General features: G+C 59.1%; 9 protein-coding genes and 1 long non-coding RNA gene across 25 annotated transcripts in view; 6 read left to right on the forward strand and 4 right to left on the reverse strand.

The window, feature by feature from the left end:
- Positions 1 to 16717: 16717 nt before the first annotated feature.
- Positions 16718 to 18686, forward strand: GP1BA (glycoprotein Ib platelet subunit alpha). The gene is made up of 2 exons (XM_047089890.1): positions 16718 to 17052; positions 17303 to 18686. Exon 2 carries the CDS (start codon positions 17309 to 17311, stop codon positions 18593 to 18595), a length of 1287 nt encoding a protein of 428 aa, XP_046945846.1. The 5' UTR covers positions 16718 to 17052; positions 17303 to 17308; the 3' UTR covers positions 18596 to 18686.
- Positions 18687 to 21424: 2738 nt separating this feature from the next.
- Positions 21425 to 24114, reverse strand: SLC25A11 (solute carrier family 25 member 11). Its single transcript, XM_047090154.1, has 8 exons — positions 23923 to 24114; positions 23203 to 23355; positions 22911 to 23117; positions 22637 to 22727; positions 22461 to 22551; positions 22277 to 22376; positions 22145 to 22196; positions 21425 to 22039 (listed from the first exon to the last, which is right to left on the reverse strand). The coding sequence occupies exons 1-8, from the start codon at positions 24015 to 24017 to the stop codon at positions 21884 to 21886; spliced, it is 945 nt and encodes a 314-aa protein (XP_046946110.1). The 5' UTR covers positions 24018 to 24114; the 3' UTR covers positions 21425 to 21883.
- Positions 24115 to 24359: 245 nt separating this feature from the next.
- On the forward strand, positions 24360 to 29514 carry RNF167 (ring finger protein 167). 5 transcript variants are annotated; one of them, XM_047090151.1, is made up of 10 exons: positions 24376 to 24487; positions 24620 to 25119; positions 25203 to 25283; positions 26507 to 26632; positions 26750 to 26837; positions 27016 to 27106; positions 27296 to 27401; positions 27539 to 27632; positions 28148 to 28228; positions 28327 to 29514. In XM_047090151.1, exons 2-10 carry the CDS (start codon positions 25036 to 25038, stop codon positions 28626 to 28628), a joined length of 1053 nt encoding a protein of 350 aa, XP_046946107.1. In that variant the 5' UTR covers positions 24376 to 24487; positions 24620 to 25035; the 3' UTR covers positions 28629 to 29514. The 5 variants fall into 5 exon arrangements, with proteins under 5 accessions (XP_046946106.1, XP_046946105.1, XP_046946108.1 ...); XM_047090149.1 differs by having other exon boundaries at positions 24362 to 24487; positions 27539 to 28228; positions 28327 to 28498; XM_047090152.1 differs by lacking the exon at positions 28148 to 28228 and having other exon boundaries at positions 24373 to 24487.
- PFN1 (profilin 1) lies at positions 29330 to 32168 on the reverse strand. Its single transcript, XM_047090155.1, has 3 exons — positions 31933 to 32168; positions 30285 to 30477; positions 29330 to 29685 (listed from the first exon to the last, which is right to left on the reverse strand). Exons 1-3 carry the CDS (start codon positions 32062 to 32064, stop codon positions 29588 to 29590), a joined length of 423 nt encoding a protein of 140 aa, XP_046946111.1. The 5' UTR covers positions 32065 to 32168; the 3' UTR covers positions 29330 to 29587.
- A 113-nt stretch (positions 32169 to 32281) lies between these two features.
- Positions 32282 to 39308, forward strand: ENO3 (enolase 3). Of its 4 annotated transcripts, none has more exons than XM_047090147.1 (12): positions 32282 to 32571; positions 35219 to 35305; positions 35540 to 35635; positions 35803 to 35861; positions 36042 to 36111; positions 36475 to 36608; positions 37499 to 37721; positions 37826 to 38023; positions 38142 to 38343; positions 38730 to 38838; positions 38995 to 39053; positions 39147 to 39308. In XM_047090147.1, exons 2-12 carry the CDS (start codon positions 35221 to 35223, stop codon positions 39214 to 39216), a joined length of 1305 nt encoding a protein of 434 aa, XP_046946103.1. In that variant the 5' UTR covers positions 32282 to 32571; positions 35219 to 35220; the 3' UTR covers positions 39217 to 39308. The 4 variants fall into 4 exon arrangements, with proteins under 4 accessions (XP_046946103.1, XP_046946101.1, XP_046946100.1 ...); XM_047090145.1 differs by lacking the exon at positions 32282 to 32571 and adding an exon at positions 32750 to 33320; XM_047090144.1 differs by lacking the exon at positions 32282 to 32571 and adding an exon at positions 33389 to 33960.
- Positions 39309 to 39990: 682 nt separating this feature from the next.
- Positions 39991 to 43806, reverse strand: SPAG7 (sperm associated antigen 7). 3 transcript variants are annotated; one of them, XM_047090054.1, is made up of 7 exons: positions 43647 to 43753; positions 41258 to 41325; positions 40941 to 41029; positions 40728 to 40812; positions 40519 to 40608; positions 40275 to 40431; positions 39991 to 40168 (listed from the first exon to the last, which is right to left on the reverse strand). In XM_047090054.1, the coding sequence occupies exons 1-7, from the start codon at positions 43729 to 43731 to the stop codon at positions 40059 to 40061; spliced, it is 684 nt and encodes a 227-aa protein (XP_046946010.1). In that variant the 5' UTR covers positions 43732 to 43753; the 3' UTR covers positions 39991 to 40058. The 3 variants fall into 3 exon arrangements, with proteins under 3 accessions (XP_046946010.1, XP_046946011.1, XP_046946012.1); XM_047090055.1 differs by lacking the exons at positions 39991 to 40168; positions 40275 to 40431; positions 40519 to 40608; ... (1 more) ...; positions 40941 to 41029; positions 41258 to 41325 and adding exons at positions 41474 to 41681; positions 41972 to 42105; positions 42182 to 42315 and having other exon boundaries at positions 43647 to 43806; XM_047090056.1 differs by lacking the exons at positions 39991 to 40168; positions 40275 to 40431; positions 40519 to 40608; ... (1 more) ...; positions 40941 to 41029; positions 41258 to 41325 and adding exons at positions 41474 to 41681; positions 41972 to 42102; positions 42182 to 42315 and having other exon boundaries at positions 43647 to 43805.
- LOC124519657 (uncharacterized) lies at positions 41677 to 50262 on the forward strand. Its single transcript, XR_006964165.1, has 3 exons — positions 41677 to 41812; positions 45284 to 46768; positions 47569 to 50262. It is a non-coding gene; the product is annotated as an uncharacterized LOC124519657 (long non-coding RNA).
- Positions 43907 to 58940, reverse strand: CAMTA2 (calmodulin binding transcription activator 2). 7 transcript variants are annotated; one of them, XM_047090053.1, is made up of 22 exons: positions 58860 to 58940; positions 57473 to 57567; positions 57207 to 57310; positions 55754 to 55821; positions 55538 to 55673; positions 54982 to 55068; positions 54654 to 54807; positions 54206 to 54340; positions 52740 to 53683; positions 52062 to 52188; positions 50701 to 50835; positions 48891 to 49006; positions 48215 to 48399; positions 47870 to 47948; positions 47499 to 47721; positions 47056 to 47360; positions 45830 to 46026; positions 45432 to 45615; positions 45262 to 45333; positions 44822 to 44991; positions 44633 to 44710; positions 43907 to 44557 (listed from the first exon to the last, which is right to left on the reverse strand). In XM_047090053.1, the coding sequence occupies exons 2-22, from the start codon at positions 57501 to 57503 to the stop codon at positions 44494 to 44496; spliced, it is 3594 nt and encodes a 1197-aa protein (XP_046946009.1). In that variant the 5' UTR covers positions 57504 to 57567; positions 58860 to 58940; the 3' UTR covers positions 43907 to 44493. The 7 variants fall into 7 exon arrangements, with proteins under 7 accessions (XP_046946009.1, XP_046946002.1, XP_046946005.1 ...); XM_047090046.1 differs by lacking the exon at positions 58860 to 58940 and having other exon boundaries at positions 57473 to 58225; XM_047090049.1 differs by lacking the exon at positions 58860 to 58940 and having other exon boundaries at positions 44633 to 44707; positions 54982 to 55053; positions 57473 to 58224.
- Positions 58941 to 68766: 9826 nt separating this feature from the next.
- On the forward strand, positions 68767 to 87384 carry KIF1C (kinesin family member 1C). The gene is given in 23 exon segments (XM_047089847.1): positions 68767 to 68855; positions 69105 to 69237; positions 69591 to 69667; positions 70041 to 70220; positions 70908 to 70973; positions 71356 to 71534; positions 71623 to 71734; positions 71861 to 71938; positions 72075 to 72140; positions 72224 to 72299; positions 72758 to 72836; positions 72987 to 73132; positions 74056 to 74225; positions 74390 to 74469; positions 74563 to 74638; positions 78876 to 78955; positions 79814 to 79908; positions 83059 to 83142; positions 83497 to 83683; positions 83789 to 83861; positions 84555 to 85163; positions 86518 to 86625; positions 86627 to 87384. Coding segments are annotated over 22 exon segments (3297 nt in total). The 5' UTR covers positions 68767 to 68855; positions 69105 to 69131; the 3' UTR covers positions 87197 to 87384.
- Positions 87385 to 107991: 20607 nt separating this feature from the next.
- The window catches only part of ZFP3 (ZFP3 zinc finger protein), a 7574-nt gene continuing 6580 nt past the window's right edge, over positions 107992 to 108985 (forward strand). Inside the window, exon 1 of the mRNA XM_047090018.1 lies at positions 107992 to 108117. The gene's annotated coding sequence lies outside the window, so the exon portion shown is untranslated. The remainder of the gene's footprint in view (positions 108118 to 108985) is intronic.

Genomic DNA, 108985 nt, shown 5'->3' on the forward strand with positions numbered 1-108985 from the left:
CTGCCTAGCGCCGTGAGGCCGAGGGAGCGGCCCGGTGTCCCCAGAGGGTCTGCCAGGTGCTTAGAGACGCCCGCCCTCCGGCCAGGGTTGATGGGTCCCGGGGGAGGACACCCAGCCCGAGCCGGGCCAAAGGAAGCCCTTCCCGGAGAACGTTGGGAAGCCGGCGCCCTGTGCCGTGGGGGCCGCAGGAGAGGACGCTTCGGTGCGGGGTGGGGAGGGGGGCAGCGTGGTCTCCACGTGGAGAGAGAGACTGCGCCTCGGATAAAGAGTCAAGCAGAGACGAGATTCCCCCCCTTTCTTGACTTAAAAACGGCATTGAAAAAAGGAATCAACTAGTAGAAAGAAAACAGAAATGCCCCCTAACACAAGACCCAGAAAACCCTTCTGACAGCAAGACCGTAATCCGTGCTTTTCAAATCTATTACACCGATCCTACGTCTTCCCCGCCGCAGACACGGAAACCTGTCCCCAAATAGCCCGGCGGCAGCACCCGCCATCCACTGACCAGCATCGACAAGAAGGGAAGCCCCCGGCCGGATTGTAGAGACGCAGGGTCCCCGCTGTCCCCAGACCTCGCGGGCAGCTTGGCACACAGCGCGTCCTTCATAAAAACGAGCTTCGGTGATTCTGATTCCGTTCTCGCCTAGGCCCGAACCATTTCTTGGCTCATAGAAGAAGGCATTTTCCTGCTCTCTGGGTCCCGGGGGGGACATTGTTGGGATAGGTTCACGGGTCGGTGGTGTTGAGAGCCAAGTAGTAAGGAGTCCAGGAGATGATGGAATACAGAGAACTGGAAAAGCATAAAGCGGGAACCTGCAGAGTGGGAACGGAAGGTCTGAAGCACAGGAGCAAATTAACGGCATCGAGGTCAAGTCAACCCAAACTCTGAGGGTAGGTACTGCCCCCCACCCCGCCCCGTAATAAGCACCTTTTGTTCAGATCACAAAGTATATCTTCCCTACACGTGTGGATAGAAAACGTGTACAGGTAAGAAAGCAATAATAAGCACTCGTGTGCCCACCACCCAGGCCAAGAGATAGAACGTGACTGTCCTCGGAAGCCACTCTGTGCCCTCCCCGATTGAACCCCCCCCCCTCAGCGGTAACCACTGTCCTGCAGTTGGAATTATTCTGTTTTCTTCCAGTCGCCACAACCTACGTGTCCCTGTGTTGGAACAGGGAAGGATGGAAGGGAACAGGGAACCTAGACGAGTAATGTGTGTTTACAAAAAAAGTAGGGCTCCTGCTGGCTCCGGGGGCTAACTAAGCGTCTGGCTTTTGACTCGGGTCCAGGTCATGATGTCACAATTCGCGGGCTAGAGCCCCGTATCGGGCTCTGTGCTGACAGCCCGGAGCCTGCTTCGGATTCTGTGTCTCCCTCTCTCCCTGCTCCTTCCCTGCTCACACTCCGTCTCTGTCTCTGTCTCTCTCAAAAATAAAGGTTAAACAAATAAAGTTCGTGCATTTAAAGAACAAAAAACTGTTGGTGACTTTTGCCAAATTGTTCACAAAAGCACGTGCCCACTGACACCCCTCAGGCCGACAGAGCACAAGAACGCTGTCTTACTCCTTCCCCAGGACAGCATAGCCTCAAACTAAAAAAAAAAAAAAAAAAAAAAAAATGTGTTTGCCAAACCAATAGGTGAAAACTGCTATTCATTATTTTGATTTACGTGTGCTGATCAAGAAGGTCGATTTTTTGTTCCAGTGTACGAGAATCTGCCATACGATGAAGGGAAAGTGGTACATTTGATGTAGAAAACGAGGCTTAATCAAATAAGTCCCGTTGGGACAACTGGAAACAATCATCAAAATGCCAGCAGACCCTCAGCTGTCGACTGCTGGGGACGGGGGGGGGGGGGAGGTCGGACACCTGCATGTAAAACGACACCAAGAAAGGCCTACGGTAAAGCCAGCATTTGTCATCTTGGAGCGAGGGAGGCCTTTCTCCCCTTCCCTGGAGCCCCAAATCGGAGACCATAAAGAAAAAGAAAAATTTCCGTAGGGTCAAAAATAGAAAACCACAGGCCAGCGAAGACAAACCGGGAGCAGATGCCCGCAGCCCAAGAGCGGCTCATCTCTGTCCCTACAGAGCTGGCCGAAAGCCCTAAGAGGCTGGCGAGGTGCTGAACCCCCGGGGCTGCTGGGTCCCTCCCCAGGTGTAAAAACACCGACAGGTGGCGGGGAGGGACTCCTGGCGGGGAGACAAGGCCATGAGCGGACCAGAGCAGAAAAAGACGTAGGTGGTAAAGATTAAAAAAAAAGAAAAAAAAAAATGAAATGAGAGAGAGAGACGGCAGGGGTGGGGGCGGGAGCAAGAAAGTGGGGGGTGGCTGCCCCAGGCCCAGGAGGCTGCGTGCCGCGCCCCCTCCCCGGGAGGCGACCTCTTTACTCACTTGGCTACAGAAGAAAACAAAAGTCCTTGGGACTTCCCGGCGCAGGAAAGAAGGAAGTCCGTGGTGGTTTCTGGGCGCCTCGTCCTAGGAGAGCTCAAATCGCCTTCTCCTCTCAGAACAGAGGCGACAAGAAGGTGAACCGGGACGGCAAGTCTCCGCATCAGCCAGGCACAGACAGCACGTTCCAGGGAAGTTTGTAGGGCGTCGTGGGCTTGGCTTCAGAGAGAGAAGGTGGCGCGGCTTGTAGATTCTGCCATGAAGATTCCTCTGGTGATTCTGGAAGCCCGGGGAGAAAATGATTCCGACTCAGAGGAAAAAACCACGGCCAAGAACTCCAGGCTCCTCAGCGGCCGGCTGAAGCCACACTCTTCAAACAAAAAGGCTGCAAGAAACAGTTATAAAGTGTTGCGAGTTAGGTCCAAGGATTCATACTCCTAGGCTCTTACTGACTTTTGATTCTTCTGGTATTAACACATAGTATCTATACGAGTCATATTGAAAGTAAGTGGAGCTCCAGGGTTTTTTTTTTTTAAAAAGTCCACCGGAGGGGCACCTGGGGGGCTCAGTCGGTTAGGCGTCCGACTTCAGCTCAGGTCACAGTCTGTGAGTTCGAGTCCCGTGTCGGGCTCTGTGCTGACAGCTCAGAGCCTGGAGTCTGCTTGGGATTCTGTGTCTCCCTCTCTCTGACCTTCCCCCGGTCACGCTCTGTCTCCCTGTCTCAAAAATAAACATTAAAAAAAAAAAAAAAGATTTTCTTTTTAAATACGACTGAGCCAGACGGATGTCCCTCGTTTGATCCTGTCTATTTAATAATATGTAAAACTGATTCACATATGATCAAAGTGAAATTAATTTTCTCCCTGCGGTCTAAACGTAGAGAAAACAGATTCCTGTATCTGATTGTGATTTCTTTAACCACATCACCTATACATGGGGAGAGGCTCTGTTGGGCAAGAATCTGAAACAGGAAATTGTCTTCGCTTTATCCCAAACCTGGGTTTTGTTTTTATTCATTCTTACTCATTCATTATCAAAGGTAAGTGCCACTTTGTGTGTAAAAGTAGGGATGTCAGTACCCTGAGGTAGAGGGCAGCAGTGAGAAGGCAGCGAAAGCCTGGCCCCCACAGCGGCCCAACGCCCCGGTAGCTTTATAGGTGAGTTCTGTCAAACTAACTTTTCTTTCTTTCTTTCTTTCTTTCTTTCTTTCTTTTCTTTTCTTTTCTTTCTTTCTTTCTGGAGACAGAGACGGAGCATGAGCGGGGGAGGGGCAGAGAGAGAGGGAGACACGGAATCCGAAGCAGGCTCCAGGCTCCGAGCTGTCAGCACAGAGCCCGACGCGGGGCCCGAACTCACGGACCGCGAGACCATGACCTGAACCGAAGTCCGACGCTTCACCGACTGAGCCACCCAGGAGCCCCTAGTTCTCCCAAACTTTCAAGGCACGATCATCTGATTTCACACAAGTTCTCCCGAAAATAGAAGAAGAAGGCGGCAAGCCAACTCGTTTTACGAAGTTCTCGCTTCAGCTAAGGTGAACACGAGAAAATAAAAACACAGGCCTCATTCACTTCTGAACATAAATGTGAAAAATCCTCCATAAAATATGGGCCAACCAAACCCAAAAGTTGACCGAACTAGAAACTGCCAATTAAGTCAAGTGACTTAAGTCAAGTGTGTCCCACACGTGCGAGGGCGAAAGGCATTTCTCTCTTCCCAACAGAGCCCCGTCTTGTTGAGACGCGGAGCGCGTGCCCGGCCCCGGGGATGAGTCACGATGACGCACAGTGTCCCCGGTCTCGTCTGCCAGACGCTCAGAATGCAGCCCTGTCTTGCGGCCAGAAGCACGCCGCGATCCATTTCTGACCAATGTCGCCAGAAGTCGACCAGGGGACGGGGCTGCCGGGAAAGTCTGTCCTCTGCCGGTATGAGGACAGTCACTTACGGTGAGGCACTGCTGTGCCCCTGCTCCTTCCCTGTCACCAGGAGATGTACGCCTTTAAGGGTGCCCGCCATGTTGCAAGCATGAGGTGACAAGGACAGGGACATGAAAGCCAGGGTGCTAAGGATGGAAAACGGAAGGACAGGTCTACCGGATGATGACATCCTGCTGCTAGACCCACCTGAGAGGGCCCGTCTCCAGACCGCTGGTTAAGAAGTTAACACCCTCAGGGGCGCCCGGGTGGCTCAGTCGGCTGAGCATCTGACTTCGGCTCAGGTCACGATCTCACGGTCCGTGAGTTCGAGCCCCGCGTCGGGCTCTGCGCTGACAGTGTGGAGCCTGCTTGGGACTCTCTGTCTTCCTCTCTCTCTGCCCCTCCCCCACGCACGCTCTCTCTCCCCAAATAAATACATAAACTTAAAAAAATTTTTTTGGGGAAACAACTTCCTTAATTTGAAAAGGACTTTTAAAAACCTCCAGTTCACATGGGTCATGACACCCTCACTGTAAAAACAGGAATAAGGCAGGACTGTCTTCACGGCAACACTGGGGGTCCTGGCCAACGTGCTAAGAGAAGAAAATAAAAGAAGCAGAGGAAAGGAAAAGATTAACTATGTGAGGGTATAATTACCAACGTGGAAAGCCTTGCAGAGCAACAATAAGCCACCAACAGGAGAGTCAGGGACTTCCCTGGATGTAAGAAACATCAACACCAACAGCTCTCCTCATCCCCGCGGTAAGAAGTCACAGACAACAAAAGGTCGCTCACAACAGTAACAAAGTCTCTCAAGTATTCAGAACTCAAAGTAATTAAGGATGTTCTTTAAATGTATGTAAAATCTTTACGGCAAAAATGCGAAACTGCTGTGTGTGTGGGTGTGTGTCTTTAAGTTGTCTTCACGGCCACCACGACCCTGAGATCAAGACCTGAGCTGGGATCGAGAGTCGGACGCTCAACCAACTGAGCCCCCCAGACGCCCCATAAAAATGTGAAACTGTTAACGGGCATGAAAGTTGAGTGTAAATGGAGAGATACACTTTTTGTCTGGATGAGCTGATTCCCGATTATAAAGATGTCAGTCCTCCCCCAAATAACCTATAAGTTAAATGTTTACAAACTTGAGGAACTTCTTCTAAACTGTTTATGACAATCTAGAGACGCCTGGAGGGCTCAGTCGGTAGATCAAGCGACTCCTGGGCTCGGAGTTGGGATTTCGAGCCCCACGTTGGGTGTAGAGATTACTTCAATAAATAAATGTTAAAAAAAAAAAAAGAGAAAATGTTTATGATGGTGCAAAGGTCCGCGAATAGCCGCATCGGTTTTGAAAAAGAGGAGGGAGTCACCCCGGCAGATATTAAAACATCCAACAGGGGCGCCTGGGTGGCGCAGTCGGTTAAGCGTCCGACTTCAGCCAGGTCACGATCTCGCGGTCCGGGAGTTCGAGCCCCGCGTCAGGCTCTGGGCTGATGGCTCGGAGCCTGGAGCCTGTTTCCGATTCTGTGTCTCCCTCTCTCTCTGCCCCTCCCCCGTTCATGCTCTGTCTCTCTCTGTCCCAAAAATGAATAAACGTTGAAAAAAAAAATTAAAAAAAAAAAAAAACATCCAACAGAAGTTACAGCAACAACAATTACACAAAAACCCAACTGGTTCTGCTTAGTTGCTAAAAACTAAAGAAAGGAACCGGGTAGGAGCCATGGAGCCACCCGTGTGCACACAGAAGTGTGATATGGGCTGGGTGACCTCAGGGAGGACCGGTTAGATCAGCAGACACGGGGGGCCGCTGGGTGGCTCAGTCGGTTAAGCATCTGACTTCAGCTCAGGTCACGATCCCAGAGTTTGTGGGTTCGAGCCCCCCGTCAGCTCTGTGCCGACAGCTCGGAGCCCGGAGCCTGTTTCGGATTCTGTGTCTCCCTCTCTCTCTGCCCCTCCCCCACTCACACTCTGTCTCTGTCTCTCAAAAATGAATAAATGTTAAAAAAAAAAAAAAGATTAGAAGACACAGGTGGCTGCCTCCCTCTATAGAGAGAAAAAGAAATAAAGCCGTATCCCTATTTCATACCATACGCGAAAGTAAACTCCGGGTGGATTAAAGACTCTAAAACGAAAGGTGAAAAACTAGAAAGTTAACAGATGAAAATGTGGGAGAGTATTTTGGTGACCTTTGGGGTGGGACTTTCTTTTTTTAAGTTTATTTATTATGAGAGCGACAGAGAGGGTGCGAGCAGGGGAGGGGCAGAGAGAGCGGAGGGGGGAGGATCTCAAGCAGGCTCCACGCTGCCAGTGTGGAGCCCGATGCGGGGCTAAAACCCACGAAGCTGCGAGATCATGACCTGAACTGAAACCCAGAGTCGGATGCTCAACCGACTGAGCCACCCGGGCGCCCCTAGAGGTGTCTCATTTATGTGGCCACACCTCCTTCAGCCCATGGAACAGGGTCTACCCCTTTAGAGCACGGGCGGTGTTTCTGAGGGCCTGCTGTCCCAAAGTTTGCCAGCTAGAGGGGTGGACAGATGTTAAAACAAAGTGTCACAACGGTTTTGTCAGGCCTATAGGAATTTACAATACGGTAACTAATCCAGTCTAGACAGCTCAAAGTCCACATTCCGCCCCACCGACCGAGGTCCACGCTTAGAGTCCGAGAGACCTCAGGAGAAGGCTCAGTTAGTGGCTTTGCCGTGAAAACACTGGGTAGAAACATTCCCTTCCAGCCGATAGCACTCAGGATCAGTTCCACGAAACCCTGCTTCTGAGTCTAATGTTCTGTTTTCACTGGGTTCTTTTGGTTACAAGGAAACGGAATGAACTGAAATCACCTAAAAATACGGTTTTACTGGGGCGCCTGGGTGGCGCAGTCGGTTAAGCGTCCGACTTCAGCCAGGTCACGATCTCGCGGTCCGTGAGTTCGAGCCCCGCGTCGGGCTCTGGGCTGATGGCTCAGAGCCTGGAGCCTGTTTCCGATTCTGTGTCTCCCTCTCTCTCTGCCCCTCGCCCGTTCATGCTCTGTCTCTCTCTGTCCCAAAAATAAATAAACGTTGAAAAAAAAAAAAAATACGGTTTTACAATAATCGGCCCAGACGAGAGTCACCAACGGGTGCTGTACTTTGCAGGCCAGAGTTGAATTAGGAACAGGATATTTACATAGTGTCAGAACATCTCCCCACAAAAGTGCTTCTTAGTGAGAAAAGAGGAAACAGTATCTCGACGGTGGAAAAGCACGGTGGATTCCACCTTGACCAAGTATCAAAGTTAACAGCACCCCCGCAATAGGTCAAATTGATATGAAGTATTTCCTGATATGATGCCCCGAGAAAGCCACATCCCTTATGTAACAGTCACGCCAGAGAAACATACGGCAAATCCAATTGTGAGAAGCATCAGACGAGTTGAGGGAAATTCTACACGGTCGAGGGACATTCTACGTAATTACCGGACTGTAGTTTTCAAAAATGTCAAGGACACAAAGAATCAAGACAGTTTGGGGAACTACAGGAGACAAAAGAGCTATGGTCCCGGATGGGTTCCTAGACGTGGGCGGGAGGGTGGCGGGCGGAGCTACGAAGGACATTTTTTGGACAATTGACAAAATGGGAATATGAACTACAGATTGGATCATACTATCCCATCGGTATTGAATTTCCACATTAATAACCATACTGCAGTTCTGTAAGAAAATGTCTTTGTTTTTAGGCAACACACGTTGAAATTTAGTGGCGATGTCTCCAAGTTAGTTCAGGGAAAACCCTCGGAGACACAGGAGACACAGGAATAAAGCCAACGAGACCAAATGTTAACAAGTGGGGAATCCGGGCCAAGCGGATCCGTAAGATTAACCCTCACCCGGTATGTTTAATGCCAAGTGTGAGAAATTGAGAAGCCTGCAGAAGGTGGCAATACCCACCAGGGAGATCTCCGCTTCCGGCAAGATGGGTGTGTCCTTCGCTGTTCCGCCCATTAAATCCAACCAAATCCGGGACATTCTATACACACCCAAGAAGTGAAGGAATTCGCAACCTAGAAACAAAAACGTTTATTGCCGGTGGGATGAGCCCTTTGTGTTTTTTCGGTTTTGTGTATAATTTTTTTAAAAGTTTATTTACTTATTCCGAGAGAGAGAGAGAGAGAGAGAGAGAGAGAGCGAGCTAGCAGGGGAGGGGCAGATAGAGGGGGAGAGAGAGAATCCCTAGCTGTACCCCTAGTGCAGAGCCTGATGCAGGGATCAAACTCATGAACGGTGAGATCATGACCTGAGCCGAGACCAGAGTCAGATGCTTCACTGACTGAGCCACCCAGGTGCCCTAATAGTAGTAATAATAATAATAAGCCTGCTCTCTCCAGCCAGAGGACCAGGGAAGGGGTAGCCTAACAAGGCAGAACTTGGGAAATGGCCACTCTATTCCAGACATTCTACCACGGACAAACTGTGGCCACCCCCACACCAGCAGCCAAAGGTTGAGCCTAGATTTGCACCCTCCCCAGGCTTGTCACCAGGTGCCCCAACATCCCCGCCGGGCTGGCAGACTCTCTGGGAAGGCCAAGTAGGGGAGCAGGGATTTTCACCCCAGCCAGCTGGTAACCGCAGGGGAGCCTGGATGTCCATCCCAGATTGGCCACCATGGGGCACCCTTCCCATCCCCACTGGGATGGCGTCAGGGGGCCCCAGGAGGGTCAGGACCGTCACTCATTTCTGCAGCCAGGAGGTCATCCTCACCCAGGTGGCTCCCAAAGGACAGAGGTGTTAGGGTTCTCTGGGGAATATTTTATTTTTTTCATGTTTATTTGTTTTTGAGAGAGAGAGAGAGAGAGAGAGCGTGAGCAGGGGAGGGGCAGAGAGAGAGAGGGAGACCCAGAATCCGAAGCAGGCTCCAGGCTCCGAGCTGTCAGCACAGAGCCTGACGTGAGGCCTGAACCCACGACCCGTGAGATCATGACCTGAGCCAAAGTCAGACGCCTAACCGACTGAGCCACCCGGGCGCCCCTGGAAAATATTTTAAAGCAGCCACGATAAAAAGGCTTTAACGAGAAATTATGGATGCACTTGAAACAGATCAAACAGAACTTCAGCAAAGGCACAGAGGGTCTAAGGAACTAAATGGAGACCGCAGAGCTGAAAGACATAACAGCTGAGATTACAGCTCAGGGAGTGGGCCCCACAACACAATGCGGGAACAGAGAAAAGAACCCGTGACCCGGAAGATACGACAATAGAAACCACCCATTCCGCACGACAGAGGGAAAACAGACTTAAAAGCACAAACGTCTCGGGGACCTCTGGGGCTGTAACAAAAGATCTGACGTTGTGTCATCAGAGACCCAGAAACAGGAGGAAGAGGACGAGGCTGAAAAAAGTTCTCAAATGATGGCTGAAGACCACCCAAATCTGGCGAGAAACAGACACTCACACGTTGCAAGAAAGCAAGCAAACCCCCAACCAGACACACCCAAGGATAAACTCCCCTCTGACCCAGAAACCGCACTCCGGGGGCATTTTCCCAGGAAGATGAAGACTTTATGTTCCCACAAAAATCTGTATGTGAATATTCATGGCAGATTTATTTGTAACAGCCAACAACTGGGATCTGCCCAGTCGGCTTTCAGTTGGGCAGTGGTTACACTGTGGTACGTCCCCGCAATGGAATACTACCTGGCAATAAATACGAGTGCACGCTACAAACCGCGAACCTCCAGGGGAGTGTGCCGAGCGGACAGAGTCGACTCCCAGAGGGCATATACTGTACGATCCCATTTATATAATGTTCTTTTAAAAAAAATTTGTTTTAACATTTATTATTTTTGAGACACAGAGAGACAGAGCTCAAGCAGGGGGAGAGGGGAGCACAGAGAGAGAGGGAGACCCAGAACCCGAAGCAGGTTCCAGGCTCTGAGCTGTCAGCACAGAGCCTGACGCGGGGCTCGAACTCCCGGACCGCGAGATCATGACCTGAGAAACAGTCGGATGCTCAACCGACTGAGCCCCCCAGGCGCCCCAACATTCTTAATGTGACAAGAGGGCAGAAATGAATAGCAGAGCGGTGGGAGTCAGGGGGTAGGAAGGAAGCGTGTGTGGGTATACAGGGGCATCGTGAGGGATCCTTATGGTGAGGACAATGTCAGTATCTGGGTTGTGATACTGGAACTGGGGAAAGGGCACGCGGGATCTCTTATTTCTTACGACTGTCTGGGAACCTATAATGATCTCAAAAAAAGTTTCATTTTTAAAAATCGACCTGAAATTTAAAAAATACCTTTGTGGGGGTGCCTGGGTGGCTCAGTCGGTTAGGCGTCTGACTTTGGCTCAGGTCATGATCTCATGGCTTGTGAGTTCGAGCCCTGAGTCGGGCTCTCTGCTTGGGATCCTCTGTTTCCCTCTCTCTGTCCCTCCCCTGCTTGCTCTCCCTCTCTCTCTCTCTCAAAATAAATAAATAAATAAATACACACATAAATAAATAAATAATAAAAAATATTTTTAAAAAGGAAAAAAAAATTTTAAATACCTTTCTAAACAATACCACTTAAAAAAATGGGGTGCCTGTGTGGCTCAGTCGGTTAAGCATCCAACCCTCGATTTCAGCGCAGACCATGATCTCACAGTTTGTGAGTTCAAGCCCCGCATAGGATCCCTGCACTTGGGATCCTCTTTTCTTCTCTCTCGGTCCCTCTCCTGCTAGCATTTTTGCGCTCTGTCTCTCAACAAACAAAAAAACACTTAAAAAAAGGAAAAATGGAAAATGCAATCTTTACCTCCTAAAGCTTATTATGTTGCAAGTAACAATTCCAACACCAATTAAAAAAAAAAAAATTAGGTTTCCTGCTCAGTGATGTCAATGGTTTCTTTCCACTTTAAAAAAAAAAAAATTATTTCAGTATTTATTTGTTTTTGAAAGACAGAGTGCGAGCAGGGAAGGGGCAGAGAGAGAGGGAGACACAGAATCCGAAGCAGGCTCCAGGCTCTGAGCTGTCAGCACAGAGCCCGACGCGGGGCTCAAACTCACAGACCACGAGATCATGATCTGAACTGAAGCTAGATGCTCAACGGACTGAGCCCCACCCCCGGCGTCCTGCCATTTTTTCTTTCTTTCTTCCTTCCTTCCTTCCTTCCTTCCTTCCTTCCTTCCTTCTCCTTTCTTCCTCTCTTCCTCCCTCCCTCCCTTCCTCTTTTCTTTCTTTCTTTCTTTCTTTCTTTCTTTCTTTCTTTCTTTCTTTCTTTTTTAGTTGTAGCTTTCCTGACATTAGCGTCATCCTAGGGCCTTATCCCCCATGATCATAAAACGATTCAATCGCTCCTCCAGGGTCACATATTTCCTGCCCACATCCAGAGAAAGCATGCCTACTTCAGTCACCCCACAGAAGCCTTGGGCTTCGTTACGAAGGGACCCACTTACCTTTTCTTTCTGACCCTGAACCAGTCTCGCTCTCACGGTGGGAGACTCTGACCAGCTTCTATTAGGGTACTTGTGTGGGTCCTTGTGACTGGCTGAGGCCCACTCACGTAGCTCGAATAGAATCATTCCCACCAAGAATCCTAAGGGTGCAGTAGAAGTGATTTTTCAGAAGAAAAAAAGGAAAGTTGAGTGGATCTTGAGCAGACCTCCAACTAATGTTTCCTGCACAGAGCTCTTTAAAAATGCACCTCAGGGGCGCCTGGGTGGGTCAGTCGGTTAAGCGTCCGACTTCGGCTCAGGTCACGATCTCGCAGTTCGTGGGTTCCAGCCCCACGTCAGGCTCTGTGCTGACTGCTCAGAGCCTGGAGCCTGATTCCGATTCCGTGTCTCCCTCTCTCTCTGCCCCTCCCCTGCTCACGCTCTGTCTCTCTCTATCTCAAAAATAAACAAACATTTTTAAAAATTAAAAAATATATATTAGATGGCACGATGCCATACTCAGATGAAAGGTATGAATTAAGTGGATTTACCTAAAAAGCAGGGAAGATTGAAAGTAAGTGAACTAAGATTTCAAGAACTCAAGAAGGTAGAAAGGGAACATGAAAGTAAGCTCAAGGCCTGAGGAATTATTAAAGGTGGGAGTAGACATTCATCGTCAAAGAGAGAGGGGAAAAAAAAGAAATCGACTAGTAAAACTAATAAATCTGGTTCTTTGGCTAGTCCAATAAAATAGACTAATCTTTGGCAAGTCCGATGAAGGAAAAAAAAAATGGGGGGTGGGAAGAAAGAGAGAGAAAAGAGAAAGAAAGAAAATACAAAAAACATTAGGGGTCACGACTACAGATACGGAGATTTTAACAAACGGTAAACGCATAAGCGTTCAAACTTGCGATACTACATTTGAACAGCTACATGAAGTAGATATTTTAATTAGAAAATATCAATTAATTGGGACACCTGGCCGACTCAGTCAGTGGAGTATGTGACTCTTGGTCTTGGGGTTGTGTGTTTGAGCCCCACACTGGATGCAGAGATTAAAGATAAAATCTTTAAAAAAAATATATTAAGAAAGAAAATATCAGTTACCAAAACTGACTCAACATCAGAACTGACTTAAGGGGGGAGGATCAAAAAATTTGACTCAAGAAACCTCAACAGACCAAAAATGATAGTAGGAATTGGAAAGGTATTCAGGAAGCTATCTCCCAAATGGCATCAGGTCCAGATGGTTTTATGGGTCCACCTAACCTGCATTGAACAGAAAATTCCTATAATCTCTAACTTATCCAGAGAATATAACATTTTCTAACTTAATTTATAAGGGCAGCATAACTCTGATAACAAAACAAAACAAACAGAACTCAAGGTGGCTCAGTCGATTAAGCGTCCAACTTCAGCTCAGGTCACGATCTCACGGTTTGTGAGTTTGAGCCCCGCGTCCGGCTCTGTGCTGTCAGCTTGGAGCCTGGAGCCTGCTTTGGATTCTATGTCTCCCTCTCTCTCTACCCTCCCCAGTTCATGCTCTCTCTCTCTCTCAAAAATGAATAAATGTTAAACCAAATTAAAAAAAAAAAAGAAATCTATGGGCCACTTTTATTTTCTAACTTAGATGTAAAAGTTTGTATTTTATAAGTAGGCTCCATGCCCAATGCAGGGCTTGAACCCACAAACCTGAGCTCAAGACCTGAGCTGCTATCATCTATAAAGAACTCACCAAACTCCACACTGAAAAACAAATAATCCAGTGAAGAAATGGGCAGAAGACATGAATAGACAATTCTCCAAAGAAGACATCCAGATGGCCAACCGACACATGAAAAGATGCTCAACGTCACTCATCAGGGAAATACAAATCAAAGCCACAGTGAGATATCACCTTATGCCAGTCAGAAAGGCTAAAATGAACAAATCAGGAGACTATAGATGCTGGAGAGGATGTGGAGAAACGGGAACCCTCTTGCACTGTTGGTGGGAATGCAAACTGGTGCAGCCACTCTGGAAAGCAGTGTGGAGGGTCCTCAAAAAATTAAAAATAGACCTACCCTACGACCCAGCAATAGCACTGCTAGGAATTTACCCAAGGGATACAGGAGTACTGATGCATAGGGGCACTTGTACCCCAATGTTTATACCAGCACTTTCAACAATAGCCAAATTATGGAAAGAGCCCAAGTGTCCATCAACCGATGAATGGATAAAGATGTGGTTTATATACACAATGGAATACTACTTGGCAATGAGAAAGAATGAAATCATGCCATTTCCAACAACGTGGATAGAACTGGAGAGTGTTATGCTAAGTGAAATAAGTCAGGCAAAGAAGAACAGACACCATATGTTTTCATTTGTATGTGGGTCCTGAGAAACTGAACAGAAGACCATGGGGGAAGGGAAGGGGGAAAAATAGTTTCAGACAGAGAGGGAGGGAGGCAAACATAAGAGACTCTTAAATACAGAGAACAAACTGAGGGTTGATGGGGGGTGGGGGAGAGGGGAAAGTGGGTGATGGGCATTGAGGAGGGCACCTGTTGGGATGAGCACTGTGTTGTATGGAAACCAATTTGACAACATATTATTTTTAATAAAAAAATATAAATAAAATTTTCAAAAATGGAAAAAAAAAAAAAAAGACCTGAGCTGCTATCGAGAGACAGACGCTTGACCCACTCAGCCCTACCCAGGCATCCCTGGATGTAAAATTCTAAATAAAATGTGAGCAAGCCAACCTAGAATTATATTAAAAGAGGGGCGCCTGTGTGGCTCAGTCCATCAAGCTTCCAACTTCGGCTCAGGTCATGATCTCACGGCTCGTGGGTTCGAGTCCAGCGTCGGGCTCTGTGCTGACAACTCAGAGCCTGGAGCCTGCTTCGGATTCTGTGTCTCCCTCTCTCTCTGCCCCTTGCCAGCTCACACTCTGTCTCTCAATAATAAATACACGTAAAAAAAAAAAAAGAATAATTCATAATGGCCAACTAGTGTTACTCCCAGGCATTCAAAGATGCAAGATTAGAAGAAAAAAAAAAATCAGAACATTAACATGTGAAGAAACTAAAACACTGGATCATTTCAGCAGGTGCCAAAGTGTATGAATCCCTCGCTTCTACGTCTGCAAAAACCTTCAACGTAGGCATCTTCGAAGAAGCCGACGCGGCCTCCTCCTACAGAAGCTGGGAAAACGCCGTTGGCTTTCCTGGGCTCCCTGGCAGCTGGGTCACCGGCTTACGACCCGTCCCCCTCACACCCAGCCCTGGCTTCCCAAGGCGGTAGGTACCACGTCAGGGCAGGGAGGCTGCGCTCAGTTTCCGGATCAGCAGCTGGAGGAGCGCGGGCTCCAGTGACCCGGTCTGCTCTCCGCAGCCTGGCCCTGTTCCAAGTCTGGTTCTCTAGCCCCTTACCGGGTACAGCCCGGGAGGAGCCGATGTATTTGCAACAAATTCCCTTTCATTCTAAGTCAGCCTGAATGTTCTCTGAGGCTTACACGAAACCCCTGACCCATACAAATGTAGCCAAGCTCAGCAGCCCCAGGGGCCCTACTCCACACGTGGTCTCTCTCTCTCTGCAACTTGTCACCTCACTTCCTGCTGCCTGACTCCTTGCTTTCTCCATGGTTTCAGGTACTCTTTGCAGCCGGCTAATGAGATAAATGGCAGATCTGGACATTCACTGCATCCGGCTCAAGTGTCACCGGCGCTGAGCAGACAGGAGCAGGCCCGTGATGTCCCTTGTGGGGACAGTAGGTGGGACATGTTAATGATCGGGAAGAGAACCAACAGACACGGCAGCTGACTTTCTTACAGGCACCTAACTTGGTCTTGGGAAGCTTTTGTTGTTGTTGTTTTGTTTGTTTGAAGTAATTTCTACACCCAACGTGGGCCTCGAACTCATGACCCTGAGACCGAGAGTCACATGCTCCACCAACTGAGCCAGCCGGGTACCCCGTCTTGGAGGTCTTAAAAGGCTTTCCAAAGGAAGAAATTCTGGGCTGGAACTTCCCAGATAAGTGAGGGTCGGGCAGAAGGGAGGCCAGAGTCAGGAGACCAGCTGGGAGGCTGTTGCAGCGGGGTGTAGAAAGAAAATGGTACCTCGGACTGGCGATGGTGGCGGTGGGAACAGGAAAAGTGGATTTCAGAGAGATTAGGAGCTGAAATGAGCGTGACCAGGTGACAGGTTGCACAGGGAATGAGAGGGGAAGGGTTCAGGGCGGCCATCAGGGATCTGTTGGTACTGAGCGGCCAAACGCGTGGACGGTGGTACCATTTGCCGGGTCGGACAACAGGGGGAGTATCTCAGTTCTGAACACGCAGGTTCAATGCCTGTGGGACATCCAAGGATTCCAAAGGGCAGGGGGACCTAGGGGTTTGGGTCTCAGGAGAGGGGTCTGGGCTAGACATAGGTTTGAGTCACTGGGGTGTAGGTGTGGTTGAAAAGCAAGGAAAAGAACGAGGGTGATCCCAGGTGTTTGTGTAGCACAAGAGGAGGGGCGTGCGCCTGGGTGGCTCAGTCGGTTGAGTGTCTGACTTCAGCTCAGATCATGATCTCACAGTTAGTGGGTTCGAGCCCCGCATCGGGCTCTGTGCTGACAGCTCGGAGCCTGGAGCCTGCTTCGGATTCTGTCTCCCCCTCTCTCTCTCTCTGCCCCTCCCCACTTGTGCTCTGTCCCTCTCAAAAATAAATGTGAAAGAAAGAAAGAAAGAAAGAAAGAAAGAAAGAGGGCCAAAGGCCAAACTCCGGGGGTGAACTTCTCACGAAGGGCCAAAGAGGAATCTACAAAGAAAGTCCAGCCAGAGAAGAGGAGTGTGCGTCATGAGTCCCGAGCGGAAGAGACGGTGGTGATGTGGGTCGCAGAAAACACGTTAAGATCATAACGGAGAAGCGCCCAGTGGGCGTAGAGCACTGGCACTGGCGACCTCGGCCAGAACTGAGCCAGTGGGTTGGGGGTGGGGTGGGGGGGACCATGCTAGAGACAGGGGGAAAAGGCAGAGGGAGGTGAGGGTCAACATTGGCGACCATAAGAAGACAACAGTGAGGGGCAGTGAGCGGCGGCCGGAGGCTTAAAAGCCGGGCGAAGGTGGTGGTTGGAGTCCAGTCCCAGTCCGCCCGGTGGGAGAACGGAGCCGCAAGGAGCGCGGGGGACAGTCGTGGAAGGAGATGATAAGGGCCTGTGTCCGGGAGGGAGACAGCTCCCGGGTCACAGGAGTCCCTATCGGGCTGGCGTTTCCTCCCCCTCCCCGAGCCCTTCCTGCCACCGGCCGAGCAGGCCCTCCCTGGAGCTGGAAGAGCGAAGGACGCAGTCACCGTGGCAGCAGCTCTGTGCCTTCGGAGGTCTTTGCGCTGGCCCGTAAGCGGGACTTGGGGGCTGGGGGACGGGGGCGCCGAGGGAGGGGTGAGGACGAGGACGTGGTGCTGTCCAGGCTTTGGGGGGCGAGGGTGGGAGAGGGCAGCGGCGGGGGGGCGGGGACAGGACGTGCGGGAGCTCGGTCGGCAGGGGTCCCAGAGGCTGGGGGTGGGGGTGGGGGGCTAGAGTCTGGGCGGGGCCTAGCGCCCCGGGCCCAGAGGTGCCCACTTAAGCCCCCCCCCTTCCCGGCCAGGCCCCCATGCCTCTCCTCCTGTTGCTGCTGTTGCTGCCGAGCCCTTCCCGCCCCCAGTCCGTCTGCGAGGTCTCCCAGGTGACCAGCCAGGTGGAAGTGAACTGTGACAACCGGGGGCTCAAGGCGCCGCCTCCCGACCTGCCGGCCGACACGGCCATCCTCCGCCTGGGCGAGAACCCCCTGGGCACCTTCTCCACCGCCTCCCTGCTGCCTCTGACCCGGCTCGCCCAGCTGCACCTGAGCCAAAGCCAGCTGACCCACCTGCAGATGGACGGGACGCTGCCCGCGCTGGAGACCCTGGACGTCTCCCACAACAAGCTGCGAAGCCTGCCCCCGCTGGGACGGGCCCTGCCGGCGCTCAACACCCTCGACGCGTCCTTCAACGAGCTGACCTCGCTGTCCCATAGTGCCCTGGACGGCCTGAGCCAACTCCACGAGCTCTACCTGCGCGGCAACAAGCTGAAGACGCTGCCGCCCGGGCTCCTGGCGCCCACCCCCCGGCTGAGGAAGCTCAGCCTGGCCGACAACAGGTTGAACGAGCTGCCCCCCGGGTTCCTGGAAGGACTGGAGGAGCTCGACACCCTGTACCTCCAGGGGAACTGGCTGCGGACCGTCCCGAAGAACTTCTTTGGGGACCTCCTCCTGCCCTTCGCTTTCCTGCACGGCAACCCCTGGTCCTGCGACTGCGAGATCCTCTACTTCACTCGCTGGCTGCAAGACAACTCCAATAACGTCTACTTGTGGAAGGAGGGAGTAGACGTCAAGGCCATGACCCCCAACGTGGAAAGCGTGCGATGCGTCAACTTGGCCAACACACCCGTCTACACCTACCCGGGGAAGGGCTGCCCTACCCTCGGGGACGCGGACATAGGCTATGACGAGTACGAGGACGAGGACCCCTTCACCACGGCTGGGGTCACGCTCTCCACCAACGCCGAAGCCCGCACAACCCACTGGCCCCCACTCTACCCAACGTCTGCTGATTATCCACACAGCCAGATGCCCTATCTGTCTTCTACCCGAGAGTCCACTGAGAGTCAGAATATATCCGTGACCACCCCGGAACCCACCGCGACCCCCCCCCACCACGGAGCCCCCCACGACCCCCCCCACCACCACGGAGCCCCCCACAACCCCCACCACGATGCCCCCCACGACCCCCCCCACCCCGGAGCCCCCCACGACCCCCACCACCACGACCTCCCCCACCCCGGAGCCCCCCACGACCCCCACCACCACGACCTCCCCCACCCCGGAGCCCACCATACCCCCCACCACCCCAACCACCTCTGAAATAACCACATTCTTAACCACCCCCAAAGCCACCTCATTCCTTACGACCTGGCCACGTGCCACAACGACCCTCCCAGAGGCTCAGGGGGTGGCTGGAGAGAATGCACGCAGCCCCAGAAACGACCCTTCCCTCGGCCGGGACGCGTGCTGCCTCCTTCCCCTGGGCTTCTACGTTTTGGGTCTCCTCTGGCTTCTGTTTGCTTCCGCGGTCCTTATCCTGCTACTGGCCCGGGACCGCCGTGTGACGCCACAGGCCCCGGCCACAGCCACACACACCACGCATCTGGAGCTGCAGAGGGGGAAGCAAGTGCCCGTGCCCCGCGCCTGGCTCCTTTGCCTTGCAGGCTCACTGCCCACTTTCCGCTCCAGCCTCTTCCTGTGGGTGCGGGCTAACGGCCGCGTGGGGCCTCTGGTGGCAGGACGGCGGCCCTCAGCCCTGAGTCTGGGTCGTGGTCAGGACCTGCTGGGCATGGTGGGCATTAGGTACTCTGGCCACAGCCTCTGAGGCTGGAGGGTGTGGGGACCTTGAGAGGCTGTGATGTGACGGCTTTCCCGTCGGGATCTAGCTTGGGGGGTGGGGGTGGGGTAATTACTTTTCCTTTATCCGAAGCCTCTTCGCCATAGCACGGGCACAACCTCGGCAAAGCCGCAGGGGTGGTGAGATGTGGGAGCCAGGAGCTCATAGAACAAGGCTTCCCACGCTGCGGCGGGGGAGGGTCCCAGACCGCTAGGCTATTGCCATCACCTTGGGGACGCTTCAGGAAAAAGGAGATGCACCAATCAGCACTCTCACGTGTGTACTGAAAAGACCTGGAAAGAGACATATCGAGATGGGAGCCTGGGGCGCCTGGGTGGCTCAATGAGTTAACACTCAGCTCACGATATCGCGGTTCGTGAGTTTGAGCCCCGCGTCGGGCTCTGTGCTGACAGCTCGGAGCCTGGAGCCTGCCTCGGGTTCTGTGTCTCCCTCTCTCTCCGCCCCTCCCCTGTTCACGCTCTGTCTCTGTCTGTCAAAATATAAACATTAAAAAAAAACAAACGTGAGCCCTGATGACCCTTGGGTAGCAGAAACACGGTGGTTTTATTTTCTTTTCCTCTGCTTAGCATTTCCTAAGTTTTCTACCACTGTAAGGTATTTGTGTTTAAAAAAAAAAAAAAAAAAAAAGCTTCACGAAGAAAAGTTCCTTTCCTTTGGAGAGGAAAACGGTGGCCCATCTGAGGCCCCACTGCCCCCACCCTAGTTGGATCACTCCTCACCCAACAGCCTGGCAACCCACGCCCCCTGCCTCCTCCGGGGGGGCAGCCCCTCACCACCGCGAGCACTGGTGTCAGCTCAAAACCTAAGTTTCCCTGGAGCTGCCCCCGTGCCTGGGGCCTCCGAGGAGCCAAGGCGGGGCCTCCTGCTCTGCTCAGGTCCGAGGCACGGATGGGAGTGGGGCTGGTGATGTGCCCACCTTAGTGGGTTGTACCGAGTGGTCTCAGTGAAGCCTCCCACTCCTAAGCTAGAACACAGGCAAACGGAACCCACTTCCCCCCTGCTTCTCTCGACTCTGCCCTTTCCTCAGCGCACCGAGCCGGGCTTTCTCTCCTCTGGGGTCGCCAGCCCAAGCCAGGGCTTGCAGCCCGGACAACGGGAGTGCAAGCTGAGCCCTTCTGGCTCCAGACCCCCTTCTCCAGAGGGCGCCAGCTTGAAAACCTGACCGCGCTCCTCTCCTGCCTGGAATGCTTCCCTGGATACATCAATCTTGAGCTTGGCCGCCAAGGGCCTCTATGCGCTGACCCAGCGAACCTCTTACAACAGGCGCCTCACCACCTGTGTTCCAGCTGTTGCAGACTTCCAGATCACCGGCTCTGCGGCATTCTCCCCGAGCCTCTGCTCTCCTGCCGGCCAGGAGCGCTGCCCCATCCAGCCCGAGTACCGCTAGCACAGGCCTCTCTCCCAGGCTGGGCCAGATGCCCCGCCGTCCACCAGCTCTACCTGCGTTACCCTGCGACGGTCTGCTGCTCTCCTCCCTTTACCGCCTGCTCGCGGGCCATCCTCCCCGCTGGACTCGGAACCTCCTAAGGACGAGCTCCAGGCTCCCAGTGTCTCAGAGTGGCCGCCACGGCCCGGCCAGCAGGTGCCCGGAGAGGGTAAGGCGAGAGGCAGAACCGGGAGGGCCCGGCGGGGGCGCCAGACCGCCGAGCCCCACCTCTTCTCCGGACAAGGCTCTGCCAAGGAGACGGTTCCCACCTGCTGCCTGCCCGTCCCCCGGCCTGGCTCAGGAGTCTTCGGGGCCTCAGGCTGCCCAGCCTTCCTTCCAGTTGACCTTCCAGTGCCCTTTTACGCCCCAGGACGTTTTTAGGCTCCTTGAGGCACCGCCTGGGAATCTTTCTTCTCAAGAAAACGGGAACGTAGTCACTCTCCGCAGGGAAGGGCTCAGATCAGGATTCTAGCTAACACACCCCATCTCCTCAGGCCTCCAGGCTTTGGGGGCCCCAGCTCCACGCTGATTTCTTTCAATCACCCTCTTCCCACAGGTCAGCCTTCCCCACTGATTCCTCGTTCCCTCCTCTTTGGGCTGCAGTGAGAGCCACGGGAGCCCGGAGGCTTTTCCTAGGAATCACGTGAGGTGATTCTGACATCCTCGGACTGACTCTAGTGGCTGGCAGGACCCGCGCTTTCGTTTTCCTTACCTGCTGTGACGACAACGCTGTTTTACACGGCGGCGTTCGCCTCTTCTTTTAACAACTTTGTTTAGAAACTCCGGTTTTTGTTTCCCAGGGACCTCCCCTCGTCCATCCGGCTTCCTCCCCTCCACCCCCCTCGCAACTATCCAGATCTGGGGGTGGTGTCATCAATCCGATTTATTGATCATGTCCTCAGTGAGGTGGAGGAAGGGTCACGTCCTCCCACTGCAGACCTTGTGACCGTCCCAACGGCTTCTGCCGTCTCCTGTCCCCTCAGCTCTGCCTTGGTTTACCCACTGAGAAGGCGGGTCCTCTGCTGTCCTACATGCCCTGAAACTAACACCCAAGAGGAGACCGGAAATCCTCAGGGAGTTTCCCAGCTCCCTCTGAGGCACAGCCAGGGGCAGAGATGTCACGAGGATCGGGACAGGGAGGGCGAGGTGACGCAGGGGTAGGACAGACCAAAGTCCTTTACCGCAAAGGAGAGAACCAGACCGCGGAGGAAAAATAAATACAGGGGCCCAGGGCAGCAGAGTCCAGGCCCCCGGGGGCACATTGACTGTGGGGGCAGCGGGTGAGGGGAGCCCTGGCACACCGGCTCTGGGCCCCTTGCCTGCCTCAGCCACTGAGAAAGAGACGCTTGTAGGCCTTGTTCATCTGCTCCAAGAAGATGAAGGTGAGGACGGTGTGGGGGCCCAGGCGGGCGTAGTAGGGCGTGAAACCCTTCCACAGGCTGAAGAAGCCCTCGTAGCGGACAACCTTCACCAGCACGTCCTAAACGGGAAGGCAGGCAGGGTTAAGGCCTGGCTTCTAGGGCTGCGTCCCTCTTCCCCACCACCGTCACCACCCTCCAGCCTGAGCCCAGCCCAGCTTCCTCACCAGCCCGTTCTTGTATTCCGGCTTCCCGTCAATCATTCTCATGTTCTGGATCCTGGAGAGGAGGAAGCAGGGGCTTGAGAGACATAAAGCAGGCCCTCCTATCCCCCTCCGGGACCGGGCCTGCACGCTCACCGGGTCTTGGCGATGTCCACGGGCATGGAGGCGGCAGTGGTGACCAAGCCACTGATCATGCTGGCGCAGAAATGGCACAGGATGTTGTCGGAGAAGTAGCCTGGGGGAGGCAGAGTGGGGTGACAGTCAGCTCAGAGCTGGCCCAGGCCAGGCCAGGGGCCAAGAGCCCAGCTCTGGGTCTCACCTGAGTCCAGTAAGAACTGCTTGGACTGGGAGTAGGAGGCGAGCTGGGCCGCGTTGACCACGACAGCACGAGCCATGGTAGGGATGCAGCCCTGTGGAGAGGAGGGGGCGGTGTGTGTCAGAAACGGTGGGAACGTGACCCCCCCCCCCGCCCCAGCCTCCGGCCCCTTCACTCACCCTCCACAGTGTGGGCACGCCCTCCTCCCGGGCGATTCGAATCAGGGCATTAAACACGTTTTTGTAGCCCCGGCGCTGGTCAGGCGGAAGCCTGGTGGGAAGACAGGAAGGGGTCGAGCTCAGGATAGACCCCCCCCCCCCCCCGCCCCACAGGAGCAAAGAAAGGGAGGCCAGAATACATCAATGCTCAGCTCCAGACCAACGATAAGAAACCAGTCCTCTGACTTTAGGTTCCAGGGAATGGAGCTAGGGTGCCACCTGACCTGGAACTCACCGGCCGTCGGCGGTCATGCGGATGAGAGCCACTTCAGCTGGTGTTCCCACAAAGGCACCAGTTGCACCGGCCGTCATGCCAATCAGGGCCTTCAGCAGAAAGCCAGGGGGTGTACCGTCAGCCCCAGTGAGGCGCTCAAACAGCACCGTGTAGATGCCAAGGCGGGTGGTGGTGTAGGTGGCCTGGCGCAGCAGGCCAGCTGACAGCCTGGGGAGCGAAGGAGTCAGTGCATCAGGCCAAGGTCCAGGAGCTGCCACCCCATACCCTGCCCCCTCTCCTGTGGCCTCAGTACCCAGTGTAAATGCCCCGCAGCCCTTCTGCCCTCAGGATGCTGGTGAGGGCGTGGAAGCTGGTTTTGTACTCTCGTGTCTTGGCTCCTTCCCCACTCAGCTGCATCCGGTTCTTCACCAGATCCAGTGGTTGCACAAAAACTGTGGCTCCCATCCTGGAGGAAGGCAGAAGCAGAGTCAAGGGCCACGTGTCTCGGACCTACCAATGCCCACTGGAACCTGGCAACAAGGGATCACAAAATGCAAAGCCTTTCACGTGACTGACTAAGCGTTCAGGAGACTAGTGGGTATGTGCATAAGCTTCTACTCGGACCAAGAACAATAGATCTGAAAAGTCCAGTGATCCAGCGAGGACCGTGCAATGAAAGTGCTCCGGTCAAGGGGGTCAAGCGGTGACCTGGAACTGGAAGCAGTCCGACCCGGGGGGAAAGGAGGTGGGCATTCATGACCTGGGACTTCACGTAGCGCGACAGGAGCCATGCAATGACCTGGAACCCCACACAACCCGGGAAAGCCGAGCAATGACCCAGTACGCAGACCAGCAGGGGTCCTGCAGTGGGTGAAGAAGTCCTGACGGCCCATCAAGGACCTCACAATACGCCGGGGGCCGCGCTGACCCCGAGCCGGCTCCGTTCGCCGCAAAAGACCCAAAGATGAACCGGGCCCGGTTCCTTGCACCCGTCCCTTCCTCCTCCCGTCCCATCCCTGGGGCCAGAGCTTACCCGGCCAGGCCCCCAAACAGGAACTTGACGGACTTGGGGGAGGTGCGGGGCTTTCCGTCCATCCCGCCGGCCCCGGGACTCGCCGTCGCCGCCATCGCCACTCAATGGCCCCCAGCTCCAGGTCCTGCGCGCGCGCGCGGCCCCACTCGCGCCCAAGGTGACACCGCGCGCGCAACAGGGCCGAGGGCGCGCGCGCACGCCCCTCCGGCTCTCGGGTCCAGCTCCAGCTGGAAGCCGGCGCAGGCGCAGGCGCGCGGCGCAAAGGAGACCGGGAGGAGGGCGGGGCCGAAGGCGGGGCTTCGAGGCTGGGTGCGGGAAGGGGTGTGGCTGGTTTAGGAAGCCATCGCTTAGACGGAGTTTTCACCGAATTGGACTCGCGGGAAAATAGTCAGGAGATCTCGCGAGACAAAGTGACCTCGGGAAGCCAGATTTGGGGGAGGGGGGAGGGAGGAAGTGTCTCTCGCGATAGACACGGCAAGCACACAGCTCGTGGAAGGGAAGGCGTGGTGAGGACTCTCGCGAGACCTGAAGGCACCGCAGCCGCCGCGGCGGCCGGAGTGGAGAGGTTTGTAAAGCGGGTAGCTCCCAAATCCCGGGCATTGAAGGGGAAGCGATTAGGTTTTCTGGGGTTTCGACGGTCCCTGCATCTGCAGAGGCACTCCCTCTACCTCTAACCTTTCTTTCGACGGCCTTTTAGGACCGGAAGTCCTTCCTCCCGAGCACCCAGTGCTGGAGGCGGCCTGACTTTCTTTCCCGGAAGCCCTGCTCCAGCAGCTGGGAAGACAGCCCACCTGTCCGGAAGTCCCGCCTCCTCGAGCGCCCCCACCCAGAAGTTTTTCTGTCACCTATGTTTGCCTTGGTCTCCCTTCCCGAGCTTGTCCCTGTACCCGAGTAGGATACGTTTAGTGCCTCCTTCCCCGCCCTCACCGAACGGGTTGGCTGCCCCACTCCCGGACCCGGGGTTCCTTCCCCGCGCCCCCATGTAGCTGGGAAGCGGGGCCTGGGGGCGGTTGGACCCCTGGGATCCTGAAGGAGAGGCGGAGAGGGCGCGCACCTCCGCTGCTGCTCCTGCTACCGGGACGCGGCCTCTCCTGCCGCTCCCCTCCCGCTGCCATGCACCCCGCGGCCTTCCCGCTTCCTGTGGTTGTGGCTGCCGTGCTCTGGGGAGCGACCCCCACCCGCGGGCTCATTCGAGCGGTGAGTCCGGGGGCTTGGCGGGGGAAGGGTACGGGGGGGCGGGGCTGCAGGCCCAGGGGCAACATGGACTCTCTCGTGCGCAGACCTCGGACCACAATGCCAGCATGGACTTTGCAGACCTGCCGGCGCTCTTTGGGGCTGCCCTGAGCCAAGAGGGACTTCAGGTGACTTCCTTCCTTCCCTTTTGTCTGTTTCCCTGCATCCTCTCTTCTGGGTGGGGGTGGAGGAGCCTTGCCCTTGCGTGAAGCTGGAGGTGGGAGAGGAGGCAGGTTAGGAGCTCAGTGCAGGAGCACATCTAGCGTGGAATTCAGAATCTGGAGGGAGAAGACCAAGTCGGCTCCTGGAACTCTGAGCCCTGTGATGGACACGGAGATAGATAAGAGGCGGGGCGAAGTGGTGCTTATCAGTAGCGTCTTCGGAGCCACTCGTAGGTTTTATGAGGTTGGGCAAAACCGTTGTATGTCTCTGCACCTTTGGTTTGTTTCGCTGTAAAATGGGGTAAGAGATGTTTTCCCAGGGTTATTGTGAGAATGAAGTTAGATAAGGAGTCTTGGGGTATTTCACGAAGGCTGCCGTTCAGCAAGAATTTCTTTGGGCCAGTCGTTTGTAAGATGGGTAGTTGAATAATTGAAGGCAGAAAAACAAAGTCTAAGTGTGGGACTTTCAAAGGGTCTGACTGCTTTAGATAACAGTTTGGCTAAATTGGACGGCATCCTACCTAGCAGACGGGACCTAGAAGAGGTGTACAAAAACAAAAAGGCTTTTTTATAGGCAAGAAAAGGCAGAACAAGTAAGTTAGGCTAGCAGTAAAGGTGATTGTGGGAGGATACTTTTCTTAAAGGGAGGGCAGGGGTCCATCCCACAGAGGACCTCAGTCGTTCTGACCAAGTGATTTCCAGATCGACCGGTTAAGATTCCATTCTCTCGGGGAGGCTTGAAATTGTAATTCAGTCAGGTGTCAAGTTTGGCGATGTGGGGCCTAGCACAAGTGATTCGATTTGGGGATTTTTTTTTTTTTTTTAACAGAGGGGAGTATGTTCTGTAGGAGTTTGTGCTGCAGAAGGAGATGTGAAGTGGAGCTTGAGAGAAAGGGACGTGGATGAGTGGAGAATTGGTTTATAATGTGGGAGCCTGGAAGGTGGCAGGGTTTGAATCAGCACAGAGTGTGGGGCGTAAGCCCATCCGGTGCAGGGAGAGAGGTGGTGGGAGGTCTGGTCACGAGATGCTGTTCGATGTACCCGACTCGGGCGGGGCGCCCCCACCCCACAAACGAAAAGTGAGGGGCAGGGTATGTGCAGCACGAGGGAGCCAGTGTGCTTGGTGGGCCCTTGTGGGGAGCGGACCCCAAGCAGGTGAAATCCAACTGCTGTTTGCTTCCCTTCCCCAGGGCTTCCTTGTGGAGGCTCACCCGGCCAATGCCTGCAGCCCCATTGCCCCACCGCCCCCAGCCCCGGTCAACGGGTCAGTCTTTATTGCACTGCTTCGAAGATTCGACTGCAACTTTGACCTCAAGGTTGCTGAATGTGGAGTGGGGGGCTGGGAAGCGGAGGGTGACAGAAGGCGCCGGGAGTGGAGGGAGGCGAGGGCCGCGGCGGTCCCTTACACCCCATCCCGTGCCTTGTCTCCCTAGGTCCTCAATGCTCAGAAGGCGGGGTACGGTGCAGCTGTGGTGCACAACGTGAACTCCAACGAGCTTCTGAACATGGTGTGGAACAGCGGTGAGGTCGGGGGTGTGGACGGCCGGGCTGAGGCTGAGACGGTGGGGGCGCTGAGAGCTTGGAGAAAACGAGTCAGTCCTTTGGGCGGGATGGAGCGAGAGAGCCGCCGCGTTAGCAGTGTTAGCAGGGGATGCGAGGGGAGGACCGGGTCCCCGGGGTGACGCACTGGTCCCTGCAGAGGAAATCCAGCAGCAGATCTGGATCCCGTCTGTGTTTATCGGGGAGAGGAGCTCCGAGTACCTGCGCACCCTCTTCGTCTACGAGAAGGGGTAGGACGTGCCCTCCTTCCCGCTGCCCCCGTCTTTCCACGCCACCCTGGAGGCCAGGCCCCGGGGCCCTTCGTACGCTGCCTCTGGACTTTCTTCTCACGCCTTCCCCGTCTGCGGGCCTCACCCAGCACCACCCTGTGCCTCCTCCTTGTCTTTCCCGCTCCTCTGATAGCGGTCTTCCTTTCTCAGGGCTCGGGTGCTGCTGGTCCCAGACAACAGCTTCCCTTTGGGCTACTACCTCATCCCTTTTACAGGGATCGTGGGGCTGCTGGTTTTGGCCATGGGAGCAGTGATGGTGAGTAGCAGTGCGGTGGGAGGGCTGGAGGCCTCTGAAGCCAGACGGGATCTAGGTCGGGAGGTGGCGGTGGTTTGTGCTGGGTTGGCCCAGTCTTGCTCCCTAAAGTGGATCCGTCCGCTCCCCCCCCTCCCCAGATAGTCCGTTGTGTCCAGCACCGGAAACGGCTCCAGCGGAATCGACTGACCAAAGAGCAGCTGAAACAGATTCCCACGCATGACTATCAGAAGGGTGAGGGGCACAAGGGGGAGACGGGGCCTTTCTCCCAGATGGTTCCAAAGGAGTTTGAGCTCGAGAGACCAGGGGCAGAGATGCCACCCTTCCTTCGCTCTATCCACACGGCCGGTGAGGACAGGACGGGAATAGGGCAGGCGGTGGAAAGCACGGGTGATCAAATGGAAGAGTTGGGGGACGAATGGAGGACTGACCTTGCCTGTAGGGGAGGTGGAGAGAGCAGAGACGTGGCAGGAGTGGGGAGGAACTGGGCCGAGGAAGACACAGGTGAGGGGGGCTGGGTCTCTGGGTCCTGGAGCCGCCAGTGCCCATATAAGGTTGTAGTCAGAGCCCTGCCCCCCCCCTCCGCTCCTCCCCCTAAGAAACCCACTTCCCTTCTTACCTCTGCTTCTCTTTGCTCCTCCCTTCGAACCCCTGATTCCTCGTGCCCTCCTGTGGCCTCACCCTGCCCTTTCTCAGCTCTTCTTCTGGCTCAGGGTGGCTCAGCGGGAGGACTCCCTTCCTCCCCGCAGGAGACCAGTATGACGTCTGTGCCATCTGCCTGGACGAGTATGAGGACGGGGACAGGCTGAGGGTGCTCCCCTGTGCTCATGGTGAGGCCTCCACTCCCTGTGCCCGGGCCCCCAGGCCCCCCCACAGGCGCCAGTGCCTCACCCGTTCCCCCCACCACCCCACCCCGCGCCTCTTGCAGCCTACCACAGCCGCTGTGTGGACCCCTGGCTCACCCAGACCCGGAAGACCTGCCCCATCTGCAAGCAGCCTGTCCATCGGGGTCCTGGGGACGAGGAACAGGAGGACGAAACTCAGGGGCCAGAGGGTGACGAAGAAGGGGAGCCAGGGGACCAACCTGTCTCAGAACGGACCCCGCTTCTGGGCTCCAGCCCCACACCTCCCACCTCCTTCGGCTCCCTAGCTCCCACCCCTCTGGCCTTCCCTGGATCTCCAGCAGATCCCCCGCCCGCCCCCTCCTCTTCAGCTGCCGTGCTGGTCTAATAATCCCCTTGCCCACCCCCGCCCCCCCAGACCTATTTGCACAGCCCCTTTTCCTCCCTCCGGTTTCCTGGATTGAGGGACAGGGGACATGTCCACCCCAGGTTTCTCCCTTGCCCAACCCCATCCTTTTGAAGGGGTTGAGGGTGTAGAGGGACTGGGTCTTCATTTTCGGGGTTAATAAAACAGTTTTTGTGAACTGAGGAAGAGTGAGCTCATTCTCACATAGGTGAACTCCTTATCCTTGGGGTAATTGCCCCCCTCCTTTTTTTTTTTGCCATAAAGGGGCAGGGGAGTGCCTGGAGAATAACCTGTAGCCATGGGGACAGCCCCAGCAGGCATTTACTGTGACTCAGAGAGGGGGAGCCCCACCCACACTAGGATGACTCAACTGGCCCTGCCTTGCCCGCAGGCCTGGACCCATTCTCTGGGACGGACTGGCTCTTTTCCATTATCTCCCAATTCAGCTAGGAAGTGCCACTGTGGAAGGGCTGGGCCACCTGACCAGGTAGGCTAGAGGCAGGTGCTTAGGCCTGGCCCAGGCGCAAGGAAGCTCAAATTTCTAGACTCCACCCCCTTCTAACCCAAAGCCAAGATAAAGGGGGTTGTAATGCCCTCAACCCCCTTCTAACCCAAAGCCAAAATAAAGGAGGCAGGTCATGGGGACAGTCCGTCCTGACACCCAGGCCAAACCACACAGCACCTTGTTAGTAGAATCTTTTTTATTCAGAAAAAAAAAAAAAAAAAACCCAAAAAACAAAAAAGTTTTCCAACCACACACAGGAGGGGTACAGGGAGGGGGAGGTGTCTGTCCATCCAGCCCCAGCCCCCAGCCCGTGTGGTTTTGGCAGCAACAAGGGGTGTGGGGTAATGGCCCAAAAAATAAAAATGGTGTACGTGTGTGTGTGGGAAGGAGAGGGGTGCAAAAGCAGTGGGGGGGGGGGGGGGAGGGGTGGACGAGGTCAGTACTGGGAACGCCGCAGGTGGGAGGCCATTTCATAACATTTCTTGTTGATCATCCCGCCGTGGACACCTTCTTTGCCCATCAGCAGGACTAGCGCTGGAGGAGAGAGAAAGGAGGCTAGGACCCAGGTGTCCCGATTCCACCCCCGGCCAGCTGTTCCGCAGCTGTCCAGCCCTGGGGGCTGTAACCCAACCTCCTCTTTCCCACCCCCCCCCACACACAGGCAGGCTGTCAGTCACCCTGAAACAATAGGGCTTTTCAGGAGGGGGAAATCAAGCTTAAAGCTGGAGAGGAACAAGCTAAAATTTAGGGGCCAAAAGCCTGCATACCCCGGACTCTGGTTCAGGCTACAAATAACCAGGGTTGGGCCTGCCACCTCCAGGTTTTAACAAAAGAATTCAAAAGACCCAGTTTAAGTGCCAACTTCTGACCACCAGTCTACCTCTTCTGAGAAAACGGAGTTTTTCCTCTGAAAGTCTCAGGGCAGGAAGGAACTGAAGAGGTAACACAGTTCAACTCTTTATATTACAAGATGAGGAACTGAGACACAACCGGAGGAACTATCCGGCGTCCCAGCATCCAGCAGGCTGTTGGGATCCCTTTGTACTGGGGGGAACCACACAGAAAAAGAACCCGAAAGACTACCAGGAGGTACACTGGGGATCTTGGAGCAGGAGAGATTAAGAGAAACTCACTCTTGGCAGTCATGGTGACAGTGATGTTGAAGGTGGGAGCTCCGCCGGTGCTCTTGGTACGGAGATCCATGGTAAATTCCCCGTCCTGCAGCAGCGAGTCCCGGATAACAGAGCATTTCTGGCCCCCAAGTGTCAGCCCGTTCACGAAAAAACTTGACCGGTCTTTGCCAACCAGGACACCAACCTCAGCTGGCTGGAAGGGGAACGAAGCGCCCATCAAAGTTAGTACACGGAGGTTCCCACCCTCTTCTCCAAGGACCCACCTGCCCCCGACTTCTAGGGGGAAGCTAGAACCCCTCCCCACCCCCGAGCGAGGAGCACAGGTTACCTGCTTTGTGCACATCTAAGAAATTTGAAAAACCCTTAAAAGGGCTGTTGAAAAGTTCGTGCACAAAAAGATCATGGTCCTCAAACCCAGAAAATGGTCCTAGGAAGGGACTACATATTCCTCTGGAAATTTCGATCTCATTTAATAGGGAAAGCAAATCCAGGAAATAAAGGGGGCCAAAATCCAGGGAAAGGAGTGGAGTGGAATGGAATGGGGAGCCTTTGGATGCACAGAACTCTCCTTCAGGAAAAGCAGAAGCTCAGAGGGGAAGGGAGGGGGCGGGCGAAGCAGGAGAAGCAACTTTGCCCTTATTTGGTCAAAGGTTCTGCAGGAGTTGTTAGGGGCCCGGACGCCTGGGTCTCCAAGTGACTTAGGGTAGGTCCAGGTATCTGTGCCCCAAGATGAGGAAGCAGAGCCCTGGGGGCCTTCCGGGAAAGTTGGAAAACTTCTGAAGGGGGCCCAGGGCTACACCCGCAAACCCAGCCCTCGGGTCCACTACCCCAGGGAACCTTTCTCCCCCCTCCCCCTAACCCCCCAAACCCCCACATCCGGTCCCCTCCCGCCCGGAAATCCCCTTCCCCCCCTCCCGAACTTCCGCTCCCCCTCCCCACTTCCGGGCAGTGTGGACAGGGGAGGTGGTGATGGGGACAGCGGGAGTCATCCCTCATTCCTCAGCTCACGCTGCCCTACAACTTCCCACAAAGTTCCCCCGCTCCGGGCCCCGCCGGATGGCGGGAAGGGAGGGCGAGGGGACTTCCGGGACGGGCCTCCCAGGAATGCGGGGCACGGCGTGCCGACCCGTGGGGGGGGGGGGCGTGTGGCGGCCTCGCCCTCTCTAACGGAGCCGGGAGGGCGGGGAGCCCCGGGGACCGGCGTGCGACCCAGGCCACGCGCCCGGGGCTCCCTCCCGCGGCGGGAGGAACAAAGGTGGCGGGGCGAGAGCCGGCCGCCGGAAGCGGGGCCGGGGGTCCCCAGGCGCCTGGCCGGTCCCCGGCCCCGGCGGAGCCCGCCCCGCCCTAGACGAGGCGGAAGTGGGCCTCGGCACCGGGCGGCGCGCCCCTCCCCGCCCTGTGCCCCGGATGTAACGCCCCGTCGCGGGGAGCGGGGCGGCGGGAGGCACGGGCGCCGCCGCCCCGGGGCGTAGGGCTCGGGGGGCAGCGGAGGGCCCGCTCACGTGCAACCGCCATCCGCGCCGTGTCCGGGGCCAGGACCCGGTGGCGGCCCTGCGCCGTCCTCCCCGGGCCGCGCCCGCCCCCACCCCAGTCCCTCCCTCCGGGTCCGGGCCGGCCGGTGCCCCGGGGCGCGCGGGCGTCGCACTACCGTGATGTTGACGAAGGTTTTCCCGGGGACGGCGGCCCAGACGGAGGGCGAGTCCTTGTAGCCCACGATGGCCGCGTCCTGACAGGTCCCGTCCGCCATGAGGTTGTCGATGTAGGCGTTCCACCCGGCCATGGCGCTGCTGCTGGGGCTGCTCTGGGCGCTGCTGCTGGGGCCGCGGGCTGGGCTCGGGGGCCTCGGGCTGGCGGGCGGGGGGAGGTGGAGAGCTCGGGGCACGCGCTGCCGTCCGGACCGCGGCTCTGCTAGCTGTGCAGCAGCCCTCGCACCGCCACTTCCTGCTCCTCCCCCCCCCCCCTAGATTTTTATTTGCAAAGGGCGGCAGGGGCGGGGCCTGCTCCCCGTTCCCTCCCTCCCCCCCTCGCCTGCCCAGAGACCGAACTTTGCAAATGCAATTTTAAAAATCCCTCCCCCTATTGCAAAATTTGCAGAGTTGGGTGGAAAGCTATGTAAAAGGATGGGGGGGGGGGGTGGGCGGTGGCAGGGGAAGGTTAGGGTCCGGGCTCGCTCCACTTCGCCTGGAATATAAATCGGACTTTGGTGTCGGGGAAGGGAGTGAGCCCGAGGGAGGAAGGAAAGTGAAAGGAGGAATTGGCGAGCTGCGAATTGGGCGCAACGAAGAGGGTGCGGGGTGCTCAGGGTTAAACGGAACGGCTCCCCCTTCCCCCACCTCCGCCGGAGGGCAGGAGCGGCGGCGGCGGCGCGTGCGCCCGCGCCTGCGCGGGCCGGGCCGGGCCGGGCGGGAGGGCGCGGGGCGGTTGGAGCCAGCGGCCGGCTGCGCGGGCGCGCGGGGAAGCGGGCGGCGGGACCCCCCGCGGAGGCGGGCGGGCCGGGGACGTGTCTCCCGCCGACCGGAGGGGGCGGCGGCGCCGCTGCTCCGCTCGGCTATAGGCAGCTAAGGCGCGCGGGAGCCAAGAGGGATGTGACAAATACCCAGGCCGTCTTCGGAGCTCAAGGCATCCCCGCGGGGACACCCGTGTCTCTAGCATCAGCCCGAGTGGCACAAGCCGAGCTCCCGGGAATGACCCTCCGCAGGGTCAGCTCCGGTCCCAGGCCTCACCCGCACTCCCCGGGCTCCCCGCCCCCCCCCCTCCCTCCCCGGCCGAGCACTTCGCGCCCCCGGCCGCGCCCCTCGACCCGGCGCCGCCGAGGTCATCGCGCGCGGGACGGAGGGGCGGGACTACTTTTCAGAGCGGAAGAATACCAAGAGGCCTCACGCTTTGCAACTTTTTCAGTCAGGGGAAAGTCCCTTCCCGTTTGGGCCCCTTGGGTTTTTTCCTTCTTTTCGGTGAAACTTCGGCTGAGAACTTGAGCGCGGCGAGCGCACCCGGCGCCCGGCGCGGAGCGGTGGGCAGGGCCCCGCGGCGGCTCAGGTGGGGCAGCCCCGCGCGCGCCGGGCGCCGAGGGGCTGGGCCGCTTCCGGTGCTGGGGGAGGGGCGTCCCACCGGTCCTCCCAGGCCTGGGGCGCGCGACCGCGCGCGGCCGCCCCGAGCTCCCGGCACCGACGCCCCCCGAGCCGGTTCCTCGACAGCCGCGCGGCTGAGTCACCGGGAGCTCGGGCGGGGCCGGCGCTCGGGCACGTGGCGGCGCTCCCCGCCCGCCGGCTCCCGACCTCTGCCCCGCCGCACCCCAGACCCCGGGCCGGAAAAATCCCGGGAGGGCGCGGCCGGGGGTGGGGGGAGGGGCGGGTGCGCGCCCCGGCAGACACCCACCTCCCCGCAGGGGCCACCCGTCCTCCCGCCATTCATTTTGTGCACTCCCGGTTAACATCATTCACTGGCGGGCGGGGGCCGCGCCCCGAAGCGCCCGAGGTCGGCCGGGAGAGAGGCTCCCCGTCTGCCGGTCGCCACGCTGGGCGACAAGTGCTGTCCCAGCGCTATCAGTAGGGAGCCGCGCCAACTCTTGGGGGCCCGTCTAAATTCGTCTCCCCGTCCCCTCCCCCACCCCCCTCGCCCGCCCGGAGCGGGGAGGGTGGGGTGCGGCCGAGAGAGGCCGCAATGAGGACCCTGAGAGGTGAGACTCTCTCGCCTTCCGAGTGGGGGGGGGTTACACCTCAAAGCTTGCCCACGCCCCCGGCCCCTTCTCCGACCGACGGCAGAGGCGACCAGGCGCCTGCCAAGTGAGCTGAGCATGTGTGGATGTCAATCCTGCAGCCCCTCTTCCAGGCCCCCTCCCCAGCCCTGCAGGGCTCAGGTTACCCTTGGCCTTTGCTAAAGGGCACTGGTTCCTCTTTAACCTTTGCAAAATGGTACGGTAATCCCGGGGAGGGGGAGACCCCCGATCTGAAGGCCCTCCCAAGCCCCTCCCCGGGGCTGGAATTAAAAGTAGGGGTTTGTGTTGAGGGATACAGAGGAAGGAGGGGTCGTCATTGACCTTTGGGAAGGGGCAGGTGCCCAGGGCCAAAGGCTTCTGATTTAGGCTGTAGTGGGCACTTGGCTGGCAGCCCAGTGCGGGGGGGGGGGGGGGGGGGGACGAAGAGGGAGAGAGGGGCGGGGCTGGCCGGGGCACAGGGTGGCTCGGGGATAAATGCCCGGCCTGAGAGGGGGTGAGCTGACACTGTCCCAGCTGCCATCCAGACTCGGAGCTCACCCCAGACCCCCAGCGGAGACATCTCAGGTCTGGTGAATCTTGCAGTCCCAGACGATGGGGGGTAGTGAAGGGGGAGGGGGGTGCTGGTTTGAGAAAGGGGGGGCTGTGTCAGGCGTGTCTTCCTCCTGGGACCCCCCCCCCCGCTAGAGAAAGCTTTGATTGGAAGGGTTGGAGCACGCAGGTTGGGGTGCCCAGGACCAGGGACTGACGACACCCTGAAGGCTGTGAAGAGAGGCAGGTGGAGGTGGATTGCAAAGGGGAGGGGAGTTGGGGCCAGGTGGGGAATTTGGGGTTCCCGCGGATTTTGGAGGTGCGGGAAGATGCGAACCAGAACAGCAGAAGAGGGTCTGAGGGCCAGCGGGGCCAGGGAGAGCGCAGTGCTCGAGCGGAAGGCTGAGGGAGCAGGCCTCAGTGCAGCTTTGCCGGGACGGGGGTCCAGGCTGCCCACAATCCAAGCAGTTCTAGGAGGGGCCCCTGGATTCCCAGGTTGGGGGTGGAATAGGAGCTGCCCTGAGTGGGGGAGGGGGCTGCGCCAGCCTCTTCCTCTGTGACCTTTTTGTGGGGTATTTTTAGCTCCAGCACCTGCCTTCTTGGGGTGGGGAAGACTCTTAAAGGGCAAGGGATTTCGGGCTCCTTAAGGGAGATCAACTGTCCACACTAAGTTACACCTCCTGTCCTGCAGCCATGGCCATGCAGAAAATCTTTGCCCGGGAAATCCTGGACTCCAGGGGCAACCCCACCGTAGAGGTGGACCTGCACACAGCCAAGGGTAACACAGGCCCCAACGGGCTCTGCCCACCCCACCCCACCCCTCCCCCATCCCGCTCCACATCCTCTCCTTTCTGTGGGATCCCCTCCCCCAGGACTTCTTCTCAGGCCTTGTCTCCCAGAGAAGCGGGAACCTCCCCCTGCACTGCCCCCTGCCCCTGGGCTCAGAGAGGACGCCTCGGGCCCCTTGGGTGCGGCTGGGACCCCACGTGACCTTCCCATTCAACCCGCCCAGGTCGATTCCGAGCAGCTGTGCCCAGCGGAGCTTCTACGGGCATCTATGAAGCCCTGGAACTGAGAGACGGAGACAAATCCCGCTACCTGGGGAAAGGTGAGGGCGGCCCATCGCTGGAGGCGCCTGTTGTGGGCGGTGGTTTCAGGACTGGGCCCGCAACGCCCTTGGGGTGGGGGTGGGGGTGAGGGGGCTAGGGCACTGGAACCCTCAGGAAGAGGCCTGCTGGCATCAGAGATCTGAACCCCTTCCTCCGGCCTGTCTAGGGGTCCTGAAGGCCGTGGAACACATCAACAAGACCCTAGGCCCCGCTCTGCTGGAAAAGGCAAGAGGGCGCCTGCTTCCCACCGCGCCCCACCCCCAGCTGCCTCTCCCTAAGCCCCCCCCCTGCTTGGGAGGTGTGAGGGGCCCTGCTTGGCCAGCCGTCCTGTCCTGTCCACCCTAAATGCCCGCACTGCCTCCCGCATGTGACCTGTGTTCTCCCCTCTCTGACCTCTCCTTCCAGAAACTAAGCGTTGTGGATCAAGAAAAAGTTGACAAATTTATGATCGAGCTGGATGGGACTGAAAATAAGTGTGAGTCAAGCTCCAGGGGGAGGGAAGGGATGTGGGGGGATGGGAGAGACCCCAGAACTGAGGTCCGGTTGGGTGATCTCTGTGTCCCACATTTCGGGGCACATCGTGGCTGGATGGATCTTTATTCACCGCACAGGCATTTCCTGACGCCTGCCCTCTGCCGGGCCTGGCGGGCCGTGGACACGGCTGTGAGGCTGACACATTGCCCTGGGGTGGGGGCTCCCAGAGCACCTTGGGCGGCTGGGGAGAGATCTGTTAACGAGCTCTTGATGCCCAGTGGTGTGGGGTTCCAGATTCTTCCTGGGGTGACGCCAGACGCTGGGGGAGAAGCTCTCACTGTCTCTTTGTGCGTGCCTCCTCTAGCCAAGTTTGGGGCCAATGCCATCCTGGGCATATCGCTGGCTGTGTGCAAGGCCGGCGCGGCCGAGAAGGGGGTCCCGCTCTACCGGCACATCGCAGACCTCGCCGGGAACCCGGACTTGGTCCTCCCCGTGCCTGTGAGTGCAGCTGCCCTCGCCGGACGCCACAGTGGCTGAGCCGCCCCGCCCAGGGAGGGGGGCACCAGCTGCCCCTGGAAAGGCTACCTTCCAGACCCAGCGCCAAAGAAACGGTTTCCTGCGGTGGACCGTCTCCAGCCGCGGCCCAGCCCCTCCCTCTTTCCCACAATCCAAGCCTTCCCTTAAGCCTCCGCTGCCTTCCCTTGGCACAACCCTGTGCCTTCGCATTCCAGTGCCAGACTCAGTGAGAGCTCCAGCGTCTAGTCCCAGCCCAGGCCCCCGGAGCAGATCAAGTGCTTCTTCGTGGCGAGGATCTCGGCATTTCTTTCTGTCTCCCCTGATCCTTATTAAACCCAATTTCCTGTTGCTGGAAACCCTTTGAATTTTATCTCGCTAATAACGTTGCCACTTATCGTTAATTAACGGGGCAGCTCTGGAGACGAGCCGCTAGGTTCCTGCCTGTTCACCAGCTCTGTGGTCTCAGGCAAGAGTGTGTCACCGCTCTCTGCCTCGGTCTCCCCATCTGTGAAATGGGGATGATCACAGTGCCTAGTTGATAGGGCCGCTGTGAGCATGAACTGAGCTCACAGAACACGGGGAGCACCGGCTGTGGTAACCACCACGTCAGCGTCCCTACCCGGCCCGAAGCGGCCGCCCGCTGAGAACGCTGCGTTCCGCTTCTGTAATTTTCAGTGCGAGGTCCTGCAGGTAAGCAGGTGTTATCCCTGTCTTACCGCAACAAGGAAAGAGACCTTGAGGAGCGAAAGTACTCCCCCCTAGAGCACTCAGCGGGTGATCAGGAGAGCCAGGATTCCACCTGGACCCTCCCCATTCCTTCTAGATCCCTCCCAGCCCCTGGCGCGGGGCTGAGCTCCCTCTCCCCCTCACAGGCCTTCAATGTGATCAACGGGGGCTCCCACGCCGGGAACAAGCTGGCCATGCAGGAGTTCATGATCCTGCCCGTGGGAGCCAGCTCCTTCAAGGAGGCCATGCGCATTGGCGCCGAGGTCTACCACCACCTCAAGGGGGTCATCAAGGCCAAGTACGGGAAGGATGCCACCAACGTGGGCGACGAGGGCGGCTTCGCACCCAACATCCTGGAGAACAACGAAGGTCAGTGTGAGCTCTGAGGGGCAGGACCCTGCGTCCCCACAGTGGAGGGGGCCGCAGAGACGGGGCGCCCTGGAGCCTCAGGCGCCCTCTTGCCCCTCCCCCAGCCCTGGAGCTGCTGAAGACGGCCATCCAGGCGGCTGGCTACCCAGACAAGGTGGTGATAGGCATGGACGTGGCGGCGTCGGAGTTCTACCGCAACGGGAAGTACGATCTCGACTTCAAGTCTCCCGATGACCCCGCGCGGCACATCACTGGGGAGAAGCTGGGGGAGCTGTACAAGAATTTCATCAAGAACTATCCTGGTGAGACCCCCACGCGTCCTGTGGCTCCTGCCCACGCCCCTGGCTGTCCTGAGCCCCGTCGAAATCCCCATCCCAGCTCTTCTGACCTTCACCCGGTTCTTCTCCCATCCCCTTCCAGTGGTCTCCATCGAGGACCCCTTTGACCAGGATGACTGGGCCACCTGGACCTCATTCCTCTCGGGGGTCAACATCCAGATCGTGGGGGATGACCTCACGGTCACCAACCCCAAGAGGATCGCCCAGGCTGTTGAGAAGAAGGCCTGCAACTGCCTGCTGCTGAAGGTCAACCAGATTGGCTCCGTGACCGAGTCCATCCAGGCGTGAGTGCCTCCCGGCCCCGGGGGGGGGGGGGGGGCCGCGGCCTTCCTCCGCCCCAGCTCTGCTTGGCCAGCCGCGTCCGCCTTCCCGGGTTCCCGCCCCGTCCCCACCCTCCTGACCCCGGAGCGTTGCCCAGGTGACCCCGCCGTGTCCTGCCCCCACTCCTCCCTGCTAGATCCTGCCTTCCTTCCCACCAGCACGTCCAGGGCCCAGGGCCCAGGCTCAGAGTCTAGAGTCGCCCCTTCTCTGCTCCTTCCCCAAGAACTTAGTCATTCCCCTCCCTGCGAAGGGCCTCCTCCCCCAAACGGAAGGGAGAAGCCCCACCGGCCCTTGGTTTTCCCTCTGGGGCCCCGGTCAGTTGGCCTTATCGAGCATGCTCTCTGCCCAGCTGCAAACTGGCCCAGTCCAACGGCTGGGGGGTGATGGTGAGCCACCGCTCCGGGGAGACCGAGGACACGTTCATCGCTGACCTCGTGGTGGGGCTCTGCACGGGACAGGTACTCACGACTCCCAAACGTCTGACCCAAGTTTCCTGGGGGCCCTGGGTTCCCATCCCTGGGTTGGACCGCCACCACGGGAAGCTCCCTCCGGGCCAGGCCGGATCTGGCTTCTCTAGCCTCACACAGTCCTCCAAATTCCCTTTTCTTCCTCAGATCAAGACTGGTGCCCCCTGCCGCTCAGAGCGCCTGGCCAAGTACAACCAGCTCATGAGGTATGGGGGTGCAGTGGGCGCAGGGGGCCTGGACGAGGGGAGCCGAGGGCCGTTGGGTAGGAAGGCACAGCCCTGACTTCACCTGCCTTCTAGGATCGAGGAGGCCCTTGGGAACAAGGCCGTCTTTGCCGGACGCAAGTTCCGTAACCCGAAGGCCAAGTGAGAAGCAGGAGGCTCTGAGACCCCACAAGACACCATGGGACAGACCTAGGCCCACAAGCCCCTCCCTGGGAAATAAACGCTGGTGCCAACACAGACACGGTGTGGTCCTTGTGGCGAGTGAGCAGGTGCGGGTCTCTGAGCGGACAGGCGGGAAGGGAAGACGCATCACCCGCAGGGACCAGAGGGCAGGAGAGGGGGGTGGGGTCACACTTTGGAAGGAGGCTGGGGAAGGGGGCGCCGCGTACGCAGCCAGAGGGGCACTGAAGGCACTGGAACCAGCTCTGGGAAGGGAGGGGGGCGGGGCCGAGGGTGTGACCCACCCGCGGGGCAGCTGTGTGGGAGTAAGAGTGTGAAAACTCTCCAGGGAGCGTGCCCCACAGATCGGACCTCTTCGGGACCCCCTCCCCCATCCCCCCCGCCCCTGCCCTGAGAGCGCCAGTATCTGGCCATCCTTGGTCTACACAAACAGCAGTCACACTAATCAACCTAAAATTCCCTTCCTCCCCAGGACCCCCCCCTTTCCCTGTTCAGACAAACCAAGACATTGGGTCAAACAGTGTTTACTGAGTGTAAAGTAATCCCAGCCCCGTGGGGAAGAAAATTCCGAGGAGAAAGGAGAATAATACACGTTAAATACCCACCTGTGCATTCACACTCGCACACTCACGCGCAAGCGCACACACACCACTCGAGGGTCCGAGCGCGGACAGTGACAAGTCACATACCCGCCTCCCCGGCCTGGTGCCCGCGGACGGGAGGCGGTGCGGAGGTGGGGCTCCAGGATGGGTCCTAATAGCAGCAGCCTGTCCCCCTGTCCCCGGCCCGCCCCGGTTGCTGGGGCGCCTAGGACGTCGGTGGCAGCTCTTCCCCGCTCTGCCGCAGCCGCTTCTTGGCCCGGATCTCGTTCATGGCCTCTTCGATGGAGCGCGTGTCCCTCTTGTTGGCCACGGGCACTGGGGGGCGAGGAGGGTGGGAGCCCCGTTATCACAGCCTCTCCCCTGCCTGCCGTCCGGCGCTCCCCCCCTCCCTTCTGCCCGCCCCGGCCCCGCCGGGCCTCACCACAGCCATAGGTCTTGTTGGCCTGTAGCATGTGGGCCGCGTCCTTGGCCGCCCCCTTGCCGATGAGGTGGCTGTACTTGTCTTTGTAGTCGCTGGCGGGGCTCACCACCACGGGGCCCTGCTGGGCTGCCTCCTCCTCCTGCCGCTGGGCCAGCTCCTGGGGGTGCAGAGGGAGGCCCGCGCTCAGGCGGCCTGACTCGGGGTGCTGGGCCGCAGGCTCCGGGGCCTGCCCCTCGCGGCTCACCTTCAGCTTGCGCTTCTCCTCGGCTTTCTGGGGGTCCCACTCCTCGCCGCGACGGTAGGACTCCAGCTCTTCATCCGAGGGCGCGAACTCCTGGGGACAGGGGAATGCCGGGGTCAAGGGTCCACGGGCACCCCAGGCCTCTCCCCCGGACCGGGGGACGGACACAGGCCGAAGACGAGACAGGGGAGCGCGGAGCTCGGGCCTTTCACCTTCTTGAAGATCATGACGTAGCGACACTCATCGTCTTCCCCGAAGGAGAAGGACGTCAGGCCAGCCACCTCCACCACGTCGTGTCTGGGAAGGGAGGGCGGAGGGGAGAGTGTGCGGCACCGTGGGGGGGGGGGGGGGGCGGGGCGGCACCCCCTCCTCACGGGCCCCCGCTGGCCCTTCCCCGCCCAGCCGCCCAGGCCGGGGACACTCACAGGATGCTTCGCTCGATCTTGTTCATCGGCTGGAACTTTTTCTTGATCTGCCGGCTGTCTTGGATGAAATCGGACACCTCTTTCTCCATCTTGGGAGAAGGACAAGGACGGCATGGGAGGGCCGCTCCGCCCCAGCGTCCCTCGCCCTAGCCGGGCCATCGGGCCATCGCCTCCCCACGCCTTTCCCAGCTTCCACGCCACTGGCTCCCAGGCTCCTCCCCGGAGACATCTGGGGAAACCTGAGTCCTCCACCTTCCGAGTCTAACTTATCCGAGGTCCTCCCTGAAGCTGCCCGTGACACCTCCAGCTGTCCTCACCCTTTTACGAAACTCCACCTTCTGTTGTTTTTCTTGTTCCTGTAGCTTCTTCAGGCGGGCAGCCTGCTCTGGGGGCAGAAAGGGCAGCGTGAGGCCAGGGGCGGAGGCACGGGCGGGGAGAGTCCGTCAGGCTGCCAAGGGGACCCGGGCCCGCTGGGAGAGCGGGAGGGCTGCTGCCAAGCGTCGGTTCGTACGTTCTCCGTACGTGGCGCTGTGCTAGGTCCCGTGGCACAGACACGGACCGAGCTTTGCCCTGCAAGAGCCCGCCGTGCAGCGGGAACAGCAAGGTCCCGTTTCCCAACCCCGCTGGGGAATCCGATTAACATTTATTTCATGCCCACGACACGCGAGGAACCGGGAGACAGCTGGGGAGGTCAGGAGAGCGGATTCGGGCCTGGCCTTCAAGAGCTTCCTGTCACAGCGTCTACGCAAGAAAGGGGAAATTATTTAACTTCCTATATTTTGTGACACCCCCACTTCTCACTTCTACGGACAGGATGACGCTGGAGGGACAGGCCCCCTCCTCCTCCGGGAGCGCAGGCATCCAAGTCCAAGGTGAGCTGCGAAGGAGCTCCCCCAGCTCAGGTCTCAGCGCCCCCGCCCCTTTCTGGCCACCTCAAATCCCTCACACCCTTGATTCCACTTCCTTGGACCAAATCCCGGCAGCTGTCCCGAGCCGCCTCCCGCTTGCCTGGCCACCCTAGGCCTTTGCACCTGTGGCTCCTTCTGCTTCGAGTGCTTCTCCTCCTCTTGCACACCGAGACCCACCATGAGTCACAGTTGCCGCTTCCTCTGGGCCCAAAGCACATTTGGTTCAGACAGCCACTAGAGCAGGTGCTGAGAACCTGCTGAGAACGTAACGTAACTTTGTGTTTGTCTCTCGGGCCAGACTCTGGGCTGCTGGAGGGCAGGCGCCCTGCTCACCTCCCATCCCGTTTGTCTCCGTGGCCCCAGGGCCTGATAGCTCAGGCTAGGCGGTCTTTCTCTCATCCCAGGGGCTTTGCCATCAGTGCATCTTATCTTGACCACTGACAGCTCTCTAACGGGTCCCTCTGCATCTGAGGAAGTGGCGTAAGATTAAGGTTAAGAATGTTGGCCCAGGGGCGCCTGAGGGGTCAGTCGGTTAGGTGCCCGACTTCGGCTCAGGTCATGATCTCGAGGTTCGTGGGTTGAGCCTTGAGTTGGGTTCTGTGCTGACAGCTCAGAGCCTGGAGCCCACTTCAGATTCTGTCTCCCTCTCTCTCTGCCCCTCTGCCGCTCATGCTCTCTCTCTCTCAAAAATAAACGTTAAGAAACAAAAAAATGTTGGCAAAAAAAAAAAAAATCGAGTAGGTTTAACTCCAGTTTAAAGCCAGGTTTAAAGCCCTACCACTTAGTAACCCTGTGACCTCAAGCGAGTACCTAACACTATGCACTTCAGCTTCCTGGTCCACCAACTGCCGCTGGTGAGCCTCGCCTAGGCAGTCAGGGAGAGCACGAATTCCAGTGTCCAGTTCGCGCACGTCCCCGATCTCCTCCGAGCTCTGTCCTCTCACCGGGTCAGGGCCCCTGGGTCATTGCCCTCGTGACAATTATTTTGCAAGGTGGCTACCAAACTGCGGGGTGATCATTTCCTGCGCGCTCGGGGCTGCGGGATCCGCGACGGTACCCCAGGATCCCGGCCCCCGCGCGGAGGAGCCCGCCCGCAGGGAGCCGCTCGGGGGCAGGAGCGTCCCTGTCCCTCCAGTCACTAGCGCGATCCGCCGGCAGCCGGGGGCTGGGAGGCTGACCTCGAGGGAGGGGCGGCGGGGACGCGGCGGGGCAGGTGCTCGGGGAGGGGGCGCAGGGCACCCGAAGGATCCGGCCGCCAATAGGAGGCGCTGGGGGCGGGGTGGGCCCGAGGAAGGTGGGACAAGACTTCGTGGGCAGAGCTCTAAGTGGAGCTGGCCAATAGAGGCGAAGCGGTGGCGGACGGGCGTGCCCTGGACCCAATCGGAATGCGGCTGGGTGTTGCCAGGACTCGCGGGCAGGACACGCCCCCCACCCCCTCCCCGAACCGCGGGCGGGGCGGGGCGGGCGGGCGGGCGGGCGAGGAACGCCCAGGGGCTGGAGGCAGCCAGCCAATCAGAGCACGACAGCGGCGGACGGGCGGGCTCGCCGGCGAATTGGAAACAAGGACTGCGGAAGGCCAGTAGGGAAGAGGCGGGAGGCGGCGCTGGGCTTGAGGTAGCCAATCACCGCCCGCTAACAAGAGCGGGCGGGCCGGCAGCCCTTTTAGGGACTCTGGGGGTCTCCGTAGGGGCCTGTGAGGGGGTCTTTCAAGGTTGAGGCGGCGGCAGCGTCCGAAGGGGGGAGAGTGTGGTCCTGAAAACCGGGCGAAGAAAGGCGGTTGCGGATTTGGGGTCCTCACCTCGGGCCTTGCGCCGAGACTCCTGGTCCCCGAGGCTGGGTGGCTTCTCCATGGAGCTCAGGATGGAGCCCAGTAGGTCCGCCATCTTGGGAGTGACTGAGAAGGGGCGGCGCGTCTTAAAGGGAAGGGCGAAATGCCTTTAAGGCCGGAAACACGTCGGAGGCGGAGAGCCCCGCGCCGGCCGCGCCCCGCCCGCTGTCCCCCGCCGCCGAGGCTCCGCCCGCCCGCCCGCGCGGCGCAGACAGAGGCGGGAGGCTGGCTGGTGCAGCGATGTTTAATGGTAACTCGTAGAAACCAAGCCCATGCACAAGTAGAAAGTGCTCGTGGAGCCGGCCGGGGGCCCCCGCCGCGCCGCCCTCCCCGCGGCGCCGTAAATAGACTCTTCACTCTGCTCTGTATGTTACAGTATGTACAGGCCCCTCCCCTCGGGGGCGGGGCGGCCCGGGACGGGGACGCGCGCCGGCATGCGGAGTCGGGCGGGGGCGCGCGGCGGGGGCGGGACCGAGGCGGATACATTCAGAGACGCGTCCAACAAATAAATAAGGCAAGTCGGGAGGGGGCCGGGGCGGGTGCAGGCAGCGGGGAAACGTGGAGCAGGGGCAGGCGGGGCTCCGGAGGTCGCGGCTGAAGATGCGGGGAGGTGGGGCGCGGGCCCGGGGGGGGGGGTGGGGATGCCGAGAGACGGGGCGCGCCCCAGCGGGGCGGGGCGGGGCGGGGGCCCCGGGAGGGTTCCGGCCGCCGCTTAGCGGGACGGCGGCCGACGGGGGCTCCCCTCCCGCCGGGGGCCCGGCCTCGGTTAAGACTGCCAGAAGCGGCCCCCGGGGCGGTGAGGAAGGCGGCGCGGCGGTCAGGTGGCCAGTCCGGGCTGGGGGAGCCCTTCCAGCTCCTGGTTCTGCTTCAGTTCCCTCATCCTGCGGGGAGATGGGGAGTGGGTCAGGACGCCGGCCGCTGGGAACGGGGCGGGGGGCGGCCCGGGACGCGGGTACCTGTGCCGGCAGCGCCGCAGGAATCTCATGATCTTCCTGGCTGCCTGGTCCTGCTTCTTGGTGAGAAAGGAGCCCCTGCTGGAAGAAAGGAGCGATGAGCAGACGTGGCCCGCCGGCGCCCCCGCCCCCAGCCCCTGGACCCTGGCAGGGGAGGCAGGGGAAGGCGGGGAGGGGGTCCGCGGGCCGTACCTGGTGCGGGCGGGCAGGCTGCCTGCGGGCCGGCGGCGGTAGGAGCGGTAGTGCTGCTGGATGAGCACGGCCGCCCGGCGGCTCTGCTGAAACCGCTTCTGCTCATAGTAGCTCCGGAACTTGCTCTGGATCAGGATGGCCGCCTGGGTCATCTTCTTGTACAGCGCAAACTGCAGGGACGGGGAGCGGGGACAGGGGGTGAAATGGAGGGACAGAGCCCCGGCACCCTGAGGTTCGCCCCCAAGTTCGGCGGGTGCCGGTCTCTAATCCACACGCTGGTGGAGAGGCCGGCTCGTCAGGGACAAGCGCACACCCAGACCTCATGCCTGATACCTTGAGCGCGATCCAGGTCAGCTTGTGGAGAGAGAAGGGGGTTAGGGCTCCCGCAGCGCTCTGGGCGCTCAGGGGTGGGGCGTGCTTTCAGGGGAGAAAGGGCTCACCTGCTTGTACTTCCGGTAGCAGCGCTGGATCACGGCAGCCGCCACCTCCTGCTGCTCCTTCAGCCTCCGGCCCTGCGAGAACCAAGCCTCAGACTTCCAGCCTGGAGCCCACCGCGTCCCCTGACCTCGGGCTGCTGTGATTCATCTCGCGGGACCCCGGGGCCTCTGACCTTGTACTTCCGGAAGGCCGTCTGGATGACTCGAGCCGCCTCGTACAGCTCCCGCTGCTCGTGATCCGACAGCGTTAGCAGGGCGAAGTCGCTCTCCATCTTGCCGCTGGCAGAGGCGGACAGAAACTCTGCCCAGGAAGGGGCGGGAGGGACGGCCAGGCGACCACGCTCGAAGGGCAGTTCGCTGCAGGGACAGGGAGAGGGGGTGTCCTGGGGCCCACCGTGAAGTGCGTCCAGCCACAGAGCCCGGAGGGGGACTTGAACGCCCCTCAGCCGGTACCAGTCTCTTCCTCGGGGGCTGGGGCCCCGCGCCAGAACGGAGCACTGGCTCCAGGGAAGGACCTCCCCGCTCCCTGCTTGCCCTGACGAATCTGGACATGCTGTCCTGAGCTGGTCACCTGGGCGGGGCTGAGCTGGGGAAATGGTCCACGTTCTCCAGGTAGCTGGCCAGCCAGGACATGGTCTCGCTGAGCCCCAGAGCCCCTGTCCGCTCCCTCATTGGTGCTCCAGCCTCGGGCAGCCCCGTGAAGTCCTCTCGTTTAATCCGCTCTGGTGTGGCTTCAATGATCTGCTTGGCCAGTGAGATCATGTCCACCTGCACAGAGGAGAGGCTCGGTGAGTCGGGAGCAGTCCCAGCCGCCAGACATTCCTGCCCCGCCAAGGCCGTCACCATCGTCCACTTGCTGTCTTATCATTCCCCTCACCACCAGATAGGCCTCGGGGATGGCTGTCCCTGCTCCCCAGTCCTTCTCGGCCACTATGTACATATGCCTGCCAGGCTCCCACTTGAGTTTATGGCCCTGTGTTGAGACGGCGTGGAAAACGGGACGGGATGGACCTCCTCCGAACAGGGTTGCAGGAGTGGAACAAATGAAGGACCTGCCCTTCAGGCCAACTGCCCGCTGGCCCCCCTGCCTCATGCCAGCTGACCAACGTGTGCTCCCCACAGGCTCGGCCGTGCCTGCAGCCCCCAGCCCCCCGAGCTCGGTGCCTGCCACCTACCGGACACCCTGCCAGATGGCTCTAGCTGTGAAGCCGGCGCACTGCCGACTTTAAGCATTTTGTGCTTCTAGTACTAGGTACCCAGTTAGTCCGTTGGCCTCTCCAAGATGGGTACCTCCCCAGGTCTTGGCAGAGAAGTGCGCTGCTAGGTTCGAAGATTCATTCCTCCGTTCGCTCCCGTCTCAAGACTTGCTTCACTTTTGTCCTGTGCAAGCCTCGTCCCCACCCCGGATCTCTGCCACACCCGCCAGCTTGTCAGCCTCTGCTCCACACAGCACCCGCTTCCCTCCGTCAGGCTGCTTCCCCCAAAACCTCATCTCGGCACGGACCAGCAGGTAACCTCTCAGCCCAGCTCCAGCTGAGGCTGTTCTCTGGAATTTTTGATCTCTGACACCTCATGACTTCTGAGTCACAAGGTCTGACGGGAGTTAAGCAAAGGGTTGCCTTGCCCGTCCCAAAGTAAAGGTAAACGGCCCTTTCCTCCCAAACTGAAGCCAGACTCAGGTTCTGCTTCATGGGATGATCAGCGTCTGCTCAGTCTTGCCGCCCACCCCACCCCCCACCCCGTGCCATTTCTAGCCTTTACCGTCCGTGAGCACGAGCACGAGCACGAGCAGTGTACCGGGATCACGTCCACGGCCAGTGGGCCGTCTGCTTCCTCAGGAGCAGTCCCCCCTTCGGTGGTTGGTGGGAGAGGAGGCGGTGAGGGTGCTGGCCTTTGGGAGTTGGTGGTTTCACAGTCCATGAGGAATAGGGGGGCCTCAGGGGCCCCAGTGGAGAGTTGGCCTGGAACAGTCTCTTCCATCGGAATCTCTGAGGCTGGCAGAGGAGCGGGGGGAGGACTACCGTCCGGGGCGCTCGAATAAGCTGATGTGACAGAGAATGTGCCATCCGACAGCTCTGAGGGCGACGAGACCCCGCTCAGCCCTGCAAGGACGGGGGAGAGGCAAGGGTAGCAGGAGCTCCATGACCCCTCCCAGATTGTTCTTCCCACCCCCCCTCCTCTTCCCTGCTCCTCCTCTCGCTCTCCCACCCACAGCCTCTTAGATCGGGGGCGACCCTCACCAGTGTCTGGGCTGGAGGAGGGGGGCGACAGGGCAAGTGGGGGCTCCAGCGAAGCTTCCTGTCTCTGCAGCTCTTCCAGGCAGCGGGCGAGGCGCACGTGGCCCCGGGACTGTGCCACGGACAGAGGCAGCCGGCCCAGTGAGTCGGGAATGCTCAGCGCCTGTCTGTTCCAGCGGAAGAGGAGCACGGCGGCTTCCAGGTGTCCCAGGGCACAGGCCCACATCTGAGGGTGGAGAGCGTGGACGTGAGGCCCGGGGCCCTTCCTCCCCAGGCCGGGTCTTCAGTTCCCAGCTCCACCGGCTCCTTCCCTGCGTCCCTCGACACTTTCCCACGGCCACGCGCCTGGCCCGCGCTGCCCCACGCACGCTCACCAGCGGGGTGCAAGAGAAGTGGTCCACGTTGAGCGGGTCAGCCTCTTGCTCTAAGTCCAGGCTCCCTGTCCCCACGCTCCTAGAGGGTTTGGGACAGGGACACGAGCCCAGTCGGTAAAAGCGGGCAAAGCAGGCACATCAGGATCAAAGGAACGGGGGAGGAGGGCAGGCTGTCCAGAAGCACCGAGGTCAGTGCAGCAAGACGGTCAGAGACGCATAATGTGAGGGGCTGAGAGTCTGTCACGAGTGCAGATCCTTCCCTCTTGGTGGGGCTCCGGGTCCTCTGGTCCCTCCTCCGTCCCCTGGTACTTCTGCCCCAGTCCCCCTGCCCGCTGCCCTGCTCACCGCCACTGGCTCAGGGTCTCGATGAGACGGGCGTAGCCCTGGGCGGCAGCCAGGTGCAGGAGGCTCATGCCCCGGAAGGGGCTTCCGTGGGCCAGACGTTCAGGACCCCTCCAGGTGGAGCGAGGGATCATGCTCTCTACCAACACCACCACACGGGCCTCGAACCCGGGTCCCTGGCCTTCGTCCTGCAGTACAGATACCCTTGTGCAGGGACCCGAGCGTCTGGTCCCCTGGCTCAGGATGGCCCTGGCCACCCCACCCCTGTCCTCTCCGCTTCCTGTCCTGCCCTCCCCACACCTCCCGCACCAGCTTTCCTGCCACCTAGAGCTCTCTGGGCCATCCGTGTCCCTGGTTTAGGGTCCTGGGTGTCCCCCACCCCCAGTTAGCTTCCTCCCCCGCAGACGGCTTCTCCCTCTCGGAGCCCAGAGTCCTCTCCCCGTCTGCTTCCTCGGAGACTTAGGCCCCTGCTCTCCTGGCCCCCTCCCCCCACCCTCTTCAGATCAGAAATAGTCTGAAGCCCGTCGTGCCAAGAGGGTGCCCAGAATAGCCACTCCCGCCCCGCGGTGGAGCCGGAGTGGGGTGACGTCAGGGAGGAGGAAGCCGGGGACGGGAGAGCCACACACGAGAGCCATCTCCTCCGGGAAGACCCTCCCGAGCTCCCTCCTCACACAGGTACCTGAATCGGAGGCACGGCAGGACTGCGGCAGGGAGCCTGCCCGGCTGCTGCCAGGTCGGCCATCCGTTTCTCCATCTGCTCCAGCCGCTCCAGGATGGACATCCGGAACTGGTTGTCTGAGGGGCAAGAGGTACGGGAGGAGGCTGAGCGGTGGGTAGGGTCCGGGTGATGCCCCGAACACAACTGGGCCTGTCCCAGGCTCTGGGGGTGAAGAGGCAGACTCACGTTCTTTCCTCTCCCCCAGAACGACGGCCCCTCTGCCCCACCCTCCCCGCCCCAAATACGGTCCATCAGGACGCAGGCCTTAAACTGGGGCTTTTAACGCTACCCACTGACCGGGGACCAGAACTGTGTCCTTTGAGACACAGACATGGTGGGAACTCCCAAACAGCCTGCGGCCCCAAGCCGGCCCAGATCTCACTCACACACACCCCCAGCCTTCTAGACGCACTATTCCGTCAGCTCTCCTTGCCCCAGATGCTACCTCTGTCCCCCATGCTGGGGCTGAAGGACACCGGGCCCCTCTTCTCTCTTATCCACTGCCCAGAGAGCTCAAGGGCTGTGATTTAAAAAGCACCACCCCCTCCTCCCAGTCCCCCGGCAGCTGTCCACAAAGAGGGTGGCAGAGCTGGAAGGTGACAGAGACGGACGGCCACGTCCATTCCTCCTCTTCCTCCCCCACCCTGTGCACAAAGCACACACACGCGCGCGCACACACCCCAAGCTATATCTGTCCCCTCCTGAGATCACACAAGGACAAGGAGGGGAGGCGGGAGGGGATCGGGGCCGTGGGAAAACATGCACAGAGACACGGTGGAGGTTGAGGAGGTCCCACTTGAGATGCCAGGACAGAAGGGGGACTAAGGAAGAGGTGATGGGGGTGGGGAGTGGAGAATGAACAGAAAGACAAGGGAGGGGGCAGGAGGGTAAACCGGGTGAAGGAGAGGAGAGGAAGGGCAGGAGAGCGGAGGGGTGCACCGGACAAGCAAGAGGAAGGGAAGAAGAGGGGCAAGTCAGGACACTAGTCCAAGGAGCAGGGGGAGGGTGGAGCCCCACAGGAGAGCCAGGAACAGCCACGGCGGAACTCATGAGCAGGCCAGGCTGTGGGGGGGCCGCCCCCAAGAGTGAGGCAGATGGGGGCTGGGGGGCAAGGGCGCTGAGGGAAGGAAGTCCGGGTGGGGGGAGAGGGGCACCTGCAGGACCAGGAGAAGCAGGTGCCGCAGGGGAACAGCTGGAAGCCACGGGAGGGATAACCCATAAGGAACACACGTGGGTCTAGACTTGATACACATATGCGTGAGCATGTGTGCCTCTGTCCGTGCAAGAAAGTACATTAAAGGCGAATGTCACCAAGTGGTAACATTACAAGCAATTTTCATTTTCTACCGCATGCTTTTCTGTTATTCCTAACTTTCTTACAGCAACCACCTATCTTCACAACTAGAGAGAAAATTAAGGAAGGAAGTTAAATACACATATAGGTATACATACGCTTGTGGACACCCCACATGCACTGCCCCACACCCTGTCCCTGCTCCCGCCTCTTGGCCTCGCCTGCCTAGAGCCCATCTTTGGGACAGAGGACAGGCCAAGAGCTGGGACAGAGACGGCTCCGAGGTTTCCGGAGAAGAGGAGATGGGGGGGGGGGGTGGGCAATGGCTGCTGCATTTAGAGATGACCAATGAAGCAGGGGTTGGGAAAAGGGGGGTAAACTGGGGGCTGGGCGGTGGCCACCGGAGTCCTGAGGGGTTTGGAGCATGTCCTCAAAGGCTGTGGGGCCTGCCAAGGGGTCGGAGGGCTAAGTACTCACCGTCCAGAGACAACCAGTCAAGCTGAGTACTAGGCAGTGACAGGAATCGGCGGGCTCGATACTCAAAGAGCACAGAGGCGGAAAGGGGCCCCTCCCGCCCCGCCACCTGCAAAGACACCAGCCCCACCTCATGGGCTGGGGAGGGCAGGGTCAGCAAGATGGGCTCTCTCCCTGGTTCCTTCTCTGGCCCCCACGTGAAGGCCACACATGATCATTTCATAGCCGGCTCCCCTCCACCCTTGCTTAAGTGGCCTTGGTCCTGATGGGGAAGGGACTCCACTCCGTTCATTCAGGAACTTAAAACCTCCTACGAGCCAGAGACACCTGGGACTGCAGACTCTGCAGGGAAGATGCTTCTTATTCAGCACCAAGGCCTGGAAGCTGAGGGTCAGGAGACACCTACGCTTACAAAGAAGTTTGATCCCCCAAGGTCAGAGTCCAGAGGTCGTGAGCCCATGATGAGGCTGGCGGAAAAGATGTAACTGCTCACCAGCAGTGTCTAGTGAGAGCTGTGTCCCAGGCTCTCCGCATCTGTGGCCTCGAGAACGACACCACCAGGCCGGGGTCCCAAGACTAGAGGCCAAAACCACCCCCGATCCCAGCTTCTCTGATCTCTCTTTTCCTTCCATGCAACGCTGAACCAGGCTGTTGCGGGGTGGGGGTGGGGGAACACACTCACAGACGGCAAACCTGTCATCCTGTCACTCTGGTGGCCCTTGAGGTCCCAGTAACGCTGACTGTTGGGTGCACGGTAAGGAGGCAAGGTGGTGGCAGATGGACCACCTCGGTGGAGAGGTTCTGTGTCTGCACCGCCCAGTGGGGGAGCGCTAAGCCACGTGTGGCTACTGAACACTCAAAATGTGGTTCGCGAGAGGCAGGAGCCGAATTTTATATTTTATTTCATTTTAATTAATCTCAGGCACATGTGGCTGATGGCTACCATACCGGACAGCCCAGATCTAGAAGGCAATGTCCTTCGGTCCAGGACAGGTTGGAGGAGACCAACGCATCTCCCTTCTCATGCTCCCTGGATTGGAACCAGAGACTGACTCTCACCAAGCCAGAGGGCCTGGATGGACACTGGAGACCCGTCAGGGCAAATGCCCGCCCCCAAAGGAGGGGCGGCCACGGACCCAAGAAAGGAGCGGACCTGTCCGAGGCCACCAGTGAGCCGAGGACTAGATTCCTCGGACCAGAGCCTAGACCTTCTGACACCTAAGCCTGGGGAACATCTGCCCATTGTGGGGACACAGGACTCAGGCTCAAGATCCGACAGGGTCGTTCCCAGCACTTCCTGGAAGCTAACCGCCCAGGTGCTATCCTGCCGTCCCCAGTCCCCGTGCCATCCCTGGTCCCCATACCAGGACAGTAGCAGCGCAAGACGCCAGGCTGGACGAGTGAGCCTGGCACCGCGATGTGATCAAAGACACAGGAGTAATGCTCGGCGGCCTCAGTCCAGGGACCTGTGATGAGCACCTTGACCCCACCCTGCAGAGAGAAGGCCGGGCGCCGTGTGACCGGAACCCTGTGGGGTGCTCACTCGTGCACCCATTCATCGAGGGCACTAGTGCTGCAGGGCGGGGCCCTGTGCTAGATTCCGGGTACACGGACTGGGCGGGCTGCAGCGGGGCGAGGTCAGCTAGCCTGTCCCTCCTCCCGACGCTCCTGCCCAGATCGGGGAACCCACTGCTTCCCTTGCCTGAGGCTCCCACGGTCCTTCCCCTCTGTGGGGCAGCTGAGAGCGAGCGGGACTTCTCCACTGCTGAAGGCAGACTCTGCCATCACACCCCGTCATGTTCTCTCCAGGCCGGGCCGCCCTAGTGCCCCGCCTGTGACACAGTCACCGAGAGGACAAAGTTCCCCAGGCACCTGGGGGACCCACACCACGCCACCTGGCCCGCAGAGGGGGGAAGGCAGGAGGGAGGGCTAACTAGAGAGACAGCGAAAATAGGGTGGGACAAGCGAGCGGTCACACAAACCAAGGGAAACCAAGTGGCGGCGTGGGTAGGAATAATAGGGGAGCGAGGCCTGAGGCTCACCTCCGGGTAGGACCACTCTGGGGAGAAGTCCGTGATGCTGCTAAGAGCAGGAGAGAGCGGGGCGGCTGGGGCAGGGGCGCCTGGAGCCTCGTCGCTGATGAGCTCTCCCATGAGGTCAGGGAATGACGAGAGACCGAAGGGCTCCAGTTCGCTGGCCCCAGCAGCTCCTCCAAACAAGGCCTCCCCTCTGCCTCCCCTGCCTGCTGGCTCCAAGGGGGCAGGTGAAGGTGGGGGCGAAGGAGGGGGTGAAGGTGCGGGGGGGGCAGCCCCCTGGGCCTTGAGCTCCTCCCCGCTACCGTCATCTTGAATAAAGAAACGGTTTCCTCTTCTCCCACCTGCTCCTGGCGGTGGAGGGGGACCCCGAGCAGCCGCCTGGGGCTCCAGGGCAGCAGCGGGTTCTAGGGCAGGGCAGGGGGTGTGTGCGGCCTCTGCCTCGGGGAAGTCCGGGCTCACCCCCTGGCCCCCTCCGTAGGTCTGGCCCCTCTGGGGGCTGTTGAGAAAACGATCGGGGTCGAAAGCAGGGCTGGGAGGAGCTGGTGGGGCAGGGGGCTCGGATCCTACAACCACAGCCAAGCTCACGGAAGGCCTGGGGTCAGCCTGGGGGGCCAAGTGCCTGGTGGGTGTCAAGCCCCCAGTGCGCTGCTCCAGTCCCGTCAGGAGGAGGATTGCAGTGCCTCCTCTGGATGACGCGCCTCGAGAGGTGGGTGGGCTAGGTCTGATCTCTAGGGGTTCCGCAAAGCCTGAGGAAGAGGAGGAAGAGGAGGAGGAAGAAGAAGGGGAAGTATGTGCCTTGGGGAGCTCTGGGGGAAGAGGGGCGATCAGCGGAGCAGGCTCAGGGGGGTGGGGGTGGGAGACAGAGGTCAGGGTTAAAGCTCGGGGCTCCACTTTGGGAGAGATGATGCGGTGTTTCGTGCTGCTGCATTTGTGGGTGAGGCTCCCGGAACCTGCAGCGGAAAAGGGTGGGAGGAGAAAAGGGAAAGGACACTTCATTCTCCACCTTCCCTTACCGGCAGCCTCCGGGCGTTTCCTGGCCCTTTGCGGGTGTACGAGATGTGATACCGACTGTGGCCACTGGGAGGCAGAAGCGGTGCCCCTTCTCCCCAAATTAACAGGACTGCAGGAGCCCGCAGAAGAGTAGCTGAGAGAGACTCGTAAAGGCACAGAAACAGGACAAGAGAACAGAGCCGAGGCGGTACCGTCTAGGTGTCAACCGCCGGGCTGGGGTGGCCCAGAGATGCTAAGAGTAGGAGACAGAGAAGGAGCCAGGGCTGCTGGAACTCGGGGGAAAGGAGCCCGTGTGCAGCCAGCCGGGAAGGCCTCTGCTCCTCTGGCCCCGCTTTCTGGGACATGCAAAAGACATGCAAATCCTCATGCAAATCCTGGCAGGCCGGGGGAGCCCTCGGCCAGAGGAGGCGCGGCGTGGCCGGGTTGGTGGGGGGGGAGCTCCGGGGCCAGGGGTCACTAACCGAGGCCTCCGCTGCAGAGGCAGGCGTGGGTTCGGGGTGCGGGCTTGGTCGGGTGGCTGTCCAGGATCTGCTGCACCAGCTGCTCTACGGAGAACTCCTCTGTGCCGTTCCCACAGCTCCACTTGATGCCGTGAACTGTGGGGGTGGGGGTGGGGTGCGGGGAGGGGGTGCCATGGGGCTCGCACACCGTCCCCACAGCGCCCCGCCGGCTTCTCCAAGCACCTGACACGCTCCGAGGCTTCTGGCCAGCTGCCTCAAAGCAGCTCGGACACGCAGCTCCCAAATGTCCCTCAGCCCCCTCTCTCCGCGTTCCCGGACCTCAGGACACGGCGGGAGTCCGGGCGGCCCCTCGGAAAAGCACCCTCCCGGGCTCCCGGGTGTAGAGGCCCTCGTCCGCACGCCCCCAGCAGCCCCCAGCAGTGCCGCCCTAGCCCCCCGCGGGCCTTACACATGGGCTTCAGCTGCCCCAGCAGCTCCTCCCGGGGCCACTTCAGCCACTCGCGACGGTCGCCGCTGATGGAGCAAAACATGGGGCTGCAGCCCTTTCCGCAGTCCTCCAGGGCTGGGACGTTCAGGTAGTGCACAAGCACGATGTCAGGGTTCTGGGAGCCCAGGGCAGACACACAGCGCCACGGGGTCCGTGGGGGGCTCGGCTTCCTCGTCCTGGCCTTCTTCCCGCGTGCCCCCGGCCTCACCGCCCCCCCCCGACGTGTGACTTTCTCCACCCCTACCCCCCTTCTTCCCAGCCCCCAGCTCCCTGAGCCCCGTGGCCTCACCTGGAGCAGCCAGTAACAGCGCCGATGGAATGTGGGGACGATGGAAGAGTGAACGTAGCAGCCATAGAGACACTGCCAGGAGACAGGCTGGGGTGGGGGGAGGGCTAGTCTGCTCCCCGACTCTTCCTCTGTTCAGTCCCTTTGCGGGAATCCCAACCTTTCCAGCAGCTCCTCTTTCCCCAGCCCACCCCCGCCCCCTGCCCCGGGGGGCTCCCCACGCGCCTTCCCAGTCCGAGCACCCAGACAAGGCCCAGACTGGAGGCGGGGGAGGGGCTGTCTGGAGATGGGGAGGCAGGGCGAGAGCACAGCCCGGCAGAGGAGCCGCCGCGACTTGTGCTCAGGGCTTCCGGACACAGGCCCCCGAGGGAATCCAGGCGACGCGAGGGGCGTGGGCGCTGATGCCCTCCCAGGAGCCTAATCCCAGAGAGCTGGTCGGGGAGGGGGCCGTGGCACGTGAGTGAGAAGGGAAGGGTGGCAGGAGGGAGGGGGACACAGGTCACCGGGCCCCAGCATGGCCGGGACCGGGCCGAGGACGGACGGCTGGCACCCGGCTCACCTCCATGCCCTGGACTTTCAGCTTCATGTGGTCCTCGCGGGTGGTCTTCCCGTCCTTGCGCTTCTTCCAGAGGTAACCATCCTTCCGGTACTTCACCTTCTTGCGGTTGTAGAGGATAATGGAGCCGTTCTGAGGCCTGGGAAGGGAAGGGTTGGCCCTGCGTTCTGGAAACAGGATCTGGGACCCCCCTGCCACTCCCCACCTCACGAACCTCACCTTGTCTTTGGGGCACAGGACAGCCACTCGTCATGCTTCTCAAAGGTGATCAAATAGGACGCAATTTCCTGTAGGACAGGGGGCGCTCAGGTGGGTGTCCCCTTCGCAGAGTCTCAGCCTGGCCTCCCACTCCTGGCCCTCGGCCCCACTCTCTCCTGAGTTCCGGCGGCCAGGGCGGGCTGGCGCCCACGTCTGCTCCCAACCGGGACCACCACCTCCCGAGAACCCCGGGCTTCATCTCAGACGAGAGTCTAACTTCTCCTTCCCTCCTCTCGATGCGGGCCTTGACCTTGGGGTCAAGTCTGATCTCTTCATCATCAACTCTTCATGCTGCCCTGTTACTTCGCTCTTTCTAAAACCTATCTTCGTGTCTTCTTCTGACTCAAGAAACCTAAATGGCTCGACACGGCCAGGAATTCTGGATTCCTCAACCCGGCTCCAAGGTTCTCTCGGACCAGGAATCAAGTCACTGCTCTCCCTGTTTACCTATATCCCATCTACCACTCCTACCAGGCCGGTCCATCGACTCTCCTCTGAATGTGCCCTGAGCAGTCAGCTCCCGCGTGTCAGTATCCTTTTTTTTTTTTTTTTTAAATTTTTTTTTTTTCAACGTTTATTTATTTTTGGGACAGAGAGAGACAGAGCATGAACGGGGGAGGGGCAGAGAGAGAGGGAGACACAGAATCGGAAACAGGCTCCAGGCTCCGAGCCATCAGCCCAGAGCCCGACGCGGGGCTCGAACTCACGGACCGCGAGATCGTGACCTGGCTGAAGTCGGACGCTTAACCGACTGCGCCACCCAGGCGCCCCCCGCGTGTCAGTATCCTATAGGCCGGACGTGCCTAGATCTCCTAGCCACCCCATAGGCCAAATCCCTTCCCACCTCTCCGAAAAGCCCTGCTCGCTGCCCTTAGCTTCCCCACACTTTTAACATCACCACCCACGTACGTTTTTTTGCCGATGATCCTCGTTTAATGAATTAAGTCAGTGATGATCAAACAGCACAACGTATTGCGTGTGCGGAGTACAGAAGGGGTGTAACACGAGGGCCGTGCCTCCGGAAAGAGCCAACACCGGTGGCGGTTTTATTAACAGCAGAGGCTCTATGGTCAAATAGACCCCACAAGGTAGACCAGTTGCCTCGTCTACAGCACAGGGGTGACAGTGTCTGCCCCACAGGGTCATTCAAGGACTGGATGAGATAACACAGGTCAGCACTGTACTAGGTTTGTAAGGAAGATTTTGTAGGTGGTAACTGTTATTTTTACCCAGGTGGACATGCCCAGAAGCAAGCTCCTACGAGATACAGGTCTTTACACCTCCTCCGTGACCCGCAAAGAGCTTAGAGCAATACTGTGCAATGAGGAGCATGGACACAGGAAGACCCCCACTGGCCTTCCTCCAACCCACCAGGCCTTGCGAGGTCCTCCTCCCCCCAAGCTCCCTGGAGAACCTCATTTGTATTCCAGCGAAGCCGCTCTGGAGGCAGCAGCGGACAGCGAGGAAGACACTCCAGCAGCTTCTTGGGGAGAAAGATCTTCAGGTGGTGGCTGTTCTCTAGGGGGAAGCAGAAGAAAGGGCTTCTGTCAGGGCGGCTTCTGACACCTCTGTGACGGCCCAGGGCAAAAGGGCGGGATCCAAAGCCCTGGGAGCATCTGGAACCAGGACAAGGAGAGCAGGGATCCAAGAACCAAGGGTCACCACAGACTGTGTACTCACCAGCAACCTCGGTGGTGTCCTTGGTATTCATGTTGAGGGCTCCAGGGGGCAAGGTCACCCCCGGCCTGAGAGGCCGGGGGGAGGGGGAGTCTGTGCTGGGAAGGCAGAGAACAAGTTCACGGCAGAAGGCCCACATTGACCCAGGATGAGGAGAATAAGGCGGGAGAGGGCTGCGGAGCTGGGTTGCGGTACCCGGGAAAGATGAAGAGGTGAGGGGAAAGGGCTAGACTGAGATGGGAGAGTAGAGCAGAACCGAGCAGAGGGAGACTCCAGACCTCGTGAGAGGAACCAGCAGGAGTGGGGAGACACCCCCTCTCCGACAGAATCATCAGGAAGAGACAAATGGGGTGGGGGAGGGGAGAAGGCTGGAGGGGTGGCGCTTCAGAGGCCCCAGAGTGAGTGTGTGTGTGTGTGTGTGTGTGTGTGTGTGTGAGAGAGGGGGGGGGTGTCTTGTGGAGGCTGGGGCTACAGTGGGGTCAGGGCCTGGGGGTGGGACTCCGGGCACCTGGTCCTTGGAGGATGGTTTGGCAGACGACAGCCCGGACGCTGGGGGCAGGGCGGGAGATCTAAGTCCGCTGGAGAGCTAGGCCTTACAAGACACACCCTGAGTTCCTTCTCGATTTGATATTTGCAAGGGGAAGGGCATATCTGACGACTGATCCTAACCTACGCCCTCTCCTCCAGGTTGGTCAGGGCCTGGGAGGATCCATCCGGGCCAGGTACCCAGACCCCAGCTTCCCTCCCTCCGGACGACCCATCCTCCACTCTGAGGCCGACGGCCCTCCCCACCCCTCCCCCACCAGCTCTCTCCCCAAACGCCTCTGCCTGCCCCCGGCCTCCAGGCCCACCGTACCCCATCTACCACTCGGGCTCCAGCCTGAGCCCCCACCCTCCCGAGGGCACAGATGGAAGCGGGAGGATGCTCTCAGCGCGGGCTCGGGGCTGCGGGCTCCGCCAGGTGTCCGGGGCGGAGAGGGGAGGAGGTCGGTCCGCGCCGGCAGAGCTCCGGGCAGCCGGGTCTGGGTAAGGACTCCGCCCCAGGGCGCAGGTGCGCAGTCCGGGCCAGGCAGCCTGCCAGGGTGCGGAGCGGCCCCGGGCGGGGGTCCCCGGAGAAGCCCCGACGTGGGAGGGTCCGCCTCCCGCCCTCACGCAGGGGTGCCCCGGGGACGCCGCGGGACAGAGCCCGGCGGGCGCGGGGCGGCGGGGGCCGGGGCGGGGGCCGGGGCGCGGGGTCCGCCGCGGGGCCCTGCGCGGAGCGGCGCCCCCTGGCGCGGGGAGGAGGACGGGGGCCGGCGCGGGGGCGAGCCGGGCGGAGCGGCGTGCGGGCCCGGGAGCGGCGCCCCCTGGCGCGGGGGCGGAGAGGCGGGCGCGAGGCCCCGGCTCTTACCTCCCGGGGTCCCGCGGGTGACGGCGGCAGCGGCCATTCTCCCCCACACCGACCCCCCCCCCCGGCGCCCGCTGACAGCGGCGTCCGACGTCACTGCGCACGGGGCGGGGCCTCGCAGTTAAGGGGACGTTGGGGGGTGGGGGGAGGCGGGGAAGCCCTGGCGGCGCGGGGAGCGGGGCGGGGGTCCGGCGGCCGGACTTGGGGGGCAGACTTCGGGGGTCCCGGGGGGCGGAAGTGCGGTCCGAGCCCGGGCCGAGAGAGCGGGGCGCGGGCCGCCCCGGGGCTGGAAGAGCGGGGCTCGGCGGGACTCTTCGAGTTCGGGGGGTCCAGCCCGACTTCATCTTAGCCGGGTCCTCGAGGTGACGCAGCCCTCCGTGCGCGCCAGCCTCGCCATCACTGCTCCACGAGCAGAAAGACACTTCGGGCTCAACGCGCTTGCTTTTTAATACCCGAGCAGAGCAAAGAACACAGTGCCAGCCAGCGCGGGCGGGCGGTTGGGGGGGGGTGGGGGCGATAGGCCGTGCGGAGCCCTGGGGGATGGCTTGACACGGGCGGCCAAGGGGGCTGTTAGCGCCCAGTGCCGAGCGCGGGGAGGTCGCTGGGAGAGGCTGCGGAAGGGAAAGGCCTCGGCGTCACAAGGGGGAGGCTCCAGGTCTGCCGGCGAGCCTGCCCGCCCCCTCCCCCCACCAGGCAGCGCGCGGACACCTAGGGCCTGGGGGTTCCTCCTTACTCCGCAGACTGCACCTCCATGCCCCAGGGGGAGCGGAGGCGGTTCCCGCCCGCTGGGACAGCGCTGTAGGAGGCCAGAGAGCCCAGTCGTCTGGGGACACCAGACCCCCCCCCCCAGGCCCAGGGGGCTCCAGGGGGACCAGAGCAGCTGTAAGGATGAGAGAAGTTAGGAAAGGAACGGAAGAACGGGAAAGGAGGTCTCTCCAGGTGTCCTAGCGCCCCTGCCCCCTTCGCCTCTCCCTGCCCGCGTTTGTGCGTCTCCAGTCCAGCCACCCAAACGGGCCCTGGGCGTCCATCCCCGTCACCCTCCAGCACTCCGCCTAGCTCCTCCGGCCAGACCTGGGTCCTGCCAGTGGTGACAGGGTGGCCCTCCTCCTGTGGATAGGTAGCCCTCGCCTCTTCCAGACCCGGGTACTCGGTGGCGCTGGGGACTCCGCAGCCGGCAGTGGCAGGTGCCAGGGGCTCAGGTGCGGCCCCCGAGACGTCCCACTGAGCCTTCTTCAGTCTGTGGGGACCGGAGGCTTAGGAACGCGGCGCCTGAAGGCCAAGCTTTCTGCCCCTCCAGGCTTCACCCTTCTGCCCCGAAATACTTCCTGCTGGGACCCAGGGGTGTTCCGGCTTCGCTCCCAACCCTCTGCACGCCCCCCGCCCCGCCCCCAGTCCCTGCTGCCCTGGGCGGAAGCACCCTCAGTCCAGGGACTCAGAGGTGGCCTCTGGCTGCCCACTGCCCTCCAGCTCTGTGGACTGCTTTCCTGCCTCGGTGACCCAGTTTCCACCTTGTCCAGCTCCTGAGGCTCAGCCTGCGTGCTCAGCTCCCTCCTCCCCTCCACACGGGGGACGTTCTGCACCAAGTCCGGGCCTTCTTCCCATACAGCCGCCACTTCCTTCAAAGCCCCCACCCCCTTCCTTAGTTCAGACCCTCCTGTCCCCAGACTCTGCCCAGATGTCCCTCCTTACTCATTGATGATTCTCTGTCGCCTCCTTAGATCCTCCAGGTGATAAGTGACAGCCCTCACCTGGGCTGGGATGCCCGCAGGTCCCTGCTGCATTCCCGCCAAATGTGGCCTCCTTCTCTTTCTTCTGCAAAGCACCTCAGGGGGTGGGAGCCTCTCAAGGGGGTACAGGCCAGGCTGGGAGCAACCAGTGGCTCTCTGTGCCAGAGAATGGGGTGGGGGCAGGGGCTAGAGGGCAGAACTGGGTCTCTCAGGAGAACTTGGACTGACGTAGGGAGTCAGAGGTCTTGGGGAGCCCAGATCGTGACACACAGGTGTGATCTGGAAAACACGGTGACAGATGCATAGAAAGGAGGGTGCGTGGTCAGTGCACTGGTTGGGGGGCAGCAAGGAAGAGGTGACAAGGAGGGCTGAGGATAAGACGGTGGTGGGTGCGGTTTTAACCCAAAAGTGCCTTAAAAGGGCAGAGTTTGTCCTACCGGCGAGGGAGGGATGTGCCATTCTTCCGTCCAGGTGGGGCTGTAAAGCACAAACGGGGAGCTACGTGCAGAGAGGACACCCCCATCCGTATTGCTTCTCTGACGGCCCGTCCCAACCACCTGTCTATCTGGCAGTAGTTGCCCCAGCGTCCGTCAGCCAGTGGGCCAGCTGTCCCCAGACTAGGGCTCACTGCCACAGGGCTTAGTTTAAAATTGTCCGGCCTTCCCTTCCCTGCTCCTTTGCTCTGTTCCTACCCACCTGGGCCTTTGGCTAAGGCTCTCCCAGAAGAGGTCTCCATACCGCTGGGGCATCAGCGTGAGGCTCTGGGAAGGCAGGCGGGGTGGTGCAGGTCGGCTGACCACCCTGGAGCACCTGAGGACAAGGTAGGCTCAGGTCTGGCTCATCCCTCACAGCACCTGCTCACTCCTGGGACTCAGTGGTCCCGTCTTTCCATGAGACCACACGGCTGTCCGGCCCCCCTCGGGCCACGTGCTCTCTTACCCATTTTAGCTGCAGAGATGGTGAGGGCTTTGAGACTGGAGTTGGGGCGAGGGTAGAGACTGCCAATTGCTTGAGCCCCAGATCTCAAACGACCAGAGAACCCATCACTGGGCTGTTAAAGAGGAGGGCCCCAGCTACTCAGGGGATGTGACAGCCAGGTTCCCTTTGGTCACAAGGACCCCGCAGAGCTGAACCTCCGTTCATTCCTGCTTTGTGTCCCTGTATCTCAGAGAGACTAATCTTCTAGGAAGCAGGGGTGTGCAGAGCTGGTGGTGACCAGTGCTCAGCACTTCCAGAGTCCCCAGACTGGATGCTGACTCCTCTCAGTGTCCTGGGGCTTGGCCTGGGCCCTTATCTCCTCATCTCCATGCCTCCTTACCTGACCTCAGCCCAGCCCATGCCTGTAAATACCACCAATGTGCTAACGACTCCCAAATCCGTATCTGCAGCCCCGGCTTTTCCCCTGGACTCCAGACTTGCAAGTTCAACCACCCCCTCAATCTCTCCTCCAGAGCCCCCCCCACCTCACGGAAAGGCACCCCCAATGCCCAGTTGCTAAGGCCCAAAACCTGGTATGCCTCCGTTTCCCTCAGTTTTCATGTCCATCCATCTGGAATTCGTGTCAGTTCTACATCACAAATACACCCAGATTTGGGGCGCCCGGCAGGCTCAGTCGGAAGAGCACGTGACTCTTGATCTTGGGGTTGTGAGTTTGAGCCCCACGTTGGGTGCAGCGATCACTTAAAAATAAAATCTTAATGCATCAACATGGATGGAACTGGAGTGTATTACCCTACGTGAAATAAGTCCATCAGAGAAAGACAGATATCATGATTTCCCTTGTGTGGAATTTAAGAAACACAACAGGTGAACATAGGGGAAGGGAAGGAAAAATAAAATAAAAACAGAGAGGGAGGCAAACCATAAGAGACTCTTAAATACAGAGAACAAACAGACGGTTGATGGGTGTGGGGAAAATGAATGATGGGCATTGAGGAGGGCACTTGTTGGGATGAGCACTGGGTGTCCTATGTGAGAGATAATCCCTGGGCTCTACTCCTGAAGCCAAGACCACAGTGTATATAACAGATTTGTAATTAAATTAAAAGAAACAATAAAAAGTAATTTTAAAAAATATGTGTATATGTATACATGTATATACCCTTCCTATATATACACATGCCTGAGACCACATGGCTGTCCAGGCCTCATGTATGCGCATGTGTGTGTATATATATATATGTATACATACATATATATATAGTTGTTTACTTTGAAAAAAGATTTCACTTAAATTTGGGGCATCTGAATGGCTCAATCGGTTAAGCATCTGACTCAATTTCAGCTCAGATCATGATCTCATGGTTTGTGAGTTCGAGCCCTGCTTGGGATTCTTTCTCTCTGCTCCTCCACTGTGCTCACTCACTCTCTCTCTCTCTCTCAAAATAAATAAGTAAATAAATAAATAAGTAAATAAACAAATAAATAAAAACTGTCTCAGTCAGTAGAGCTCTTGATCTCAGGGTCTTGAGTTCAAGTCCCACGTTGGTAGTGGAACTTACTTAAAACTAAACAATTTAAAGGGTGCCTGGGTGCTTCAGTTGGTTAAGCGTCGACTCCTGATTTCAGCTCAGCTCACCATCTTGCAGTTTGTGAGTTCAAGCCCCATGTCAGGTTCTGTGCTGACAGCATGGAGCCTGCTTGGGATTCTCTCTCTTTCTCTCTCTCCGCCCTTACCCCACTCATAAGCTCTCTCTCTCTCTCTCTCTCAAAATAAATATTAAAAAAAAATTTAGGGGCGCCAGGGTGGCTCAGTGGATTGGGTGCCCGGCTTCGGCTCAGGTCATGATCTCACGATCTGTGAGTTCGAGCCCCTGAGTCGGGCTGTGTGCTGACAGCTCGGAGCCTGGAGCCTGCTTCAGATTCTGTGTCTCCCTCTCTCTCTTGCAAAAAATGAATAACATTAAAATTGCTTTTTAATTTTTAAAGTTTCACTTAAATTAGAAAAAATAAAAAATCTAATATACCCTATTTGACCACTCCTCACCATTTCCACCTCCACCACCATATTCCAGCACGTCTTTCCCCGCCTGGCCTATTCGATGGACTCCTCCTCCTCTCCCTGCTTCCCCATTCTAATCCCCTAGTAATCTATTCTGCCCAGAGCAGTGTGAGTAATCTTTTAAAAGTGGTCCTCTGAAATAATATACACTTTGAGATCTACTTCAAAATAATCTGAGGAGGAGGAGGCTGGATGGTTATATAGATAAAATTATATTCAATGTAATTATAATTACTGACCAGACTGAAAAGGGTACACTGGCCTCATGATGATTGTTTTTTTCTAACCTCTGTATTTATTTGAAAATTTCCATGATAAAAAAAGTCGAAGAGGGGCACCTGGCTGGCTCAGGTGGGGGAGCGTGCGATTCTTGATCTCAGGGCCATGAGTTCAAGCCCCATGTTAGGTGTAGAGCTTACGTAAATGGATTTTTAAAAAGTTGGACGGGGTGCCTGGGTGGCTCAGTTGGTTAAGCATCCAAGTCTTGATCTCTGCTGAGGTCATGATCTCATGGTCATGGGATCGAGTCCCGCATTGGGCTCTGTGCTGACAGCTGGTGCCTGCTTGGGATGCTCTCTCTCCCTCTCTCTCTACCCCTTCCCCACATTCTCTTCTCTCTCAGAAATAAATACGTAGGGGCGCCTGGGTGGCGCAGTCGGTTAAGCGTCCGACTTCAGCCAGGTCACGATCTCACGGTCCGTGAGTTCGAGCCCCGCGTCGGGCTCCGTGCTGACAGCTCAGAGCCTGGAGCCTGCGTGGGATTCTGCGTCTCCCTCTCTCTCTGCCCCTCCCCTGCTCACACTCTGTCTCAAAAATAAACATTAAACATTTTAAATAAAAAATAAACTTAGAAAAAGTCTACTTGTCATTTCCCTGCTTAAAACCTTCCAGTGATCTCTGCTGTCCTCAGGCCTCTTTTTCAATGGCCTATGAGGTCCTATATGAGCTGGCCTCTGCCTGACCGTCTGACTTGCTGTCTACTCTTCCCCTGACCACGAAGTTTCAGGGACACTGGCCTGCTTCCTGGTTGCAGATGATACCAAACTTCTTTCTTTCTTGTGGCTTCCCCCCCAACCCCTCACCCCTACTATTCCTTCTTCTCCCCCCCCCCCAACCCCGGGGCTATTATCAGACTGGTTGCTTCTCATTTTTCAGATTTCAATTCAAACTCACCTTCCCACAATCACCCTATCTAAACTCGTGTCTCCAAGACACTCTATTTCCTGTTATGTCCTCTTCCTATTTTATTATTTTTTTATGATACTTATCGCTAATTGAAATTATGTTCATGTTCAGATGTTCTGTCTCCTTGCTCGGGAACCTCAGATCAAAACCCCTGATCTCTCTAGCTGCTGAATCCCTGGTGCTTAATACAATGCTGAGTTTAAAGAGAGAGAAAAAAAAAGAAAGCTTAAAAAAAAAAAGGGGGGGTGCGCCTGGGTGGCTCAGTCGGTTAAGTGTCCGACTTCGGCTCAGGTCATGATCTCAAGGGTTCCTGAGTTCAAGCCCCGCGTCGGGCTCTGTGCTGACAGCTCAGAGCCTGGAGCCTGCTTCGGATTCTGGGTCTCCCTCTCTCTGCCCCTCCCCCACTCACGATGTCTGTCTGTCTCTCTCTCCCTTGCTCTGAAAAATAAACATTTAAAAATCAAAAAACAAAAATAAAAAACCGTTTGTCGAACAAGTTCACAAATCCTTGATCCCCCGAGACCGGCCATTGAGCCTCCCATTCCTCCTTTGCGATCGACTCTCCGGGAAGAAGCCAGGCATCTCCACCCCGTCCCCGCCGGGTGGGGAGGACTCACTTGGCGAAGGGGATGAGGTCGTCTGCACGGTCCTCTCCCTGCACCACTGGCCTGGGCTGGGCGGCTGGACCGAGTCTCCTCATTGGCGCTGGGAGGAAAAAGGAGGATGAATCACTCACTCATGCAACAGGGACGAGACCAGCCGAAGATGCAGAGATCGCAAAGGGGCCGCGTGGGTCCGGGAAAAGGAAAGAGAGAGCGCGCTTCGGGGGTTTTTCCTAAGAGCCGGACGTTTCTAGGAGCTGAACGCACGCGCGTACGGGCTAAAGGCGGTGAGCGCGGGGAAGGCGGGCGCGGCCGAAGACCGGGGAGATTCCTTCTGTGCAGACTAAGTGGGACGGACACACGGCAACATGGAACGAGGGCGGGCAGGGGGAGACCACGGATGGGGCACAGGCGTCTGGGGGTCTGGGCGGGGGCAGGCAGGGAAATCGGGTACGAGGGGGTTCATGGACGCCACGTGGGGACGGAGCGGTCGCTTGGCGCAGCTGGGGGTGTCCACGGGGAAGGAGGGCGAGCCGAGGATCAGGGGCAGCCGCCGATGACCTGCCGGCCGCTCGGGCCGCGCAGACAGAGCGAGCAAGGCTGCGTGATGAGGCAGGAGAGCCGGCAGGGGTCCGAACGGGGCGTCCGGGGCCAACGCGGGGAGGGGCGCGCTCAGGGGGGGTCTAAGCGGGGCCGTCGCTCTCCCGGGCGGGGTGCAGCTCAAGGAAGCCACACGGTACTCAACAGCGGACCGGGGGGAGCCCGGGGGTGGGGGGGTGGGGGTAAGGGGGGGCGGGTCTGGCCCCGGGGCGGGGGGTCCCCTGGCAGGTGGGCCGGGTCGCAGGGGGCCACCAGGCCTCAGAGGGCGGAAGGGGGCGGGCTCGTTAGGGGGTGGGGGGGACCCTGGCAGCTGGGCCGAGGGGTAGCGCCGGGCTCGGGGAGCGGGGGAGGCGCCGCCGGCCTGAGGGCATCACCGCGTGAGGCGGAGGCCCGGCCTGGGGGGCAGTCCGAGGCCTGGGGGCGGGGGGCCGGGCCCGAGACGGCACCCAGACTGAGGCGGCGGCCGGCCGGGCAGGGACAGGACGGCGCCGCCCCCGCGCTCGGTCCCGGCACCTGAGGTGGCGGCGGCGCGGCGGCTTTCTAGAACGCCGGGGAGGGCGCGCGGCAGAGAGAGACGGTGTCGCTGACTGGAGTCAGGGGCGGAGCCTGCGCGCCGCGCGCGGCCGGGGGCGGAGCCTGGGCGGGGACCACCCCTGGGCGGGGCGCGACGGACGGCCCCGCCCCTGGGCGCGCCTCCGACGGCGGCGACGTGCGCGGGTCCGGGGCCTGGGTCCCCTCCAGGACCCGCCCCCACCCCCCCTCCTGTCCCCGGCCCGGCTCCTCCGGCGCCGTAACCCTCCCGAGGGCCGGTGTCCTGCGTGCCTCTCTGCGTCCGCAGCTCGGTTCCCTGTCCGCGCCCGGTGGGCCCCACAGTCCGGAGGGCATCGCCCCTTTAACCGCAGTCCAGGGCGCTCCCGGGCCGGTGTCGGGACGGCGCGCGCGCCCGCTCGCGTGCGCGCGCCCGCCGGTCCCCCGCCCCTCGCTCCCGCCCCAGCTCGCGCTGCCCGGGCGGGCGCCGGCCGCTGGCGCCGCCGCTGCCGCTCCTGCTGCCGCCGCCCCCGGGGCGCGAGTCCGTCGCCCGCCGCCCGGGCCCCCGGCGAGGGGCGGGGGCCGCCCGGAGCCCGCTCCGGACCTGCCCGCCGCCGCCTCCCGCGTCCCGGGAAGGTCGCCCCCGTGCTCCCCGCCGAGCCGCTCCGGGAGCCCCGCGGCGACGAGGTGAGAGCCGGGGGGAGGGGGGGGCGGGCAGGGAGGGAGGGGACGCCCGCCGTGGAATGTGCCGGCCTGGGGGCGGGGAGCCGGGGTCCCCGGCCGGCCGCGAGAGCCGCGGTCATGTGCTGTTTGTCCCGCGGAGGCGCAGAGAGGTGCCAGGCCCGGGGCGGCCGTCGGGCGGCGGGCCGGGAGCGCCGGGTCCGCGTGGCCGCGCCGACAGGCCGGGACGGGGCCCTGCGAGGGGATGGCCGGGCGGGGCGAGGCGCAGGTGCCCCGGCGGGGCCCCGAGCCCGCGCCCACCCGCAGCCTTGCCCCATCCGCCGCGACGGCGCGGCCGTGGCGGTTCCCTGTCGTCGCCCCTTCCCTGCCCGGCTCAGGGTCTAGGGGGTCAGGGTTGCGCTTCCTGAGACAGCCTCTGTGATTCGAGCTACTCCCTTCCTGTCCTGGGGCAGACCGGCCCTCTCCCCCTTTCCCATGCCCTGCCCAGGAAGGGCTGCGGGAGGTGAGGCCCAGCAGGACTTGGGTTCGGGGCCCCAGCATCCCGGCCCGGCTTCACAACCCTCCACCCTCCTGTCCGTGGGCGTGGGCTGCTCAGCCTCTCCTCCCAGGGTGTGAGCACTAGGTCACCCACATTCCTGGGCTCCAGCCTGGCACCTTCCCCAGGGCGGTGGACGCCATAGCGTTAGCCCCAGGCTGGGGCCCCGGCCATACCTGTTTCCTCTTGGGGGAGACCCCAGCCCTTCTTCCTCCCCCAGTAAACACGCAGGTATTTCACCGGGGTCCCCCAACAGAAGAGCCCCGGGGGGTTGGTGTGATGGATACAGGATGACCCCACCCTCCCCTGCCCATTGTCCTGGATCCTGAGGAGGAAGTGCTGGGGGGCTGGGCGAGGGGTTTGGGGCCCCCTGGCTGGTCCTGTGGCTCCCAGTCCTGGGCTCTACCTCCAGCCCTTGGACTTTGCGCAGTGGCAATTCCTGCCTATGTGGAGCTTGTGGGCTCTAGGTGGGAGCTGGTTTCTACTTCTTGGCTGACCCTGTGGGGGAATTTTAGGGCAGCTTTTATATTTGGGGTTTTCCTTCTTGTCTCTTCTGGGCTCCCACTTTGTGCTTTTGCCCCAGACCTCCCCTCCCTGTCTCACATTTCTGTGTTTCTTCTGTGGCCCCTTCCATTATTTCTTTCGTAGCACGACCTGGATCTGGTTTCCTCTCTCCTATCTCTCCTTTTCTTGGTGTCTGTGACTTTGTGCCATTTCTCTGCCCCTCTTCCTGCCGCCTTCGGTGTCTCTGCCTATGTGTCCCTCTCTCTGAACCACCCTCTGTCCAGCCCCTCTCTCTCTCTCTCCTCTGTCTGGACGTTCAGTACACTTGTGACTGACGAGGAATAAAAATATCACGGTCCCTGCCCTTGGATTCACATTGCATTCAGCCACTGCGGCGGGACATCGTCCTTACCTTTCCTAACGTGACCCCCTGCCCCTGACCTCCGGCCGTGGAGCCCCTGACACACCTCTGGAGCCACAGACATAGCTCCTAACCACTCTTCCCCCACAACCAGGGTTTCCCCCACAGCCCCAGCTGGTGTGGCCGGGCCCCAAGTATAGGATGGGGCTTCCCCTACGAGGGCCGGTGGGAGCCAGAGCTGATACAGCCCCCCTGGTCTGGGGCCGGGACAGCAGGTAACTCTTGGATGATGGCCCAGGTCCCTGCGAGCTGGGATATGGCAGGGGAGAGAGGCAGGAACACCTTCGGGAGTCCCTGCGGAGAGTGACATTGGGGAGGAGGGCCAGAGACTAGGAACTAGGTCCTCGGGGGTGCTGGGGAGCTGGGGAAGTGGGTGGAGAGACTGGTTCCTAGGAGAAGACGGGTCACAGATGTCTGGGTCCCCCCCAGCGGCTCTGACCACCTTTTCCTTCTCTGTCCTCCAGCTGAGGAGGGTGAGAGTATCTGGAGCCATGGCTGGCGCCTCGGTGAAAGTGGCAGTGAGGGTTCGGCCCTTCAACGCCCGTGAGACCAGCCAGGATGCCAAGTGTGTGGTCAGCATGCAGGGCAACACCACCTGTGAGTGCGTCCCCCGGGGCCTGGCTGGGCACAGGCAGGGCAGGCGGGCCCACCACGCTGGCCTGTCCTGCTGGGCCGAACCAGGGGAGCAGGTGCTAGGCGAAAGGGCGGGGGCAGGCTGGCCTTTCCATGCTCCCAGTCCCTGGGAGGGGGAATGTTGGCCTGGAGCCCTCCATTGCCCAATCGGGAGCCTGCCGGTGGGGGGCGGGTCCTGGGAAGCCAAAATTAGCCTTGGTGGCTGGAGGGGGTGGGGAGTATTAAAGGGGAGAGATGAAGCAGGACAGAGGTGGGGAGTGGGCAGAAGTTGGGAGTCCCTGACCTTGGCCTTCCGCTCTTTCCTTCTGCCGCCTCAGCCATCATCAATCCCAAACAGGGCAAGGATGCCCCCAAAAGCTTCACTTTTGACTACTCCTACTGGTCACACACTTCGGTGAGGCTGTCAGGGTGGGGGAAGAGCTAAGCAAAGAGGGAAGGGGATTTAGGTCCTGGGGAGGGGGCGCTGCTGGGAAATAGGGCCTCCATGACGTGGGTCGGGACTGGGTTGGGAGAACCAGGATCCCGGGTGGGGACGGGTAGGACCCGTAGGACCCGGATGGGGGAGGGAGAGTCTCTTGGGATAACTGGGTCAGGTAGGAGCCTGCATGGGATCCTGTCAGAGGTGATTAGGCCCACGGAGGGGGTTTGCCGGGGGCACATAGGGCCTGTGGGCCGTCATCAGATAGGAGCAAGACTCTTGGGACCCAGACACTACAGACAAAATCATTTAGAGCTCCTGCTGTCTTTCCCGCCCCCGCTCCACCTAGGCTGAGGACCCCCAGTTTGCGTCTCAGCAACAGGTGTATCGGGACATCGGCGAGGAGATGCTGCTTCACGCCTTCGAGGGCTACAACGTGTGCATCTTTGCCTATGGGCAGACCGGGGCCGGCAAGTCCTACACCATGATGGGGCGGCAGGAGCCGGGCCAGCAGGGCATCGTGCCCCAGGTGTGCACGGGACCCGGCGGGGCAGAGGGGACGTAGGGCATCGTGCCCCAGGTGCGCACGGGGCGGGAGGGCAGCCAGGCCGGGAGCGTCTCCAGCTGCCCCAGGCGGGGAGGAAGGACAGGGGCCTGAGGATTAGGGAGCAGAGACCTGGCTCTCTGAGGCTTTTAGGGAATGTGACGGGGATAGCGGTTGGCTGCTACATGGACTTTGGGGCCCTTTGGGGAGGGGTCTTTGCCCCCACCAGAAGCAAGAAAGCTTAGTGACAAGAGCCGAGCTTTGGTGTCAGAGAAGCCTGGGTTTGAACCCCGGTTCCACCACGTGCTGCAAATTCATCTTGTCTCGCCGTCATTTACAAGCATAGTTGCCCTGCAGACGTGTGGACTGTAGGCAAAGGGTTGACCGTAGAGACAGCCGGTTGTGGGTAACTGGAAACGGACCGTAATCCTTCCTGACTGTGCAGCACGGGGGCCTTGTTCGGGGGTGTGGTGTTAGGACACCTGCGTTGGCTTCCTGGCTCCCTGAATACTACTTTGTGACCCCGGGCAAGCATGAACCTCTCTGAGGTTGTTTTCCTGTCTGTGAAACGGGAACACCCCCTCCCTCAGGGCTATGGTGAGGGTTAGAGCTGCTTGGGACAGGGCCTGGGGGGCGCGCCGTGAACAGCAGCTTCTCTGTGCCCGCTTCCAGCTCTGCGAGGACCTCTTCTCTCGTGTTAATAAGAACCAGAGTGCTCAGCTGTCCTATTCTGTGGAGGTAAGCCTGGGTCTCGGCGGGGCACGGGGAGGGCACGGCGGCCCTGGGCTGGGATAAGATCAAGGGCCGTCTCCGGAGTCAGGCCGCCTAGGGTCGACTCTCGGCTCTCCCTGCCGTTAGCAGTGGCTTCGGGCAAGTGATTTCGTGTCCCGGCCCCTGAGTGTGTTCGCTCCTGCGGTGACAAAGACCGGCCGGCCCCTCCGAGGGCTGCTGGATCGGTGAGCCCGCGTGTGCGGAGCGCTTAGCGCCGAGTCTGGGCATCACGAACCCTCAGGGTCCTCCAGCTGCAGTCGCCCGTGTCACGTCCAGGGGAGCGAAGGGTGAGTCTTGTTATCGGTATTTTCACTACCTTTCTCACCTCCTGTGTGTTTCTGTCACTCAGGTGAGCTACATGGAGATCTACTGTGAGCGGGTACGAGACCTCCTGAACCCCAAGAGTCGGGGCTCTCTGCGGGTCCGGGAGCACCCCATCCTGGGCCCCTACGTGCAGGACCTGTCTAAGTTGGCCGTGACCTCCTACGCGGACATAGCTGACCTCATGGACTGTGGAAATAAGGCTCGGTGAGGCAGGCTGACGAGCGCGGGGAGGGGGAGCCAGCGTCAGGCAGGCGAGAGGCCGCATGCAGTGACCGCTCCCTTCCCCACCCAGGACCGTGGCCGCCACCAACATGAATGAGACCAGCAGCCGCTCGCACGCCGTCTTCACCATCGTCTTCACGCAGCGCTGCCACGACCAGCTCACCGGGCTAGACTCCGAGAAGGTGGGCTTCCTGCCTCCCTCGCTCCCCCGCGCCCCGTTCCCTCGCCGGGCGGCACCCAGATCTGCCCACCCCTAGCCCCCTCGGCCCCCTGACCCCCTTACCTCCGGCCCTTTCCTCTGACCCCAGGTCAGTAAGATCAGTTTGGTGGACCTTGCCGGCAGTGAGCGGGCCGACTCCTCGGGGGCCCGGGGCATGCGCCTGAAGGTGAGGGGGCTTAGGAGGGAAGGTTGGGGTCAGTGCTGGGGGCTGCGGGTGGTGGTCTCTGGCAGGGGAGGGGCGGGGGCATGTGGATGGTGTCAGGGACGAGGGCCTCATTCCCACGCTCCTCGTCCCTTTCCAGGAAGGGGCCAACATCAATAAGTCCCTGACCACGCTGGGGAAGGTGATCTCGGCCCTGGCGGATCTGGTAAGAGCTGGGGCTGGGAGAGAAGCGGGTCTGGGATGCGGGACAGGGGCGCCCGTCCTGACCCCTCCCCCTCCGTCCTCCAGCAGTCCAAGAAGCGGAAGTCGGATTTTATCCCTTACAGGGACTCTGTGCTCACCTGGCTGCTCAAGGAGAACTTGGGTGAGGCCGTCTCTCTCTCTCCACTGACTCTGCCCCACCCACCAACCCCTTGACACATCTGATGAGTCCCCTTGCCACCCCTAGAATCTCACATCCCCCCCCACCCCGTTGTCCCCTGACCGTCCCCCCGCCCGGGGAACATCCTCAGTAGGTTTCCTGATGCTGAGGACCCACAAGCCGGGGGGGCCTCACCGCGGGGCTCCCCGAGACCCCTCCCTGACTGCGTGCCGGCTGCTGGCTCGATCCTCCTCCCACCCATCTCTGACCGTCGCTGAGATGTCTGGTGTCTCTCCGCCTCTGACTGCCACCACAGCTAGTCTACAACTTGTAGCTTCACCTTGCCTGGGACAGTGACCCCGCCAGACCCCTGAGGGCACTGAGGCCTCCCTGACCCCGAGACCCGGTCTGACTTCTCTTAGGGCCTAGGCCAACGACAGCTCTGCCCTTTCCTTTCGCAGGTGGGAACTCCCGCACGGCCATGATCGCAGCCCTGAGCCCTGCAGACATCAATTACGAGGAGACCCTCAGCACCCTCAGGTGGGGCTCTGAGGGAGCTCAGGCCGGTGGTTAGGACCCTACCCGCCAGACGGGCTGGCCAGGATTTAACGGTCAGGGAGAGGGAGGGAAGCAGGCTGGGGGCGCCCCCGTCTGGGCTGCACCCAGCCCTCCCCGCTCCCCTCCCCGCAGGTACGCTGACCGCACCAAGCAGATTCGCTGCAACGCCGTCATCAACGAGGACCCCAACGCCCGGCTGATCCGTGAGCTGCAGGAGGAGGTGGCCCGGCTGCGGGAGCTGCTCCTGGCTCAGGGGCTGTCCGCCTCCGCCCTGGGAGGTAGGGCTCCAGAGGAGGGCGGCTCACGGTCGCCCCTTGGCCCGCTACATCTCTTGGTGGCCTTCGCCCAGGCCCGAGGCCAGAGAGGGGCCACTGGCCACGAAGCTCTCTGCGCGCTCAGTGGCACGGATATAGACGTGAAGGGGGACGTCGCGTGCCTTCAGGCGTTTCAGGGAGGGACTGATTCCCCAGGGGCGTCAGGATGTGCAGGGGCCTGGAGAGGCCACTGGGACCGCTAAAGCGAGGGAGCAGGAGCAAAGGGCCAGGCCTGCGTCTGTGGTTCAAGCGGTAAAGCGGTTAGGATGGGCCGTGGGGGCACCGGCCCTGATCAACCTTACAGAACGTGGGGTTCGGCTGGCCGTGAGCCGCGGCCCAGGTTCTACGGTGTAACGCTCAGCCATACTATTACCTGATGTGTCCTTGTTGGAGGCTGTGTGATCTGTGCTCTGCGTCCAGTCCCGGGGGCTCTCCTGCTGCAGACGGCCGGGGGCTGGGGGCACAGTGAGGAGAGCGGGGTGTCCGTTCTTGGGAAGACAAGAGTCCGGTAGACATGGTGTTTCTTTCCCACATCTGAATGGTCACGTTGCAGAAGCGAGAGCTACACAGGCTCTTTTCTTCCGGAAGGCAGACCTAGACACGAGGGTGCACGTGACGTGAGGCGGGTCGCAGCCACGGCTGACCTTCTGATGGTGCAACTCACCCAGCGGTGGGAGGAATTGGCTGCCTTGTTCAGTAGTGCCCCTGGAGGGCCACAAGTAGGGACTGAGTACCTATTTGTCACGGCTGCTATAGGAGAGCTCCCTGCTTGGCAAAGGTTGACCAGATGACCTTTGCGATCCTTATGGGCTGGTCCTCTGTGAGGCCTTCTCTGAGTCTCTGATCTGTTTTTTCTTAGCCTCCTTTGATCTCTGTCTCCTTCCCAGGTCTAAAGGTGGACGAGGGGAGTTCCGGGGGTGCCCTGCCGGCTGTATCGTCCCCCCCTGCCCCAGTGTCAGCCTCACACCCCCCGGCACACAATGGGGAACTGGAACCGTCATTCTCCCCCAGTGCTGAGCCCCAGATTGGGCCCGAGGAGGCCATGGAGAGGCTGCAGGTGGGAAACTGGAGCTGGCCAGGTTGGCGGGGGTGGGGGGGTGGGGGGTAGGGGCAGCAGCTGCTGGGGGTCTAGTTCTCCAAAGCCGGAGTTGAGGAAGAGGGAGTCCCATGATGGGTCCTCGTCCCAGACCTCCCCAACCCGTGCCTGTCCCGTGCCCCCAGGAGACAGAGAAGATCATAGCTGAGCTGAACGAGACTTGGGAGGAGAAGCTACGTAAGACAGAAGCTCTGAGGATGGAGAGGTGCGAGTGGCGGGCTGGCAGCCGGGGCCCCGGGGGGCTGGGGGTGGGAGGGAAGGGGTGCACGGTCACGGTCACGTGTCTCTTTGCCTCCAGAGAAGCATTGCTGGCCGAGATGGGGGTGGCCGTCCGGGAGGACGGCGGAACTGTGGGCGTCTTCTCTCCCAAGAAGGTGAGCGAGGGGTCTGCGGAGGAGGCTCTGCTGGTCATGGAAGCTCATGGGGTTTGGGGGGTACAAGGCGAGCCCCAACTTGGATTCCTGAGCGTGTCCCTGTGTTGTCTCTGTCCCCACGCCTGCCACCTCCTGTGTGTTGTCAGGTCTCCCTGTGACAGCCTGGGGTAAGGTGCCTTGTTAGGTGCCTGTGGCCGGGGCTCCAGGGTCCCTAGAGGATACTAGGGTCCCTGCCCCTCCGGGGAGTTTTCAAGGGCTGTTTGGAACCTGCGTGTTAACAAACGTAAACCCGCACTGGTACGTGAGTTCACGCAGAGCTTGTTTCTGGATTCGCAAATTGGTCTCAGTAGTTACCCCGGGAACGGGGGAGGAGGTGGGAGGTCGGAGGCTGGTTGGGCTTGCGATGTACTCGCTACGTATTCTTCTGCACGGCCGAATTTTGTGGCCCGTGCGTGTGTTACTGCTTAGAGAGGCACTGAGAGACACACCGCGAGAGGGTCGCTGGAAGACGAGCCTGGGGGGAAGAGCCAGGAACAGGCAGCGAACCGTAGGACTGGGGTTGCGAACGTGGCAGGAGGCTTAAGGACGCATCGGTGCAGCGGGAGACGCGTCGAGGCGGTGTCCCGGGGAAGGCAGTCTGGCAGGCGGACGCGCAGGTTGGGGGTGGCCGGGGGGGGCCAGGCTGACATCAGGCCGAGCGGCACAGCTGGTGTCTGTTGCACGCCTGCCGTGTGGCGGGTGCTCGAGAGGAGGGAGGGAGGAGAGGCCTTCAGTCGTCTCCGGCCAGCACGGCCCAGGGCCCGCCAGTCAGGGCGGGTGCAGGCTGGAGGCCGCCAGGACGCCTGTGCGGGAGTGCACGGTGAAGGGCGTCGTGGAGACCCGTCCGAGCGAACGGGAACTTCGGTCCTTCCGGGGAGTCAGCCTCGTCTGTCTGGGCCGCGGTCTGAAGTTTGGAGGCTCAGGCCCCGGTCAGGTGTGCCGTGCTCAGAGCTGCCTGGAAGCGGTTCTGGGTTATTGGAAGGAGGCTCCTCCCGATCGATGAGGTCACGGCCGTCCGGGAGACGGAGTCTGGAAGGAGGCAGAGGTGCAACAAGAGGGGAGGGGTTTGCCCGGCCTGGGGCACAGCCGGGGAGCGAGAGAGCCTTGGCGGGGGTGCTGGGGCGTGTCCGGGGCTGGGCACTCAGGGGCCCCTCTGTAGCCTATCTCTGGGACACAGGACCACAGGTGGCTCTCTGTGTGGTCTACAGCCACACGGGGGTGCTGGGGGCCTGGGACGCTTCCACTGCAGGTGCGGCGTTAGAAAGATAGAGGGGTGCACGTTTCTTTCTTAGAGGGCTTCTGGCTGCGTGGAGATGCCTTCTACTAAGGTCCGGGGACCAGCGGACGGGGTCTTGTTTTCAGTTCTCGTAAGGGGACCACGCACGCAAGGCCCACCCCGTCCTCCCTTCCTCCCGTGTCATCCAGAGGTGGTCCGTGCACGTACAGGCGTGTGGCACAGTTTTGCGCCGTGCACACACACAGCCTGTCTCTGGAACAGCCGTGGTTCCACGCCTGATGCTTCTCGTGTTATAGCGTGTGCGCGCTCTGTCTGTTCTGTCTCGTGGTGCCAAAATGTTCGCGTGGACGCGGAGTCATTTATTTAACCAGCTTCCTGCTGATGGGCGTTGAAGCTGTTTCCTGTTTGACACCACAAGCGGTGTTTCGGTGTGTGGCCTTATGGGAAAGGTTTATCATTTCCAGAACAAGTTCTTGGAGTGCAGATTTGGAGTCAGACGGTAGCTGTGTAGGATTTCCACGTATTTCCCTGGAGTGCCTTCCGAAGATTATAGCCGGGTCACTTTGTACTCCCCAGGGCAGTGCAAGAGAGCCGAGTCCCCTCACCCTTTTCAGCTTTTGGTCTTTGCTGGTCTCACTGGAGACAAAGGTGTCTTAGGGTACATTTCTCTTGCACTTGCTTTGCGTGGAGAGTCCTCACGTGAACGGGCGTGCGTATTTCAGAAGGAAGGGTGGCTGGATCTGGGGAAAACGGTTTTGGTGGGGGCGGCTCCAACCCTGGGAGTGCCCCCGTGCGGATCGGGTCCTGCGGGAGAAGCTGGTTTGTCTCCGAGAGGGCTTAGAGCCTCAGGGAAGGCCCCCTTTTCCTGGGCTCCCATCGTCAGGCCCGGGGACCTCTGCCATCAGTGATTTTTCAAACCTGGCTGGGAGCTTCCATCACGGGGGCCGAGGGGGTGGGCAGGACCAGACTCTGGGCCCTCCGCCCCAGCCTCGGCCCCAGCGTCTCCCTGCTTATCTGCTGGACGTGTTAGGCTTTCAGGTACGGTTTCGTTTGAACAAAGGGTTCCAGGGCTGAACAAAGATTGAAAAGCACTGCCCTAAATCGTGTCCGCTCTCCCGAGGGATGGATCGCTTTCTGCTTCCAGAGCCCATTGGCGTTTGCCATTCTTGGAGCAGGGCTGAGGCTGCATCGAGGGAGGGCGAGAGCGTCCCTGGGGACCAGAGGAGGGTTGCAGCTGTGATGGTTGGGTGCCCAGGTTGGGGCACACACGTGGACACACGTACCCACCGTGGATATCGCAGGGGCGCTCCGTTCAGGGGGCTCCCGGAGAACCATGGCCGGGTACCCCCACCCTGCCCTTTCTTGACTCAGGGCTTTTGTCCTGACCCCTCCTTTCACCTGGAACTCTCTTCCTTCCGCTGTCCACATCCTCCTCGTGCTCAGGGACGAGCTGCCATGCTATCTTTGTAGTTCTTCCTTGGTCCTTCTTGCGAGCCCCTCCCTGAGGTGGTGGCACTCAGCTCCCTGGGGACAGAGGGGCCAATGAATGAGTGAGCTGAGGGAGGGCGTGGAAAGGTCAGAGACCACTGTAGGACATGTGTTTCCCACTTGTGGTGTTTTCTTGCCAGTGACTCTGATGGCCCTACTAATGATAGCAGCGGCGGGTGGGGACTTGTCCCTGAGTCCCCAGCACTCTGCCAGGGTCTTGCACATAGAAAGCTCGCAGTAGATCCTTGTAGAACTCGGGCAGAGCATCTTGTGTTGGGGCAGAAGGCTTAAGGAAGCTTCGTGGAGGAAGTGGCATTTGAGACCGATCTGGAGGGGCAGGAAGTGAATGACTTTGACAGGTAGGGGTGGGGTCCGGAGCAAGGCTGTTCCAGGCAAGGAGACCTGGGAGCGGCCCAGGAGGGTGGCCAGAGGTGCAGGGGACCTGCTTCTGGAAGGGTGTTTGGATAAATAGGCTGGGGCACTGATGAGGAGAGCCAGGGGACCAGCATAAAGTCAGGTGGCCGTGGGCTGCCCACCAGAGTGGCCTGAGTTGTGTGGTGAAGGCAGGAAGCTGGAGACCTGTGCAGAAGGCAGGCCTGGGGCAGGGAGGGCCAAAGGAGGGCAGCAGATGAGAGCCGTCCCTGGGGGTGTGGGGCAGGGCTGTGAGGGGGTGTGGGGGGACCCAGGCCTGGTGGACAGGGCCATGGGGGGGTGTGGGGGGACCCAGGCCTGGTGGACAGGGCCATGGGGGGGTGTGGGGGGACCCAGGCCGGCTCTCCTGGCTGCCCAGTTACAGCCTGGGGAGGGCGGGGGTGTCGGCAAAGAAACGCCACCCAGAAAAAGTGTTTCTGGGGAAGGGACCGGGCTGGGTTTTCCGTGTAGAGCAGCATAAGAAGCAGCCAGCTGGGTCGGAGGGATGGACTTCGGGGAGGGAGGCCCCGGCTGGCACCTGCCGCGGGGACCCCGGCCCCAGCGAAGCGGGTGTCTGTCTGAGAACCGGCTGTGTTTCACACGCTTTTGAATCGAGCTGACGCTTTCCGTTCTTTGGTTGTAAGAGTCGCCCGTGTTCCTAAGACACGCGAGCTGGAAGGCACATGGGGAGCCCGACCCCTCACCCCGTGCCCACTTGTGCTCTCCAGAAGGGGCAGGATACGTTTTGAAGGAAGAAATGAGGCGGGGACGGGGCGTGCAGGGAAGGCAGAGGCGGGGCAGATGATTCCCCAGGTTTCTGCCGGAGGGCGGGGGCGGGGGACGGTTGGGTGGGCCGTGGGAGGTGGGAGGGGTACACGGGTGGGCACCTGGGCCCCTTGTGTGTGTGGAGAGGTGGCTCGCGGTGTCCTGCGGTGACCTGTACCTGGGGGTCGGGCGGCTGGGGGAGCTCCCCGAGTAGGGGAGCGGCCTGTGGTGCTGGAACCTGGGGGGACGTTGCCGAAGCTCCCTCCCGCTCCCCTGACCGCTCCCCTTCTCCCTCAGACCCCCCACCTGGTGAACCTGAACGAAGACCCTCTAATGTCCGAATGTCTGCTGTACCACATCAAGGATGGCATCACCAGGTAGCGTTCGCCCCGCAGTCTCCGGGGCCGCCTCTCCTCTTGGGGTGTGGCTGCAGACAGATGGCCACGCTGATGACTCCCTTCCCTGGTGACCTTCCTGGAGACACCCCAGGTCTCAGGACAGCTACCTGCATGGCCCAGGTCACCCTCCAGGCTTCCCGAGAAGGTGTGAGCCTGGTTGCTCAGCGGCCGCGCCCTGTACCCACCACTTCGGGACGGGGACGGGCCTCGTTTGTGGGGATAGATCCCAATTTACTGGGACACAAGGGGGGGCGGAAAGCTCCAACTGCCGCCTTCTCAGCCCCTGGTGGTGTTGCCTTGGCCTCCCCTGGTGCACCCTGCCTCGCAAGGGGAGACAGGAAGCATGGCTTCATGTTGACGAGAGTGCCCACGCGGCAGTGGGTTCGCGGGTGGCTCTGACCAACCCCTGGGGCTCGGGGCCTCGGAGGTCACCTCCTGCAGTCAGTCAGAGGGGTGAGGATGTCCCCTCCCCCAACATAAGCATTATGGCTGATGATCGTGGGTAAGAAGTGAGCCCTCGGGCGACCAGCCCTGGGGACGGGTGGGAGGCCCGTGCTGAGGGTGCCCGCCACACTTCCGGCTCCCTTCCCCCTTGCCACGTGACCCGTGGGTAGGACCCAGGCTTTGGAATCAGGCAGGTCCCGTCTCGATCCCTGCGCCCCCCCCGGGCAGGCTGTGTGACCTTGGGCAGGTGGCTTTATCTTTCTGAGCCTCGGCCTCCTTCTTCGTGAACCGGGAATGACCGCTTGGCTCACTGAGATGGGCGAGCTTGTGTTCAGAGGGGATGTGGCGGACGTCTGGCATGCGCTCACAAGACGCTGGCCGTTGCCTCCCCAGGGTGGGCCAGGTGGACGTGGACATCAAGCTGACCGGGCAGTTCATCCGGGAGCAGCACTGTGTGTTCCGGAGCATTCCGCAGCCAGACGGAGAAGGTAACGGCTGAGGGGCGAGAGCTCAGTGGCCGAGCACAGAGGCCTGAGTCGGGTCCCCACGCTGGGACTGTGGCCGTGTAAGAGGGGACGTGTCCGTCCTCAGAGCGGCTTCAAGCTCAGGTTAAGCACTGGGAGAGTGTCCGGGGCCCGGCCGTGTGCACCCGCCCCGGGAACGAGGTCTGCTGCAGCAGGCGGGAGCGACGGCGTCCCCACGGCAGACACACGACACTGAAGCGTGCCGGGGGTGGGGGCAGTGAGGTTCTGCTGAAGATGACATCTTGCCCTTGTCCTTGGTCTTATAGCCTCAGAGAGCACTCTGGTTGTTTCTTACGGAAAGCCGTGTCCGTCTCGGTGGGGTCTCTGAGTTTATGTCCTGCTTCTGTCCAGCTGTGACGGTAGAGGTTTCTGGGAGTTCACTGGCCCACGTGCCCCTCTGGTTCCAAAACTTCCAGACTTTTAGCCCTAATTCAGCCGTAGCAGTAAAAGCTTTGAGGACTCACAAAAGCTGAGGGTGAAGGTAGCAGTCCGTCTGATATTGCAACAGAACGGTACTTGTGCGTTTCTGGGTGTGTTTTGAGGTCGCCGTTTTGTTCTGGTCCAGTCTTTATTTTTTTTTAATGTTTTATATTATTTTTTGAGAGAGACAGGGCACGAGCAGGGGAGGGGCAGAGAGAGAGAGAGAGAGAGAGAGAGAGAGAGAGAGAGAGACAGAATCCGAAGCAGGCTCCAGGCTCTGAGCTGTCAGCACAGACCCCGACGCGGGGCTCGAACCCACGAACCGCAAAATCCTGACCTGAGCTGAAGTCGGACGCTCAACCGACTGAGCCACCTAGGCAGGACCACCCCGTCTCTGGTCCAGTCATTTTTTTAAAAGGAATAGTTTGGGTGTATGTGGGCCCGAGTGAAGTCGAGCCCTGGGACTTGGGTAGGGTAGGAGGCAGGGTGCCGTCCACCCAAGCACTCGCGGAGCCTGGAGCCTGGAGCGGTGCGCTGTGCCTCAGGGCTCTGAAGGAGGGGCAGGGAGTTGGGGCGCGCACGCTTTTTAAATAAGAAAAGACGCTGCCCTGTGGCTTACAGCTCAGGTTGGACACCTGCCTGGCGGGCTGCACTCTGGTTCAGGGTCTGCAGGTTAATGCAGCGGTTCTGGTCTCATTCAAGTCCTCAGTGGCAGCAGGTGCTTCCGGCATTGGCGGGCCGCAGGCTGTCGAATCAGTTCAGCCCGGTGACTTGCGGCCGAGTTCCTGTTCTGTGGTCGCCTCAAGCCACGTGCTAGGTCACGACCAAACCGTACAAGGCCCGCGGAGCGAGCCCAGCCTTGGGAGCTCAGAGCACGTTTGGGAAGGTGACGGGCAGGCAGGGGACGGTTGGTTACATAGCAGTGAAAGCCCCCGATGATCCTGTGCCCCAAAGGGTGGGGTCTGTGAAGCTTCAGTCCCATCCGGTCTCTGTTCTTATGGCGGATTTGAGACTTGAGCAGACAGGCGGGGGGCGGTGGGCAGCCCGGCCAGAGCCGTGGACGTGGGAGAGCGTTTATTACTGACCATCCAGCTTGTGCTGTTGCGTTGTCTCACGCAGCTCACAAGTGAGGGACCTGAGGCTCTCGGGGGTCAGGGGACTTGCCCAAGACCACGCAGCTAGAAGCTGGCGGAGCTGGATTGGAACACTGCTTGGCGGGCTCCAGGGCTGTGCTCTGAGCTCCGCCTGGGTACGGGTGGCCGTGGGGTCCGGGAGAAGGCTGGAGCAAAGTCGTCTGCTCGCCCGGCCCCACTTCCCTCCACAATGCTCGTCTCTCCAACTTTAGATTATCTGCTCATTGACTTGTCTGACTTACCAGCTGGAAGTGAGCTCTGGGAGAGCGGGGACGTGGTGGTTTTTTCTAACGTTCATTTACTTATTTTGAGAGAGACCGAGCATGCTCATGAGGGTCAGAGAGAGGGAGAGAGAGAATAATCCCAAGCAGGCTGAGCGGAGTTCGGTCTCACAGACCGCAGATCATGACCTGTGCCGAGATCAGCGGTTGGACGCTCAGCTGATTGAACCACCAGGCGCCTAGGGATTTGGGTTTTTATCTCCAGTGTATTTCTAAGACCTAAAATAGCGCCGGGCATATAGCGGGGGTGCAAAGCACTCATAGAATGAACAAACGAACGAACGAATGAATTTGGGGCATGGTGGGAAAGGGTAGGGAGAGACTGGTCCCCATTACAGCCACCCCACCCTCTCTGCCACATCCTTCTCTTTCCCGCTGTCACTACCTCCGCTGCCCCGGAGCTGAGTTCCCTGCCAGCTTTCTTCTCCCGCGGCGTCGGGAGCCCCCTCTGCCTTACGTCACTGTTCGCTCTGCTTCCCTTGTCACTGTTAGCGTAAGAACTCAGCTCCATGTAGCACTTTGTTTTTCTGTCCCTCAACCATCCCGTGAGGGAGGACTTGATCATCCCAGTTTATAGAAGCCGCAGAAGTCAGGCGATCTGCTCAGTATCCCTCAGCGAAGGCGTTGCAGAGCCTTTGGGACACCAGGGTCCCTCGGTGCCAGCAAGGCGCCAGTCCTCGAGGGCAGGAAGCTGCCTCGTGCTCGGTGTCCCGGCGAGCAGCGGGCTCCGTGGCTTGTACGGAGGACCGAGGAGCACCCTGGCACATGTTGGAGTCCAGTCGGCTCTGTCTTGTCACGTGGACACCAGGCCCTGCGGGCTGTGGCCAGAGAAGAGTAGTCAGGCGGCAGTTTGCGAAGCGCGTCAGACAGCAGCGGGCTGGGCGCCTGCGGGAGGGGTCCAGGCTTGGCGCGGGATAGCGTTCGTTGGAAAGGAAGGAGTGGGCATCGGGAAGGCAGAAGCGACAGCCTGCCTGGACGCGAGGGACAAAGCACTCTGAGAATTACTGTCTTGCTGAGCCGCTGCTGGGAGGTTGGAGGGGGGGCACTAGGGAGCTTCTACAGAGGCTTCTGGAATTGTAGCTGGGGCTCTAACCCTCCTTCTGCTCTTCCTTTCCTGTGCTGCCTGCCACCAGAGGGGCCGTGGCACCCCTGACAGGTACTGGAGGGCGGGCCTGGGGGCGCGTGCATGTCTTTTGGGGGGACTGCAAGATGGGAGTCTGTGAGCATCACCCCCTCCCCCAAGGGCCTAACGCCCCCCCTCCCTCTCTCCCTCTGCTCAGTGGTGGTCACCCTGGAGCCTTGCGAAGGAGCCGAGACCTACGTCAACGGGAGGCTGGTGACCGAGCCCCTGGTGCTGAAGTCAGGTAGAGGAGACCGTGTGCTGCGAGCGCTCCAGGCAGGCTGGGCCAAGAGGGTCCTGGGCAGAGGTTGCCGGGGCAGCACCCGGAAAGAGGAAGGGACTGGGAAGTGAAGAAAAGGGACCCTGCCCTTGGTTTCTCCCATGGCCCTGGGGAAACGGGAAGAGTGCGCATGGTGCTGGGCTCCCTCTGGCTGGCAGGGACCAGTCGGCAGGGGCTCAGACTGCCCTCGGGCTTGGGTGGCCGGAGACCTGGTGGCAGGGCTCCTGGGCTTGTGGGCAAGGCCCGGCTCCCCGTGGGCGCGGGGATGGGTTTGCCGCCGTGGGGAGCGAGCCCACCCTTCTCTGCTCCCGTCTCCAGGGAATAGGATTGTGATGGGCAAGAACCACGTGTTCCGCTTCAATCACCCGGAGCAGGCGCGGCTGGAGCGGGAGCGAGGGGTGCCCCCGCCCCCCGGGCCGCCCTCCGAGCCCGTCGACTGGAACTTCGCCCAGAAGGAGCTGTTGGAGCAGCAGGGCATCGACATCAAGCTGGAGATGGAGAAGAGGTGCGGGGAGGAGTGCTCTCTGGACCGCCCCCCTCCCGTTGTCGGGGACCCCACTGCGGTGGCTTCAGAGCCTCATGCTCTTCCCCCCCTGCCCCCCAACCCCAGGCTGCAGGACCTGGAGAATCAGTACCGGAAAGAGAAGGAGGAGGCTGACCTTCTGCTCGAGCAGCAGCGACTGGTGAGGGCCGGCCAGGGCATGGGGGGCAGAGAGGTGGTGAGGGCCGGCCAGGCACGGGGGGCGCACGCACAGAGGGGCACGGGAGGAGGGCAGGGAGGTGGTGAGGTGTGTGGAGGGGCATGCAGGGTGCATGCAGAGGGGCACGCGGGGGTGGGGGGAGGGAGCATGTGTGCGTATGGAGTGTGCAAAGGGGGCCGGTGGGGTGCATTGGGGTGCAGAGGCAGGAGACGGACTGGCGATGCAATAACCCAACTCTGCCTTTGGTTCATGCTGTGTGAGCCAGAGTGGGGAGTGGGCATGGGGTCGGCGCGTGGCCGTGGCATTTAGGAGGAGATGGGACCGAAATGTGACTCGGGGAGCAAGCTGGGTGCAGGGAATTAGCGTCCCTCCCACGTGAGCAGGGCTTCCTGGACTCGACCTTTGTGATTTTCACGCATCCAAGTACTGTTTGTGCTCTGAGACTGTTCTTTAAGCGGGCCTGCCCTTAGCGCGGCCCCGTGTGCGGACCACCCGCACTCGGCACCGCCGCAGCTCCGCTCGCGGGGCTCTCTGCCAGTCAGTGTTCCACGGGCGCGCGGATTTGCGGGGAGACGCTAGGGCCAGCGGTCCAGACGGGGCGTCTCTGGGGTCGCGGGGACCGGCGGGCCCTGGGGTGTCCTGAGCCCCCTCCCCGTTCTGTGTGTGTGGCCCCAGTACGCGGACTCGGACAGCGGGGACGACTCGGACAAGCGCTCGTGCGAGGAGAGCTGGCGGCTCATCTCGTCCCTGCGAGAGCAGCTGCCCCCGACCACCGTGCAGACCATCGTGAGGCGCTGCGGCCTGCCCAGCAGCGGCAAGCGCCGGGCCCCGCGGAGGGTGTACCAGATCCCCCAGCGGCGGCGGCTGCAGGGCAAGGACCCGCGCTGGGCCACCATGGCCGATCTGAAGATGCAGGCGGTGAAGGAGATCTGCTACGAGGTGGCCCTGGCCGACTTCCGCCACGGCCGCGCCGAGATCGAGGCCCTGGCCGCCCTGAAGATGCGGGAGCTGTGCCGCACGTACGGCAAGCCCGAGGGCCCCGGGGACGCCTGGAGGGCCGTGGCCCGCGACGTCTGGGACACGGTGGGCGAGGAGGAAGGCGGCGGCGGTGGCGGCGGCGAGGAGGGGGCCCGCGGGGCGGAGGTGGAGGACCTCCGCGCCCACATCGACAAGCTGACGGGGATCCTGCAGGAGGTGAAATTGCAGAACAGCAGCAAAGACCGGGAGCTGCAGGCCCTGAGGGACCGCATGCTGCGCATGGAGAGGGTCATTCCCCTGGCGCAGGTGCGGAGGGGAGGCCGCTCGGGTCCTCCCAACACCCCTCCCCCCAGCAGCCCCAGCCCCCCACTAGAGGGCCCCCCTTCCTGCCCCTCCTGGCGCATTCCAGGCTGACGGAAAATGCAGATTGCTGCCCCCCCCGCCCCCCCCCCCAGCCTGTCTTTGCGGGTGACTCCGCATTTGTAATGAGTCCGGATGTTTCAGCAGCGCCCCGCACCCCCCTCCCCCATTTGGTCCTGACCGCAGCCCCGCCAGTGGCGGTGGGATCACCGAGCCCGTTTCTGCTGGCTTTTGCCCAACGAGTTAATCTGTGTGTTACGTGGGCCAGCCTTCGCGCTGGGCACCCGGGTTACTGGCCGCAGACACGCTGTGCTCTTCCTGCTTGCCCTCTGGGGGCACAGGATGGGCAGGCAGCCCTCAGCCCGCCGGGGGTTATTGGCGGCTTACCGCCCCCACCCGCCCTGCGCTTCCAGCCCCAGCAGCTGCTCCTTGACCTTGCCGTGCACCTACCGCCTGGAGGCTGTTGCACCTGGAGCGCCTGGAGTGCCTTCCGCTCACCTCCTTCAGGCGTTTACTTCGGCGATAGCCTCCCGGTGGATGGGTCCCTGCCGTGGCCACCTTCACCCTGGCCCCATCCCCTGCCCGGCTCTGCTCTTTATCCCGGTATACGTGTTTTGATAAAGCACATCATTGAATACATCACATATGCTTTTATGTAATGTACCCGATGTATATCAATATGAATATTCTACTTTTAAAAAGTTAACTTGAGGAAGAGAGCACGAGCAAGCGGGGGAGGGGCATAGGGCGAGAAGAGAGAAGCCTAAGCAGGTTCCGTGCTCAGCGGCAGAACCTGGGCTCGAGCCCACAACCTTGGGATCATGACCTGAGTGGAAATCGAGAGTCAGATGTTCAGCTGAGCCATCCAGGCGCCCCTAAACACGCTCTTGTATTTGACTTCTTACTGAAGCATAACCTATGTACCATTCCACGGTTTTTCTCGTGGATGGATCAGCTGTCTCTCTCCCTTAGATGATGGCAGGTATCACTGACCTTGTGTTCCCAGGGCAGAGAAGGTATCGGCAGGACTTACCGAGTGCCCACCGGGCGCGGGGCATGGCTCTGTTCACCCCGCGGTGGGTGCCCTTACTGAAGGGCTCTTGCACAGGAGGGGCCTGGGTGCGGAGGCAGGGACAGAAGTGGCAGGCCAGGAAGGGTCTTAGGTCGCTCGTCCCCCACCCCCACACAGGCCTGTGCCCTTAAACCACTGTCCCAGCCCCCTTGTCTCCACGCTCCTCTGGGGCCCTCCTGAAGTGTGTGCTCACCGCCCTTCTACCCTCTGCCCCTCTCTTCCTCCCAGGACCACGAGGATGAGAACGAAGAGGCCGGGGAGGCCGCCTGGGCCGCGCCGCCGGGGTCAGAGGCGGTGGAGGAGGAGGCCCCCAGCGAGCGCGCGGCCCCAGCGCGGCCCCCCCTCGCCGCCCCTGTCCAGCTGGGAGCGGGTGTCGCGGCTCATGGAGGAGGACCCCGCCTTCCGCCGCGGCCGCCTTCGCTGGCTCAAGCAGGAGCAGTTGCGGCTGCAGGGACTGCAGGGCGCGGGCGGCCGGGGCGGGGGGCTGCGCAGGCCCCCCGCCCGCTTCGTGCCCCCTCACGACTGCAAGCTGCGCTTCCCTTTCAAGAGCAACCCGCAGCACCGGGAGTCCTGGCCGGGGGCCGGGGAGGCCCCCCCCGCACCCCAGGCTCCCGAGGAGGTGGCGCCCCCTCCGGCCGCCCCCGCGCGCCGGCCCCCCAGTCCCCGGAGGTCCCACCGACCCCGCAGGAACTCCCTGGACGGAGGCGGCCGCTCCCGGGGAGGGGGCTCCGCGCAGCCCGAACCCCAGCACTTCCAGCCTAAGAAGCACAACTATTACCCCCAGCAGCCCCAGCCGTACCCCGCGCAGCGGCCCCCGGGGCCCCGCTACCCCCCGTACACCACTCCCCCGCGGATGAGGCGGCAGCGCTCGGCCCCCGACCTCAAGGAGAGCGGGGCGGCCGTGTGAGCGCCCCGAAGGCCGGGGCCGGAGCAGAGCAGATGCCGGAGCCGCCGCTTTCCCGGGAGCCCTGGGCAGGGAGGCGACAGGTGGGCGAGAAGGTCCGAGTAGGTGATGGACGGCGTGGCGGAGGCTGGGCCGGAGGCCGCAGGAAGGAAGCGCGCACGGAGTTGCCAGGAGCAAACCAAAGTGAAGGAAGAGAGGGTGGGGGCTGCCTCGGGGCGCCTCTTGCAGGGGGGGGTCCCACAAATGCTGCTAGGGGTGGGGTGGGGGGTAGGGGTGCCGCGTAGCCAGTGTTTGACTTTCTTTTCAAGTGGGGACACGGGGGGGGGGAGGGGAGGGGAGGACCCAGGGTGAGGCGAGTTCTCTTCCCTGCCCCGACTGTCTGTCTGTCTGTCTGTCTGTGGTGGGCTTCTGTTTCCAGGGAGGTGAGGTGTGGCCGGCCGGAAGTCATTCCCCTCCCCTTCCGGGCCTCCTGCTATATTTGGGGGCCCTGTCTGGATTCTGGTTTGGCTGGGGTCCCACGAGGATGTGGGACCCTTCAATAAAGGATAGCAAACAGAGCCGGTGCTGGTTTGGTCTGGCTTTAAACAGAGGGGTAGATGATCCAGGGAAAATGCACAGATCCTAAGCGTGCGGCTCGGCGGAGTTTTACCTAGGTGCGCACCCTGGGAATCCTCACCCAGATCAAGATACAGGAGCGGTCGTCTTGGTTTCTTGAACGTTCCGCCCCATGACTCTCCCTTCAGGGTGCCGAACCCGGTCCTGATTTCCCTCCCTCCGTTTTGGTTCACCTGGCGCCTCCCTTTCTGCCCCCCACGGGGCGCGTGGTCACCGACAGAGGAGAGCGGGAGGGGTGAGGGCAGGGAGAGGGAGACCCACCTGTCCGTTCCTAACAGGACTTGCAGGATTTGGGGGCAAGGCGGGGTTCAGCTGCACCCAGCCCCTCGCCGTTTGAAAGGTCTTCCGCAGAGGGAGAATTCCCCCCCGGGTTCTGTTCTCTTGGACTTTGGAATGTTGATCAAGCCCACTGCACCCACCTGATTATTTCCTTCCCATCTGTGATCCCTGCCTTGGGGCAGGGCGCGTCCCGCATCCCGAGAAGCCTTGTGTGTTGAGACTGGGGCAGGAGGATGCTGCTTGCTCGCTTTCGTGTCCTGGCCTGGAGGAGCGAGGTTGAATCGAATCCCTGCCCTGCCTGCACCTTGCCAAACGCCGGAATCTTCCTGTTCTCAGGAAAACACCTCCCCCGTTTGAAACTGTGAGCCGTTTGCCCACAGCTTCCTGATGTGAGTCTCCAGGCACTAGCGGCCAAAACCTCAGACACGATCCCCAACCGCAGCCAAAACCACGGCCCTGGGCAAGGGTACGATTGTGTTTACTCTGGGTTTCCACGCCCTGGTGCTGGCTACCTTCATTTTGGCAGCTTTGACTGCCGGGTCTTCAGGGACCTGTTGACGGTGACCCAAGATCCAGAACGTAATGGATAGCTTGGCGGCAGTGTTTACTTGAGCAGTTTATAATCTGGGCGAGGAGACTAAATGTGAGCAAGAAAATGATAGAATACAAAGTTCCCCGCAGGTCAGAGCAAGCTGAGCAGTTGGGACAAGTCACGTGGGGGCTGAGATGGGAGAGACAGCTCACCGTTCGAACACGCAGTTGGGTCGGTTTGCCTGGGTGGCTCAGTCGGGTAAGCGTCCAACTCTTGATTTCGGCTCAGGTCATGATCCCACAGCTCCTGAGATCGAGCCTCAACATCAGGCTCTGTGCTGATGGCCAGAGCCTGCTTGGGATTCTCTCTCCCTCTCTCTCTCTCTCTCTCTCTCTCTGTCTCTCTGTCTCGCTGCCCCTACCCCACCCATATTCTCGCTTTCTCTTTCTCAAAGTAAATAGACATCAATTAAAAAAAATAATAATAAAATGCAGTTGGGTTATTTTTCCCTAAAGCTGCCTTATATAAATGTGTATTATCTACTGTCTGTATCCACCTCGTCCTTCCAAATCAGTCTTTTAAAATGAACTTTATATTTTACTTCGAGAAGTGCCCACCAATCTTATTTGCTACACGTGCTAACATTCCATAACCATGCCAGACGGCCCTGTAACGTCGGCCCTGTAACATCGATCTGTTTTGTCTCCATTTTTCAGACGGGAAGACAGGCTTGAATACGATTAGTGAGCTGCCCAAGGTCATACACTTCCTAAGAGAAAGTTAGGATTCCCACCCAGGCGATTTGACTGAAGCCCAGACCCCATACTGTGTCTCACACCCCCAGCTTTCCTTCTAGAAGCCAGCATCCCTTCTCGCCTTAGGTATTCTCGAGTATTTCCTGTGTCTGCCTCCAGTTTCTCGCCCCTGAAGACCTGAGAGCCACTATCCCCCCCCCCCCCCGAATCATGGGCAGAATCTGCCAGTTTTCTTGTCTGCTCAGCTTGGACATTTCTTCAATTTCACCCTTGGTTTCCTTGGAAATTTCATTCTCTTTTTTTCATTTCTTTCTGGGGGGGAGGCTTTTTCCTTTTGTTAGGTACTCATTTGGACTTTTTGCTTTTTCACCTGGAGTTTCGGGATCTTGAATAAATACATTTGGAGATCCCAAAACTTTCTTGAAAAAATAGCCTTCTTCATACCTTTCTATATATTCCCAGCTTCTAATTTGGCTCGAAGATGTAAGGTCAGCGGGGACTTGATGACATTTCGGTGCAGGTAGACCTTGGGTACCTTCCACTCGCCATCCCGAGAGACCCTCCTTTCCTGCCCGATCACCGACTCTGCCCACACGGCCAATGTATCCCTTCATGTGAACTCTCTGAAACCCTGGGTGCCACTGGGCTCCTGCGTCCTGTACCAGTAGAATTTTGGGGGACGCTGCCTACCCAAGGCAGGCTGGCTTTCAGTATCCCCCCTAACCTCACCCAGGTCTCGGTCTCTCCCCATAGCCCCACCGCTGTGTGCTGCTTCCTTAACACATCCAGCTGCCTGCTAAGGTTGGCTTTAGTGCCTGCCCCCCCCCGCCCCCCGCCGAGGTCAAAGACCAGCAGACTGTGGCATCGTGTGGAGACAATGTCTCCTCTAAAGGTCTGGCCACCAGATGGGTGCTGTAGAAACTGCTCCTCTCAGCTTTAAACAATTGCGCAGTGGTGGGAGCGGCCCATTAACCTACGGTATCCCAGACAGCTTTATCCGTGAGCGTTTCCACCTCGGCTACCCCGCCCCGCCCCCCCCCCCCCCAATCCCTGGAGAAAGAACTGTTTCCAGATACCTGGGAAGGTGTGGCCCTGAGCTCCGATAGCTCCAAGTCGATGCCCCAGGCACATGGACTAACCTGGAGAGCTCTCCTGCTTAGCAAGCGCTTCTTTAGAAATGACCGTGGAAAGTGTTCTCATGTTTGCAGAGCTTTCTCAGCTGGAAGAAGAAGCTCTGCCTTCTGCAAGTGCAGGTCTGGATTCCCACGGGGGGGGGGGCTGGGGGGGCTGCCCTCCGCCCGGGGAGCGCCCAGACCTGCATTACGGCCACCTCACTAATTAGCTGCATGGGGCCTCAGTTTCTTCTCTGGACCCGGGACTAACAACCCAATGGCGCTGTTGGGAACATTTAATGAGATACTGCATGCATGCAAACGGCCTGGCACCTATGAGGAGCCCAAGGTTGGTGCCTTCCCTTTTCCCTTGTTCTGAACTGGAAATGAAGCCTTGGGAAGCACAGCGAGGTCAGGTCTGGCGTGAGGTCAAAGCTCTTCTCCAGCTCAGCCCTCCGCAGGGCGGGCACCCCCGCCCCTCAAAACGTCTCCCTCCAGCCTTGTTGTTCCGCTGCCTCCCGCCAGGGGGAGATAAGGCGCAGGTTCCCTTTGGGGCCGCGCTCGCTTGCGCGTTCACAGAGCCTCGGGAGCGCGGTCGTGCGCGGCCCCGCGGTCGTGCGCGCCCACGAGGTCCCCAGGGGCTGGGCGCGCAGGCGCAGAAGGCGGCGCTTTTCGCGTGGACGGGGCTGGTGGTTTGAGGCTCGGGCTCCGCAGGTCGGATGCGAGAGGCCGCGGGACCTCTTCTTCCTGCCAGACCCGTTTGCCTCCTCGATTTGCAGAAGGGACGACCTGACCCCCTTCGGAGCTGGCATTTCTTCCCCATCAAGGACGCTCTTGAGTCCCAAAGGGGACAGAAGGGACATTGCTGGGGCATCTTCAGCTACAGGGGTCTGTGCAAGGGGAGCGGACGGACCTCAGGGGGACCGGTGCCCCCACACTAGGGATTGCTTTGTGTGAAGCTGAGCAAGTGCAGAAATTTAATCCTGACATCCCCACGGAGACGTGCAGCGGAAGGAAGGGAGGCGCCTCGAGCTCCAGTGAGTGGCCCGCGCTCCTCAGTGGAGGGACCAGGACGCTGGGGCCGTGGTGATGGTCTGTGCGCTGGATTAGGGTCCCCCTTCGCCCCCAGGCCAGGGGCAGCTGCCCTTGCTGCCACCTGTGAATCGGCTGCGACAACTTATGGGCGAAGTTACCCTATGTGTTAGGGGAAGGAAGGGAACGTAATAAAATTTTTTTAAGAGTTTTTTTTCGGGGCGCCTGGGTGGCTCAGTCGGTTAAGCGGCCGACTTCGGCTCAGGTCATGATCTCGCGGTCCGTGAGTTCGAGCCCCGCGTCGGGCTCTGTGCTGACAGCTCAGAGCCTGGAGCCTGTTTCGGATACTGTGTCTCCCTCTCTCTCTGACCCTCCCCCGTTCATGCTCTGTCTCTCTCTGTCTCAAAAATAAATAAACGTTAAAAAAAATTAAAAAAAAAGAGTTTTTTTTCTTTTAATGTTTGAGAGAGAGAGGGAGACGCAGAATCCGAAGCAGGCTCCAGGCTCTGAGGGGTCAGCACAGAGCCCCACGTGGGGCTCGAACTCAGGAACTGCACAACTTTGAGATCATGACCTGAGCCGAAGTCGGACGCTCAACGACTGAGCCACCCAGGCGCCCTTGGTAGAGATGACTTAAAAAACAAAAAAAAAGTCTTAGAATTATGAAAACAACTCTTCCAATGTTAATGAAAAGGTCCCGGACACTTTCAGAAAACAGAAACCAACAGAAACCCAGTTTTCACAGCGCAAGATACAGAGTAAGTAGAGATTTCAGTTTTATCCTATCGCCTCCAGTATGTAAGTTTCTTCGCCTCATTTCTCATCCCTCCGAAAAGCACAGGCTCATGGGGAGCCCGCGGCTTCGCACTTCCCAGGCACCTCCACCTGCGTCAGACGTGTTTCCTTCCTCTGGCTGAGAAGGATTCCCATGAAAGGGGACCAGAAGGTCAGCAGTGGAGGATGGGGGTGCGGCTCCCCTGATGCGGGTTCCTGCGGTTAACCCTGGGGGAGCAGAATGCCACTGGCCTCGCTCTGCAGATGATTTCTCTTTTCGAAGCTTTCCTAATGCGAGGCCCCAGCTGCGAGGTGTAGTCAACACAGGAGCTACACGCGGGGCCGGAGGGCGGCGTGCAGGGAACGCCGTCTCCCCAGCCCTGCTTTCTTTGGAGGAGGGGACAGACCACAGACACCCCGGCTTGGGAGTCTTCCCAGTTTGTGCTGGGTTCTGTGCAGACCGGGGAGGAGGAGGCTGCCTGGGACGCCTCGTCCTCCTGGGCCTCCCCCTGCCGCGGCTTGTCTCCTTTTAAGGGCATTGCTTTTGTTTCTGTTTTGACAAATAATAAGGTTTTCCTCGGAGGCCTGGACAGTCGGAGGAACTGGGAGGCAGGGGGAACCGGGAGGCAGGGGACACCCGCAGCGGAGGAGCCAGCAGGGACCACTCTTGGGATGCTCAGTCCGGGTGTGAAGACGGCCAGCGGGAGGAGGTGCCGAGGTTAGACTGTGCTGGAGCTTTTGACCTTGGAGTAAATCCTGGCGTCACTGAGCTTTTGAAAGACTTCAGGAAGCAAAGGCAACATATCGGACGGTTGTAGGAAATGTTCAGAGCAGGACACGAGGTGGTTGAGTGTCTTGCCTGGGGGGGCTGCAGCACCTGGGGGGGGTGACTTCTCTTGGCGCATGGCTACAGTGTTTCTGGGAATGAGGAAAATGTTGTAAACTTGGATGGTGGTAAAGCCACTGAATTGTACCTTGTGTGTGTGTGGTTTTTTTTGTTTTTTTTTTTTTTCAACGTTTATTTATTTTTGGGACAGAGAGAGACAGAGCATGAACGGGGGAGGGGCAGAGAGAGAGGGAGACACAGAATCGGAAACAGGCTCCAGGCTCCGAGCCATCAGCCCAGAGCCCGACGCGGGGCTCGAACTCCCGGACCGCGAGATCGTGACCTGGCTGAAGTCGGACGCTTAACCGACTGCGCCACCCAGGCGCCCCATGTGTGTGTGTGTTTTAGAGAAAGTGCATGCGGGTCCGGGAGCTGTGGGGAGGGGTGGAAGAGAGAGAGACTCCCAAGCGGGCTCTGTGCTCAGCACAGAGCCGGACTCAGGGCTCGATCCCACGATCCTGGGAACCCAACGTGAGCCGAAAGGAGGAGCGGGAGGCTCAACCGACTGAGACACCCAGGCGCCCCTCAGTGTATATATTTTTTAAAGTTTTTATTGGGGCGCCTGGGTGGCTCAGTTGGCTGGGCGTCCCAACTTCGGCTCAGGTCATGATCTCCTGGTTCCTGAGTTCAAGCCTCACATTGGGCTCCCTGCTGTCTGCACAGAGCCCACTTTGGATCCTCTGTCCGCACCCCACCCCCCCCCGACTCAAAAACTAAATAAACATTAAAAAACAAAACAAAACAGGGGCGCCTGGGTGGCGCAGTCGGTTAAGCGTCCGACTTCAGCTCAGGTCACGATCTCGCGGTCCGTGAGTTCGAGCCCCGCGTCAGGCTCTGGGCTGATGGCTCGGAGCCTGGAGCCTGTTTCCGATTCTGTGTCTCCCTCTCTCTCTGCCCCTCCCCCCTTCATGCTCTGTCTCTGTCTCAAAAATAAATAAACGTTAAAAAAAAATTAAAAAAAATAACAACCTGGGGATTTCATTTAGAAAATCCCATAAGTAGGGGCGCCTGGGTGGCGCAGTCGGTTAAGCGTCCGACTTCAGCCAGGTCACGATCTCGCGGTCCGCGAGTTCAAGCCCCGCGTCAGGCTCTGGGCTGATGGCTCGGAGCCTGGAGCCTGTTTCCGATTCTGTGTCTCCCTCTCTCTCTGCCCCTCCCCCGTTCATGCTCTGTCTCTCTCTGTCCCAAAAATAAATAAAAACGTTGAAAGAAAAAAAAATTAAAAAAAAAAGAAAATCCCATAAGTAAGTAAATAAATAAAGTTTTTATTTATTTACATTTTTATTTATTTATGTTTAGTAATATCCACCCCCAACATGGGGCTCAAACTCACGACCTTGAGATTAAGAGTCACAGGCTCTTCCAGCTGAGTCAGCCAGGCCCCCCTTGGTGAAATTTATGATATGTGAATTATATCTCAGTGAAGTGGTTTTAAACTCTCCTCCCATCCCCCGAGAGAAGCAGATTCCAACTCGCGCCATTGCGGTGGAGGGAGCCGTCCCCCCTGCGGTTGGGGCATCAGTGAAGCAAGATTAGCTGCCGGTCGATGGGATGGTCTTTGGATGGAGGTCGTGAGTACTTGGTGGTTCCTGGTGTTATTGTGTCCACCTCCGTGTGTGTGGGAAAATTTCCATAATAACAAGTTGAATGAATTTTTAAAAGCGAAAACACACCCAGACCACCTAAAAATGTGAGACATGAAAGCACAGGAAACAGGTGATGGAGGAACTTGAAACTCACAGACACCCCTGGAGAAGGGTTATGTCCTGTGTCAGGGGAGCGCGAGGAGGAGTCACTGCCATAGAGCAGTCTGGACTGGCTGTAGCAGGTCCCTTTTTTAATGTCTATTTATTTTAGAGAGAGAGACAGAGTGTGAGCTGGCGAGGGGCAGAGAGAGGGGGAGACACAGAATCCGAAGCGGGCTCCAGGCTCCGAGCTGTCAGCACAGAGCTCGATACAGGGCTTGAACCCACGGACCGTGAGATCATGACCTCAGCCGAAGTCCGGATGCTTAACCCACTGAGCCACCCGGGCGCCCCACTTGAGTGGCCTTTTTCACACCGGGCTGCTTTTCTCTGGTCCTGGCTGCAGCCAGCAAGCGGGGAGAGCGTGTTCATCCAGCAGAAACTAAGTTGCCATGTACTCAGCCCACACTGGTCTTTGATGCACCCAGCTCGGCCCTTGGCTGCGCCCTTTGCTTGATGGGTGTGCCTCCGAGTGTGGTCGCCTTGGCCGCGCCCGTACCTCCGGCTCGTCACTCACACCTGTGTGGTGTCTTCCCTGCCGCCCACCTTGCAGCCCTGTGGCCACGTCTGTCTGTGCCTAGATGGGACGCTTCTGGGGACACAGCAGTGAGAAAAGCAGGTGATAATTCCTACCTTTATGAAGCTCTTATATCCCAGCGGAGGGACAAAACGATAATTAGGACCAGTAAACAGGATACACCGCGTGTGGAATAATTACACCTGTTGAGAAAAAGAGCAGGAGAGGGGGGCATAACGTGTGTAAGCGGAGGGAGGCGCGATGGGCAAGTCTTAGATGAGGCGTCCAGACCTTTGAGTGAAACACAAGGGGGTGAGAGAGTTAGTCATCAGACCCCTGGAGGGGGAGCACGCCAGGAAGAGGCCGGAGGATGTGCAAATGTCCTGAGCCGGGCGTGTGTCTGGCACCATCCGGGAGCCCCAAGGAGACCACGGGGCTGAAACTTCGCTGCATGTGAAAGAATGAATGAGTGAGGTTAAGGCCTCCAGAACACCACCCCGCGGGATGGGCTTACACTGGGCGGCCATTATCCCACCCCGCGCAGCCTGACTCTCTCCTCTGGGGGTTAAGAGGCCTCGCAAGGCTCTTCCAGCTCCCCTTCCAGGCAGAAACCTACAAGGGACCCATCTCTGTCCTGGGTGTCCCAGCGTGCCTGCACCCTGCCTCCAAGGGGCGACTGAAGAGGGGGAGCCTCTCTGTGCACCGGGGGCAGGGGGGGACAGAGCTCCCGTCCCACGGCGTGAGGCTCTGCGGGGCAGCGATGCCTTGTAGCTCCTCCTCGGCGATTTTCTCCCCACCCCCCACTTTGAAAGGCACCATTTGACTTGACGCTGTTATTCCCGTGGTGGTTTGTATTTGTTTAGGCTTTCTCTTGGCCTCTCTATAGGCTCACTGTCCTATCGCCGTTTAATCCAATTTTCTGAAGTTCTGGCCAATGCATTAAGACTGGAAACAGATCCAGAGTTTTCACCATCTGCCTGCCCATCGCTGTAAGTCTTTGTGACTCCAGAGTCACAGCATCTTGAAGAGATACCTGCACACCCGTGGTCACTGCGGCGTGATTCGCAATAGCCAAGATATGGAAACAACCCAACGGTCCATCAGTGGACGAACGGATGAAGACATGTATTATACATACAGCAGAATTTTTTTTTTAATTTTTAATGTTTATTTATTTTTGAGAGAGAGAGAGACAGAGCACGAGCGGGGCAAGGGCAGAGAGAGAGAGGGAGACGCAGACTCCAAAGCAGGCTCCAGGCTCCGAGCGGTCAGCGCAGAGCCCGACGCGGGGCTTGAACTCACAAACCGCGAGATCATGACCTGAGCCCAAAGTCGGATGCGCAACCCACTGAGCCACCGAGGCGCCCCCGTACAATCTTATCCAGCCGTGAGAAGGAAAGAAATCCTGCCTTTTGTGACCACGCGGATGCACCTGGAAGACACTGCTGAGTGAAGTGGGTCACACGGAGAATGAAAAAGGCTGTGTGCTCTCATTTATATGTGAAATCTAAAAATGTTGAACTCACAGGGCGCCTGGCTGGCTCAGTCAGTAGGGCACATGACTCTTGATCTCGGGGTCATGAGTTCAAGCCTGATGTGGGGCATGGAGACTACTTAAAAAAAAAAAAATTGAATAAAAAAAAAAAAAACGGAAATGAACATGCTGAACTCATAGAAACAGAGAGTAGAGGGGCACCTGACTGGCTCAGTCGATGAAGCATCTGACTCTTGGTTTCGGCTCAGGTTGTGATCTCACGATTTCATGGGTTCGAGCCCCGAGTCAGGCTCCGGACAGTGTGGAGGTTGCTTGGGATTCTCTGTCTTCCTCGCTCTCCCCCACTTGCACTGTCTTTGTCTCTCTCAAAATAAATAAATAAAACAAAAAAGACGTATATAGAAACAGAGTGGTGGTTACCAGGGCTGGGAGGGGGGGCGGGGAATGGGGTTACAGGGTATAAACTTCCAGTCATGAGGTTAAGTTTCTGGGAGCTAACGTACAGCGTAGTGATAATAGCTAATAATGGTGTGTTAGGTACTTGAAAACGGCCAAGCGGTAAATCTTGAATATTCTCACCACAAAAAGGAAATGGTAATTACGTGACGTGCTGGAGGTATGTGGTGATCATGTTATAATATACAAGTGTGTGAATTAACACGTGGTACACCTTAAGTGTTATATTTCAACTCTATCTCAATAAAGCGGGGGGGGGTGGGGAACAACAAAAAATATTGGAAACAAAAACCTGCATAGCTGTTGGGGTGCCCGGGTGGCTCGGTGAAGCGTCCGACTCTTGATTTCGGCTCAGGTCACGATCTCGTGGTTTGTGGGATCGAGCCCCGTGTCTGGCTCGGCACTGACAGCAAGCAGCCTGCTTGGGATTCTCTCTCTCTCCCTCTCTCTGCCCCTCCCCTGCTCATGCATGCTCTCTCAAAATAAATAAACATTAAAAAAAAATTAAACCCTAATTACACCTACCTTAAAAAAATGTCATAACTGTCGACAGGGAGACAAAATTATCCTTTGTATATGCGCTAAGTTTTACCTCAAAACTGCATGGAAATAAAATGAACAACAACAACCAAAAAAGGTGGACATAATAATGAATATTTTCCAATGACAAACCAGAACCAGATAATAAATAGGAAAAGCACTTCCATTCATAATAGCAACAAAAAAAGCACTCACGAGATACTCAAGAATTATCTTTCGTATGTGGGCATGTGAAATTGTATCAATAGCTAACATTGACCGGGCTTGCAAGCCCTGTGTGAGATCCTTTATTGGGGATAAGTTTGGTTTTCACCATCTGCCTCCCCATCACTGTCAGTCTTTGTGACTCCAGTGTGCTCAATAAACAAACAGAGATCTGGGGCGCCTGGGTGGCTCAGTTGGTTCAGCGCCCCACTTTGGCTCAGGTCATGATCTCACGGCTCATGAGTTGGAGCCCCGTGTCGGGCTGTGTGCTGACAGCTCAGAGCCTGGAGCCTGCTTCGGATTGTGTGTCTCCCTCTCTCTCTGCCCCTCCCCTGCTCACACTCTGTCTCTCTCTCTCTCTCTAAAAAATAAACAAAATAGGGGCACCTGGGTGGCTCAGTCGGTTGGGCAGCCAACTTCAGCTCAGGTCATGATCTCACGGTTCATGGGTTCGAGCCCTGCATCAGGCTCTGTGCTGATGGCTCGGAGCCTGGAACCTGCTTCGGATTCTGTGTCTCCCTCTCTCTCTGCCCCTCCCCTGCTCACACTCTGTCTATCAAAAATAAACAAACAAAAAAAAATGAACGGAGATTCTAAACTATGTTCGATGGATTTTATTAGGCTCTTCTAGGTGGATTTGACTTAGTTTAAGGTTACAACTTGTCTAGTGGAGGCCAGGAATCCCTTTGTTTTTTAGGGAACCCCAAGAGCTCTGGGAAGGAGGAAAGGTTGGAAGGGAAAGAGGGATGAGTGGAGGGACGACAAGAGACTCAAGGGGAGAAGAAATGGCCGAAGGGGAACGGCAAGTGTGTGTGACCCGGAGAGCAGCGGCCCTCAGAAGCACCCAGTGTTGCCTGCACCGGCCTCTCTGTCCATGATGACTGTCCACGCTTGGTCCTTTGTCCAGTCCTCCCGTCCTCCCTCGGCCTTGCTCTCGTAAACCTGGTGCCTTTCCCCCGACACGAGTTTCTGAGCTTGTCGAGGGCACAGGCTGTCTTCCCTGTTGGCTCCCCTGGTACCATGGACTGAATTATCCCCCGCACCCCCGTGCCTCCCCCAGTTCCCGTGTTAAAGCCCTAACCCTCAAGGGGATGGCATTTGGAGGTGGGGCCTTTGGGAGGGAATTCGGTTTAGATGAAGTCGTGAGACTGGAGTCCTCACGATGGGGTTAGTGCCCCTGTGAGGAGACAGAGGGGGACCAGAGCTCTGTCCCTGCCCCATGGGGACACAGAGAGAAGGTGACTGGCGAAAGAAGGTGATTTTATTAAAGCACGGGGACAGGACGTGTGGGCAGAAAGAGCTGCTCTGGGGAAGGTGATGGGGGAGACCCTCACCAGGAACGAATCTGCCGGCACCTTGTTCTTGGACTTCCCAGCCTCCAGACTGTGAGCAGCAAACACGAATTGTGAAGCCAGTCAGCGTGTGGAGTTTTGTGAGAGCAGCCTGGGCTGACTAAGACATGCGGGGTTCTCGGGGACCACATGTTTAACAGGGGTCCCCATGAGGGGTGCTGTCGAGATCACAGCAATACGGACTTTGGGTTGGAGAGATGGTGGCCGGGGAGGGGGGGGGGGGTCTGGCTGCTGTATTTGGTAGAGTGTGCGACTCTTTTTTTTTTTTTTTTTTTATTAAAGAAAAAAATTTTTTTTTTAATTTTTTTTTCAACGTTTATTTATTTTTGGGACAGAGAGAGACAGAGCATGAACGGGGGAGGGGCAGAGAGAGAGGGAGACACAGAATCGGAAACAGGCTCCAGGCTCCGAGCCATCAGCCCAGAGCCCGACGCGGGGCTCGAACTCACGGACCGCGAGATCGTGACCTGGCTGAAGTCGGACGCTTAACCGACTGCGCCACCCAGGCGCCCCAAAGAAAAATTTTTTTAATGTGTATTTTTGAGAGAGAGACAGAGTGTGAGTGGGGGAGGGGCAGAGAGAGGGGGAGACACACAATCCGAAGCAGTTTCCAGGCTCTGGGCTGTCAGGACAGAGCCCGACACGAACTGTGAGATCATGACTTGAAACTGAACTGAAATCAAGAGCTGGAGGCTTCACTGACTGAGTGAGTTTTATCAAAAATTAAAAAAAAAATCTTTACCAGTGAAGTAGGTAAAAATGCCATGTGTGACCAAAAAAATTCACACCGTACTCCATTGTGGATAATTCATAGTGGAGAACAGTCATGGAAACATAATGAATGGTAGAGGGTTTTCAAAGGGAGGCTTGGGGCGCCTGGGTGGCGCAGTCGGTTAAGCGTCCGACTTCAGCCAGGTCACGATCTCGCGGTCCGGGAGTTCGAGCCCCGCGTCGGGCTCTGGGCTGATGGCTCGGAGCCTGGAGCCTGTTTCCGATTCTGTGTCTCCCTCTCTCTCTGCCCCTCCCCCGTTCATGCTCTGTCTCTCTCTGTCCCAAAAATAAATAAACGTTGAAAAAAAAATTCAAAGGGAGGCTAGTGCTCATTAGATATTATTGAACTCATCGTGGGGGGAGAAAACTGAAGAATTCAAGAAATGTAGGAAAAGGCTTCCCGTTCCAAGAGAACCGATTGGGACGTAACGACTGCGGGAAAGCCTTGCCTCGGAGGCCACGACTTCTACATCACTGAGTCTACTCCTGAGAGACACCCTGTGATTTACTGAGGGTGGTGAAACCTTCCATCAGAGCTGAGTCTTACCCAACATCAAAGCATTCATTCTGCAGAAGAGGCCTGTGAGTGTCGTGTCCGAAGGCCTTCGATCATCGCTCGCACCTTAACTGACCCCGGAGGATTCATACAAGAGACAGACTGCTTGGAAGCAATCAGTGTGAAGGGGCTCTCTGGCCTAAGTCGAGTTCTACAGCGGCAAAGAATGTATTTCAGGGAGGACTGCCACGCGTGTACCGGAAGTGAAAATCCCTTCCGCTGGACTCTTGCATCTTGTGGAAAAAGAGATGACAAAAAGTCAAGCGATTCGAATGTACCCGCGTGTTTATCGTGCGATGCGCAGCTGCTTGCTGCCCCTTGTCCTCACCTCCTTGGTCCGTACGTTGCTTATGTGAACCGCGGTCTCTGGACGAGAGACAAGGCAAAGGGCCTGGCTATGGTTGGCTGTCCCGGAGGAAGCCGTCTCTCTTTCCCATTTGCTGGGCCTCTGGTCTTAACTCTCAAAGTATCCCTTGTCCCGGAAGGAAAGGCCAGTGCTAAGGACACCGTATTATTTAAAACTTCCTATCACGCCAGGAAGTCTGAGGACATATGAAAGAGAACCATTGCTCGGAAAAGGTGCCCGTCGACGGTGAGTCCACAATGACGTATGGAGTGATCACTACCTTACAACTCCCCTCCCCTCGTTACACTGTCATCCCAGGAAATTATGACCCTGAGTAAGCCCCACTAGTCACTGCTGTCGTGACTAATTTCAACCGGGCTGGCGGGAGAGACCAGGTTCCTTTAATGGCGGGAGGTGGCAGGCGCCCCGGTTATGACATTTTAAATTCTAAGCAATACTCTTACCGCTATAACATACAGTGTGCATGTGTCAACAGGTCCCTGGATGCAGAAGTAATCAGGAAGCATCTAGACGAGGGGGATTGGTCTGTACGTGGACTCTTACGGGCTCACGGACGTGTGGACAGCTGATTTAAGACACCCCATGACACAAAGTGGTGGCCGTGCCAGGTTGAGAAGCACTCTGACACGCAACGTCCTCCTTCCTTCTCCTCTGCTTTCCGGCCACAGCTGGTTCGTGGCTCGTGGCTCCACCAGACACCCATCGAGGACACTGTGTCTTCAGCCCTGCTCAGGGAGAGGACACGGGGACACATACAGGCATCTACTGCTCCTGTACCCCTCAAGATTGCCTACCTACAGGGGCGCCTGGGTGGCTCAGTCGGTTAAGCGTCCGACTTCGGCTCAGGTCATGATCTCACGGGTTGTGGGTTCGAGTCCCGCGTCGGGCTCTGTGCTGACAGCTCGGAGCCTGGAGCTGCTTCGGATTCTGTGTCTCCCTCTCTCTCTGCCCCTCCCCCACTCGTGCTCTGTCTCTCTGTCTTTCAAAAATGAATAAACGTCAAGAGAACATTTTAAAAAGGAGGGGAAGAGACAGAGAGAACCCCCAGCAGGGTCTGCACTGCCAGCCCAGAGCCCTATGTGGGGTCCGAACCGATGAACCTCAAGACCGTGACCTGAGCCAAAATCGAAAGTCGGATGCTCAACCGACTGAGCCACCCCAGGCGCCCCTGTGTTGCATCATTTAACACTTAGGGCTTCACTTAAGAGAGTCCCCTGGTTTTGACAAGCCTGATAATCATTTATATCCCTCTCCGTGATGTCCGGTCACCTCCAGGTTCAGTGCCCATCTCCCCTCCCCCTAACAACCCACGTCTCATATTAAGCAGTATTTGTTAGGATGATGGGAGCTGTGACCTACATGTGCAATTTGAAGACGTTTCTCCATTTCCTGTGATGCTGTTTTGCTTTTGGGGGGGGTGCCCTGGGGGCTGTCAACAATTACGCACGACTGCTGGAAATGGCCCCAGACTCTTCTAACGTCTTGGTTAGACGTCTGACCTACGACACCGATTAGATCATCCCCTGTGTCATCCCCTGGGTCCAGCACAACAGGTCAAACCCCACGCTCGGTCGTGAGTAGGGAAGGGTCTGGTTTTCACCGTCTAGAATGTATAACCTACAGAATTGATTACGGCGCGTCTGGGGGTGGCCCTGTCCGAAGGTGAAGAAATACTGGAGTGTAAAACGTGTGTCCAGGGAGACGAGAAAAAAGAAGGGAGGAGAGCGCCTGGCCGGCCCGGTCGGTGGAGCCTGCAACTCTTGATCTCGGGGTCGTGAGTTCAAGCCCCACGTTGGGGCTTAAAAAAAAAAAAAAAAAAAAAAAAGAGGAACAAAAACCAAGATGTATTTGAACTGTCTGCAAACTCCAGCCACTTACACTGGTTGCTCACATTCTTCATCCCAATTCCACGCGAGAATCCTTCCCTTTCTGAGCTTTCCCAGTTTCCCCAGTCACCAGGATCAGCCAGTCTCCTCAGCCGGCCATTTGGTGGTTATATTTTGGTTCACTGACCCCCCCAGATGTTACATAGAAATTGTGGATTCTGGTGCCAGCCAACGTTCCTCATCCAAGCCTATGAAAAAGTTCTCAGCCGCGTGATGACTATTGATCTGATGGGATGGACAGGCTCTGAGGAGTTCTTTATTAAAAAAAATTTTTTGGGGCGCCTGGGTGGCGCAGTCGGTTAAGCGTCCGACTTCAGCCAGGTCACGATCTCGCGGTCCGTGAGTTCGAGCCCCGCGTCGGGCTCTGGGCTGATGGCTCGGAGCCTGGAGCCTGTTTCCGATTCTGTGTCTCCCTCTCTCTCTGCCCCTCCCCCGTTCATGCTCTGTCTCTCTGTGTCCCAAAAATAAATAAAAATGTTGGAAAAAAAATTAAAAAAAAATTTTTTTTTAATTTTTTTTTATTTGTGAGAGCAAGAGAGACAGAGTGCGAGTGGGGGAGAGGCAGAGAGAGGGAGACACAGAATCTGAAGCAGGCACAGAGCCTGACATGGGGCTCGAACTCACAGACCGCGAGGTCATCACCCGAGCCGAAGTCAGTCACTCAAGCGACTAAGCCACCCAGGTGACACTCTGAAGCACTATTCCTTGAAGGCCGTTGTTGAAATTCAAGTTAACCAGGGAGGACTTTCCCACGAGCGTGTCTCAGCACGCGCAGACCGTCTGCGGTCAGGGCTGTGTTACAGGCACAGTCACAGAGGGCAGGTCAGGCTCCCGTCACTGCGTGGGGAGGTGGCAAACGGTCTTAGGAGAGAACACAAGAAGCCAGAAGCCGCGACAGGTCAGGGGAGCCCAGCCGCCAAGGGTCAGGAAGTTCGGCGGGTGAGTGTCAGAGCGAGAAGAAGGGAAGGGAAGGAGCAGAGAGGGCTTTGCGCATGGATTGTTCTGAATCAGGTGTTACAGGAGGGGAGCCGGGTCAAGAGCCCCGCCTGCACCTTTGGCGTTTTATCTTGGTGGATGGGAGACGCTTTGCACAGTTAAGGTAAATGTGGATTTTGTAAGTGACAGATTGGATGTGTCCTCTCTGGAGCTAATGGTCAAAAGACTGGTGCGCAGCCGGCCCGGGTCATGCTTCGGGGCCCCTTAAAGGGGTGGAGGCTGATTGTGTCCTGAGTGGGACTTCAGGAGGGCAGTCGGGTTGGAGTGAGAGGGACCTGGAGAGGAGTCTGAAGGTGTGGGTGCTGACCCTGGTCTCCCTGCTTCTGATCTGATCACACCTGGACAAGTCACCAAGTCCTTTGGGCCCCCTCCTGGTTGTTGTTGTTTTTTTTTTTTTAAATAAAGTTTATTCATTTATTTATCTAAAAAATTTTTTTTAAATGTTTAGTTATTTTTGAAGGAGACAGAGACAGAGCATGAGCAGGGGAGGGGCAGAGAGAGAGAGGGAGACACAGAATCCAAAGCAGGCTTCTGGTTCTGGGCTGTCAGCACAAAGCCGGACACGGGGCTGGAACCCACGAACCGCGAGATCATGACCTGAGCCGAAATCGGACGCTTAACCGACTGAGCCACCCAGGCGCACCGCCTCTTGGTTCTTTTAAACCAACCCTCAAAAGGGGTGCCTGGTGGCTCATTTGGTTAAGCGTCTGACTTCAGCTCAGGTCATGATCTCATGGCTTGTGAGTTTGAGCCCCGCGTCAGGCTCTGTGCTGACAGCTCGAAGCCTGGAGCCTGCTTCCGATTCTGTGCCTCCCCCTCTTTCTGCCGCTCCCCTGCTTTGCACTGTTTCTCTCTCTCAAAGATAAATAAACATTAAAAAAATGAAAATAAAATAAACCAAGCCTCACAGCCAAGCATTTTGCCCACTTGGATATGATCGACACATTGGGATTTCTTTTTTTTTTTTTTAAGTTTTTATTTATTTATTTTGAGGGGAGGGGGAAGGGCAGAGAGAGAAAGAGAATCCCAAGCAGGCTCCTTGCTGTCAGTGAAGAGCCCGACGCGAGGCTCAAACCCACAAACCGGGGAATCATGACCTGAACAGAAATCAAGAGTTAGACGCTTAACCGCCCGAGCCATCCAGGCGCCCCGACACATTGTGATTTCTTATGTGGCTTCAGTGTAGTAGTGCGGTCAGGGATCACGCGAAGGACTCACGCTGCAGAATTCAGTGGGTTTCAGCAAGAGGGGAAGGCAATGAGCCCGGGATGAGTCTAGAAAGAGAATCTGAGGGCTCGGCAGCAAAAGCAAACCTCGGAAACAAAGGGACCCTTTTGTCTGAGAGCGACCCTGAGGGGTCATCACAGTTAGCAGATTTCAGTGGTGGTGGGGACGAGGACAGTATTGTGGGTGGGCGCATGGTGTCAGGGAGGACACAGCATGAAGAGCGAGTGAACAGCGTGGACGTTGGCAAACGGGCTGCGTTAGCCTCGGGAGGAAGGTGGCATCACGGAGAAGGGATGTTTCCGGAGGAATGGATAGTTCATCCAAGATTTTTCTGGTGGGCCATGTCTTGAGCTGGGAGAACGACACCATGAAGGTAGAATTAGGCGTCACTGTGGCAGGTGTAAGCTTCTCTGGTCATGTCGGGAACTCACATGACCCTGTACCGCGGGTAGATCCTGGGACTGAATTTTCCCTCTCATGCAGTTTTCTCAAAAAGCCGCCTCAGAGGGGCTCAGTCGGTTGAGCGTCCAAGTCTTGATCTCAGCTCGGGTCATGATCTCATGGTTGGTGGGTTCGAGCCCCGCTTTGGGCTGTGTGCTGATTGTTGGGAGCCTGCTCGGGATTCTCTTTCCCTCTGCCCCCCCCCCCCCCGCTTGTGTTCTTTCTCAAAACAAACTTAAAAACAGAGAGAGTGAGCCTCAGAAATATCCATGTAGGACTGCCTGGGCCCTGGGGATGGCAAATAACTTCTACTCATATGGGAAAGCGCCTTGTGATGAGGGGGCTCAGAGGCAGTTGCCCAGTTTTTTTTTTAATTAAAAAAAGGTTTTATTTTTTGATAAATATTTTTTTTTTTTTTTTTTTTAACGTTTATTTATTTTTGAGACAGAGACAGAGCATGAACGGGGGAGGGTCAGAGAGAGAGGGAGACACAGAATCGGAAACAGGCTCCAGGCTCTGAGCCATCAGCCCAGAGCCTGACGCGGGGCTCGAACTCACGGACCGCGAGATCATGACCTGAGCTGAAGTCGGACGCTTAACCGACTGCGCCACCCAGGCGCCCCTTGATAAATATTTTTGATTTAGTTTTGGATTTTTGAAATCAAAATGTATTTGATTTTATTAAATTTTTTTGATAAATGAACGTTTATTCATTTTTGAGAGACAGAGCAAGACAGCACAAGTAGGGATGGGGCAGGGAGAGAGAGAGAGAGAGAGAGAGACAGAGAGAGAGAGAGAGACAGAGAGAGAGAGAAGCCCAAGCAGGCTCCAGGCTCTGAGCTGTCAGCACAGAGCCCTAAGAGGGCTTGAACTCACAACCCGTGAGATCATGACCTGAGCTGAAGGTGGACGCTGAACTGACTGAGCCACCCAGGCACCCCAAGGCAGATGCCCATGAATGCAGGTAACCTAGATCCAAATCAGTGGAACCAAATGCCTCCCACCTTCCATGCTGAGGCAGGATGCGTCTGCAGTCTGGGCATCTTTCCTTGAGAGGAATATTGCCTGAAAGGACTGTGATGGTGGATCATGGGTTGGATAAAAGCTTGGGCAAAATGAAGAAGGTCGAAGTAGAACTCTTGGAAAATGGTAGACAAGCCTACGGGAGAAATAGAACATTTCTGGGCAGCGGTTGAAAGGCCTCCGGGAGGGAGAAACGATACATTTATCTTGGGGCTCTTCTCAAAAAACACTTTTCCCGCTAGCTGTTGGCAGCCTAGCCAAGGACATTTCTGCCGATCCAGGGTTGACAACCTTCTCGGGCAGGTGCAAGTGGGTAGGGCAGAGGAGTTCAGGATATTGGCGTGGACGGCTGCAGTGCTGGGCCGAATTACGTGACCACAAGAGAGTTTTCCTTTGTGATGGGGTGTGCGGGGATACACACACAATATCCCTTTCTGAGGGCAGACGCTCCCTTCCTTATTCTGCAGGATGGCGGTGGGGCGGACAAAGAAGCGGGGCCCCCACGGCTGGGGCGGACCGGGGACCCTGACTCGGCTGCTCCTACCACTCCACGATGTGAGCGCCAGACCCAATCACAGCCCTGCCCTGCGAACTGGTGTTCGGGAGGAGAGCGGCAGTGTGAGGCTACCCTGGGTAGGACGGAGCCCCTCGGCGATGTCAGCTGTGAACCGAGACCTGAAACCCAAAGGGCGGGCACGGGAAGTAACCGGCAGTGAGCACAAGGGCTGGGGCGAGCCGGGCACCCTCGATCGGGACGGGAGAAGGCCGGCGGCGGATGCGGAGCCGCGGCCCGAGCCGCTCGCCCCGCACTCTCACCCGGGGTCCCTCCCGCGAGCAAGCCCCCCGGACCTCCGGGCGGACGGCCTGCCCGCTCCCGGGCCCCCGGCGCTCAGGGAAGAGGGCGGCGGGCCGAGGGACGCGGGAGGCGCAGCCGCCCGCTCGGGGCGCAGGTGCACGCGGGGGGAACGACGGCGGCGCGCAGAGCGGCCGGCCCCGCGGCGGAAGTGCGTCCCGGGGGCCGCTCTAGGACGGCCGGAGGACCCGGCTCGTCAGTGACCCCGCGCCAGACGGGAGCGCCGTCGCGCGCCGGGCGTCTCCGGGCAGCCGCGCCGGCGGCGGCGGGGAGGCGGGGCGGGGCGCGCGCGCGGGTGGAGGGCAGGGCAGGCGCAGCCGGGGCGGGGAGGGGGGCGGGCGGGCCGACCACCTGTTCCTCCGCCGAGGGAGGCGCGCGCCGATTGGCCGAGCACGCCGGAAGTGGAGGCGGCCGCCGCGGTCGCCCGTGAGACCGAGATCGCGGCGGCGGGGAGCTCGGGGCCTGGCGAGAGCGGGGCGAGCGGAGCGCGGCGGGGCGGGAGCGGCCGCGGTGAGACACCTACCCCCCCCCCACGGCGGCGCGGGGCGGCTCGGGGTGGGGCGGGGCGGGGGGCCGGTCCGTGGACTGCGGCCCGCGGACCGAGCGGACGCGCCACACCGAGGCCCGGTCCCTACCCCAGCTGGACGCGTGACCTTGGGCTCTCTGCTTCCCCCGGCCCCCCCCCCCTACGAATTTCCCCGCCTGTTCAGGGAGGACCGTCCCCGTGCGGGTCGCGTTCCAGTCGGGCGCGGGTGGGGCCGCCGCCCCCACCCCCTCCCTCTTCCCCCCTTCCCCCCCCCCCGAGTGAGCGGCGGGGACGCGAGGGCCGGCAGGTCACCCCGAAGGGCCCCGCGGCCGCCTGCGCCCCGGCTCGGCCCACCGGGCCCTGGCGTCCGGGGGTTGGTGGGGACCGGGGAGAGTAGGGAGACCGTGCTTTAAATCCCAAATCCTCCGGACCGGGAGAAGGGGCGTGGATTTACAAATAGTGATGGGCGTCGGCTGTGTGTCGGCACCGTTCTAGGCTCTTGGGATACAAAAATGAATGAAGTCTCCGGTTAGTCCTCAAGGGTGTCACAGGTTCGTTGTGTAGATGAAACGTCTGTACAAATTCATGTAACAGAGGTGTTTCCCAGCTCCCCGAAACGTGCTGGGCGCTGGGAGTCCCAGGATGCATAGAACAGCGGCCTTGCTCAGGGGCGAAAGAAACAATGATCTGAGGTCACTGCTCCAAGATGAAGGAGGCTTAGGGGCAGGGAAGGAAATGGGCTCTCTGTGCTGGAGCGGAGTCTCGTGGATGTTTGTGAAGTGCCCGAGGTGGGCAGTAGCATTCCAGGAAGTGGGAATAACTTTCCAAGTGCAAAGAAGCCTTAAAGAATGG

This window comes from Lynx rufus, unplaced genomic scaffold (genome assembly GCF_022079265.1).
Source record: "Lynx rufus isolate CCGP_SWC_20201006 ecotype Redwood Valley unplaced genomic scaffold, mLynRuf1.p SCAF_28, whole genome shotgun sequence".
Lineage (NCBI taxonomy): Eukaryota > Metazoa > Chordata > Mammalia > Carnivora > Felidae > Lynx > Lynx rufus.

What these genes read in the sequence shown, in the direction of transcription:
- GP1BA (XM_047089890.1), top strand. Translation starts at nt 17,309, where the DNA reads ATGCCTCTCCTCCTGTTGCTGCTGTTGCTGCCGAGCCCTTCCCGCCCC.
- SLC25A11 (XM_047090154.1), bottom strand. Translation starts at nt 24,017, where the DNA reads ATGGCGGCGACGGCGAGTCCCGGGGCCGGCGGGATGGACGGAAAGCCC. An exon ending in CGCATGACCGCCGACGGCCG is followed by an intron (nt 22,728 to 22,910) that starts GTGAGTTCCAGG and finishes TCTTCCCACCAG; the next exon opens with GCTTCCGCCTGACCAGCGCC. An exon ending in CGGAATACAAGAACGGGCTG is followed by an intron (nt 22,040 to 22,144) that starts GTGAGGAAGCTG and finishes CTTCCCGTTTAG; the next exon opens with GACGTGCTGGTGAAGGTTGT.
- RNF167 (XM_047090149.1), top strand. Translation starts at nt 25,036, where the DNA reads ATGCACCCCGCGGCCTTCCCGCTTCCTGTGGTTGTGGCTGCCGTGCTC. An exon ending in ACTGCAACTTTGACCTCAAG is followed by an intron (nt 26,633 to 26,749) that starts GTTGCTGAATGT and finishes TTGTCTCCCTAG; the next exon opens with GTCCTCAATGCTCAGAAGGC. An exon ending in GAACATGGTGTGGAACAGCG is followed by an intron (nt 26,838 to 27,015) that starts GTGAGGTCGGGG and finishes TGGTCCCTGCAG; the next exon opens with AGGAAATCCAGCAGCAGATC.
- PFN1 (XM_047090155.1), bottom strand. Translation starts at nt 32,064, where the DNA reads ATGGCCGGGTGGAACGCCTACATCGACAACCTCATGGCGGACGGGACC. An exon ending in AAACCTTCGTCAACATCACG is followed by an intron (nt 30,478 to 31,932) that starts GTAGTGCGACGC and finishes TTCCCCTTCCAG; the next exon opens with CCAGCTGAGGTTGGTGTCCT. An exon ending in TGTCACCATGACTGCCAAGA is followed by an intron (nt 29,686 to 30,284) that starts GTGAGTTTCTCT and finishes TCTCTCCTCCAG; the next exon opens with CGCTAGTCCTGCTGATGGGC.
- ENO3 (XM_047090144.1), top strand. An exon ending in ATCCCGCTACCTGGGGAAAG is followed by an intron (nt 35,636 to 35,802) that starts GTGAGGGCGGCC and finishes CGGCCTGTCTAG; the next exon opens with GGGTCCTGAAGGCCGTGGAA. An exon ending in TGGGGCTCTGCACGGGACAG is followed by an intron (nt 38,839 to 38,994) that starts GTACTCACGACT and finishes TTTCTTCCTCAG; the next exon opens with ATCAAGACTGGTGCCCCCTG.
- SPAG7 (XM_047090054.1), bottom strand. Translation starts at nt 43,731, where the DNA reads ATGGCGGACCTACTGGGCTCCATCCTGAGCTCCATGGAGAAGCCACCC. An exon ending in AGGTGGAGTTTCGTAAAAGG is followed by an intron (nt 41,030 to 41,257) that starts GTGAGGACAGCT and finishes CCTTCTCCCAAG; the next exon opens with ATGGAGAAAGAGGTGTCCGA. An exon ending in ACGTCATGATCTTCAAGAAG is followed by an intron (nt 40,609 to 40,727) that starts GTGAAAGGCCCG and finishes CCCTGTCCCCAG; the next exon opens with GAGTTCGCGCCCTCGGATGA.
- CAMTA2 (XM_047090046.1), bottom strand. Translation starts at nt 57,608, where the DNA reads ATGTGGGCCTTCTGCCGTGAACTTGTTCTCTGCCTTCCCAGCACAGAC. An exon ending in CAGAGTGGTCCTACCCGGAG is followed by an intron (nt 52,189 to 52,739) that starts GTGAGCCTCAGG and finishes TTCTCTCTGCAG; the next exon opens with GGTGGGGTCAAGGTGCTCAT. An exon ending in GAGACCCTGAGCCAGTGGCG is followed by an intron (nt 47,949 to 48,214) that starts GTGAGCAGGGCA and finishes CAAACCCTCTAG; the next exon opens with GAGCGTGGGGACAGGGAGCC.